The 144,179-nt window shown below is 45.0% G+C and overlaps 2 protein-coding genes across 7 annotated transcripts in view; both read right to left on the reverse strand.

Moving 5' to 3' along the window:
• Nucleotides 1–6,021: 6,021 nt before the first annotated feature.
• Nucleotides 6,022–68,528, reverse strand: LOC122559473 (intestine-specific homeobox-like). 2 transcript variants are annotated; one of them, XM_087997510.1, is made up of 5 exons: nt 68,473–68,528; nt 28,788–28,982; nt 26,165–26,316; nt 23,321–23,437; nt 6,022–13,753 (listed from the first exon to the last, which is right to left on the reverse strand). In XM_087997510.1, the coding sequence occupies exons 1-5, from the start codon at nt 68,486–68,488 to the stop codon at nt 13,499–13,501; spliced, it is 735 nt and encodes a 244-aa protein (XP_087853636.1). In that variant the 5' UTR covers nt 68,489–68,528; the 3' UTR covers nt 6,022–13,498. The 2 variants fall into 2 exon arrangements, with proteins under 2 accessions (XP_087853636.1, XP_087853635.1); XM_087997509.1 differs by lacking the exon at nt 68,473–68,528 and adding an exon at nt 34,001–34,277.
• An 18,675-nt stretch (nt 68,529–87,203) lies between these two features.
• The window catches only part of LOC122559472 (xylosyl- and glucuronyltransferase LARGE1), a 513,835-nt gene continuing 456,859 nt past the window's right edge, over nt 87,204–144,179 (reverse strand). For 4 of the 5 annotated variants that reach the window (XM_087997513.1, XM_087997511.1, XM_087997512.1 and 1 more), the window contains 6 exons: nt 124,556–124,711; nt 108,032–108,195; nt 103,930–104,208; nt 100,192–100,338; nt 93,539–93,734; nt 87,204–91,258 (listed from right to left, as the gene is read on the reverse strand). In XM_087997513.1, coding sequence (XP_087853639.1) covers nt 91,061–91,258; nt 93,539–93,734; nt 100,192–100,338; nt 103,930–104,208; nt 108,032–108,195; nt 124,556–124,711 — 1,140 coding nt within the window. In that variant the 3' untranslated portion in view covers nt 87,204–91,060. The remainder of the gene's footprint in view (nt 91,259–93,538; nt 93,735–100,191; nt 100,339–103,929; nt 104,209–108,031; nt 108,196–124,555; nt 124,712–144,179) is intronic. The other variant, XM_087997515.1, reaches the window with a different exon arrangement.

A 144,179-nucleotide genomic window follows, 5' to 3' on the forward strand; every position in this document is an offset into this window, starting at 1 on the left:
CATGCAATTCTGGTCTATCCTATCGGAAGGGTGTTGTGAAACTTGAAAGAGTTCAGAAAAGATTTACAAGGATGTTGCCAGGGTTGGAGAATTTGAGCTATAGGGAGAGGCTGAACAGGCTGGGGCTGTTTTCCCTGGAGCGTCGAAGGCTGAGGGGTGACCGTATAGAGATTTGTAAAATCATGAGGGGCATGGATAGGATAAATAGACAAAGTCTCTTCCCTGGGGTGGAAGAGTCCAGAACTAGAGGGCATAGGTTTAGGGTGAGAGGGAAAAGATATAAAACAGAGTTAAGAGACAACTTTTCACGCAGAGGGTGGTACGTGTATGGAATGAGCTGCCAGAGGATGTGGTAATACGATGGCAACCTTTAAAAGGCATTTGGATGGATATATGAATAGGAAGGGTTTGGAGGGAAATGGGCCGGGTGCTGGCAGGTGGGACTAGATTAGGTTGAGATATCTGGTCGGCATGGACAGATTGGACCATAGGGTCTGTTTCCCTGCTGCACATCTCTATGACTGTATTACTCTAAGTGACTAAAGAAATGAAATGGTCGGTGACCATGTAGATACTGTTGATTCAAATGAAGTTGGTAGGTAGAGCTAGTGAGGAATTTGCATCACTGTTAGAGGAGGTATCTGGGCAGTAAGTGGAGGTGATAAAAGTCATCTCAATGCATACATGCTCGTACCAGAAGCAATGTTTTAGGAATCTAAGGAAGAAACCTGGTCAAACAAACACTGAGTTTGAAAGCATCAAACAAAGTAATTTTGACATGTGGATAAGTCCATTGAAAAATAAATTAAACATTCGAGGCTATTAAAGAGATGCTTACTTTGAAGGGGTTCAAAAATTCACTTCTCGAAATAATAAATTCTCTTGTGGAAGAGCAGATGGATAAGACTGCAAGATTAGCAGTGGAAATGATTCTGAGTAGGTTCATAAGTTTGGCTTCCAACATCAATTTCAATCTGTGAGGGATAGAAATTGGGGAAAAGAGAAATCCTTGGGTGTTAAGGGAAATGGAGATCCCATTGAAGATAAATAAAGACGGTCTGAGTCTTGCACAGAGTTGAAATGTTTAACACTAGGGGACATGAATTTAGGGTGAGAGGGGGAAAAGTTCAAAAGGGATGCGAGGGGCAAGTTTTTCCAGAGAGCATGGTAGGAGGCTGCAACACACTGCTGGGGTGTTTAATGGACTTTTAGATGAACACATGCATACACATGGAATGGAGGGACATGGACGAAAGGCAGGCAGAAGGAATTAGCTTAATTTGGCATCATATTCGGCACAACATTGTGGGCTGAAGGGCTCATTCATGTGCTGTGTAGTTCTATGTTCTATGAGTAGGTATAGAAGTTAAGATTTTAAGAGATACAGGAACAGGTTGATCCTTGATGGTTAGAGAAGAGGAGATATGTAATTCAGAAGTTTAAAAATCACATAACAGGTTATAGTCCAACAGGTTTACTTGGAAGTACAAGTTCTTGGAGCACTGCTCCTTCATCAGGTAGCTAGTGGGACAGAATCATAGGACACAGAATTTATAGTAAAGATCAAGGTGTTATATAACTGATGCGATGTATTGAATAAACCTGGATTTCTGTTAAGTCTTTAATCACTTAGAATGGGGACTTGAGTCATTAATATGTAAATCACAGAACTTCTTTCAAGTCACAGTCCTGAGATACTTAGGATTTTATTTAAAAAACGGTGGCATCTCAGCTCAGACAATGCATTGAAGGTGTGAGGTTAGAGTCTGTCTGTATTTCAATCTTGAGTCAGACTGGTTCTATTTCCAAAGTAGGAATTTATAAAATGTCACATGGACTGACTGCCTACAGATTGTGTGCTTTTTGAATAAAATAGAATGCATCTGCAAATACAAATTTGCAAATTCAAGTTCACTCCATAGATGTGTGTGTGTGTGTGTGTGTGTGTGTGTGTGTGTTTGTGTGTATGTGTATGTGTGTGTGTGTGTGTTTGTGTGTGTATGTTTGTGTGTGTGTGTTTGTGTGTGTATGGGAGTGTGTAAAAGCGTTGTGTGTGTATATGAGAGTGTGTGTGTGTGTGTATATGTTTTTGTATCGTGTGTGCATGTGTATGTCTGAGACAGAGCATCACTTCCAAATCATAACTCAGAGGAAGCATTGCCAGAAAATGTGGTAATACATAGAATTCATTAGAGAAGAGCAGTGTTTCATTGTATAAAGTAAGGTTGGAGAATCTGATGAAAAGTGGAGAAGTGGTGGTATTAATAATAAAGAAATTCTTTGTTCCAGAATGCTAATGATATAGCGGGATCACAAGTGGGAGTGATGTCTTCTGTGGTTGAAAAGCCAGTGGAAAATCAGGCAACTAAGGTGTTACAGGAAGAATATCCTGGGACTTTTCCTGACTGCGTGGTAACAAGGTCACAAAGCCACAAGTGGAAACAGAAGGAGAAATCAAAGAATCGTAATAAGGAAGTTCAATTATCAGAAACTATGTCTGATCAAATGGTTGAGACAAAACAAGAACAGGTAGAGGACAAAGTGAGTATTTTTAGATCAGGGAAACTACCTGAATTGCAACAGAAAGTTGCAACCTAAAGCAGTTGTATCAGAAAGCATACACTGAAGAAGAATTTGAATGTATCCTAGTGACTTGATGAGGAAATGGTGACAGTCACACATTCAGGCAGATGAGAAATGTGCAAACGTTCATCAAATTGTATTACCAGTGGGTTATGGAAAGGAAGTGTTGTGGGTAGTACATGATTTACCACCAATGGGCGGTCATTTGGCAGTAAGGTAAATTCCAACCGATATGCAAAAACATTTTTATTGGCCAAGCCTGCAGAAGGATGTGGTCGGATTTTGCCGGTCATGTCAAACATGTCAGGGAATTAGTGTCGAGAGTGCATTGTTGGAAAAGCACAGCAAGTCAGGCAGCATCCGAGGAGCAGGAAAATCACTGTCAGGTAGTTAGAAAGCCTCAAGCAGTGATAAAAGCAATACTCTTAATACCCATTCCCGCACTTGAGGAATCTTTTATAAGTCACTTCCACTAGAAGAATTGCATAGGACCCCTAGCTAAAACAAAATGTTGGAATCAGTTTGTTGACCATAATTAATGTGTCTACTAAATTTCCAGAGGCCATTGCATTTTGCAGTATCATGGCTAAAAGTACTATAAAAGAGTTAGTCAATTTCATTACTAGATACGGACTAGTCACTGAAATACAGTTGGATCAAAAGTCAACTTCTACATCAAAATTATTCAAGGAAGTTATGGACAGTTCAGGAATAAACCAATTCAAATCCACTATATTCTGTCCAAAATTGCAAGGAGCATTAGAATGGGTGCATCAAACTTTAAAGACTATGCTGAGAGCTTATAGTCAAGACTATCCAGAAGATTGGGGGAAAGGAATCTCATTTGTATTTTTTGCAATTAGGGATGCACCTAATGAATCAACTAAATTTAGTCCATTTGAATTAGTTTGTGGGCGTGAGGGGAGAGGACCACTGAAATTAATTCAGGAGAAATTGGTGAGTCAGAGTTCAGAGAGCACATATTTGGACTAGGAGTCAAATTTTAGTGAAAGATTAAATAGAGCGGATGAGTTCGCTCGACAGCATTTGAAAGTAGCATTGCAATTGATGAAACAGGAAACAGGCAAGAGACCAAAAACTTGTAATTTTGCTAACAGAGATAAAGTGTTTGCGCTACTTACAGTGCTAGGTCAACCTTTAAAAGCAAGGTTTAGTGGGCCTTATCAAATCAAAAAGTGATTGAGTGAGGTGAATAATATGATAAGTAAGCCAGAAACGATGAAATTTCACAGTGTGTTATGTAAATATGCACAAAAGCTTGATTTGTTTATGAAGGAAGGTTGAGTCAGAGATGATGAGCACCCTGCTCCAAAGCCAATAAAGTAAACAGCTTGTGAGGCTTTGGTTTCTTTTTAAAGTTGGAACAATGGAAACAGCCAGAAAGGTTGGGGTCAAGCTCCGACAGAACCAGGATTTTTAGTTTTAGTTTTCAGCAGCAGTAGCTGGGGTATTGAAGCTGGATGTGGAAGTTCTTATTGCTCTCTCTGTTAAAGCTAAAAGCTGGGACTCCTATCCTGCTGCTAGAATTGCATGGGAGACAATCTGTGGGCATCACGGTGGCACAATGGTTAGCACTACTGCCTCACAGCGCCAGAAACCTGGGTTCAATTCCCGTCTCAGGCGACTGTCTGTGTGGAGTTTGCACATTCTCCCCGTGTCTGTGTGGGTTTCCTCCGGGTGCTCCGGTTTCCTCCCACAGTCCAAAGATGTGCAGGTCAGGTGAATTGGCCATGCTAAATTGCCCATAGTGTTAGGTAAGGGGTAAATGTAGGGGTCTGTGTAGGTTGCGCTTCGGCGGGTCGGTGTGGACTTGTTGGGCCGAAGGGCCTGTTTACACACTGTAAGTAATCTAATCTATTTTACTGAATTTGCTTTTACTGAGAATATGCTTATAGGACATTTTTTTTATTATTAGGTTATTAGTAGCAATTATATATATAAAGTTTTGTTAAGCATTTCAATAGAATTACAGTTAAGCCAATTCTTTTAGTTTTATTCTGTCTTTATTCTAATTGCTGTGTAAAAAGAAAGTGTGTTTTGTTTCAAGTCAAGTAGTTTGGCCAATTGAATTGCAACAGGAACGCAACACCTTATATGTGCCTTTAAAATGAGAGACCGTTGGGGTCTAGGTTATCTTCTTAATATATTTTCAAGGGGTTTGGTTTGGTCTATAACAAGAGGAAGTGGTGGCGGCAGGTATGGTTATGTAATTGAAAAGCCAACTGGATATGGCTAGGAAAGATTTAGAAGGATATGGGCCAAATGCTGACAATGGGACTAGATCAGTTCAGGGTATCTGGTCGGCATGGACGAGTTGAGCTGAAGGGTCTATTTCCATACTGTCCATCTCTATGACTCTAGTTAATGATTTGAATCCAGTGACCCTTCTTCGGAACCGCTGGACTCAAAATATGAAGTCTGCTTTCTCTCCACAGATGCTGCCAGACTTGCTGAGTTTCTCCGGCAATTTCTCTTTATGTTTCAAATTGTCAGCATCTGCAGTTCTTTGCTTTATTTAACAAAAGGTATATGGGTCATTCTTTGAATTTGTTTTAGCGATGTCAGTTGAGGGACAGCTAATTGTTCAGGCGGGAGACCACAAAATACTACACTATTCCTCTTCAAATAGTGCCATTCATCAGAGAGGACATACAAGGCTTTCTTTAATAACTCTTTTGAAAGGCTCTCTTGAATCACTGGATGTAGCATTTGAACAATTAATCCTCTGAATCAATGGAAAGCTTCCTGTCACTAAAGTCATTGCTGATGCTGACACATAGATGATAGTGAGATGAAATGGACTTAAGGTTGTCCTTCACACCATGTCTTTACATCTCTGCTCATTCTCACTTCCATGTAGATATGATTATCGTCACTGCAGGGGAAAGTTAGTATCACATGCCTCCTTCCTGTCTGATTTCGTAACATCGTCTGGCTGTGGAAGTATCATCAGATAAGGAGAATCTGTTGGGAGCTGGTTTTGTAAAAGCAGCTATCTGAGGAGTTTCTATAAAATAATCAGATTATTGATTGCTGGAGGAGTCAGGCGGTTCACTGAAAAGTCAGGGTGCGACTGAGGTCATCTCAAAGTCACAGTCTGAGTTCGCCCGACAGTTGGGCTGGCTGACAGGCCATTCATTCTACCTCAGCCACATGCTATTTCTGCATCCTCACTCACTCCCGGTAGGGGGGGGGGGGGGGGGGGGCTACCCATGTCTGCTTCTCTCATGATCGATACTGCATTGGATCAGCCGTAGGATGGGAAGTGTGCAATTATGTTTTGTTACGGACCAGACTGGACTCCCTCAGAATATAATAAGAAAGTGGTCCAGACCCTAATTCTTTACTTATTTTAAAGGTAAATGTAAGATTCTGCGCTCCAGCTGCAAATGGATTGGTCGAACTACTAGATTTGAAGCAAAATACACTTTATTCATACACTCTGGTTAAAATACCAAAAAAAAGAGAATTGGCTGAGTTGTAACCAATAGAAAACTTAGCAGAATAATGGATTAGTTAGCAACTACACAGTAACTGTTCCAATATAGTTACATCGCATAAACACACCTTTAGCAAAAGGCAAATTCTGACAATAGATTTTTTCATATATACTTCCGGCAGCAAGAAGAGAACCCCGAGCTTTTAGCTGTAACCAAAAGAGGGAAAAAATAGCTTCCACTGCTTTAAGGCCTCAGCAGCCACTGCCACTGCAAACTAAGAAACTAAAACTCTCGGCTCTGTGAGAGCTTGACCACGCCCACTCAGGCTGCTTCTATTGTTGCAACCTTTTAAGGCTACACAAGCTGTTTGCTTTATTGGCTTTCCAAATAGACAGCTGGGTGCCTATGTCTTCAACTCTCTCTTTAAATAGAAAAGGACAATGTACTTCCCTTAAAGCCAGAGTATTTTCACTTTTTTTTGCCTGACTTGGGTTAAAAATTGGGAAATTTTCTTATTACTTCACCGTCACGGGTCCATTTCAAAAGTACCTCAGTAGTTGCAATTACGAGCTTCATTCCTATTTATTCCATAAATACAAAGCATAATGATATTTTGGACAAACAGTAGTAAGTCACTATTCAGACAAAACTCCGCAAAAAGCGATGAGATAAATGACTGGTTAATTGGCATAAAGGAACACTAATCAACACACCCTCCATCAAGTATGATCAAATAAGTTTATTCACCACTCTTTCAGCTTTGTTTAAGTGAGTTACAAGGTTTGAACCCATAATTCTTCTCATTTAGAGATTTAGTGTGTTTTCTCCTGACTGAGCCAAACAAGCACTGTCACTATGGCTTGTCATCTATCTAGAATTTCAAAACAAATAACAAATTGGATTTACTCAGTGTCTTTGCAGATTATGCAGAATATACAATGCAGAAACTGGCTATTTGGCCAAACTCATCTACGCCACTGTGTATACACCATATTGGGAAATTCCTCTTCTTTTTACCTGATCAGCTATTTCCTTTATTCTGCGTGTATTAGTGAGCTTGCTGTAAAACATCACAAAGCCCTGCACCTGAGAGACATCAGGTAGAAATAGAAATCAAGTCAAAACCATCAGTGACAAGACATTACAAACTTGACCAAAGGCAGAGATTTTACTGAATTCTTGAAAGAAAGAGAGAGAAATGGTGAGGCTACAAGGGAAACCTTCTCTTCTGTTTGTTACCTCCCCTATTTATGAGCTTTTCTTTGAAGGGATTGAAAGCTGTGACCTTGCTGATTATTTTTTTTCCCTTTGTGCATCTAGGTTGTAAATCTGGGACTATATTTTCATGCTGCTTGCAGTTGTCTATTATGAAGTTTGGTCTAAATCACTAATTTAGATAAGATTAGTACCTAACCAAAACATTTATCAAAACTTGATTGGTATATTTAAAAGGTACAATTTAATGTAGAGATAAGGAACTCAATGAAAGCAATCAAAGGCAAGGTAAATAAGGATTTAAAAACAGGCAAGTATTTTCAACCAGGCCACAAATTTAAACAGTGACAGGAATTCAACAAGTCAGGAGACAATAAATGAGACACAAATCTAAACTAAGGCAGCAATGAGAAATAAATGCAAAATCACTGTAAAAATAGGAAACATTTGATATAGTTTCACATGGCAGTGTTTGGTTTAGCAAGTTAGAAATGGTTGGGATTGATGGGTCCTTGACCGCATGGGTTAGAATTTGGCCAAAAGCTAGGAAACAGAAGGTAGGTATAGATGGGCGTTCCTCAGACTGGAGGTGAGGTGAAATTGATGTTCCCCTTGCTGTTTCTGATTTGTACAAATGATTTGGAGATAAGTGTTGAGGGCAAAATCGCTAAAACTTGCAGATGATACTATAGCTAGAGAGAATAGTTCATTGTGAGGATGATGCTGACTGACTTCAGAGGGACATTGACAGGTTAGCCAAATGAGCAGACACCTGGCAGATGAATTTCCATGCAGAGAAATGTGAGGTAATGCATTTTAGTGAAAGTAACATGGAGAGACAATGTAGGCTCAATGGTACAACTTTGCGGGGAGTACAGGAGCAGAGGGAGCTCGGGGTTCACGTGCATAATTCTCTGAAGGTGGTCAGGTAAGATGAAACCGTTGTTCAGAATGTTTATATGATCCTTTAGTTTACAAAAAGAGGCATGTGTTCAGTTTTGGGGACCTTATTTATGGAAGGGGGTTCAAACCTTGAAAAGAGTTCAAAGGAGATTTACTGGAATGATACCAGGAATGAGGGATTTTAGATGCAAGGAAATATTCGAGAAATTGGGCTTATTTTCTTTGGAACAGAGAAGATTAAGAGGTGATCTTATTAAAATTTTCAAAATTGCGAACAACTTTGACAGGGTAAAGAAGGATATTCCGTTTCCATTAATTGGTATGTCAGTAACTAGGGGTTACAATTTCAAGACTGTCAGATAGATAGCTAGACATCAGATGAGGAGAAACTTCTTTATTCCGATGGCTGTTAGGATTTGGATTGCACTGCCTGGGAGAGGTGGGGCAGGTAGATCCTATTTGAGGTTTCAAAACAGAGCTGGATATATATTTGAAAGTCATGAATGTAGAGTTTTGTGGAGATAGGACTATAGATTGGGACTAGCTGGGTTACTCTTTCAGGAGCTGGTAGAGGTACAATGGGTTGAATGGCCTCTTTCTATAATGTAAAATTCTATTGGCCTATTGGAAACACTCAGCAGGTCTGGCAACATCTGTGGAGAGAGAAAAACAGACTAATGTTTTAGCTTCGTTACCTATTGTCAGGACTGAGAGAATAAGTTTAAACTGAGGTGGCAATCAGAAAACGCAATGGACTAATAATTGAATAATGCCATTTGTGTAATGCTAGTTTTGGTGGAGGTTGGTGGTGCGCAAATGTGGTGCTATTACCTTGTTTTCACAGTGCCAGTGTGGGGCCCTCTAACTTCTGGCTCTCTAGGGCTGGCTGGGCCTCTGGCATCTAACTTCACTGTAAGCACTGAGGGTTATCGATCATTCCTGACCCCTGCCCTCTTCAATACCCAGCTCTCCCCCATTCTTCTATCTGTTATAGACTCATATAGCACAGAAACAGACACTTTGGTCCAACCAAGCAACACTGAATATAATCCCCAGCTAAACCAGTCCCACCTACATGTCCAAATGTCTTTTAAAAGTTGTAATTGTTCCCACATCCACTAGTTCCTCAGGAATTCATTCCACACACGAATCACCCTGTGTTTACAAAAATTTGTCCCTTTATTAAATCTTTCCCCTCTCACATTAAAAATGTGCCCTGTAGTGTTGAAATCTCCCACAGTAAGGAAAAGGCACCGACTATTAACCCTATCTATAAGCCTCATGATTTTATAAACTTCTATGAGGTCACCTCTCAACCTTCTATCCTCTAATTAAAAAAGTCCCAGCCTATCCAGACGTTCTTTATAACTCAAACCTTCCATACGCAACAATATCCTGTTAACTTGCTTCTGAACCCTCTCCAACTTAATAATATCCTTCCTATAACAGGGTGACTAGAATTGAATACTGTACTCCAGAAAAGGTCTCACCAACTCCTGTATAACCTCAACACGATGTCTCAATTCCTATATTCAAAGGACTGAGAAATGAAGGGATGGTGACTGCTCAGACAAAACAGCTGCGTATGCCTGTATTTTCCAAACCCTTCAGAAATCTGGCAAACAAGCCATCTATTTGTTAAACAGAGAAATGAGGTTCTTGAATGGAAACAGCTGCAAATGTGTTTATTTACACAGCAAGGTAACAGTTTTAAGACGGTGATCACTGAACTTTGATCACAGACTGACTTTAACAGCACATTCTACTATGAAATAACTACCTGCTTCATGATCAAGGACTAACAGGTGACATGAGTACAAAGGCTTAAAATATAGACTAACAGCTTCTAAATGCAGTGAAAGGCTCTGTATCTGGTGGAAAGCACGAAAGAGAGTGAGAGGCCTCAAATGAAATAAGATGCTGTGTCTTTGTTACAGCATCAGTCCTGAGGGAAAGAAAGAGTTTCTTTGTCACTGCCTTGAACACTTTGTTAGTGATCTAGACAGGGAGAGGTAGGATGACAGAAGCAGAAATTCCTTAGTGCTCTGAGAAAAATATAAGCCATCCTTCAGTATTTCCGCCCTGTTAACAATTAACCATTCCCTCAAACCTGAAAACAAAACTGCATTTCCTGATGCTGACGGCCAGGAGCCAAGAACCATTCTACACATACACTCTGCTATGAGAAAGTATACACGCTCCAAACTTTGATGAAGGTTTAGGAGCTTAGGCTCTAGGGGATGACACTATGGTTCAGTGGTTAGCACTGCTGCCTCACAGCACCAGGGACCTGGGTTTGATTCTAGCCTTGGGTGACTGCCTGCATGGAGTTTGCACATTCTCCCTGTGTCTGTGTAGGTTTCCTCCAACGATGTTCAAGTGGCTTGACTATGGGAAATTCAGGGAGACAGTAGGGGGTGGGGTGTTCTTCAGAGGGTTTAGCAAACTGCTAGGTCAGAAAACAGCTCAGGTTTTTAAAATTTAGTTATGGGGCCTGGCATCTCTGGCACTTACTACCTATACCTGGTTGCCCTTAAGAAGGTGGTGGTGAGCTACAACCATGAATAATTGCTGTCCACATGCTGGAGATCCATGATGCCCTTAGGGAAGGAATTCCAGGAACTTGACCCAGCGACAATGAAGGAATGGTGATAAATTTCCAAATCAAGATGAGGATGGCATGGAGTGGGACTTGCAGAAAGTGCTTTCCCCAGAGAGAAAGACAGAGAAAGAAAAAGGAATGCAGAAGTAGGTTCATTCAGACAGAAGTCAAAGAAAAGAGGTCCTTAACAGCAGAGACGCAATTACTTTGTCTCCAAAACAGTCAGGCCTGGGGAAGAAAGGGGCCCTGAGTTGTTCAGAAGAAAACTCAAAAAAACAGGAAGCCATGGGGGTGTCAAAGACGGAAGATATGCAGCAAGACTTGGAAACATAGGTTAAAGGAGCCCATGTCTGGCAGTAAGTGAGCTCAGTTAGGAGCTTGTGTAAGAGTCTCAGGCAGTGAGATTAACTAAAGAAAATGACTGAGTAAATGCTGAAATTTGCCATAAAGAAGCGCATTACAGCCATGTCAGGTGACCAAGGAACTTTAGTGTGGAGACAGGGATCACCCTTCACTGAGGTTGGAGTTTCTGTGTGGTTGTTGTTGGGGTTAAAAAGGATTGAAGCTTTCTTTGGGTATTTTGAATACCATTGTTTCAAGTCATTCTTGTATAGTGTAAAATGTAGTTCTCATTTGAGTAGGTTTTGATCATCTTTTGTGAAAGGTACAACAGTGACCTCGTGCACAAATACTCAGTAAATGAAAAAAGAAGATAAAAATTAATGGTCTATCAAGCGAGGTCAAACTTTAGGATTACTCTGGATCTTGCCTTCAACTGGGCTCATAACAAACATTTAAATAAATGGTGATTCTAATAGGTCTTTTCAGCTGTACCTATGGATTACGCTATTCCCATAGATTTAAGCCTATATTGTCACCCCTTCATGCGTTCTATCTACCATGAATTCTCTTGAGGATTGGGTATTTCTACTGTATACTTTGAGGCTGCTCTGATCTATCTATACTTACTGAAGACTAACTCTTCCTCACTCTCAGTTAGCTTATAAACTCTTTATTAACATTCTAATGTACATTATACTAATTACAGCTCCTCAGTACACTGGTTCCAGCCTTCTGATCTATGAGTTCCAACAACTTGCGAGTGCTGATGTCAAAACAGCACCAGCATCATTCATTTCCCCAGCACACTCAGACTGTCCTGTGTCGCCTATGCAATGTTCCTGACACCACTGGTCAAACTGTGACCCGATTAGATGTCATTTGGTGGCTGAAAAGTAAGTGAATTTCTTTGCCTTTGGCATTTAACGCTACAGAGTTAAATAATTAATACTGTCAGTTGTGTGGTTTAGACCAGCCCTCTGACATTTGAAAGTGATTACTTGAAATTAGGAACGCCATTAAAGTACAGCTCTATTGTAAAGATCTGATGATTTTCAGTGTCCTGCAGTCATGGGCAAAATGTCAGTAGATTTGTTAGCTGTACTGCAATTGTATTTTCATCCCTAACAAACGTTTTCGGGATTTTTAAGTAGCACAGAATATCTGCACATAGCACAATGATCTATACTCGGTTAGATTCAGCCACAGCAACAACAGAACTATTACAATTGGACATTTGAAAGAAAAATATGAGTTTGAAACAGATTCCTTTTGGACCTGAAATGTTAATGCTGCTTTCTCTCCACAGATACTGCCAGCCCTGCTGAGTTTCTCCAGCAATTTCTGTTTTTGCTCCTTCCATTCTTTTTGGATCTGTGCCATCTTTGATCAAGGCAAGTTCGCATTCTGCAGACTTGACAGCGCCAAACCCAACTACATCTCAAATACAATAGCTTCATTTCAGTTCTGATCCGACAGATTTAATCAAATACCATAAACAGATTAGCATTATCAACACAGATGGCATTAACAACAGCGGGGCTAAGCAGCGAGTTCATTGCAATGTACCTACCCTGTGGTAACTTTCCATGCATACTCATAGATAAAGGTCAGACCTATTCAGCCTCTTAGCCCTCCTTTTTCCGCAATCCATAAGCTGTTTATCCTCATTGTTGCCTCCAGTCAAATGCTCCTTCATTACCCTCTCATAACCAGTGCTATACCAAACAATATCCCAATCATAGAGAAATTGTCTATTCTCAGCTTTCTGCCCATTTCCCACACTCATTTATGACTATAAAGAATTCTGCAGGACAGGAACGTGAATAGGATTGTGTTTTATTCCAATATGACTCTCTTCTTTGGCACCCAGGTCAGAATCCAGCTCGGACAGACATGAGCATTCACAATAACGTTCTTCTTCCATGGCGAAAGGTTTGCACATTTGGGAAATAAATCCTGTTGTTTGAAAGCTATGCCTGTTAAGGTAGTTAGAGAGAGAGAGAAGAGTATCTACACAGTCTGATGGGGAATGGGAGGGCTCAATATGTGAGAACAGCAGGAGTTAAAGAAAGAGTTATGAAAGGACTTGACCAGGACCTTCCAACTAATTCACATCAAGACCTCCACAGGTCTCATCCTGAGCCAACCATGGATTCTGAGAGCCTCCACGCCACTAGTCTAGTGAGGATAGTTTCATCACAGTTCTCAGGGTGATGACTGGGGACTCCCCGTAACCTCACCTTTTGACTATTATTCAATAATAGCCTCTGGACAAACATATTTACAATGCAAAAGACCAAGTTACTTCAAGGTGAGTCTCCAAAAGCCTTTCTGCATCTTGTCTGGCCTCCTGGATTTGCTGGGGGCATGTTCTAGCCTTTGGTGGCCAACTTTATTTCGAATAGTTTCTTCTGAGGCCCATACACATCACGTCCCACTGTAGCCCAGTAGAGTTGGGCACATGGTATGGCGGAACCCATAAGAAATGAGGCTGGAGCTTTGACATGGTGATGGGATCTACTGCGGACAGTGGTGCCAGTGCTGAGGAGTATGGAGCCAACATCGATGTCCAAGACTCTGGAATGCGGGGGTAATAGTTCAATAACAATGGGGCCATCGACGCTTTATTTACTATTGCATTTGAAATCTGCAAAGAAAGATAAGCACAAGATTTTAGTGCAAAAGAATACATAACTTATTATTGGAACTTCTTGATGAGGGCAAATACTAAAAAAAAATTAGCAGCCATTTTAAAAATGGGGGGGATGTGCTGAAATGGTGCAAGTCAGATTCTCTCCTCAAGGCGTTTGGTATGCTTTCCTTTATCGGTCAGAGTATTGCGTACAGAAGTTGGGAGGTCATATTGCAGCTGTACAGGACATTGGTTATGCCACTGTTGGAATATTGCGTGTAATTCTGGTCTCCTTCCTATCGGAAAGATGTTGTGAAACTTGAAAGGGTTCAGAACAGATTTACAAGGACGTTGCCAGGGTTAGGGGATATGAGCTATAGGGAGAGGCTGAAAGGGCTACGTCAGTTTTTCTTGGAGCGTCGGCGACTGAGGGGTGACCCTATAGAGATTTACAAAATCAAGAGGGGCATGGGTAGGATAAATAGACAAAGTCTTTTCCCTGGGGTGGGGGAGTCCAGAAGTAGAGGGCATAAGTATAGGGTGAGAGGGGAAAGATATAAAAGAGACCTAAGAGGCAACGTTTTCACTCAGAGGGTGGTACATGTATGGAATTAGCTGCCAGAGGAAGTGGTGCAGGCTGGTACAACTGCAATATCTAAAAGACATCTGGATGGGTATATGGGCTGGGTGTTGGCAGGTGGGACTAGACAGGGTTGGGATATCTGGTCGGCATGGACGAGTTGGACCGAAGGGTCTGTTTCCGTGCTGCACATCTCTATGACTCTAAGTCTGAAAGAGGATTCTGGGTAATTCAAGATGGAAGATGGGAAAAAATTGTGGCCATAAGAGCTGCTCCTTTTTTGGGGTAGTTTAGGTGTTGGAGCTGATTTCCTCAAATTCCAGGAGCAGTAATTACTCTTTTATAAGTTGTTGCATTGTTTTGAAACTTTGGGGGTAAAATAAAGATCAAAACAACGGCACTGTAAAAAGGAGGAAAAGAGACAAAAGTAGAGATCACATGATCAGTGAGGGAGAAAGAGAGAAAGAAAGAAACCTACAGTGCTGCCTGACACAGCAGTGAATCTGCACAGATACTGCCTTTGCTGTTCGAGTTCAAGTATCTCTGGACATAGGAGTGCATCTAAGAAAAATAAACAAACAGCGAAACTCACAGCTGAGTAGAGTGATGTGTTCTTCCTGTCGGATGTGGGAGATTAGGGAGGGTTTCCATGTTATTGATGATTATGTCTGCAGTGAATGTGCTTGGTTGCAAAACCTATCAGATCGCACAGATCATTTGGAGCAGCAGTTAGAGGCAATGAGGAGTTTACAGGAGTTAGGGGGTGTGATGGATGGCAGTTATAAGAAGGGAGAAAAGCTGCAGATACAGTCAGGTAGATGGGTTCCCTTCAGGAAAAGTAGGAGGGGGCAGGCAGGTAGAGCAGGAGTCTTCTGTGGCTATCCCCATTTCAAGCAAGTGTGCTGTTTTGAAAAATGTAGGGGGCGATAGACTCTCAGGGGAATGTAGCATGAGCAGCCAGGTTTCTGGTACCGAAACTGGATCTAATGTAATGAGGAGTATGTCAGGTTCCAAGCAATCGACTATGATTGGGGACTCTCTAGTCAGAGGCACAGACAAATGTTTCTGTGGTTGACAACGAGAAATCAGAATGGTGTGTTGCCTCCTTGGTGCCAGGATTAAGGATGTCCCAGAGAGAGTACAGAATCTTCTCAAAGGGTAGTGGGACCAGCAAGTGGTCATTGTACACATTGGAACTACTGACATAGGAAGAGAAAAGGATGAAATTCCGAAGGGAGAATATAGGAAGTTAGGCAGAAATTTGAAAAGGCAGTCCTCCAGGATAGTAATATCCGGGTTACTCCCGGCGCTACAAGCTAGTGAGGATAGGAATAGGAGGATAGAGCAGATGAATGTGTGGCTGAGGAGAGGGTTCGCAGTTTTGGATCACTGGAATCTCTTCTGGGATAGAAATGACCTGTACAAGAAGGACGGATTGCACCTGAATTGAAAAGGGACTAATATACTGGCAGGGAGATTTCCTCGAGCTGATCTGAAGGATTTAAACTAGCAAGGTGGTGGGGTAGGACCCAGGGGGATAGTGAGGAAAGAGATCAGTCTGAGACTGGTATAGTTCTGAAAAGGAGCAAGTCAAACCTAAGGGCAGGCAGGAACAAAGCAGAGATCAAGGTAGGACTGATAAATTAAACTGCATTTATTTCAATGCAAGAGTCTGAACAAGGAAGGCAGATAAACTTAGGGCAGGGTTAGGAACATAGGACTGGGCTATCATAGCAATTATAGAAACATGGCTCAGGGATGGACCGGATTGGCAGCTTAACGTTCCAGGATACAAATGCTACAGGAAGGATACAGCCGGAGGAGGGGGTCGGCAAGGGGCAAGAGAGGAGGGGGAGTGGTGTTTTTGATAAGGGATAGCATTACAGCTCTACTTAGGGAGGATATTCCTGGGAATACATCCAGGCAATTTATTTGGATGGAACTGAGAAATAAGAAAGGAATGATCACTTTATTGGGATTGTATTATAGATCCCCCAGTAGTCATTGGGAAATTGGGAAACAAATTTGTACGAAGATCTCGGTTATCTGTAAGAATAATAGGGTGGCTATGGTAGGGGAGTTTATATTTCCAAACTGGGACTTCCAGCGTGTTAAGGGGTTTGATGGAAGGGAATTTGTGAAGTGTGTACATGAAAAGTTTCCAATTCAATATGTAGTTGAACCGACGAGAGGAGGTGCAAATCTTGACCTACTCTTGGGAAATAAGGCAGGGCAGGTGACTGAAGGGTCAGTGGGGGAGCACTTTGGGGCCAGCGACCATAATTCTATTACTTTTCAAATATTGCTGAAAAAGATAGACAGAACCTAAAAATTAATGTTCCAAAATGGAGGAAGGCCAATTTTTGATGGTATTAGGCAAGAACATTCAAACGCTGATTGGGGGCAGATGTTCGGAGGTTAAGGGATGGCTGAAAAATGGGAAAACTTCAAAAATGAGATAACGAGAGTCGAGAGAAAGTATATTCCTAATAGGGTGAAAGGCAAGGCTGATAGGTGTAGGGAATGCTGGATGACTAGAGAAATTGAGGTTTAGATTAAGAAAAAGAAGGAAACATATGTCAGGTCATAGAGTCATAGAGATGTACAGCATGGAAACAGACTCTTCTGTCTAACTCATCCATGCTGACCAGATATCCCAAACCAATCTAGTCCCACCTGCCAGCACCTGGCCCATACCCCTCCAAACCCTTCCTATTCATATACCCATCCAAATGCCTTTTAAATGTTGCAATTGTACCAGCCTCCATTACTTCCTCTGACAGCTCATTCCACCCTCTGTGTGAAAAAGTTGCCCTTTAGATCTCTTTTATATATTTCCCCTTTCATCCTAAACCTATGCCCTCTAGTTCTGGACTCCCCCACCCCATGGGTGGTGTCTATTTACCCTATCCATGCCTCTCATGATTTTACAAACCTCTATAAGGTCATCCCTCAGCCTATGATGCTCCAGGGAAAACAGCCCAGCCGATTTAGCCTCTCCCTATAGCTCAAATCCTCCAACCCTGACAACATCCTTATAAATCTTTTCTGAACCCTTTCAAGTTTCACAACATCCTTCTGATAGGAAGGAGACCAGAATTGCATGCAATATTCCAACAGAGGCCTGACCAATGTCCTGTACATGACTTTCCAACTCCCTTACTCAGTACTCTGACCAATAAAGGAAAGCATACCAAATGCCTTCTTCATTATCCTATCTACCTAAGATTCCATTTTCAAGGAGCTATGAACCTGCATTCCAAAGTCTCCTTGTTCAGCAACACTCCCCGGGACCTTACCATTAAGTGTATAAGTCCTGCTAAAATTTCCTTTTCCAAAATGCAGCACTTCGCATTTATCTAAATTAAACTTCATCTGCCACTTCTCAGCCCATTGGCCCATTTGATCAAGATCTCATTTTAATCTGAGGTAACCTTCTTCACTGTCCACTACATCTCCAATGCTGGTGTCATCTGCAAACTTACTAACCATACCTCTTAAGCTCACATCCAAAGCATTTATAGGAATGACGAAAAGTAGTGTGTACCCATCACCGATTCTTGTGTGGGGTCACATGCCTCCAATCTGAAAAAATAACCCTCCACCGCCACCCTCTGTCTCCTACCTATGAGCCTACCTGTGAACCTGAAGGAGATGAGGAGATACTAAACGAGTATTTTGCAACATTGTTTACTGTGGAGAAGGACATGGAAGATATAGAATGTGGAGAAATAGATGGTGACATCTTGAAAAATGTCCATATTACAGAGGAGAAGGTGCTGGATGCCTTAAAACCCATAAAGGTGGATGAATCCCCAAGATCTGTTCAGGTGTACCCTAGATATCTGTGGGAAGCTATAGAAATGATTGGTGGTTCCCTTGCTGAGATATTTGTATCATTGGAAGCCACAGGTGAAGTGCTGGCAGACTGAAGGTTGGCTAACATGGTGGATACCTTTAAGAAACGTGGTAAGGAAAATCCAGGAAACTACAGATCAGTGAGCCTGACATTGGTGGTGGGCAAGTTGTTGGAGGGAATCCTGAGGGGTAGGATTTACATGTATTTGGAAAGGCAAGGACTGATTAGAGATTATCAACATGGCTTTGTGTGTGGGAAATCATGTCTCACTAACTCGACTGAGTTTGTTGAAGAAATAGCGAAGAGGAGAGCAGTGGACGTGATCTACATGGACTTCAGTAATGCGTTCAGCAAAGTTCCTCATGGTAGACTGGTTAACAAGGTTAGATCGTATGGAATACAGGTAGAACTAGCCATTTGGATATAGAACTGGCTCAAAGGTAGAAGACAGAAGGTGGTGGTGGAGGGTTGATTTTTCAGACAGGAGGCCTGTGACCAGTGGAGTGTCACAAGGATTGGGTCCACTGCTTTTCGTCATTTATGTAAATGATTTGAATGTGAACATAGGAAGTATAATTAGTAAGTTTACACCAAAATTGGAGGTACAGTGGATAGCGAAGAAGGTTTCCTTAGATTGCAAGGGATTTTGATCAGATGAGCGAATGAGCTGAGGAGTGGCAGACAGAGTTTAATTTTGATAAATGTGAGGTGCTGCATTTTAGAAAGGTAAAACAGAGCAGAACCTATATACTTAATGGTGAGGGTCCTGGAGAGTGTTGCTGAACAAAGCGACCTTGGCGTGCAGGTTCATAGTTCTTTGAAAGTACAGTATCTGGTCATAAGGATAGTGAAGAAGGCATTTGCTATGCCTTCCTTTATTGGTCAGAGCATTGAATATAGGAGTTGGGAGGTCATGTTGCAGCTATGCAGGACGTTGGTTAGACCACATTTGGAACATTTGTTTGTAGTTCTGGTTTCCTCTATAGGGAAGATGTTGTGAAAGGTTTCAGAAAAGATTTGTAAAGATGTCGCCAGGGTTGGAGGGTTTGAACTATAGGGAAAAGCTGAATAAACTGTTTTTACTGGAGTTTTGGAGGCTGAGGAGTGAACTTATAGAGGTTTATAAAATCATGAGGGACATGGATAGAATAAATATACAAGATCTTTTCCCTGGGGTGGGGGAGTCTAGAACTAGAGGGCATAGGTTTAGGGTGAGAGGGGAAAAATTAAAAAGTGACCTAAGAGGAAACTTTTTCATGCAAAGTGCACGAATGGAATGAGCTGCCAGAGGAAGTGGTGGATGCTGGTACAGTTACAACATTTAAAAGGCATCTGGATAGGTATATGAATAGGAAGGGTTTAGAGGAGCATGGGGCAAATGGGCGTAGATTGATTTAGGATATCTGGTCGGCATGGACAAGTTGGACTGAAGGGTCTGTTTCTGTGCTGTACATCTCTGTGACTCCATGACTCTGGGCAGGTTACGAAGAATCTGACGAGTACTTATCCCAAGCCTCAACAAATGGTCACACATTGGACGGAGGGGATGAGCAGGTGAGGATTTTCAGATGAAAGTTGGGGCTCCTCCACATAAAATCCACGCGTGAAACCCGATGTGATTATGTCACGTTCTGAACTGAGCGCTAACATGCTCCTCACGCATCATGCTGTGGTTGGGCAAGTGCGAAAAAGGACAGTCTGCCTCATTTGAAGAAAAATGTCATTTGCTGGCAACTGAACTAATTAATAAACCAATTGAGCCGATTTTTATACTATCCACGGCGTCACGCGGTTAGAGTGAGCAGGCAGATAAGGGTAGAAAATCTGCTTATTCACCATCCAAGAAGAAGAAGGAGGAGGAAAAGGAAGGGGTGTGTGAGGGGGTGTGAGGTGGTGTGAGGTGGTGTGAGGGGGTGTGAGGGGGTGTGAGGTGGTGTGAGGGGGTGTGAGGTGGTGTGAGGGGGTGTGAGGGGGTGTGAGGTGGTGTGAGGGTGTGTGAGGGGGTGTGAGGGGGTGTGAGGGGGTGTGAGGTGGTGTGAGGGTGTGTGAGGGGGTGTGAGGGGGTGTGAGGTGGTGTGAGGGTGTGTGAGGGGGTATGAGGGGGTGTGAGGGGGTGTGAGGGAGTGTGAGGGGTTTGAGGGGGTGTGAGGTGGTGTGAGGGGGTGTGAGGGGGTGTGAGGTGGTGTGAGGGGGTGTGAGGTGGTGTGAGGGGGTGTGAGGGGGTGTGAGGGGGTGTGAGGGGGTGTGAGGTGGTGTGAGGGGGTGTGAGGTGGTTGAGGGGGTGTGAGGGGGTGTGAGGGGGTGTGAGGTGGTGTGAGGGGGTGTGAGGGGGTGTGAGGTGGTGTGAGGTGGTGTGAGGGGGTGTGAGGGGGTGTGAGGTGGTGTGAGGGGGTGTGAGGGGGTGTGAGGGGGTGTGAGGTGGTGTGAGGGGGTGTGAGGTGGTGTGAGGTGGTGTGAGGGGGTGTGAGGGGGTGTGAGGTGGTGTGAGGTGGTGTGAGGGGGTGTGAGGGGGTGTGAGGTGGTGTGAGGGGGTGTGAGGTGGTGTGAGGGGGTGTGAGGGGGTGTGAGGTGGTGTGAGGGTGTGTGAGGGGGTGTGAGGGGGTGTGAGGGGGTGTGAGGTGGTGTGAGGGTGTGTGAGGGGGTGTGAGGGGGTGTGAGGGGGTGTGAGGTGGTGTGAGGGTGTGTGAGGGGGTATGAGGGGGTGTGAGGGGGTGTGAGGGAGTGTGAGGGGTTTGAGGGGGTGTGAGGTGGTGTGAGGGGGTGTGAGGGGGTGTGAGGTGGTGTGAGGGGGTGTGAGGGGGTGTGAGGTGGTGTGAGGGGGTGTGAGGGGGTGTGAGGGGGTGTGAGGGGGTGTGAGGGGTGTGAGGTGGTGTGAGGGGGTGTGAGGTGGTTGAGGGGGTGTGAGGGGGTGTGAGGGGGTGTGAGGTGGTGTGAGGGGGTGTGAGGGGGTGTGAGGTGGTGTGAGGGGGTGTGAGGGGGTGTGAGGTGGTGTGAGGGGGTGTGAGGGGGTGTGAGGGGGTGTGAGGTGGTGTGAGGTGGTGTGAGGGGGTGTGAGGGGGTGTGAGGGGGTGTGAGGGGTGTGAGGTGGTGTGAGGGGGTGTGAGGTGGTTGAGGGGGTGTGAGGGGGTGTGAGGGGGTGTGAGGTGGTGTGAGGGGGTGTGAGGGGGTGTGAGGTGGTGTGAGGTGGTGTGAGGGGGTGTGAGGGGGTGTGAGGGGGTGTGAGGTGGTGTGAGGTGGTGTGAGGGGGTGTGAGGGGGTGTGAGGGGGTGTGAGGTGGTGTGAGGGGGTGTGAGGTGGTGTGAGGTGGTGTGAGGGGGTGTGAGGGGGTGTGAGGTGGTGTGAGGGGGTGTGAGGTGGTGTGAGGGGGTGTGAGGTGGTGTGAGGGGGTGTGAGGGGGTGTGAGGTGGTGTGAGGGGGTGTGAGGGGGTGTGAGGGGGTGTGAGGTGGTGTGAGGGTGTGTGAGGGGGTGTGAGGGGGTGTGAGGTGGTGTGAGGTGGTGTGAGGGTGTGTGAGGGGGTATGAGGGGGTGTGAGGGGGTGTGAGGGAGTGTGAGGGGTTTGAGGGGGTGTGAGGTGGTGTGAGGGGGTGTGAGGGGGTGTGAGGTGGTGTGAGGGGGTGTGAGGGGGTGTGAGGTGGTGTGAGGGGGTGTGAGGGGGTGTGAGGGGGTGTGAGGGGGTGTGAGGGGTGTGAGGGGGTGTGAGGGGGTGTGAGGTGGTGTGAGGGGGTGTGAGGTGGTGTGAGGGGGTGTGAGGGGGTGTGAGGGGGTGTGAGGGGGTGTGAGGTGGTGTGAGGGGCTGTGAGGGGGTGTGCGCGGGTGTGAGGGGGTGTGAGGTGGTGTGAGGGGGTGTGAGGTGGTTGAGGGGGTGTGAGGTGGTGTGAGGGGGTGTGAGGTGGTGTGAGGGGGTGTGAGGGGGTGTGAGGTGGTGTGAGGTGGTGTGAGGGGGTGTGAGGGGGTGTGAGGTGGTGTGAGGGGGTGTGAGGGGGTGTGAGGGGGTGTGAGGTGGTGTGAGGGGGGTGTGAGGGGGGTGTGAGGTGGTGTGAGGTGGTGTGAGGGGGTGAGCTGTCTGCATTGGAGCGAGACACCCACACCAAATGCCACTCACCCATTTTTGGCATGCCTGCTTGTCTTCCAAAATCCTCACCTCCCCTTGCCCTTCTCAAGCCCACACGATCCATCCCTGTCCAAAACTCCTGGATTGTCTGAGATCGGGACCCACTCCTGGCCTCTATCTTGTGACTGCCTGCAGACTTGGCAGCACCCTCCATTCCCTGAGATCTGCCACTGCTGGGACTGCTGTAACCTGCGGCTAATCAAATTAGCTGGCAGCTCTTGAGTGCAGAAGACCCACTTAATGGTTGCTGAAGCAGCCCACAGCTTGCTTTCAATATGGGGGAACCTTAGTTTAAAGTCAGTCGGTTCGTGACCTTTACCCTCAACCAAAGGACACACTGCTTGCCAAGGGAGATTGGATAACAATAAGGATTAATTCATTCCATATCCCATCCTTCCTAACCATGAACTCAATCAAAACCCATGCTCCCAGCATCTCGTGTTTATCATACAGTCTTGCGCCTCTCAGATTGATTTTATTCTGAGGTGTCTGACCTCCATCTCTCTCAACAATCAAGCCTGTCTTTGGCCCAGCTAAACATAGATCTTATCCGCTGTGCTTAATGGATAGTGAGCGCAGAGGAGGAAAGTTGGGGTTCTGTCTCTGGGGGATTGCATCTCACAGGCTATGATTTCAACAAGTTCAGGCTCAGAAACTCTCATGTACCAGGCTAAGGCTGCAGGAAAGAACTGCTCGATATTTCAATGAGTCAGTGGGCAAGTTGTGGAGGAGACAGTCTCAGGGGATGTTGGAAATGGTCAGTGTTGACTCACTAAAGTGCAATGCGAATGGATTTCTTTCAGAATATGCTGGGACATAATATTTGACGTAACGTGGTGTCCAAGAAGGATCAAGTGACTTTGAACCCAAGTTTGCTTTTGCCACTGTGGGCTTTTTACATGCCTCATATATAGGCTTTGCTGTAGACTGTTTGATTGTTATGATTGGTCAAAGTCTCCATTTTTATTGTATCACCTAGATGAACCTTAGTCTTTCTTTGTCAAGCAATTGCTCCAGTCAGACACACTTACCTCGGTTTGAGACTTGGGAGCAGGAACCACATCTACCTCAGTGAGGTGTTGCAATCCACCAAAATTCCCCAGCTTCTCATACTTCCTCCATTTTGCTCGGCGATTTTGGAACCAAATCTGTTTGATTGAAAGCAAACAGGACTAAGACATTAACAATTCCTTTCTGCTTGGTCTTGGTTAAGTTTAGGATCGCAGAGCATGTGCTGTCGGATGGTAAGGAACTAATTTGGCCTCACTAGCCTCGGGGAAGTTGTGTGGTCAAGACCCACTTTGGCATATATGTGCAGCTCTGAACGGCATGGATGAGGCAAATAGTGATGTTCAGTGCAATGACATTTGATGCTTACTGCTATCAGCAAGGAACAGGACTGTCCTATGTGGAGAGATGATGCTGTAGGTGCTTGACAGGAGCTAGCAATATGCAAAATACAAGTGAAGCACCAGCTTTTCACAGATTCTGTCTGAGACTATGCAATCTTTTGCATTAAGATGCTCACTAAAGACCAAAGGTGTTCCATCTGGGGTAATTGCCACTAAATATCCTAACTTAATGACAAATATGCAGGTGAACTCTTACATTAGGAAGCATCATCTGAGGAGTTTTCATTTAAGGCATGATATTTAACAGAAAGAAAAACATTTCTATTCAATTAAACCTTTGAAATTCTGCAAGCACTTGCAATGTGTAGTATTTAAAGACAATTCATTTGTCTGGGCTCTTGTGGTTCAGTGGTAGAGGTCCTAGGCCAGAAGGCCTTCATTCAAGTTTGCTTCAGGAATTCTGTGACTACACCTGCAGTGTTGGTTTCCTTTTCACAGGGAAGGCATTATTACCGCAGAGGAAGTGCAATGAAGGTTCCCCAAGCCTGTTCCTGAGAAGGCAAGACTGTGTTCTGTGAAGAGAGATTGGTCTTGTATTCGCTAGCATTTCAAAGAATGAGTGGGGATCTCCTTGAGATCTATAAAATACATGCAGGGATAGATGTGATACATTCAGGTATGCATTTCCCATAGTTGGGGAGCCTAGTAAAGGAGATGCCACTTTGCATCAAGATGAGAAAAATGTTTTTTCTAAGAGACTTATGAGTCTTTGGAATTCTCACCACAGAATCTGTGGTGGCTCAAACATACAGCATCTGAACCAATGAACACAACAATCTCTGTTGGCTTCACCACTTTTGGAATATTGTGTGCAATTCTGGTCTCCTTCCTAATGGAAGGGTGTTATCAAACTTGAAAGGGTTCAGAAAAGATTTATAAGGATGTTGCCATGGTTGGAGGATTTGAGCTATAGGGAGAGGGTGAATAAGCTGGGGCTGTTTTCCCTGGAGTGTCGAAGGCTGAGGGGTGACCTTATAGAGGTTTGTAAAATCATGAGGGGCATGGATAGGATAAATAGACAACGTCTTTTCCCTGAGGTGGGGGAGTCCAGAAGTAGAGGGGCATAAGTATAGGGTGAGAGGGGAAAGATATAAAAGAGACCTAAAGGGCAACCTTTTCACGCAGAGGGTGGGTATATGAATAGGAAGGTTTTGGAGGGATATGGGCCGGGTGCTGGCAGGTGGGACGAGATTAGGTTGTGACATTTGGTTGGCATGGACGAGATGGACCGAAGGGTCTGTTTCATTCTACGTACATCTCTATGATCTATGGTCTGTGACACCACCTTCTCTATATTGTGGCACTCCCCTTAGTTTCACACTGGAATATTAACCTCAATTTTGTGTTCAAGACTCTAGGGGTGCAGGCATAGTGTAGCCTCCTGAACCACATTCCAAGAGTGAGGAATGTCAGCTGCGAAGATTGACTGGAGAAGTTCCGTCTCTTTTCATTGGTGAAGCGAAGGCTGAGGGGAGATCTGATTCAAAATCATGACAGGCCTGGGCAGTGTGGAACAAGAAAAGATGTTTCCATCTGTGTACCGAGAATAAGAGGGCAGAAATGTCAAACAATTGGCAAAAAAGCAACAAGTTTTCAGGTAATTGTGGATAGGCTTTGGATTGCAAACTGTCTATTGAAGTATTCAAAAGGGCTATTATCTGAAAAGGGAGAATTGCAGGATTACAGGGAGAGGGCAGGAGAGTGGAACTAAGGCAAGCGCTCATTCAGAGAGCCCGTGCAGATACAATGTTCTCCTGTGTAGTAACACTTCCATGAGAATTCTGTGATTCTCCCTCATTTTGGAAAGAAATGATTTTAGATGAGATTACCTACAGTGTGGAAACAGGCCCTTCAGCCCAACAAGTCCACACCGACCCTGACCAATGCACCTAACACTATGGGCTATTTAGTATGGCCAATTCACCTAAACTGCACATCTTTGGACTGTGGGAGGAAACCCACACAGACATAGGGAGAACATGCGAACTCCACACAGACGGTCACCCGATGGTAGAATTGAATATGGGTCGCTGACGCAGCAGTGCTAACCACTGAGCCACCATGCCACCCTTGTTGCCTGAAGCTTACTGCTGGGGACCATGTTGGAGTAATGGGACAGGCTATCATTAGATTGGCAATGCCCACTGTTATCTCCTCAGGTTCTTCAAGAGAGGAATGAAAAGCACCAGGAACCCAGGTTTGATTCCAGCCTCGAGCGACTGTCTGTGTGGAGTTTGCACATTCTCCCCGTGTCTGCGTGGGTTTCCTCCCACAGTCCACAGATGTGCAGGTCAGGTGAATTGGCCATGCTAAATTGCCCGTAGTGTTAGGTGCATTAGTCAGAGGGAAATGGGTCTGGGTGGATTACTCTTCGGAGGGTTGGTGTGGACTTGTTGGGCTGAAGGGCCTGTTTCCACACTGTAGGGAATCTAATCTAAGAAAAGACAAGCACCTGACACTGACCTGAACCCTGGCTTCAGGCAGGTCAATCTTAGCTGCAAGTTTATCCCGTGTGCAAACATCTGGGTAGTGCGTGATCTGGAAGATCTTCTCCAACTCATGGAGTTGCTCTGTGCTGAAGGTTGTCCGTACTCTTCGCTTTGACTTCCTTTCATCTGGGGGGGAGACAGCAGAAAAATAACCCGATTATCGCACAGGCCTTGCATTCTCAAAAAGACAGACTCTGTGCAATGACATTGTTTGTGCAAGTTCAGCCCATTTTGGACTATCCGTGTTTACAGTAAACATTTGGAAATCCCAATGGTGGCCTAGTGGTTAAAAGCATTGTTTCCCAGTGCTGAGGACCCCGGTTTGATTCCAGCCTCGGTTGTGTGATGATGCTCTAGTTTTAAGATATGCCTTTTAAGCTGTTTTTTTTTGTGAAGTGAGTCTAAGACAGAGGTGCTGAGTGGTTTAATAGTTAAATAACTATTTTTCTATTAAGTTTTCCAATTGAGTTAAAGTTAGACACCAATTCTTCTTTCTTTTGCTGGTATTTTAACTGTAGGATAAGAATAAAATGTGTTTTATTTAAAGTCGAGTAGTGTAACCAATCGAATCGCATCTGGAGAACCGCACCATACACTTGCCTTTAAGTAAGATAAAAGTTTGGGTCTGAGCAGCTATATCAAAGTACCTATGCCACCTGGATTATTCGTACCTAAGGTATTGGTATTGAAGGTGATAGAGAATCTTGGATCAGTTTTACACATTATTTTTACATTGATTTCAAAACCTATTCCATCCCCTCCTCCATGATATTCCCAGTAATTGATTGGAATAGCTTAATCTGACAAATACATGAAGGAGATCTGTATTATGGCACTCAATATGTTGTTTTGTTTAATTGCAAATAAGGTCAAATTCCCTAATAACATGAGAAAATGTGAAATATGGCAGGAACAATAAAGAAGCAGGGTACTACTTAAACAGAGAATAACTCCACAGCTTTGAGGCACAGGGGGGTTTCGGTGGTCCTGTCCATGACTCACGAAAGGTTAGCAAGGAGGTACAGCACATAATCCAGAAGGTTAAACAAGAGATGTGAGCCTTACTCACAAAAGGAATTGAATATAAAAGTAAGGAGGTTATGATTTAGTTATATAAGGCATTGGTGAGACTACATCTCGATCAATGGGTGCAGTTTGCTCTCCTTACTTAGGGAGCGATGTAAATGCATTAAAAGCAGTTCAGAGGAGATGTATCAGTTTGATACCTGGAATGAATGACTGGTTTGTCTCATGAGGAAAGATTAGCTAGACTGGGATTGTTTTCAGTAGAATTCAGAAGACGAGGAGTAATTTGATTGAGGTTTATAGTTTCCTGTAGTGGGTGCATCCGGAACAATGGGATACTGTTTTAGACTGAGAGTTAGCCAGTGTCGGGCAGAGATGTGGTGATTTCTTTTCCCTTGGAGTGTTGTGTGGCTTAAAGAAGACTGTGCCTCAGAAAGTGATGGATATGGGGGTCATGGAGCATTTTTAAGGAGGAGTTAAATAGATTCTTCTTAGGCAAGGAGTTAAAGGATAGATGACAATGTGGAATTCAACAAACAAGGAGATCAGCCATGATCTTATTGAATGGTGGATGACTGAATGACCTAGCTCGGCTCTTAATTTGTATGCATGCTCATATGTGCCTCAGTGGCTAGCACTCACTGCACCAGGGACACTGTTTGATTGCAGACTCAGGAGACTGTGTCACGTTTTCACAAACCTGCATGGGTTTTGACTGTTCCGGTTTCCTTACACAGTCCAAAGATGCGCAGGTTAGGTGGATTGGTCATTCTAAATTTCCGATAGTGTCCAAGGATATGCAGACGAGGTGGATTAGCCATGGGAAAGACAACAATAAAGTAGGGGGTTATATCTGGGTGGGATGCTCTCTGGAGGGTGGCCGTGGATTTGATGGGCTGAATGGCCTGCTTCCATACTGTAGGGATTCTGTTCTGATTCGCATAAAAGGGCACATGGTCAGATTTGTTTTTGTTGTCCTTCTGATGGGTAGATGTGAGAAGTGCAGAAAGATTGGCTTTCAAGGCACTGGGCAGACAATTCTGGACCAAGAATGTGGGTCAGTCTAAAAGCATTTTTCTTCAAGTAACAACTGGAGGTGTTTGGGGCAACTCTGGGATGTCATAAAGGTCCCTTGGATTAAAGAACGGAAGACTGACTAGAAACAGAAAAACCTGTGTCAAGTCTTGCTCAAAATCGGTTGATCTTTTTGGTTTAATTTTTTAGCCAAAACCTGATTGTAACTGATGCATGCTTTCTTTTAGATGAAATGAAGCTTGAATTCTGACCTAGCTTGGCAGGGTTTGGGTTGTCATCCCTCTGGATTGTTGCACCAGAATACCTATCCAGTATACAACCGTATAGAGGTTAAGATACTTAACTCTCCCTATATTACAGCACCACAGATAGTGCATGTCAAGTTCAATGTCTACCTACCAAGTTACATCTCTCGAAAGGAGCTATTGACTAGATCCTTCCCCATTTATTGTGCTGCCTGTTTTCACTTTGCTTTAAAGCTTCTCTAACCTTACCTTCTTGCTCAAAACCCCTGACTTATGTGAGACACAACTCACCATAAAAGGTACTGTCCACTGAAGTGTCATAATCACTCGCCTCCTCGCCATAGTCCCTGTCCTCCCTCAGGTTCTTCTCACAATGGCTTTCCAAGATGGAGGCCGTTAGCTTGCTCTGTGAAGCTGTCGGTGTGAACGCAGACTTCAGTGCCTCTCTCAGTTGCTGCCGAGCAGATTTCTGCCCATCTTTCCGATCTGAAAGGAATGGTTGGAAATTATACTGGGAAAACTGCCCAGAGAAAGTCCCTGTAAATCCAGTGAAATGTCACACGCATCAAGAACTGCTGTCGCTATGAAAAATTAATTTCATCAAGTTGGAGGTTTGGATTCTAAAATAGGTGCAAAGTTGAATGCACATACCATAGTAATGTTTAAAACATTACCACACTGAGTAGAGATACCATCACCATTACACTGAATACAGACAGCCCTTTAATATTTAAACTCTTTACACCAAATGCAGAAACCCTCCTGAGGCTTAAACCTCATTTAAAATGCTTTTGTAATTTTTAAATATTTTTCAGTGAGTGCATACGCACGCCCCTGTGACATTTCTGGTTTTCATTCACAGGACATGGTTGTCTCTGGCCAGGGCCAGTATTTTTTGTTTCATCACTAATTTCCCAGAATGCAGTTGAGAATCAATCACATTATTGTGGGTCTGGGGTTACACATAGGTAATGATGGCAGATTTCCTTCCCTAAAGGACACTAGTGAACCAGATTTCCTGACAATCGGCACCAGTTTCACTGGTATCATTGGACTCTTAATCCCAGATTTTTATTGAATTCAAATTCCACCATTTGCCATGGCAGATTCAAACCTGGGTTAATAAATTAGTACTAATACAACTAGACAGTCACCTCCCCATTACGCCAGCATAGATTCAGTCGTAATGTTTAAACCCGTTGCACTATGTACAGATACCCCTGTATTGTGCAAAGCCATAACTCTGAGTACAGATATTCTTGGAATGTTTAAACACCCATTACACTGAAATGCGATACATTTGTAATGTCTAAACCCATTTACTCTGAGTACAGCTACCCTTGTAAAGTACAAATCCAATTACACAGAGTCCAGATGCCCTTCTAATGTTTAAATGCCCAGTACCTAAATTACAGATAACCTTGTAGCACTTAAAGCTTCACTACACTGAGTGCTTTACCCTCGCTTATACCTTGGCCACCACCGGACACATATTGCCCCTGTCTTCTCTTCTCAGCCTTTCACAAGATCCGTTCCCTCTGGGATGCCCTGGTTCACTTCTCATTCACTCTCAACACTACCAATCCCCCCCCCGCTCCTCCCACCGCCCCTCCCCCACAGCACCTTCCCCTGCAACCACAGAAGGTGTAACACCTGTCTGTTTACTTCCTCCCTCCTCAGTATCCATGGCCCTAAACACACCTTCCAGGTGAAGCAGCACTTTATTTAATCTAATCTATTGCATTCACTGCTCACAATGTGGTCTCCTCTGCAACGTGGGAGAAAGTGAGGACTGCAGATGCTGGAGATCAGAGTCCGAAAGTGTAGCGCTAGAAAAGTACAACTAGTCAGGCAGCATCCGAGGAGCAGGAGAGTCGATGTTTCGAGCATAAGCTAGGAATGAGGCTTGTGGCCCAAGGGGACTTGGCCCAAGAGCCTAATTTCTGATGAAGGGCTTATGTTCCTGCTCCTCAGAGGCTGCCTGACCGCTGTGCTTTTCCAGCGCCACACACCTTTACGTTGGGGAAAAGAAGCATAGACTGGGTGAGCGCTTCACAGAACACCTGAGTTCTGTCTGCAAAAAAAATCCCTGAGCTTCCAATTGCCTTACATTTCAAAATACCACCCTGTTCCCCGGACAGCATCTGTGTCTCAGGCTTGCTGCAGTGCTCCAGCGAAGCTCAGTACAAGCTGGAAGAACAGCACCTCATTTTCCACTTGGGAATTCACCAGCCTTCAGGACTCAACATCAAGTTCAATAATTTTAGGAGTTGAGTCACCTTTTCCCATGCCCTTATCCCAACCCCCACACACCAAGCCTTGTTATCACATGGTCTGCTATTACACACTGCCTATTGTTAGCCACTAACAGTCTCCAGTAATGGCTATTCACTCTCCTAGCCAGATCATTACCCACTCCTTTGTCTGTCCAACGGTTTTTCTCTCTCTTTGGGCTCTATCTCCACCCTTAACCCCTCCCTCCCACCCTTTTTTCTGTATAAAAAGCAACTTTTTCCGAGCTACCATCAGTTCTGAAGAAGGGCCACAGCACCTGAAGTGTCTGATTTCTCTCCACAGACACTACCGTACCTGCTGAGTTTTTACAGCAATTTGTTTTTGTTTCTGATTTTCAGCACCCACAATTCTTTTGGGATTCTTTTGTTTATAATCTCATAATGTTTAAACTCCCATTACACCAAGTGCAGATTCGCTTGCAAATTTTAAGCCTCCATTATACTGAGTACAGACACCTTTGTCATACTTAAAGGCCAATTACAGTAAGTACCAATGCGCTCGTAATGTCAAGTGCATTGCACTGAGAATTGATACCTTGATAATATTGAAACCCATTACAGAGTACGGATCCCCTCATAATATTTATACATCCATTACTGAGTACTGATATCCCTGTAATGTTTGAACTCCAGTTACACTGAGTACAGATCCCCATCTAATGTTTAAATTCATTACATTGGATAGATACCTTTTTAACGTTTAAACCATTACAATGATACAAATACCCTTGCTATATTTAAACTTCTATTACATTGAGTACAGATAACCTCGAAATGTTTAAAACCCAGTTACACTGAATCCCACTACAATGAAATGTTTAAACATTCATTTCACTGAGTATAGATATTCAGGTAAAGTTTAAACTTCCATTAAACTAAGTAGAGATACATTTGTATTGTCTAAACTCATTACACTCAGTACACATATCCTTGTATAAGTTAAAGCCCACTGAGTCTCACTAACCTTAAAATGTTCAAATATCCATTACACTGTGTATAGCTACTCTTGTAATGTTTAAACCCCAGTTATACTAAATGCAGATATCTCTGTGATACTTAAGCTCCAGTTACACAGAGTACAGATGTCCTCATAACGTTTGAACTCCTTACAGTAAGTACAAATACTTTCCTAATATTTAAACCCATTACAAATCTACTTTTTGTCATTTACATAAATGATTTGGATGCGAGCATAAAAGGTACAGTTAGTAACTTTGCAGATGACACCAAAATTGGAGGTGTAGTGGACAGCGAAGAGGGTTACCTCAGATTACAACAGGATCTGGACCAGATGGGCTAATGGGCTGAGAAGTGGCAGATGGAATTTAATTCAAATAAATGCGAGGTGCTGCATTTTGGGAAAGAAAATCTTAGCAGGACTTATACACTTAATGGTAAGGTTCCAGAGAGTGTTGCTGAACAAAGAGACCTTGGAGTACAGGTTCATAGCTCCTTGAAAGTGGAGTCGTAGGCAGATAGGATAGTGAAGAAGGCCTTTGGTCTAAAAATTGTAAAAATTTAAAAGTGTCTAAAAGACACCAAAACCTTCCAAAAGTGGTCTAACCAACATCCTGTACTGCTGCCACATGACCTCCCAACTCCTATGTCCAATAGTCATTAGTTAGGCCACTGTTGGAATATTGTGTGCAATTTTGGTCTCCATCCTATAGAATAGATGTAAAACGTGAAAGGGTTCAGAAAAGATTTACAAGGATATTGCCAGGGTTGGAGGGTTTGAGCTATAGGGAAAGGCTGAGTAGCCTGGACCTATTTTCCCTTCGGTGTCGGAGGCTGAGGGGTGACCTTATAGAAGTTTATAAGATCATGAGGGGCATGGATAGGGTAACTAGACAAGATCTTTTCCCTGGGGTAGGGTGGTCCAGAACTAGGGGGCATAAGTTTAGGGTGAGAGAGGAAACATTTAAAAAAGACCTAAGGGGCAACTTTTCATGCAGAGGGTGGTGCGTGTATTAAATGAGCTGCCAGAGGAAGTGGTGAAGCTGGTACAATTACAGCATTTAAAAGGCACCTGGATGGGTACATGAATGGGAAGGGTTCAGAATGATGTGGACCAAGTTCTGGTCCTGTGATAAATACCCACATCCCATTAAAGAATAAATGTTTTAAAAACTTTTGCTGCACAGTCTATGGCAGAGGAAGAGGCAGAGACCCATCCATCAATGCTGCCTTCATTTATGTGTTTTTTTTCATTTCTTTATGAGGTTACGGTGTCACTGACTGGGAGAGCATTCCTAATTTTCCAAAGGGTTGATTTCTGTTGTAGGTTTATTTGCCCACCTTAGCTCCACATCTTCACTTAAGTTAATTCTACCATTCTCAGTATTAGCGGTTTCAATCCACCCCAACATCAAGTGAAAAGAATTCCCGATTTCAACTGACCATTGTGTCTTTCCCAATTTTCCACTGAAGTGGCCTTGCTCTAACTTAAAGATCTTTCTTGATACCCCCACTAGACAAAATAGTTCATCTGTCTGTACCTGATATGAAGTCCTTTTAATGAGCTGTATTTTAAAGACTTCAATCAGATCACACTCCAAACTTCTGTACTTCAGAGGAGTACATGCTGAAGTTACACAGCCTGTCCTATATGGATCCAAACCAACATCCATAACAAGTAAATGACACATATGACACACACACACACACACACACACACACACACACACACACACACACACACACACACACACACACACACACACACACACACACACACACACACACACACACACACGCAAAACCTGGTTTTCTTTGTTCAAGAGGGTGACTGTTGCCGGGATGTCGTTGCACAACCCACTTTGGCAAGAGCAGGGTATTGGTGACAAGTGAGCACAGCCAATGTTGACCATGAGCCTGGCCTTTATCGTGCATCGCCCACGCACACCCGATACAGAGCAGTGCAGCCAACCAAAGAGACAAAGAGACTCAGGTTGAATCTTATCACCTCTGAGCTGGGAGACGTTGAGAGACAATTCACACAGCCACTCTGGCGCGGGCGATCAGGAAGGCGGGTGAGGGGGTAGATGGGAAAAGGGAAGGATAGTGGTGTTCTCTTTTCAGAACTTCCAAATAAAGAAAAGGCACTGTTATCTGTCTCCATGAGTCAGCAATCTCTGTGAGTCATATCACTTTATCTGGCCTCATGCTCGGGCAAAGGCATGACCCGCACTGACCTCCCCCAGACCTTACCTTGGGTGCGGTACCTGTCATGACTCTCCAGTTGCCTGGATGCCCTGTCTCCGTGTAGGGTCCCCCTTCTGCCACCTGACCTCTCCTCATCCAGGACTCTCTTAAAAGGCCGGTTCAAAATCCCCTCCACTGAGTGAGTCAGGGGAGGCTTGTCGATGCTCCCAGATTTGGTACCGCTGCTCATCTTGTCTGATAACAAATCAAATGGAAAGGAGTCTCCACACCTTCTGACAAGTTTTTCCTTTCCTGTTAAAAACTACCCAAGTTCTTCAGCGGAGGCTCGGGGTTTTATTTTCAGATATATCGTGCTGACTTGCTCACCAGTTTAGTGCCCATCCCCCACCCCCACCCTGCTGCTTCACATTATTGTTTTCCCTGCTATCTTTTGAATTATATTTGCTATTCCTACACAATCCTCTGGGCTGCTTGTCCAATGAACGAGCAGTCTAGTGGGCGATCATGCCTTACGATCATTAATGAGGTTTGCCTTGGATTACACTGTAACTAGTGTTCAATAAAAAACAGCCTGATAACATTGAGGCCCATACACATAGCAAGCCTCACTGGCCCCTTGGAACATGATTTCTCAGCTGGAGACGGGGTTTCTGCCTGCAGCCCGTGCCTTATTTAAAGTTAACACTCAATCAGCCAAGCCTTGCAGCCTGTTTCATCTGTGGTTGGCATTGCCAGGTACTGATGCTGCAGAAAGCCCCTCACGTGCCACTGCCCAAAGGCAGCCTGCCAGGGGAAGATTAAAAAAACAACTCAAAAATTCAGCATAGGGTCATAATTCAGCAACAGGGCCAGTACCAGAATGGAATAGTGGACAGGCTCCAGTTCATGGCAAGTGGCCAATGACCTAAAGGTCAGACCTCAGGCCCTGTTACTTCTATGGCATTGTGCAAGGGCTTCAAGTGCCAATTACATTTATTTCCCCTCTAAAAAAACAACTCAAAAATTCAGCATAGGGTCATAATTCAGCAACAGGGCCAGTACCAGAATGGAATAGTGGACAGGCTCCAGTTCATGGCAAGTGGCCAATGACCTAAAGGTCAGACCTCAGGCCCTGTTACTTCTATGGCATTGTGCAAGGGCTTCAAGTGCCAATTACATTTATTTCCCCTTTGACTTTCTGATTTGAATTGTTTGAATAATATTATTCAGAAACACGGGGAGCCTATAGTTCCCTGTAGTTTTCTCTGTGGCAATATCCCAGCCAAAGTCAACTTGCCAACCAACCTGCCCCCTTTCACCCTGTAGTATAAATTAGTGTGATGTTTTGAGGTTTGGCAACTCTTGTGATGAGGTGGGCAAGGTGAAAAGACTCGGCAACAGGTTTCAATAACATACAGGTTTGTTTTCTCATTCATTCATGGGATGTGGGCATCATTGGCTGGGCCATCGTCATTGTTTATTTTCAATTTCTCCGCAAAAGAACAATATAGTCCGTGTGGTGTAGGTTCACCCACAGTACTGTTAGGGAGTTCCAGGATATCGACCCAGTGACAGCAAAGGGACAGCAATGTAGTCTAAATTAAGATGGTGTGTGACTTGGAGGAGAACTTGTGTGGTGTCCCATGGACTTTGTCTGATAGATCCTTTTGACTTTAATTTCTAATAATCAACCACAGGATCTTGAATACAGGTTTTCAATTGTTTCTTCAAAAGTACGAAGCGAGAGTAATTTCATTCCAGGCTAGTCACGACGAAAACTCTGAAGTAAAGGAAAAAGCAGCTGATACCATTTTTAGTCACATAAACATCTCATGACATAAATTCAGATCTCATTTCACACAAACATAAGAACTAGAAACTCATTCAAACACATAACTCAATGCCGTTAATGTCTTCTTTACTCAGTCAAGAATTAATTAATCTCATCCTAACTTGGTACAGTTTTTTTTAACCATTGCCTATCAATATCTGCCCTTTCACTTCATCTCTAAATCCTTTCTCTGGAGAGAACCTTTGTACAAGGTGCACCTTCATAATTCCTGCGGAAGCTGGCCTTTAGGGTGCACAAAGCTCATCTGGTCCAAGGTTTATCTGGCGATTTTCTCACTGCTTCAGAAGAAAAAGTACATTTTTACTCTAAGAAGACTACAGTTTTGAAAGCTCCTGTCAGAGGAGCCTGGGTAAGATTAGGTTACTTTACAGTGTGGAAACAGGCCCTTCGGCCCAACAAGTCCACACCGACCCGCCGAAGCGCAAACCACCCATACCCCTACATTTACCCCTTACCTAACACTACGGACAATTTAGCATGGCCAATTCACCTGACCTGCACATCTTTGGACTGTGGGAGGAAACCGGAGCACCCGGAGGAAACCCACACAGACAAGGGGAGAATGTGCAAACTCCACACAGTCAGTCGCCTGAGGCGGGAATTGAACCCGGGTCTCTGGCGCTGTGAGGCAGCAGTGCTAACCACTGTGCCACCGTGCCGCCCATAATTTTAAAATTGAAAATTGAAAAAGAGAGGTGATTCTGAATTGTATCTTGTAGATCATACACACTGCTGTTACTGAGTCTCAATGGTGGAGGGAGTGGAGGTTACTGGATATGGTGTCAATCAAGCTGTCTGCTGTGCCCTAGATGGTGCTAAGATTCTTGAATGTTGTTGGAGCTGCAGCCACTGGCCAAGTGTGGAGTATTCCATCACTCTCCTGACTTGTGCTTTATAGATGGTGGACAGGAAATGAGTTACTTGCTGTAGTATTCCTAGCCTCTGAACTGCTCTTGTAGCCACTGTATTTATATGACTAGTCCATTTGAGTTTCTAGTCAATGGTGACGCCCCAAGATATTGATAAGGGGGATTTCATTGAAGATAACATTATTGAATATCAAGGAGTGATGATTAGATTCTGCCTTGGTAGAGATAGATATTGATTAGTAGTTTGTAGCAAATGTTGCTTGCTACTTATCAGCCCAATATTGGATGTTGTCCAGGTCTTGCTGCTTATCATCACAAACTGCTTCAATATCTAACGAGTTGCAAATGGTATTGAAAAGTGTGCAATCGTTAGCTACCTTTTTTTATTACTGTTCATTCATGGGATGTGGCCAGCATTCAATGCCATTCACTTATTGCCCTTGAATAGGTGATAGTGAGCTATCTTCTCGAACCACGACAGTCCGTGTGCCCAGTGACACTAAAAGAAATGTAATATATTTCCAAGTCAGGATGGTGAGTGGTTTGGAGAGGAACTTAATTGAATTGAATAGAACTTACAGTCACGTGTAATGAGACAACTTGCTGTTGGTGATATGCATATGTACCTCCTGCCCTTGTCCTTCAAGATGGAAGTGGTCATGGGTTTGGAAGATACTATCTAAAGGTCTTTGAAGAAATCAACTTGTAGAAGGTACATACTACTGAGCATCAAATGCGGAGGGAGTGAATGTTTGTGAATTCAATCTCTCTACGTAGCTTTGAAGAAACAATTGAAAACCTATATTCAAGATCCTGTGGTTGATTATTAGAAATTAAAGTCAAAAGGATCTATCAGACAAGGTCCATGGGACACCACATAAGTTCTCCTCCAAGTCACACCATCTTAATTTAGACTACATTGCTATCCCTTTGCTGTCACTGGGTTGATATCCTGGAGTTCCCTAACAGTAATGTGGGTGAACCTACACCACATGGACTATATTGGTTCCTTTGCGAAGGAATTGAAGATTAGCAGTTACTGATGGCTCAACCAATGATGCCCACACCGCATGAATGAATGAGTGGATGTGATGCAAATCAAGTGGCTAACTTGTCTTGAATAATGTCGAGCTTCTTAAGTGTTGTTGGAGCTGTAATCATCCAGGTAAATGGGGAGTATTCTATCGCACACATGACTTGTGCCTTGTAGGTAATGGACAGGCTCTGGGGAGTCAGAAGGTGAGTTACTAGCCTCTGACCTGTTGTATTTATATGGTGAGTACAGTTGAGTTTCTGGTCAATGGTAATCCCTAAGATGTTAATAGTGGGGGATTGAGTGGGGGTAAAACCATTGAATGTCAAGGGGTGGTAATTAGATTGTCTCTTACTGGGGATGGTCATTGACTGACATTTGTGTGTCACTTGTCAGCCTCACTAATATCCTTTATGGAAGGAAACTGCCATACCTACCTGGTTTAGACTACATGTGACTCCAGATCCACAGCAATATCATTGACTCTTACCTGCCCTCTGGGCATTTGGGGACGTGCAATAAATGCGTGCCTAGCCAGCCTGTGAATGCATAAAAAAAAGCCCAAGCCTAAATATCGTCCAGATCTTGTTGTATTTGAACATGGACTGTTTCAGTATTGGAGGGTTTGTGAATGATGCTGAACATTGTGCAATTACCGGTGAACATCCCCAATGATGGAGGGAAGGTCATTGATGAAGCACCTGAAGATGTTTGCACCTGGGACGCTACCTGGAGCTGCGATAACTGAACTCCAATAGCTGCAACCATCTCACAACCATCTTTGTTTGGAATTAAAAGTGAGTTGGTAAGATAGTGTTGAGCAAGTACTTATTGAAGGCACAGTCACTTTACTGATGATGGAGAGTAAGCTGATGGGGTGACAATGGGCTGGATTAGATTTGTCCTGCTCTTTATGTGCAATTTTCCATATTGTTGGGCAGATGCCAGTGTTTTAGCTATAATGGAACACCAGAACTTGCCATCTGCCTCACCAAGCTGTTCCAGTACAGCTAAAACTCTGGCATCTGCCCAGCAATATGGAAAATTGCACATAAAGTACTGTTGCTGGAATGCTGTCTTTGTAGTATCCAGTGTCTCCAACCATTTCTTGATATCTGTGGAGTGAATCGAATTGGCTGAAGACTGGCATCTGTGATGCTGGGCACCTTTGGAGGAGGCTATGATGGATCTCCACTTGACATTTCTGGCTGAGTGTTGTTGCAAATGCTTCAGCCTTGCATTTCGCACCAAGGAGTTGTGCTCCCTCATCATTGAGAATGACGACACTTGTGCAATGTCTCCTCCATTGTCCCCCATCATTCACAACTGGATGTGGCAGGACTGCAGAGCTTCGATCTGATCTGTTGTTATGGGTTGGCTTAGCTTGGTCCATCACTTACTGCTTATGCTGCATGGCAGGGAAGTAGTCCTGTTTGGTAGCTTGACATCTCATTGTTATTTATGTCTGATGATGCTTCTGGCATGCTCTCCTGTATTCTTCAGCAAACCAGCTTGATCTCGCAGCTTGATGATGATAAAGTGTGGAATATACAGGGTCATGAAGTTACAGATTACGGTTGAATATGATTCTGTCCCTCCTTCGAAAAGTCCACAGTGCCTCAGGGCTTCCAAGCTTTGCATTTCTAGATCTGTTCCATTTACCATGGTGAAAATGCCACACAATATGAAGGAGGGTATCCTCAATGTGAAGGTGGGACTTTGCCTCCACAATGATTGTGTGATGATCACTCTTGCTGATCCTATCATGGATAGACACATCTGTGGCAGGAAAATTGGTGAGGGCAAGATCAAATACATTTTTCCCTCATGCTGAGACCCAGTTGAGTAGCCAAGTCATAAACGATATTGCTGCTAGACTGAGTCTTCAGCAGGTAGTGAGGGTAGCACCAAGAGGAGAAAATAAAATTGGCCTTGTTCCCACCAATCTACCCTGCTGCCTCAGTCAATGACAGTAGGAGTGATCTTTGCATGAGCTTAAAAGACTGGAACTAAATAAGGCGGTCTGTGACTTGGGGAAACATTCTGATGGGGACGTCGCTGGCTGGGCCAGCATTTATCGCTCATCCTAATCATCCAGAAGGAAGTGAAGAGTTAACCACATCGCTGCGAGTTTGGAGTCACATGTAGACCAGACCAGTGTCCTACCCCTGAATCCAATTCAAGACGCAGTGTGGGTCTGGTTAAGTTTGTGCAAGCCCTTCCACAGTTTGATGAAAGGGATGCTGAGGCATTTTTCATTTCTTTTTAAGCAGATAAGGTGGCCAAAGAAAAGTGGACATTACTCATGTAAAACAAGATTGATAGGCGGCACTCATGAGACTTGTGCCTTGTTTTCTGAAGAGACTTCATTAAATTAAGAAATGTTATTATTGGTGTATATGAGTTAGTCCCCGAGGCTTACAGGCAGAATGTCACAATATCTAGAAGCATCTTGGACAGATTTAGATAGAATTTGCAAGAATAAATCAACATTATTTTAGCTGTTGGAGATATTAAAAGTGGAAACTATGTGTGAGGCCCATCTGAGGGATTAATTCTAGAATAAGTTAAGAATTCACTCTTCTTATTAGTAAAAAGCCACAGAAGGTTACAAAACCTACATGAGCAGCTGAGGTAACTGGTGGGTATAGGCTGGTCTACCCAGGTGCAGAAGAATAGAAGGTGAATGGGTGAAATGAAAGCCAAGGAGACAGGGAGAAGAGGGACAGCTGTGAGTGCTCCAGGATTTCCTCCGGAGCCTGTGAAGAACGGGGCTGAAGGTGGAACTGATGTCTTATGGCCTAAGTGTTTCTGTTGTCACAAGGTAGGGCAACTTTGTGCCGATTGCTGGAGGTTGTGGGGTCAACCTGTGGGATTTACCTGTGTTGAAAATGTGTTGCTGGAAAAGCGCAGCAGGTCAGGCAGCATCCAGGGAATAGGAGAATCGATGTTTCGGGCATAAGCCCTTCTTCAGGAATGAGGAAAGTTTTTTGATTTACCAGTGTACCAAGTCAGTGCAAGGGAAGGAATCCTGACTCAGAATACAACTGAATAACTGCAGCTATGAGGCCAAGTACAAGCCTTATTGGAAACGTAAATGAGGCATCTGAAAGTTACAGGGAATTCTTGTCAAGAGGAAAAGAAAACTTATTCCTCAACTGAGGCAAGTCATACTTGGAGATGCAAAAGTATCTAAGAAAGTTACAAGAACGCAAGGTTTTAGTGAATGATATAAAAAGTTGTGGCATCTCTCGTAGACCTGTATGAGCCTGTTTTTTTTTGCACATTGGACTGAAAATGAGAAAGGAGCACTGCTTTAAAACTAAGAGAAAAACCTGGGAGTATTTCGCAGCTTTGAGAAAAATAAGTGAACTGGTGCATCTGAAACAAAGGTACATTTTGGGGATCTTGTGCCTCTATTTGTTATGGATGCAGAAGAGCTCAGCCTAGCAACAAACTGCTGACTGGTCAGGTTACAGTCTAATATAGGCTCAATGAGAGGAGAGAATGAGATGGAGAAAAGCTTGAAAATTGCCTCATCATTCTTTCCTCTCTCTCCCCATTCTACATAAAGTTGTGACCTCTAATTTTCCGCTAAAAGACCAGAAAAAATATACATCGGTGTCAATGAAAGAAATAATTCTAAATTCGAAAGATGTGAAGAAAGATCCTAGATCCTGGATTCACAGTTTGATTATTGACTGGTGGAACAGAACGGTATTTCTCTGAATACATTTTGTTTCCTTCCACTCATAATGTTTATTTTACTTTGTATGCCTGTGTACATGTTGTGTGTATGTGTGGAAGTTTTTAAAGTTTACGATATATGAATTAGATATCCTGAACTTTTAAAGTTCTTAGAAAAGCACAGCAGGTCAGGCAGCATCCGAGGAGCAGGCGAATTGACGTTTCAGGCCAGAGCTCTTCATCAGGAATCCTGATGAAGGGCTCTGGCCCAAAATGTCGATTCTCCTGCTCCTCGGATGCTGCCTGACCTGCTGTGCTTTTCCAGCAACACACTCTTGACTCTGATCTCCACCATCTGCAGACATCACTTTCTCCTTTTAGAGCTCTTGTTGCAGTTAACAGTGTTACAACAAGCTGACATATTTTTATTGTTACTGAAGGAACGCTGGGCGGAAACTTATTGGGGTCTGCATGCCATAGCTGTAGTAAGAAACATCAAGCTGTATCTTTTAACTAAATTCTGGTCATCAATGTGAAATTCTCACTCAGCAGCATGGAGTTGCCTAGTAAGGAGAATTATTGCTGATTAATAACTGTAAATCTTACCTCACGAAATGCAGCTACAAACTTTACCACGGTGAGCAAACTAGATGTTGAAAATTCTTGACATGGAAGTTAGAGCAGGAACCTGGAGAATCTTCTTTTATTCATTGGGTGGCCATTATTTATTTGGCGGCATGGTGGCTCACAGCCTCACAGAGACCCAGGTTCAATTCCAGCCTCAGGTAACTGTCTGTGTGGTGTTTGCATATTTTCGGCGTGTCTGCGTGGGTTTCCTCCAGGTTCTTTGGTTTCCTCCCACAATCCAAAGATGTGCAGGTCAGGCGAATTGGCCATGCTAAATTGCCCATAGTGTTAGGTGCATTATTCAGGGGGAATGGGTCTAGGTGTGGACTTGTTGGGCCGAAGGGCATGTTTCCACACTGTAGGGATCCTAATCTAATCTTCACTCACAGGACATGAGTCCTGCTGGCTGGCTGGCATTTATTACCTGTTCCCAGCTACTTTTGAACTGAGTGGCTTGCTGGCCATTTCAGAGGTCAGTTGAGACTCAACAACGTTGGCTGTGGGTCTGGAGTCACATGTAGGCCAGACCGAGGTAACAATGGCAGATTTCCTTCCTGAAGGACATTGGTGAGACAGATGGGTCTTTTCAATAATTGAAAATGGTTTCATGGTCATCAATAGATTCTTAATTCCAGACTTTGTTTATGTGGAATTTGAATTCAATCATCTGCTGTGGTGGGATTCAAGCCCAGGTCCCCAGAACGTTAACTGAGTTTCTGGATTAATAGTCTGGTGATAATCACCTCCCCAGTTCACCACTCGCTCCAAAGGACTTCCATCTTGGTCACAGGCACCAATATCTCAGGGCATCAGCCACACACACACACCACATCCATAGACATTGGCATCTGACATCTAAGAGCAAGGAGGTAACGTTGGAGTTGTATAGAGCATCGTATAGGCCACAACTGGAGCACTGTGTGCAGTTCTATCAACCTCACTGCAGGAAGGATGTGATAGCACTGGAGGAGCTGTGGAGGAGGTTTACCAGAATGTTGCCTGGGATGGAGGAATTGAGCTCTAAGGAGAGATTAGATAGGCTTGGCCTTTAGAACAAAGAAGACTGGGGGTGGGGGAGGGGGAAACATTATTGAGGTATATAAAATTATGAGAGGTATGGCTCAGGGTGAATTTGCCTTATTGCAAGAAACCAAACTTGATGATAAGGAGTAAAGTTGCAGTGGTGGTGGGGTGTGGGGGGAGGGGAGTTGGGGTGGGGAGGGAGCGGTGGTGTGTTGATCTGGTATTCTTTTCATCTTTTAACACTAAAAGCAGGGGAATGGCTATTCTCATTCGGAAGAATCTCCCATTCCAGTTGTTAGATCAAATTAAGGATGAATATGGGCAGTTTGTGATCCTTTAAAGTTTTAATACACGGTGAGGAGTATGGTGTCTTAAATGCTTACTGCCTCCAACCAGCACAACCCCTCAAATTCCTGGCTAATATATTTTCTAAATTGATTGCTCTTGAAACATGAGACACTATCATAGGAGGAGATTTTAATCACCTCATGGATGCTACAATGGATAGGATGCCCAAAAGTCCCCTAGGTATCTCTGCCATTTAAACAATTGGTGGACTTCTACATGGAATTGGGACCGGTGGACATTTGGAGATGTCTTCACTCTGTGGGTAGGGATTTCACCTTTTTCTCTAACCCACACAAGTATTATACAAGGATCGACCTTTTCCTAGCTCCATTGGCTTTTTTGAATTCGGTGATGTCCTGTAAAACTGGAAATATAGCCATTTCTGACCATGTGGCAGTATATTTGGAGGTTAGGATTAAGGGCAATGGAATAGACTCGTGGCATTGGCAAATGGATCCTTTTATTCTTAAGGACAGTAAGTTTATTGAGTACTTCTCAAACAAGTTTAAAACGTTTTTTGGCTATCAATTTGGGCACAACCAGTAATCTGTCTATACTTTGTGAGACTGCTAAGGCCCACGCTAGGGGGATAGATATCTCTTATTCAGTCAGTCGGAAATGACAGAAGGGAGAGCAGCAGCGTCTGCTTGAGGCACGGTTGAATGCAGTCGAGACAACAAATTTTGATAGGCCGTCAGTGACTAACTACAGCGAGTCTCTGGGTTGCTTTGAACTCCGTGCTCACTCAAACAGCAAAGAGAGAACTCTCTTTCACGAAACAAAGGCTATTTGAGCACGAGGATAGACCAGGTAAATACCTCGTGTATCTGGTCAGGAAAAGGATTCCGCCCCCAATCCATTACATCACTCAGAGAGGGCACTGGGATTCTTACGTGTGACTCCAAAAAGATTAATGCAGCATTTCCGAAATTTTATTCTGAACTATATTGGTCAGAAGGCTGTGAGGATAGGCTGGTTAAGATGGAGTCCTTTTTTCAAAGTCTTGACCTCCCAGGTGTCTCTTCTTAATGCCCCCTTAACGGTTCAAAAGATACAGGAGGCAGTGAGACAACTCCAGAGTGGAGGGTGCCCGGCCCTGATGGTCTCCTGGGCAACATGACAGACGCTGCATAGTTCTTATAGTTCCCTATCGAGTTGACACATTGGTGTAAATATGGAGTCATAATTGGGGTTAAAACTCATGTTCAAACTATTCTAAGGTCTTGCCTCTATTACCATCCTGGGACCCTCCCAGATATCTAGGTACCTTCGATCCTGTCCATTGGTCTACTTCCTTCACTCTATGTATGATGCTTCTACCTTCAACCATGTGGGCTCTAAGCAATGAAAGTCCTTCCCTAGAATATTTTGCCCGTTGACCCTTCTCTCTTCTTTTGAAGATGATGCATAAAACCCGTTTTTTTGACCAAGCCTGTCAGCTTTTGCCTAAATAGACTTTTGCCTGAGTATATCTGCCACCAGACAGTGTCTTTAAACCACTGCCACCCATACCAACCCCACTACTAAACGCACCACCCCAGCCCAGTCCAGACTTCAAACCCCGCACCCCCACAAATGATATTCCACATTTGCATTGGACTGTTTTTCTCTAAATAAATGGTTGGGTATTCTTACACTTCAATTCCTCGATTGAGAACTAGCAAAATCTACAGGTACATGCAAGCTTTCAAAGCCAAGCTAAAGTTGAGCCTTCTTTGATTTTTACTGCTGTACCCTTTACATTATGATTGACCAACCAGGAATTATCTGCAGTGTTGCAGAATGGTGAGAGGGAGAGGTCTATGGAAAGATTTGAGCACGAGGAAGGGAATTTTAAAATCAACGTGATTGTGAATCAGGGTCAACGTAAGTTAACATGGCCAATCTTCTCCCTAGACATTGAAGTTAATTCCCAACCAGGGAGAGGTCATGAATCATAGAATCCCTATTAGTGCTGAAAGAGGCTATTCAGCCCATCAATCTTCACCAACCCACCCTGACCCCCTACCCCATCTCTGTAACCCTCATTTCCCATGGCTAATCTAGCAGGTCAGGCAGCATCCAAGGAGCAGGAGAATCTTCTGCTGTACTTTTCAACAAAACCCATGGAGGTAATCAGTACACAAAGGACAGAGGCTGCATCATAGCCAGTTCATCAGCATCCCTTCAAGGGTCCAAGTTGCGCAGTCTCGACTCTGATCTCCAGCAACTGCAGTCCTCACTTTCTCCCATGGCTAACCTACTTCACCTGCACATGCCTGGACACTCTGGGCAATTTAGCATGGCCTATCCACCTCACCTGCGCATCTTTGGACTGTGAGAGGAAACCGGAGGACCCAGAGTAAACCCAGACAATGTGCAAACTCCACACAGACGGTCACCTGAGGCTGGAATCCAACCAAGGTCCCTGGTGCTGTGAGTGCTAGCAGTGTTAATCACTCGGCCACCGTGAGACATCCCCACGCACCCCTCCCACCAAATTGACCACAACCCTGGTCATATAAAACACCGAGAAGCAGAAATCTTCTTTCCCACTGAATCAGAGAGGCTTTTCTGATAGGCAAGGGTTTGATGATGGCTAATTAATTTTTAACCCTCACCTATATGATGGGCAATACTCGTAATGAACAGGGAGTTAAAACTCGTGTTCAAATCACTCTAAGGTCTTGCTTCCTGCCTAACCTTGGAACTGTGCAACAGTGGACCAGACTGTGTGATCTGTAGCTGAGCAGGTGCGAAAAAACTGAGTGAGACTTAATAAAAAAAGGGTCTAATTAAGAGGCTGATCATTTTTAAATTAACTGCGCAACTTGAACCCTTGAAGGGATGCTGATAAACTGCCTAAGGTGCAGCCTTTGTCCTTTGTGTGCTGATTACCTCCATGGGATTTGTTGAATTAAACCTTTTAAATCTGCCTGACTTTCATTCAGAATCAGTGGATGAATCAACCCACCCATAAAACAAAGAGATAGCAGTCGTAGTTATTTCGACAGATATTCCAGGGCGATTGTAGGAGCGAGGGAGTAGGCCATCTGTCCTATCAAAGATAACATGCTTCTCAAGGACTCGTGCCTAATGAGTAATCAGAATGAACTGCCTGACAAAGGTTATATGGCTGGGATTGTCTTGATTCCATTCTAGCTGCTCAATGGAGAACCCATTGATCCTGCCTCCACAGTTGATCGATGGTGTTGTATCTTTTACACATAATTCATCAAACGAGACAAACAAAGCACAACATTCTTTTTCCGCACTGCTGCAGTATTATGGAACTGAACATTGACCAACACCTAACGCATGTGATTGCTGAACAATGCTGCTTAAGGTTGCACATAAACATGGGGTGACATGCCATTTGGGCTTTCACCTGACAGACATTGAAAGGAAAGAACATTGTCAACAAGTATTCTTCATCTATATCCCTTCTCTATTATTATTAGCATCTGAAACGCTTCTTTTGCAACCACAGGATGGCTTGGAACAGTTTACAGCCAAAACGATACTTTGGGAAAACCATTGTCAGGAAGGAAACAGAGTAACTGCGCAGCAAGGTCCAACTTGCAGCACACAGTTGATAGAGGGCTGCAGTTCAATAGTCACTCTATGGGCATCAATGCAAAGTCTAAACTGGCACCCTAGTGCAGCACTGAGGCAGGGTGTCATCTTTTCGTTAAGCTAAAAATCTCAAGGCATTCTTTCAAAAAGGGCAGGGCAGTTTTCCCTAGTGTTGAGGCTAATATTCATCCTTCAAACAACATTGCTGAAGCAGATTGCTTGGTAGACCTTAATGGGGTGGGCCATGTGGCCTCTTGACCCTATTCTACCATTTAGCAGATCAGGTCTGATCCAACAGTCATCACATCTACATTTCGTCCCTTTCCCTATAAACCTTGATTCCCCGAATGATCAACAAACTTTCTTAAATATACACAAGGTCATTTTCATAATATTGTTTGTGGGAGCTTGCTGTGTACAAGTTCACTGCAGCTTTTCCCTAAATTAAAAAACGGAAAGTGCAGGAAAAACTGAGCAGGTCTGACAGCATGTGTGAAGGATGAAACAGAGTTAATGTTTATTCCTGCTTGTGTTAACTAGAGGAAGAGAACCTCATTATCCACTTAGGCAATTTGTAACCTTCAGCACTCAACAGCTTCAGAGCATGAAACTGTTCTCCAGGTTGAGTATACACCTGACCCCACATTTCCCCACCAAATCTCTTGTTTGAATGCGTTTGCTGTGAGCCGCACCAATTAATGTTCTGTTATTCACATCTACCATTAAGACCTATTCTTCATTTGTATCATTCCTCAATTATCATTAGCATTTCCTTTTGCCTCTTGCTCTGGGGCACAGTCACCATCATTTCCACCAGATCTGCCTCTCCTTTATCAACAGCAAAACAAACATTGTTTTTCAATCCATTTATGATATTGGATGCGAAATATTAACTCTGTTTCTCTCTCCACAGATGTTGCAAGACTTGTTGAGTTTCCTGAGTCTAATATTTTCGAATTTTATTTCAGATTTTCAGCACTTGCAATACTTTGCTTTTATTATACTGTTCAAAACGTCTTTGAAATAATAAAGGGACTTGAAGCCATTCTGAGGTGCTGGATGAGAATGGTGGAATAGTTGCAGGACAGAGGAGATCATTCACTCCTTTCTCTCCATGCATACCTTCTAGCAGAGCAACCCACAACCCTGTTTTTGCTTCGGATAATTATTCAATTCTTGTTTTGAAAACCTTGATTCAACCTGTCCTACCATATTCCAGATCCTAATCACTTCCTGCCTAACAAAGTTTTTCCTAATATTAATGCTGACTCTTTTGCCAAGGACCTTAAGTCAGTGGTTACTGGTTCTTGACCCATCTGCCAGTGGGAACAAATTCTGTATGCCTGCTTTGGCCCAATGATTTTGAAAACTTGTATCAAATCTCCTCTTAATCTTTTTCCTTCTCCAAGGAGAAAGTCCTAGTTTCTGCAGTGTTCATCTAACTAAGTTCCACACCCCTGAAATCGTTCTCATGAGTATTTTCTGCACCACCTCTAATTCTGTCACAAGACCTTCTTTCCGACATTCATTATTGTTGCACCTTAGGCAAATCCTAAATTATGTACAGAGTCTGAAATTGCAATGAAGGATTAACTTGCCTTTAAGGAGATGCAATGGAGGTGTAGAATAATGAATGGGTCTATATTCTCTGGACTTTACAAAAACAGAAGTGATCTCCTTCAATGATAAGATTCTGAGATGCCTTGACAGAGATTCTTTCTCCGACTGGAGTGGTTAAAACTGACACAGTCGCAGTGAGTGGAGAGTCATTGGAGCTCTGTACTCCAGAGGCTGAAGGAGCTTACTCACTGAGTAATCCCAGACAGAATTGATGGATTATTGAATTCTAAAGGAATCAAGGTATACCAAAGTCAGACAGGAAAGTGGCACGTGATTGAAGATCAGCCATGATTATATTGAAGAGTGGAGCAGGTTCAAGGCCTATTATTGCCTATTGTTTTTAACATTTTTGGTATTTCTCATGGTGAAGAAATATTGTTGGCAGATGTATATATTTGGATGAAGGACAGAGGGGAACTAAGCATGAACAGTAGTATTTGCAAATGTCTTGCCATACAGGTTAAACACACTAAAAACTGTGCTTGCTTAAAGTAGGACAAATCCTTTTCCAAGGAGGTTGCCGTGAGGGCAAACACAATTAACACAGATTAGTTTGTTTCAGTTGGACTCATGTACAAGTCCATCAATTCATTCCCAGAAGGAAAAAAGGAATCAAAATTGGCGAACACTGGTTCATCTCCTGTTGTTTACATCAAAATTGCATTACAGTGTTTTCATTTTCAAGTGCTACTAGTATTTGTCTTGTTTTTACCCTCTGGCTTATTTGTGCCCTGCCCTGCCCTACCCACATTATTGTCCATGACTCTATCCTTGTCTTAACCTACTCTCCCATTCTGTCCCTGCCTCAGTATTCTCGGTCTCTGCTGCTTGCTCCCTCCTTCCACTGATTGATCTATCCATCCATACACTTTAAAACTTTGGAGGGAACCTCGGCTGTGGGCAAGTCTACACTGGTGTCCACATCCTTTTGAGGTGATGAGCTATATGGGAAACATACAGGATGCTCTCCATCAGGATTAAAACCATCAAAATGGACTTGCTAGTCACTGGAGTTCTGTAGGACCATCCAGAGGGAGTTAGAATCCTTAGAAATTATGAACAGTATTACCGACTGTATCTATTGCGATCATGCGATGAACTACTTTGTTATGTAAGATAAGTACCTTTTCTGTTTAGACTCATGAGTGGTCTGTCCTCTGCAATGGCAATTAGACAGACCCTAGACTCAACATGGAGAAAGGAGACTTAGTAGCAGCGAACCTGGTATCTTAAAATATGACAGGCATCAGACTTAATCCTCTTACACAAATCAGTTGTAACAGATTTCCTCTCTGACTCCGAATCCCTAATTTTCAACCTGAACTCCTTGATTTTTTTTAACTCAATTTTACCTGGATCAACTTGGGCAACTTCACTATCGTGAAGGCTTCAAGTGAGCTGGCCTATACTCTGTTCTTTACTAATCCGCTTTGACTTGCTCAGATTACAGAAACATAGCATCTCATGTTTCCACAGCATTTGTACTGTAAGTCAGCAGCAACTCTTGACAGAAGCAGTGAAGCTCGTTGTTTACCCAGTGAGTCACTTAAAGACCTCATTATTCATTGCTGGTTAGTGCAATGTTCTGTAACTGGGCCCAAATGGCCCAGTTACCAGGTATATAAATCAGTAATTATATTTCCCCTCCAAGTTAGTCTTTAGACTTTACATTGGCGTCTGTTAAATGTACATAAATTATGGGATATACATACTTCACAGCAAAGGATTGCCCTGCATTATAGTCGATATCTTCTACTTATGTATATCCTCAAGTGCTTGGTGACTAATGCATACCTTAGCAACTATCTGAGTGGCTAAGATTTAGCAGCAGGTAGGTGCCTTTTATTCCAGGTAGATTTTTAAACTATTGATTCATATTCCATTTGCTGACTTTAGTAACTGAGCATATACTTAGCCATAGTCCACAAGGGACAATAGGTGACTGTCCGTTAGAGAGAGAGTTGGTTGAATATAACTTGAGGGACTCCAGGTTCTATCAACAGAGATTAAGGGAGGCGCTAACTAATTTAGGAGCGGTAGAGGAAGGAAAATCACTTCAATAATGCTTAGGAGAATAGATATCTCCATTTGTGGATACATTTGGAGCTAAAACCACAGCTCAGCACTCATCTCAGAAACATAAGATCCCTAGTAATCAAAGTTTTGAAAGTTGTCCAACTTATTCCTGATGTCGATCTGTTCAAGGACAATGAGAAATATTGGGAATAAAAGGATAGGGCAAGAAATAAAACTCCTGCTTCTTTATGGAAGAAAGTTGCAATGGTAAGGGTGGGCACTGAGCAGTTATGCATCAACATCCAGCAGCATGGTGGCGATGGTGAGGGAGGGCAACTGGACACGCTGGTTGGACCATCAGATAAAAGGGTGTCTCTGAAGAAATGCATGCTTATGGGAAAAAAGAGCAGATAAGCAAAGAAATCCTTAAACCAATGTAAACCACAGGCCTCACTCCATGTAGATACAGTAAATGATTCCCAGTTTAATCATAATTTCCCTTCATCTTTGTAAAGACCTGATGCCAGTGGAATAAAGAAACCTGGCTTCATGATCTCTGGACCTTCCATGTGTTTAAATCTCATACTTTGTTTCACAAGTTTGAAAATGTTTCCACTATAAGGACAATCTATATATACACACACAGAACAACCTCAGTTAATTGAACAAGATGGGCAGAGTGTATTTTGTTCGGATAACTGATTGTTCAGATAGCAGATAACTTTTTTACAGGACCTTGAGATCTTGTTCGGATAATCTGAAATTTGGATAATTGATGTTTGGATAACAGAGGTTGTTGTTGTGTGTAAATGTGTGTGTTTTATCAATAAGAATCACCAATAATTCTAATAGACAACATTGAAGAACTCAGAGAAGATTGTGAACTCACTATGGAATGTAGATTCTTGGAAAATGAGGCTAGACAATAACATGGGAAACAAAAGAATATGCTGATGGGGTGAGCTGATGTAGGATGGGAGGGCGTTCATGTGGAACTTAAAAAAATCAATTAATCCTGGTGCACTCAAAAACTTTCTTCCATGAACTCTGTAAATTAGTGCAAGAATAATAATGGGCAGTGGCATAATAATGCAGAAGCAGTACTTTGAACTTTCAGTGATATGAGTGGAGTAGATTTTAGTTTGTGGAAGGTGGAGTGCACAGTATTATTACTGAGGGGCTCAATACACTGGTATCTTCACACATCTACACTGTTTGATAGCTGGATAATCACAGTGAGGTACTCTTAATGTGACCGAGAACTGATTTTTGGAATTCATTCACAATTTTGCTGCAAAGTACAGGAAAGCAAGACTCAAATCCCAGGAAACCTGCATTACAAGCTGAAGTATAGAACTTTTGTGTTTATAGATGTGGTGGTATTCATTCTGAAAATAATCCACTGGGTGTGAGTTCTGCCTATAATGTAAATCATTGGGATTCTTTAAACAGTCGTGTGTTATTGAATACTTTCCAGACCACATAGGCCTGTGTCTTCAAGAAAGTCACATGACATCATAGAGCCATAGAGCACAGAAACAGACCCTTTGGTCCAACCAGTCCATGCCAGACATAATCCCAAACTAAACTAGTCCCATCTACCTGCCCCTGGCCCATATCCCTCCAAACCTTTCCTATTCATGTACTCTCATCTTTTAAACATTGTAATTGTACTCACCTCCACCACTTCCTCAGGAAGTTCATTCCACACATGAGCCATCCTCTATGTAAAATATCTTCCCTTCATGTCATTTATAAATCTTTCCCCTTTCATCTTAAAAGTGTGCCCGTTAGTCTTAAAATCCCCCATCCTAGGGAAAGACTCTAACCATGCCCCTCATAATTTTATAAACTTCTGTAAGGTTGCCTCTCAACCTCCTTGGCTCCAGCGAAAAAGGTTCTAGCCTATCCAACCTCTCACAATAACTCAAACCCGGCAACACCCTGGTAAATCTCTTCTGAACCCTCTCCAGCTTAATAATACCCTTCCTATAACAGGGCAACCAGAACTGGACACTGTACTCCAAAAGAGGCCTCACCAAGGTCATAGGAGAGAGTGAGGACTGCAGATGCTGGAGATCAGAGTCGAGAATGTGGTGGTGGAAGGACATAGCAGGTCAGGCAGCATCCGAGGAGCAGAAGAATCGACATCAGGAATGAGGCTTGTGGGCCAATGGGATGGAGAGTTAAATGGGAAGGGGGATGGGGTTGGGGGAAAGGTAGCTGAGAGTGCGATAGGCAGATGAAGGTGGGGGTAATGGTGGTAGATCAGAGAGGAGAGTGGAGCGGATAGATGGGAAGGAAGAAGGACAGGTCATGAGGGCGGTGCTGAGTTGGAAGGTTGGATCTGAGATAAGGTGCGGGGAGGGAAAATGAGGAAACTGGTGAAAACCACATTAATCCTGTGTGGTTGGAGGGTCCAAGGCGGAAGATGAGGTGTTCTTCCTCAAGGCGTCGGGTGCTTAGGGTTTGGCGATGGAAGAGGCCCAGGATCTGCAAGTCCTTGGTGGAGTGGGAGGGGGAGTTAAAGCATTCAACCATGGGGTGGTGGGGTTACTTTCGTGCGTGTGTCCCAGAGATGTTCTGCAAGTAGGCGTCCAGTCTCCCCAGTGCAGAAGAGACTGCATTGGGAGCAACAGATACAGTAAATGACAGTGTAAGTGCATGTGAAACTTTGATGGATGTAGAAGGCTCCTTTGGGACCTTGGACAGAGGTGAGGGGGGAGGTGTGGGCGCAAATTTGCAATTCTTGCGGTGGCAGGGGAGGGTGGGTTGGTGGGGGGCGTGGACCTGACAAGAAGGGAATGGTCCTTATGGAATGCAGATAGGGGTGGGGAGGGAAATATATCTCTGGTGGTGAGGTTGGTTTGTAGGTGGCGGAAATGGCGGAGGATGATGTGATGTATCTGGAGGTTGGTGGGGTGGAAGGTGATGACCAGAGGGGTTCTGTCCTTGTTGTGGTTGGAGGGGTAAGGTTTGAAGACGGAGATGCGGGAAGTGGATGAGATGTGCTGGAGGGCATCATTGACCACTTGGGCGGGGAAATTGCGGTCTTTAAAGAAGGAATCCATGTGGTGTATTCTGTAGTGGAACTGGTCCTACTGGGAGCAGATGCAGTGGAGGAGGAGGAGGAGGCAGAGGAATTGGGAATAAGGAATGAGGAAGAACTTCAGAGTTGAAAATGTGTTGCTGGAAAAGCACAGCAGGTCAGGCAGCATCCAAGGAGCAGGAGAATTGACATTTTGGGCATGAGCCCTTCTTCAGGAATCCTGAAGATGGACTCATGCCCGAAACGTCGATTCTCCTGTTCCTTGGATGCTGCCTGACCTGCTGCACTTTTCCAGCAACACATTTTCAAATCTTAACAACTGTCAATTTATTTTAATTCGGAAACAATTGAACTTAATAGCGGTGCTAATTGAAAAGCCAAGGCAGTGAATAAGTTAGCAGCTCTTCTTTTAAAATATCTGAGGTTCTTTCTATTTGAAACTGCCAGTGACTAATACAGGTTTATTCCGGAATATCTGAATGTGCATTGTATATCCAGAATTACATTATAGGGACAGGCCAAGGATAAAACAGTCACATTTTGATAAGTACAGGCATTGTGAGTGCTTTGGTCTGCTGTTTCAGTGATAGCTGTGGTAGTACTGTTGCCTTTCAGCCGAAAGTTGTAGGTTCAATCTCTACTACAGAGACATTTATAAAAATCCATTAGGCACTTGCAGTGCACTAGCGAGAGTCTGGTGCTATTGACAGTGCTGGCTTTTGGATGGGATTAAAACAAAATCCTGTCTCCCCTTGCGGGTGAATGTAAAAGATACTCTGCCGCTAATTCAGGAAAGAGCCGATCAGCTCATTCCTCCATTGCTCTGGTCAATATTTAACTCACAACCAACCAAAACTAGATGATCTCATGGCTGAGTGCCTCTTTGCTTCTTCATTTCCCACTTGAACAATTTATAGTTATATTTGAATTCTACAGTGTAAAATTGACGTTTCAGGCAAAAGCCATTCATCAGAAACCTGATCAAGGGCTTTTGCCCGAAATGTCGATTTACCTGCTCCTCGGATGCTGCCTGACCTGCTGTGCTTTTCCAGCACCACTCTAATCTTGACTCTGATCTCCAGCATCTGCAGTCCTCACTTTCAACTGGTAAATGGTGAGGATGAAAGGTATAAAATGCAGAAGGATATTAAAGGTCATGTGGGCAGAGCAGTGACAAATGGAATTCAATTTAATGCATTTCGGGAGCGCTAACAAAATAAGAGGTTACACTGTGAATGTTAGGACCTTGGAAAATTAATATTCATGTTAGATTGGCTCCACCCATTCAATTGATGGCACACACAGTCTGTGGGTGCAGACAAAGAGTCCTATTCTTTCTGAAGGAGGAGAGGGGTATAGATTGAATTAACAGTCATTGTCTTTTCCCTGGGATGGGGGATTTCAAGACTTGGGGACACTTTTTTAAAGTGAGAGAAGAAAGATATTAAAAAATTCACGAGGAGCAAAGTTTTTACACTGAGGATGGTTCGCGTGTGGAATGAACTTCCTGAGGAAGTGGTGGGTGTGGGTACAACGTTTAAAAGACATTTGGATAAGTCCATGAATAGGAATGATTTGGAGGGATATGGGCCAGGTGGGACTAGTTTAGATTGGGATTATATTCAGCATGGACTGGTTGGACCAAAGGGTCTGTTTCCATGCCTGTATGACTATGACTAAGAGACTGTTAGTTAACATTGATGCCCATGAAATTGATGGTGTTTAGCAAATTGGTGAAGAGAAGGAGGAGACAGTATGGGGGTTATCAGCATGCTTTCCAATAGGCTGCATCCAACCAGAGGTGGCCCACGTGGGTCTGTATCGGCACCTCAGCTACTCATCATATTTATTATCAACTTGAGATGGTCGGATAAGGAGACACATATCCAAGTCGGCTTATGAGACAAAGTAGGGGGGCATTTTAAACAATGTCGGTTGAAGCCTTACATTAGAGTAGGGTTTATAGATTAAGTGAATGGCGAATTGATTTCAAAGTAGGCAAATAAAGATAATACAAGAGTATTTTCAAAATAGTGCAAATATTAAAACAGTTGAGGTGGAAAGAGTCTTGAGTGGGTATGAGGGACTTGGGGGTGGGGGCGCGGGGGGAGAGGCTTAACATCTTAACATGGAGTCGTCTTCTGTTCTTCTCTAAATAATGTAACTCTTCAGTGAACCCCACCCCCAACCCGAACTGTCCTGAGTGACCTATTGCAATAAGCTCATCCCCTGTTTCTGGGCAGAATTGAATGTTGCCACCAGAGGCTCTGTGTGGTAGTTGTTACCAGTCATGGGTTGCTGCTTGCGCAGTACAAGAGCAATGCATGCAAACAGGATTTCATCGCAAACACTCGAATACAAATAGTCAGAAGTCACACTTCAGCTGTACACTGTCTGCGTTAGACTATATCTCACTCAAGCTGAGAGAGCTGCTCTTTGTTTTTACAGTGGCTGCCCAGTGTGAATACATGGGTAGTGGTACCTTTGTGCCAGGTAGACACTACTCTGTCATTCGACAGTGATGTAGTACAACAAACTTCTGCTTATACACAGGTAAGTGTTGAGCTACAACTGCATGGTACGCTTTCCTTTATAGATCAGAGTATTGAGTACGGGAGTTGGGAGGTTGTGCTGTGGCTGTACAGGACATTGGTTAGGCCACTTTGTGCAATTCTGGTCTCCTCTCTATTGGGGAAGGATGTTGTGAAACTTGAAAGGGTTCAGAAAAGATTTACAAGGACGTTGCCAGGGTTGGAGGAGTTGAGCTGCAGGGAGAGGCAGAATAGGCTGGGTCTGTTTTCCCTGCAGTGTGGGAGACTGTGGGGTGACCTTATAGAGGTTTATAAAATCATGAGGGGCATGGATAGGATAAAGAGACAAAGACTTTTCCCTGGGGTGGGGGAGTGCAGAACTAGTGGGCATAGGTTTAGGGTGAGAGGGGAAAGATATAAAAGAGATCTAAGGGGCAAATGTTTCATGCAGAAGGTGGTGTGTGTATGGAATGACCTGCCAGAGGAAATGGTAGAGGCTAGTACAATTGCAGCATTTAAAAGGCATCTGGATGGATATATGAATAGGAAGGCTTTTAGAGGGATTTGGGCCAAGTGCTGGCAAATGGGACTAGATTGGGTTGGTATATCTGGTTGGCATGGACGAGTTGGACCGGAGAGTCTGTTTCCATGCTGTACATCTCTATGACTCTAAGACTCTAATGGTGGCATTGCCCATCAATGTAACTGTGTGAAAATTGCTGGTGCGCCAGTCTTGGCATCCTCTGCACACGGTCAGAGGCATGTTGTCCAAACGTGCTGTTGCTGGAGACTGACATCAGTAAATGCCGCATGTGCAGTTGTCTCTCAATGGTCATCGTGAATGGGGGTCTGCACTGGGAATACACAGGAGATATGTAAAGCTGCGGCAAAGCCTGTTTTCATTTATATTACTTTAACATGGCTAACATTTGATTAGTCTTTTTGGATATCTTTTGTGTCTGACGAGTACATTTTAGTGAGCACTGCATTTCTTTGGATCTATACCAGTCCAACTTTTCAAAAATTGCCCTTTTGGTCCAATAAATTCACACTTACTGAAGTGATGCCATTATAATGGGCTACATTTCTTTTAAATTGAATCCATTTTTCCTTATCAACCTGTTTAGAGATGTTACCAAGCAGCTCTGGAATAGGTGGGACTTGAACCCAGGCCTCCTAGTCTGAGGGTAGGTTGCACTATCACTGCACCAGAAGAGGGCCCTGTATGTTTGTTGTTAATCGTTACTGTTAATCCTGAAGAATGGTGCATAACACTTGTTGTGGAATGTGAACCTATTAAACTAATGAGCATTATTACATGACCATTATTTCATAATGAGCACTTAGCACTTTGTGAAACTTCCACAGGTAACTTCTCTAATTACCTGCTTAGTCACACCCTTGTACAAAATACCAAGGCAAAACATTCATCACACCCAAAAATCAGCTTGCTTTTCTGTCACGCCATCCTGCAGATGTTGCCCAGACCAGATTTGTTTCCGTATCCAGGGCTAATCGTTGATGGTATGCCATGGATTCCTCAGTCAGATACAGTACTCCCATTGTAAAGTGCTGGTGTTGGTATCTGTGCACTTTGGCTGCACTGATACATAATGGTGCCAATATACATAGTTCATAAGCCAGTGGATATTTTCATAATGTGAGATTTACAATCTTGTCAGTGAACAGCAATGGGCTTTATTGAATAATAACTGTAGGCAAAAGATGGTCAGAGAGGACTCCAACTGTGGGTCTGTCCGACTCTGTGTGACCCGATGTCTCTATGACAGCTCCTTTTGTGAATGCTCAGTAACTGCCTCCAGATAAAGGCCCATCCTTTAGTCTACAGCCACCTACTTCCTTTGTAACTCTTGTCCAGTTGTTGCCAAACTTTGCTAGGTATCTGATGCAGGATGTCTCCTCACAGGCAAAGCAAACCCAGAAGACTGGCCCTTATGTTTCCTGAGTGAGTTCCTGTTGTATATGTGTCTGAAAGGCTTCATTTTTGACTCAGTGTAATAAGAATGAGTCATTGGGATAATGTCATGAAGACGATGAGGGAGCTGTCGGGGCTCAGACCTGAGGCTGGTATACTCCTAACAGTCTTTGCAATAATGTTGGCCATTTTCGGGTAATCTGCAAATGGTTGTGGTAATGCAGGAAGAACTTACTGAACAAGACTCTTCCAGTCAGACCAGAAAGCTGGCCATGCTCACCTACACCAGGCACTTGGGGCTTGAGGGAATCCATATTTCCTATAGTGCACTGTATTGTAAAGTGCTGGTGTTGGTATCTGTGCACTTTGGCTGCACTGAACTGTGCTATTTTCATCTGTATTCTCCCAGTACGTTGATATTGGTCTGGCTTTATTCTTTGCCTCTCTCCTTTTTCTCTCACTAGCTTCCCGTCACTCACACATAATATGTAAGAAATGCCAGCAGAGACCAAAGTTAACAACTAAGTTCAACTCACTGCAAAACTTCATAGCTCGATCATTTTAAAATATTGTGCCATTTTGTTCTTGGGTTCTGATAGCTCATCAGAGTGTGGTGTTGAGAAATGGATGGCATGGACTGCTAAGAAAGAGATAAACAATCTAGTAGATTCAGAGGAGATTCAGAGAGTCGCAAATACTCTCCACACCCTCCAACATCTGGCCAACAGAAAGGTACTGAGCTGTCTTATCAAATAATGTATTGAAGTGGGAGGCCTGTTTGTTTTGCTCACTGTGTCAGTATTGTAATGCTGATACCTTGATCAGGAGCTCCCAGTTAAGATAAACCCTTTTGGCTCACCTCACTTGTGCTGGCCATTGTCAAAGCTAATCCAATAAGTCCCAGTCACTTTTCCCCAATGACTTTGTAAATGCTCTTCCACTGTAGAGGAATAAGATCCATTGAAGGCAAATGGTATTAAATTTGGGATCAGCTCTGATCTTGTTAAATAGCGAGACAGGCTTTTGAAGGGCTGAATGCTCACCTCCTAATCATGAGGTCAGTGGTTAGGCACTGCTGCCTCACAGTGCCAGGGACTCAGATTTGATTCCAGCCTCATGTGACTGTCTGTGTGGAGTTTGCACATTCTCCCCATGAATGTATGGGTTTCCTCCAGGTACTCTGGTCTCCTCCCACAGTCCAAAGATGTGCAGGCTAGGTGGATTGGCCATGTGAAATTGCCCATAGTGTGCAGCAACGTGCAGGCTAGGTGGATTAGCAGGCTTGGTGGAAATTTCGGGGTCATGGGGATGAGATGGGGTGGGGGCTGCGTCTGTGTGGGATGATCTTCAGCGGGTCAGGGCTGAATTGATGGGTTGGATAATTGGGATTCTGTGATTTGATTTTGTTAAAAATTACTAGCGAAACAACATATTATGTAGTTCACAGTGCAATACAGTTACATTTAGATGCTGAATTCCCTTTTGCTTTTATAGGTTAAAATTTCTTTTTCTTCACATTGAGTCTTTATGAATTAACTACATGTCTCATATCAAACTCTGGAAGGAAATTATCAAATACATTCTGTCAATGTGCACATTGAGGTATTTTTTCCAGTTGAAATCAGAGTTTTTTTCATTTGGAAGTGCATGTCACTGGTTAAATCAGCATTGATTCCCTGTTCCTTATTTAACTTGGGAAGGTGAGCTTGTTTCTCGAACTGCTGCAGTTAGGTGGATTGGCCATGGGAAATTGTCCATTGCGTCCATGGTTGTGAAGGCTAGGTGAGTTAGCCATGGGGAATGCAGGGCTACCGGGACAGTGTAATGGTTGGGTCTGGTTGGGATGCTTTTCAGAGGGTTGGTGAGGATTCAATGGGCTGAATGGCCTGCTTCCACACTGTAGAGATTCCATCAGTTCTTTTTGAGACACCCATAATACCATTAGGTAGGGACAAACAGGATTTTCACCCAGTGACACTGAAGGAATGAGGATGTAATTCCTAGTTGGGAGGTGCATTTGCAGGTGATGGTGCTCCCCCCCTAAATATCCTGTCCTGGTCCTTCTAGGTGGTTGAGGTTTCAGGTTTGAAAAGTGCTGTTGAAAGAGAGTTGCCTTGTTGCTGCAATCCATCTTGTAAATGGTATACACTGTGCATCGGTGTTGGATAGTTAAGTTGTGGCATAAGGTGCGAATCAAAAGGCTGTTTTCCCTTTGATAGTTTCAAGCTGCTGTTAGTGTTGCACACATCCAGGCAAGTGGGCAGTTTCCCTTCACATTGTGGACTTGTGCCTAGTAGATGTGTTCTCAAATCCTTCTATGGTCATGTCTTGCCCTATCTCGAATTGAATTGAATTGATTTGAATTTATTGTCACGTGTACCGAGGCACAGTGAAGAGCTTTGTCTTGCGAGTAATACAGGCAAATCACAGAGTTCAGTAGCATAGATAGTAAATAATAGGCAAACAGCGGCAAAAACAAAAACACAGGTACAGGCGAAAGTTAAGAGTTTGTGAGTCCATTCAGTGTTCTAACAACAGTGGGGTAGAAGCTGTTTCGAAACCAGCTAGTGTATGTGTTGAGGCTTCTGTACCTTCTCCCCGATGGTAGAGGTTATAGAAAATCATTGCCAGGGTTTGATGGATCTTTGAGAATGCTGGTGGCCTATCCTTGACAGCGGGCCTGGTAGATGGATTCTATAGATGGGAGGTTGGCCTTTGTGATTGTCCGGGCCGAGTTCACCACTCTCTGTAACTGTCTCCGATCTTGAATTTTACACCAGATCCACAATCTTTTTGGTTTCTGTGCTCCTTTTCACCTGGCCCCTTGTGCATCCATAGTTTCAGTTGCTGCACTATCACTGACCATGTCTTCAACTTAAAGCTCTCTGGAATTCCCTCCCTAGTGACTTTACTTTCCTTCCTTAGGACCCTGCTAGCACTTGGCTGCACTAATATGTCTTCATGGGGACTAGAGTTAAATGGTGCTCCTGCAAAGTATATTTGAGATATTATATAAATGCACATTGTTGCTCATTAATGAGCCACAGGGATCTCAAATTGATTCATTTTGATAACCAGGTCAATTTTCTTGGGCATGCTGAACGATTTAACTTGCTGTTCCACTTTGTCTTCTTTTTAATATCACTTTGTAATAAATTAGTTCAACCAAGACACATAATCCATGTGCAGTTTGTTGGAAGGCAACAAGAATTTAATGGTGCACCACCATTTTGCAGTCTCTAAAAGGGAATCTAATAGATCAGCAGAAAATTCTATCACCATTTCAGTGTTGAATGAGGTCTTGCCAGAGTGAGGGATCAGTTCCTACCCACATATGTATGAGAGTCTACTGACAAACATGGCCTCCTTTTCCAGATTGGTTTGCTTGGAGGCAGAAGGCTATTTTTGATGACACTGAAGCCTATGGGCTGATGCTTGGCCAACGTTTACCAACCAACCTGCCCTCAATCCTTTTCTTCTTCCAGACCCCTTCAAAGCCTTTGAATGAAGGCCCCTGTGTGACAACAGAGCTAAGCTTCAGGGACTCTTGCCATGTGCTCTTCCTGTTCCTTTGGTGACAGCCGCATGTTAACAAATAAGGCTGAGGCGAAAGCACAGCATTCCTCTCCTTTTAGTCACTAGGTGCAGATACGATAGCACCAATTAAGAGGCCTTTAGATAGACACATGAACAGGCAGAGAATAGAGAGATATGAACCATGTGCAGGCAGATGAGATTAGTTTAGAATGGCATCATGGTGGGCACAGACATGATGGGCCAAAGAGCCTGTTCCTATGCTGTACTGTTCTATGTTTTACATTCTTGTGGGACATAAGAATTGCAGTCTAGTCCAGCATTTATTGCCCTTCCCTAGCTGCCCCTTGAGAAGATGGTGGTGAACTTCCATCTTGAACTGCTGCAGTCCATATGCTGTGGAGTGACCCACAACGCTTTTAGGAAGGGAAGTCTAGAATTTTGACCGAGCGACAGTGAAGGAACAGCAATATATTTCCGAGTCAGGATGGTAGGTGGCTTGGAGGGAATCTTGTAGGCGGTGGTGTTCACTCTTTTTAGGTAGTGCCTTCCCTGAGTGTCTTTCCAACGTTGGCGAAGTCTTGGCTAAGAACCTTTCCTGATGCATTTCTGAAAATCTATTCACAGCTGCAGCAGCAAATGCAAATGAAAGTGATGAAACTGCCTTTAATCCACAAATTAAATCTAGATTATTGGATGTCACATGTTTATTATTGTTTTTGGAATATTGGTCATTTGACAGGTGGGCCAGGAGCAGGCAGGTGGGAGTAGTTTAGTTTGGGATTATGTTCAGCATGGACAGGTTGGACTGAAGGGTCTGTTTCCGTGGCTGTATGACTCTATGTGTGAAAAATGTGTGGAGACTGTTCAGCTTGAACAAGAGTCGCTGAAATGACATTGTCTGTGTTTATGGCTTTGTTTTGAATATTGCCTGGGTTTCAACTGGGATGTTGCCTGCTGAAAGAGAGAAGCTATCTTAGCTCATTCTCCGCCTTTCGGAGAGAATCCTTTTGGAGAATCCATTGTGAGTCCTGGAAAACTTGTGCAAGTGTTTTTTTGCATAAAAAAACCCTCTGAGTTCCTGACAACTCCTGGTGAACCCTGTTTAGAGATCCCAGGGACAACGGTCTGTGCTTATTGACATCTGTTTGTATGTGCTAGGATGCAAAATGAACACCATCTTGAACATGTTATACCTAATTGTTTTTACCTGGAAGAGCAAGCAATTATTGGCCAAAGCGTTTTTTTTTCCTCTCAAACTTAATTCCTTCAGAGAAAATTCTTTACTTCTTTTTAATTGATGTGTGGAACGAGGACATGCCGCAACCCAAAGGACTAGCCACACTACCATACATCAAGAGCATATCCAAACTGACAGCCAGACTACTGCGACCACTAGGACTTATAACAGCACACAAACCAACAGCCACTCTCAGACAACAACTCACCAGAACCAAGGACCCGATACCCAGCATGAGCAAAACCAATGTAGTGTACAAAATCCCATGCAAGGACTGCACAAAACACTACATAGGACAAACTGGAAGACAGCTAACGATCCGCATCCATGAACACCAACTAGCCACGAAACGACACGACCAGCTATCCTTAGTAGCCACACACGCGGATGACAAGCAACATGAATTCGACTGGGACAACACTACTATTATAGGACAAGCCAAACAGAGAACAGCCAGGGAATTCCTAGAGGCATGGCACTCATCCACAGATTCAATCAATAAGCACATCGACCTGGACCCAATATACCGACCACTGCAATGGACAGCTGGAACTGACAACCGGAAGCAGCAGATTCAAACCACTACAAATGCCAGAGGAAAGATCACAGAAGCGCTTCACAGGAGGCTCCCAAGCACTGAGGATGTCACCTAGACAGGGGGCGAAACGTCTGTAACACAAATTCCCAGCTCGGCGAACAGAATCACAACAATTGATGTGTATGTGTATGTGGGGAGGGGGAAAGTGCATATATGAGGGGTTGTGTGGGGGTTGGGGTGTGTGTTTGTTTGGTCAGTTATTTAGAAGGTAAATATTCAACTGTTAATTTGAATATTTTGGTGGGACAAGACTTATAGTGGAATTTGAATTTAACAAACATCTGAAATTTAGAGTCTAATGGTGACTATGAATCTATTGCTGATTGTCAGAAAAACCCATCTGGTTCACTAATGTCCTTTCGGGAAGGAAATCTGCCTTCCTTACCTGGTCTGGCCTACATGTGACTCCAGACCCACAGCAACGTGGGTGACTCTTAACTGCTCTCTGGGCAATTAGGGGATGGGCAATAAATATTGGCCGAGCCAGTGATACTCTCATTCCCTGAATGAATAAAAACAATTTTCCTTTTCCTACTATGTGTTAATCGGCTTTACCAAATAAATGTTTTCACAATAAATCAATAATTTTTTGGTTTATTAAACAAAATTGATTTTTAAAAATTCTCAACTTAGTATATATAAGAAGTATGTAATTGGCTATATCTATAACTGGATAAAGCATTTAAATTTATATTGTGACTTATGCAGGGGAGGGTTCCAGAGAGACCGTGCTGTCCTCTAATCCCAGTCTTCATAACAGCAATGTCATATTTAATCCTAAACATTGGGCACGTTTAGGAGACAGTGATATTTAATGTGTTAAACCACTAAAAATCCTTGTTAATGAGTTCCAATTACTTCATGTTAATGAGTACAAGATAATTATCAATCAGTTCTGAAGGATCTTACCAGACTTAAAACATTAATTCTGTTTCTCTCTCCACAGATGCTGCCAGACCTGCCGAGTTTCTCCAGCGTTGACTGTGTACACAATTGTGAAAGCGAGTATTTACAGTCCTCCACGGTGATGCTCCTAACACTGGCTTCTTATCTTGACTGAAATGGTATCTTGCATTCAATGTGGGCTAAACTAGCGTAAAACCCACATCTCAATCAGTTCAGAGCATCTTGATTGAAAACACTTTGAAAAATTGTTTCTCAGATTGTCTCAAATTTCAGTGCTTTGCATGTCATGCACATTACTGTGGAAAAGGATATGGAAGATATTGACTGTAGGGAAATAGATGGTGACATCTTGCAAAATGCCCAGATTACAGAGGAGGAAGTGCTGGATGTCTTGAAACGGTTAAAGGTGGATAAATCCCCAGGACCTGATCAGGTATACCTGAGAACTCTGTGGGAAGCTAGAGAAGTGATTGCTGGGCCTCTTGCTGAGATATTTGTATCATCGATAGTCACAGGTGAGGTGCCGGAAGACTGGAGGTTGGCTAACGTGGTGTCACTGCTTAAGAAGGGCGGTAAAGACAAGCCAGGGAACTATAGACCAGTGAGCCTGACCTCAGTGATGGGAAAGTTGTTGGAGGGAATCCTGAAGGACAGGATGTACATGTATTTGGAAAGGTAAGGACTGATTAGGGATAGTCAACATGGCTTTGTGCGTGGGAAATCATGTCTCACTAACTTGATTGAGTTTTTTGAAGAAGTAACAAAGAAGATTGATGAGGGCAGAGTAGTAGATGTGATCTGTATGGACTTCAATAAGGCGTTCAACAAGGTTCCCCATGGGAGACTGATTAGCAAGGTTAGATTTTATGGAATACAGGGAGAACTAGCCATTTGGATACAGAACTGGCTCAATGGTAGAAGACAGAGGGTGGTGGTGGAGGGTTGTTTTTCAGACTGGAGACCTGTGACCAGTGGAGTGCCACAAGGATCGGTGTCAGGTCCTCTACTTTTTGTCATTTACATAAATGATTTGGATGCGAGCATAAGAGGTACAGTTAGTAAGTTTGCAGATGACACCAAAATTGGAGGTGTAGTGGACAGTGAAGAGGTTACCTCAGATTACAACAGGATCCTGACCAGATGGGCCAATGGGCTGAGAAGTGGCAGATGGAGTTTAATTCAGATAAATGCGAGGTGCTGCATTTTGGGAAAGCAAATCTTAGCAGGACTTATACACTTAATGGTAAGGTCCTAGGGAGTGTTGCTGAACAAAGAGACCTTGGAGTGCAGGTTCATAGCTCCTTGAAAGTAGAGTCACAGGTAGATAGGATAGTGAAGAAGGCGTTTGGTATGCTTTCCTTTATTGGTCAGAGTATTGAGTACAGGAGTTGGGAGGTCATGTTGAGGCTGGACAGGACATTGGTTAGGCCATTGTTGGAATATTGCGTGCAATTCTGGTCTCCTTCCTATCAAAAAGATGTTGTGAAACTTGAAAGGATTCAGAAAAGATTTACAAGGATGTTGCCAGGGTTGGAGTATTTGAGCTATAGGGAGAGGCTGAACAGGCTGGGGCTGTTTTCCCAGCCTGGAGCGTCGGATGCTGAGGGGTGACCTTATAGAGGTTTACAAAATTATGAGGGGCATGGATAGGATAAATAGGCAAAGTCTTTTCCCTGAGGTTGGGGAGTCCAGAACTAGAGGGCATAGGTTTAGAGTGAGAGGGGAAAGATATAAAAGAGACCTAAGGGGCAACTTTTTCACGCAGAGGGTGGTACATGTACGGAATGAGCTGCCAGAGGAAGTGGTGGAGGCTGGTACAATTGCAACATTTCAGAGGCATTTGGATGGGGATATGAATAGGAAGGGTTTGGAGAGATATGGGCCAGGTGCTGGCAGGTGGGACTAGATTGGGTTGGGATATCTGGTCGGCATGGACAGGTTGGACCCAAGGGTCTGTTTCTATGCTGTACATCTCTATGACTCTCTGACATCTTTGTGCTAAATGTTTTCTATTAGTTGGGTTTCTTTTAGTATGATGGTGTTATGCTCAAATTGAAACTAAGTTAGACAATAAAAGAGATTTAGTCAAAAGCTGGTGACTGGAGTGGTGAACACTTTTGGAATTTAAGTAATTGTAGAGAGCTGGAAGATGGGAACGTTGAAGGTGGTGCGGAGATCCATGGTTTTGGAATGAGCAAGTTGTGGTAATTAATGATGTCCTTGCCCACAACTTTAGAACCAAAAAACATTGCCCGAATTTAGAAAGAGCTAAGTTCAAAATTTACCTGTGGAAACCATACTTCAGGAAGCAAGTGGGAGCATACTCCCGAAGGAGGAACATTGTTTCATTGGTATGTACACTGGGTATATTTTATCATCTAAACAACAATTTGGGCACAGTATCTGAGTAAGATGGGACACACTGCTTGAGAGAAAGACGTGAATTTGGACCAATAGGTATTTCCTCATGTCAAAACCTGCAGTGGACTAATCGAGAGACAATGACAAGTCTACTGCTCAATTATCGTGGTATCAGGGTGGGAGTACCTGAGCTAGCTCAACCAAGGCCCCCTTTCATCTGATAAACCCAATGATAAACACCAGCCTTTAAACCAAGGCCTAAACTTAAACTTAATCCACTATAACTTGCTCCTCCTCCACCTAATCTAAAATAATGCTTTGATTTGGTGGGGGCAAGGTGGCTCAGTGGTTAGCATTGCTGCCTCACAGCACTGGGGTCCCATGTTCAATCCTTGCCTTGGGTGACTGTCTGTGTGGAGTTTGTATGTTCTCTCCATGTCTGCATGGATTTCCTCCTACAGGCCAGGTGAATTGGCCATGCTAAATTGCCCATAGTGTTAGGTGCATTGGTAACGTCTGATTCAATTTTTTTATATGAGAGGTACAAACCCACTTGTCTGAGAAACCACGGAGTAAGGGCAAATCAAAGTGGACTTCCCTGTTTCACCAAATTTTCAACTGGTAAATTTTAATGAAGGGTTTCTGAGTCTTGAGTCTTGATTCGGGGTTTGTCAAGTGCTGATTTATCTTAATGCTTGAATGATATACCCAAATCCCAGCGCTTACAAGATTCCCGTAAATTGGCTTAATTTCTAAGAGAGACTTTCATTTCTGTAGCACCTTTTTACAACCTCAGGGTATTCCTGATAAAGTTTTATAGTCATTGAAGTGCAATCATTGCTGTCATGTACAGAAATTAACAGCCAGTTTGCACGCCTCAACTCCCATACACAGCCATGAGATCATCTAGTTTTGGTTGGTTGTGAGTTAAATATTGACCAGAGCAATGGAGGAATGAGCTCATCGGCTCTTTCCTGAATTAGCGGCAGAGTATCTTTTACATTCACCCGCAAGGGGAGACAGGATTTTGTTTTAATCCCATCCAAAAGCCAGCACTGTCAATAGCACCAGACTCTCGCTAGTGCACTGCAAGTGCCTAATGGATTTTTATAAATGTCTCTGTAGTAGAGATTGAACCTACAACTTTCGGCTGAAAGGCAACAGTACTACCACAGCTATCACTGAAACAGCAGACCAAAGCACTCACAATGCCTGTACTTATCAAAATGTGACTGTTTTATCCTTGGCCTGTCCCTATAATGTAATTCTGGATATACAATGCACATTCAGATAATCCGGAATAAACCTATATTAGTCACTGACAGTTTCAAATAGAAAGAACCTCAGATATTTTAAAAGAAGAGCTGCTAACTTATTCACTGCCTTGGCTTTTCAATTAGCACCGCTATTAAGTTCAATTGTTTCCGAATTAAAATAAATTGACAGTTGTTAAGATTTGAAAATGTGTTGCTGGAAAAGCGCAGCAGGTCAGGCAGCATCCAAGGAGCAGGAGAATCGACGTTTCGGGCATGAGTCCATCTTCAGGATTCCTGAAGAAGGGCTCATGCCCGAAACGTCGATTCTCCTGTTCCCTGGATGCTGCCTGACCTGCTGCGCTTTTCCAACAACACATTTTCAGCTCTGATCTCCAGCATCCACAGTCCTCACTTTCTCCTCAAAGATTTTAACCTACTGTGAATCCTCTTGCGAGGATGCCTTCCTTGAAGAAGCTCTCTTCCTCCCTCTCTCATACCTGAAGGAGGGCTCATGCCCGAAACGTCGATTCTCCTGTTCCTTGGATGCTGCCTGACCTGCTGCGCTTTTCCAGCAACACATTTTCAGCTCTGATCTCCAGCATCCACAGTCCTCACTTTCTCCTCCCAGTTGTTAAGATTTTCCAGCTTTATTTGGTGGGCTGAACTACTGCTGGATTACAGAAGGTGGCGCCCTTAACCCATTTTCCTGGTGGTGTGACCAAATCCAAGGGTGTGAAATTTTTAAATTGACTACCGTATGGTTTGAAAATGTCTCTGCCATTCAGGGAGGAAGGGAAGACTGCAGAAGGCAGAAATTGCACAATATGAGGTGAACACAGTCCTAATTCCCACACATCCCTCCGAGTATTCCTTTATGAGAGAGAGTAAAGAGTCACAAACTATATGACCTCAGGACTTGGCAAAAGCCCAAGGCAACTGAAATAGTTTTGACATGTAGTCACTATTGTAAGACATGAGGCAGGCAACCCCTGCAGAGCAAGGTCCTATGCATAGCATAGTGGTCAGTGATAGATTTATTTTACTAAAATAAAAACCAAAGGAACTATGGATGCTGGAAATCAGAAACAAAGACAGAAATTGCTGGAAAGGCTCAGCAGGTCTGACAGCATCTGTGGAGAGAAATCAGAATTAACATGTGAGTCCAGTGACCCTACCTCAGAGCAGATGCTGCCAGACCTGCTGAGCTTTTCCACCAGCTTCTGTCTTTGTTATAGATTTTTTACTGATGTTTTTGAAGAGGGTGTGGTGGTCAGGCAATGCCATTGTTACTGTGCTCTTGGCACCAGGAGTTACATTTCTGCTGCATTAGCCTTGCAGAGTCTTCAGATCTATTTGAAGACTGAGTCTCCAGTACCCCTGCAAGAGATGGCATGGTGGCTCAGTGGTTAACACTGCTGCCTCACAGCGCCAGCCTTGGGCGACTGTCTGTGTGGAGTTAGCACATTGTTCCTGTGTCTGCGTGGGTTTCCTCTGGAATAAATATAAGATTTATAAAAGAAATTTTGCGGATGTTCATAGCGGCAAGAAGAATTTTACTATAAATTAAAGTTTTATCGATGGCAGAAGTATTTTAAACTATAAGCTGGAGAGCTGAGAAAAGACTTCAGCAAACATTTAGCCATCAGATAAAGGCAGCTGGTAACCAAGGACAGATTTGTGTTGCTAAGGGATCAGCAGAATATGTCGGGTACAATCCCAGAAATGAAAATGCACATAGCAGCAGGAAGATACATACATGCTGAGGTAACCTCCACTCAATGTTGAACGATCCTTGACCAATAAGAGGAAAGGCATGACTTATAGGAGCTAACCATTGAGACATGTATGTGAGAACCACAAAGATATTTGAAGTTATGAAGAACATAGAAACTATTGACTAGCTTTTCACTGCAATCAGCTGGGATGGGTGGGTCTGAGACCAATGGATAAAATACATTTCAAGTAATTGTTAATTTGGCTTCAAGCACACGTATAAATCAGTTCTGAGGAAGATTCACTGAACCTGAAATGCTAACTCTGATTTGTCGCCACAGATAGGCCTCAGCAGACAAAGCTGATGGGGTATCCGTTGTTAGCAAAGACTTTGTGAAAGAGTTCTTTCTCTTCCTTGCGCAGTTCTGGTGTGTTGCAGAGTGTCACGGCTCTTTTGAATAGTTGTCCTGACACAGCTCCTGTGTGTACGTTGCGATGGTTGCTACTGTAGTTGAGGATGTGGTCTGTGTGGGTGGGTTTCCTGTATACTTTGGTTGTCGGACCCCTGTTGGTCATCTGTTCTACCCTGATGTCAAGGAATGGGAGCTGGTTGGTTGTTCTCTTCCTCCCTGGTAAAGCTAATAATGGTGAATACATTGTTGGTGAGATGGTGTGTTTCCTCTGATCTTCTACATTTGACGATGACAAATGTGTCATCCACGTATCATATTCATAGAACATAGAACAACTTAGAACAGTACATCACAGTACAGGCCCTTCGGCCCTTGATGTTGTGCTGACCTTTTATCCTACTCTAAGATCAGACTAACCTATATACCCTTCATTTTACTATCATCCATGTGCCTATCCAAGAGTAAGTTAAATGTCCCTAATGTATCTGACTCTACTGCCACTGCTGGCAGTGCATTCTACGTGCCCACCACACTCTGTGGAAAGAACCGACCTCTGACATCTCCCCTAAACCTTCCTCCAAACAATTTAAAATTATGCTCCCCTGCCCCCCTCGCAATAGCCATTTCCGCCCTGGGAAAAGGTCTCTGGCTATCCGCTTTATCTATGCCTCTCATCATCTTCTACATCCTCTATCAAGTCATCTCTCATCTTTCTTCTCTCCAATGGGAAAAGCCCTAGCTCCCTCAAACTTTCTTCATAAGACCTGCCCTCCATCCAGGCAGCATCCTGGTAAATCTCCTTTGCACACATTCTGGAGCTTCTACATCCTTCCTATAATGAGGTGACCAGAACTGAATACAATATTCCAAGTGTGGTCTAACCAGGGCTCTCTAGAGCTACAGCATAACCTTGTGGCTCTTAATCTCAATCCCCCTAATAATGAAAGCCAACACGCCATACACCTTTTTAACAACACTATCATCTTGGGTGGCAACTTTGAGTGATCTATGGACATGGACCTATGTCCATTGACATACCACTAGCCAAGGAAACAATTGCCACAGTACTAGAGGATCCAAGCAACACCGTCAGCACAGACAATATGCTTAAGCTACTAGACTTATGCCTTGCCAACCACTTTATCTTCAATAGCCAGATATACCAAAAAACCAACAGCACACTGAAGGACTAACAGCAGAAGCAAACAGGCAGAGACTGGAAAACACAGCCCTTCCCCTGATCCAACTAAAACTATGGTTATGAGATGTTGTTGATACATTTGTCATCGTCAAACATAGAATGCTAGAGGAAACATATCATCTCACCAACAATGTATTCACCATTATTAGGTTTACCAGGGAGGAAGAGAACAACAACCAGCTCCCATTCCTTGACATCAGGGTAGAACAGATGACCAACAGGGGTCCGACAACCAAAGTATACAGGAAACCCACCCACACAGACCACATCCTCAATTACAGTAGCAACCATCGCAACGTACACACAGGAGCTGTGTCAGGACAACTATTCAAAAGAGCCGTGACACTCTGCAACACACCAGAACTGCGCAAGGAAGAGAAAGAACTCTTACATAAAGCTTTTGCTAACAACGGATTGCCATCTGCTAATGCCAATCCAACAGACAACGCCAAGAAGACACCGTACCCACCAACACACCAGCCACCTTACCCAATGTGAAAAACATATCAGAATTGACAACCAGACTGTTAGGACCGCTAGATATTATGGTAGCACACCAACCAACAGCCACACTACGCCAACTACTTACCAGGACAAAGGACCCCATACCCACAACATGTAGGATCAACGTGGTGTACAAAATACCTTGCAACAAGCACTACATCAGACAAACGGGAAGAAAACTAGCCATCCGACTTCACAAACACCAACGAGCAACTAAATGACAGGATCCACTCTCCCTCATTACTGTACACACAGAGTAAGAGGTCCATCAATTTGACTATGGCAATGTAACCATCCTAGAACAGCCCAGCAGAGACAATGCAAGAGAGTTCTTGGAAGCCTGCTTTTCCCCATAAACAAACCCATCAGGGTAGACCCAGTGTACAAACTGCTGCACAGAAGACCCCCCGAAGTGACATTCACCTCAACATACCAGACCCACATAAAAACCAAGCGGGACAGAACAACAGCGCTTCACAGAGGTAGCACTGATGATGTTACCCAACATGGTAATGAAACATCTGTGCAATTATCCAGAGGCTCGGTGAACTAACCAACTGCCTAAGGAAGATTTGCATCCTGCTGTGTTCCTTACTTTGGTCAATGGAGGGCGACAGTCACATTTTAAACCCTTTGTGAATGGCTTGGAAGTTATAAACAATTCCTACACCAGAGTGCCGTGGAGCCCTCTCCTGCTCCTCCACAATCGATGCTCCTGGTTCTCATGGAGTCATAAAGATCTACAGCAGAGAAAAGGACCCTTTGGCCAATTATGTCTGTGTTGGTCATAAACAACCATATAACTATTCTCAACCCATTTTCCAGCGCTTGGCCCATAGCCTAGTCTGTCTTGGCATCCCAAGTGCACATTGAAATGCTTCTAGAAGTGATGAGGGTTTCTGCCATTGCCACCTTTATAGGAAGCAAGGTCCAGATTTCCATCACCCTCTGGTTGATAAATATTTTCTTTGCATTTCTTCTAAATTGTCTGTCCTTTACCTTCAATCAAACCACCAAGGGGTAAAGTTCTTTCCTGTCTACTCTGTCTATGCCCCTCATAATTTTATACATCTCAATTATGTTCCCTCTCAATCTCCTCTGCTCCAAGGAAAACAACTCCAGTCTGTCCAATCTCTCTTCAGAACTAAAAACTCTCCAGCCCAGGCAGCATCCTGGTATATCTCCTCTGCACCCTCCCCACATGTGGAGGGTGTAATACTCTATCTGTGGCCTAATTAACATTTTATACAGTTCTGACATAACCTCCTTGGTCCTAAACTCTGCAGCTCAGCTAATAAAGACAAGTATCCCATGTGATGCTGCCTGACCTGCTGTGCTTTTGCAGCACCACATCCTTGGCTCTAATCTCGAGCATCTGCAGACTTCACTTTTGCCACATGCCTTCTTAGCCACTTCATCCAGCTGTCCTATTACTTTAAGGGACTGGTGGGCACGTACACCAAGGTCCCTCTGATCCTTGGAGTTCTGCAGAGTCCTAATCTGCATCCTTTTCCCTTACCTCATTTTAATCAGATTAAATTGCAATTGCTGCCGATCAGCACATCTGGCCAGTTTCCCTAAATCCTCTCGTAGTCTAAAGGCTATTCTCATCACCTTTTACAACACTACCAATCGCCTACGCAACCTCTGTGTCACACAGGTCTCATCCAAAAGCCACATCTCTGACCGTCCAGCACTCCTCCAGTACTGCACTGGACTGCCAGTTCAGATTGTGTGCTCTGGGAAAGACGTTGGGATTTTGGTCACTCTTTTGATCAGCTCATGGGGTGTCTACACTCAGAATCAGTTCACTTCAAGGCCGCCCGTGGTTATTCATTTGCCGGAGAACCCTTTCAATTCTAAGAAACTTTTGATGTGTTTTATTTGAATAATATTATAGCAAACAGTGGGACTCTGAAATAGAGAACAAATATGATTTTATGACAGATTATATTGAGTGTAAACACAATTTGTGTAGAATTAATGACTTGCTTTGATATTTGGTTTGCTTTCGTTTTCCTTTATAGACCTCACGAGACTCGCTCACAGTACTGTTCTTGCTCAAGGTTACAATTACAGATCACAGTGCAGACAAGGAGTACAGCTATAACAACACAAGGCAGCCTGGTCAGAAACGATCCAACCGGAGGCAGTAACATCTCGCTCTCCTAACCTCATGTTTTGCAGTCCTTCTACTAAATGTGGCTGTGGTAAGATCAGGTTAGCACTTGGGTAAGGGAATGTTAACAGGTTTTATTAGGGAGCGTGCAGAAAGAATGAGCCTGAGACCCTACACCACTTGAGGTTAGGCCCCATTGCGACATAGTCCCTTACACACATAGTCAGTAGGTGTTCTCAGAGTAAGTGTATAGTTAGCCCTATACTTTGGCGTAACTTACTCTCCGTCTCCAATTCTATGAAGAGTATAATTTCAACCTGCAATATAAGGAATTCGGAGAAGGTGTCACTGACTTTAGAACAGAAGGCCATTCAGCCAATGCATCTGGGTTAGTTCTGTGCAAGGCAATTCACCGAGTCCCGCACCCCTGCTCTTTCACTGGACAGTTATACACCCTCCACCCATCACCCTCCACTCCATCACCCTCCACCATCACCCTCCACCTCATCACCCTCCACCCATCACCCTCCACCCATCACCCTCCAACTCATCACCCTCCACCTCATCACTCTCCACCCCATCACTCTCCACCATCACCCTCCAACTCATCACCCTCCACCTCATCACTCTCCACCCCATCACTCTCCACCTCATCAGCCTCCACCCATCACCCTCCACCCATCCCCCTCCACCTCAGCACCCTCCACCTCATCTCCCTCCACCCATCCCCCTCCACCTCATCTCCCTCCACCCATCAACCTGCACCCTATCACCCTCCATCTCATCACCCTCCACTCCATAACCCTCCACCCTATCTCCCTCCACCCCATCACACTCCACTCCATCACCCTCCACCCCATCACCCTCCACCAATCACCCTCCACCCATCTCTCTCCACACTATCAGCCTCCACCTCATCACCCTCCACCTCATCACCCTCCACCCCATCTCCCTCCACCCCATCACTCTCCACCTCATCTCTCTTCACCCATCACCCTCCACCCCATCACCCTCCACCTCATCACCCTCCACTCCATCACGCTCTACCACATCTCCCTCCAACCTATCACCCTCCACCCCATCACCCTCCACCTCACCACACTCCACCCTATCTCCCTCCAGCCTATCACCCTCCACACCATCACCCTCCACCCCATCACCCTCGACCTCATCACCCTCCACTCCATCACCCTCCACCCCATCACCCTATACCTCATCACCCTCCACCCCATCTCCCTCCACATCATCACCCTCCACCTCATCACCCTCCACCCCATCATCCTCCACCCCATCATCCTCCACCCCACCTCATCACCCTCCACCCCATCTCTCTCCACCCCGTCACCCTCCACCGCATCACCCTCGACTCATCACCCTCCACCTCATCTCCTCCACCCCATCACCCTCCACCCCATCATCCTCCACCCAATCTCATCACCCTCCAACCCATCTCTCTCCACCCCGTCACCCTCCAACTCATCATCCTCTACTCATCACCCTCCACCTCATCACCGTCTAAACGCATTTCCCTCCACCCATCACCCTCCACCTCATCTCTCTCCACCCCATCACCCTCCTCCCCATCACCCTCCACCTCATCACCGTCTAAACCCATCTCCCTCCACCCCATCACCATCCACACATCACCCTCTACACATAACCCTCTACCCATGCCCCTCCACCCCAACACTCTCCACCTCATCACACTCCACCCTATCTCCCTCCACCCTATCACCCTCCACCCCATCACCATCCACCTCATCACCTTCTACCCCGTCTCCCTCCACCCCATCTCCCTCCACCGCATCACCCTCCACCCCATCACCCTCCACCCCATCACCCTCCACCCCATCACCCTCCACCCCATCTCTCTCCACCCCGTCACCCGAAACATCATCACCCTCTACTCATCACCCTCCAACCCATCTCCCTCCACCCCATCACCCTTCACCTCATCACACTCCACCTCATCACCCTCCACCCCATCATTCTCCACTCCATCATCCTCCACCACCCTTCACCCCATCTCTCTCCACCCCATCACCCTCCAACTCATCACCGTCTAAACCCATCTCCCTCCACCCCAACACCCTCCACCCATCTCCCTCCACCCCATCACCCTCCACCCCATCTCTCTCCACCCCATCACCCTCCACCTCATCATCCTCTACTCATCACCCTCTATCCCATCTCTATCCACCCCATCACCCTCCACTACATCACCCTCCACCTCATCACCCTCCACCCCATCATCCTCCACCCCATCATCCTCTACCCCACCTCATCACCCTCCACCGCATCTCTCTCCACCCCGTCACCCTCCACCTCATCACCCTCTACTCATCATCCTCCATGCCATGTCCCTCCACCCATCACCCCCCACCCCATCACCCTCCACCTCATCACCCTCCACCTCATCACCGTCTAAACCCATCTCCCTCCACTCAGCACCCTCCATCCCATCACCCTCCACCCAATCACCCTCCAGCCCATCTCCCTCCACCCCTTCACCCTCCACCCCACCACCCACCAACCCATCACCTTCCACCCGTTTACTCTCCACCCCATCACCTTCCACCCTATCACTCTCCACCCCATCACCCTCCACCTCATCTCCCTCCACCCCATCACCCTCCACCTCATCTCCCTCCACCCCGTCTCCCTCCACCCCATCTCCCTCCACCCCATCATCCTCCACCCCATCTCCCTCCACCCATCACTCTCCATCCATCACCCTTCACCTCATCATCCTCCACTCCATCACCCTCCACCCCATCACCCTATACCCCATCACTCTCCACCCCATCTCTCTCCACCCTGTCACCCTCCACCTAATCACCCTCTACTCATCACCCTCCACTCCATCTCCCTCCACATCATCACCCTCCACCTCATCACCCTCCACCTCATCACCCTCCACCTCATCACCCTCCACCCCATCTCTCTCCACCCCGTCACCCTCCACCGCATCACCCTCGACTCATCACCCTCCACCTCATCTCCTCCACCCCATCACCCTCCACCCCATCATCCTCCACCCAATCTCATCACCCTCCAACCCATCTCTCTCCACCCCGTCACCCTCCAACTCATCACCCTCTACTCATCACCCTCGACCTCATCACCGTCTAAACCCATCACCCTCCACCCCATCTCTCTCCACCCCAGCACCCTCCACCCCATCACCCTCCACCTCATCACCCTCCACCTCATCACCGTCTAAACCCATCTCCCTCCACCCCATCACCATCCACCCATCACCCTCTACACATAACCCTCTACCCATCCCCCTCCACCCCAACACTCTCCACCTCATCACACTCCACCCTATCTCCCTCCACCCTATCACCCTCCACCCCGTCTCCCTCCACCCCATCTCCTTCCACCGCATCACCCTCCTCCCCATCACGCTCCACCTCATCACCGTCTAAACCCATCTCCCTCCACCCCATCACCCTCCACCCCATCACCCTCCACCCCATCACCTTCCACCCCATCTCTCTCCACCCCGTCACCCTAAACATCATCACCCTCTACTCATCACCCTCCAACCCATCTCCCTTCACCCCATCACCCTCCACCTCATCACACTCCACCTCATCACCCTCCACCCCATCACCCTTCACCCCATCTCTCTCCAACCTGTCACCCTCCACCTCATCACCCTCTACTCATCAGCCTCCACCCCATCTCTGTCCACCCATCACCCTCCACCTCATTTCCCTCCATCCATCACTCTCCACCCCATCTCTCTCCACCCCATCACCCTCCACCCCATCTCTCTCCACCCCATCACCCTCCACCTCATCATCCTCTACTCATCACCCTCTATCCCATCTCCCTCCACCCCATCACCCTCCACTACATCACCCTCCACCTCATCACCCTCCACCCCATTATCCTCCACCCCATCATCCTCTACCCCACCTCATCACCCTCCACCGCATCTCTCTCCACCCCGTCACCCTCCACCTCATCACCCTCTACTCATCATCCTCCATGCCATGTCCCTCCACCATCACCCCCCACCCCATCACCCTCCACCTCATCACCCTCCACCTCATCACCGTCTAAACCCATCTCCCTCCACTCAGCACCCTCCATCCCATCACCCTCCACCCAATCACCCTCCAGCCCATCTCCCTCCACCCCTTCACCCTCCACCCCACCACCCACCAACCCATCACCTTCCACCCGTTTACTCTCCAACCCATCACCTTCCATCCCATCTCCCTCCACTACATCACTTGCCATGCCACCAACTTCCACACATCTCCCTCCAACCCATCATTCTCCACCTCATCTCCCTCCACCCATCACTCTCCATCCATCACCCTTCACCTCATCATCCTCCACCCCATCATCCTCCACCTCATCTCCCTCCACCCCATCACCCTCCACCCATCACCTTCCACCCTATCACCTTCCACCCCATCACCATCCACCCCATCACCCTCCTACCCATCACCCTCCACCTCATCACCCTCCACCAATCACCCTCCACCCCATCACCCTCCACCCATTACCATCCACCCCCTCTCGCTCCACGCCGTCACCCTCCACCTCATCACCCTCTACTCATCACCCTCCACCTTATCTCCCTCCACACCCATCACCCTCCACCTCATCACTCTCCACCTCATCACCCTCCACCCCATCATCCTCCACCCCATCACCCTCCACCCCGTCACCCTCTCCTCATCACCCTCCGCCCCATCTTCCTCCACCCCGTCACCCTCTCCTCATCACCCTCCACCCCATCATTCTCCACCCCGTCACCCTCCACCCCATCACCCTCTACCTCATCATCCTCCACCCCATCATCCTCCACCCAACCTCATCACCCTCCAACCCATCTCTCTCCACCCCGTCACCATGCACCTCATCACCCTCTACTCATCACCCTCCATGCCATGTCTCTCCACCCATCACCCCCCACCCCATCACCCTCCACCTCATCACCCTCCACCTCATCACTGTCTAAACCCATCTCCCTCCACTCAGCACCCTCCATCCCATCACCCTCCACCCCATCACCCTCCAGCCCATCTCCCTCCACCCCTTCACCCTCCACCCCATCACCCTCCACCCCACCACCCTCCAACCCATCACCTTCCACCCCATTACTCTCCAACCCATCTCCCTCCACCCCATCACCCTCCACCTTATCTCCCTATAACCCATCGCCCTCCACCTCACCTCCCTCCACACCATCTCCCTCCACCCCATCACCCTCCACCTCATCTCCCTCCATCCCATCACCCTCCACCTCACCTCCCTCCACCCCATCTCCCTCCAACCCATCATTCTCCACCTCATCTCCCTCCACCCATCACTCTCCATCCATCACCCTTCACCTCATCATCCTCCACCCCATCACCCTCCACCTCATCTCCCTCCACCCCATCACCCTCCACCCATCACCTTCCACCCTATCACTCTCCACCCCATCACCATCCACCCCATCACCCTCCACCTCATCACCGTCTAAACCCATCTCCCTCCACCCCATCACCATCCAACTCATCACCTTCTACCCCGTCTCCCTCCACCCCATCTCCCTCCACCCCATCATCCTCCACCTCATCTCCCTCTATCCCATCACCCTCCACCTCACCTCCCTCCACCCCATCTCCCTCCACCCCATCACCATCCAACTCATCACCTTCTACCCCGTCTCCCTCCACCCCATCTCCCTCCACCCCATCATCCTCCACCTCATCTCCCTCTATCCCATCACCCTCCACCTCATCTCCCTCCACCCCATCACCCTCCACCCATCACCTTCCACCCTATCACCCTCCACCCCGTCACCCTCCACCTCATCACCCTCTACTCATCACCCTCCACCTCATCACCCTCCACCCCATCATCCTCCACCCCGTCACCCTCCACCCCATCACCCTCTCCTCATCACCCTCCGCCCCATCTTCCTCCACCCCATCACCCTCTACCTCATCACCCTCTACCTCATCATCCTCCACCCCATCATCCTCCACCCAACCTCATCACCCTCCAACCCATCTCTCTCCACCCTGTCACCCTCCACCTCATCACCCTCTACTCATCACCCTCCATGCCATCTCCCTCTACCCATCACCCTCCACCCCACCACCCTCCACCTCATCACCCTCCGCCTCATCACCATCTAAACCCATCTCCGTCCACCCAGCACCCTCCACCCCATTTCTCTCCACCCCATCACCCTCGACCTCATCACCCTCCATCCCATCTCCCTCCACCCCATCACCCTCCACCTCATCACCCGCCACCTCATCACCCACCACCCCATCATCCTCCACCCAACCTCATCACTCTCCAACCCATCTCTCTCTCTACCCCGTCACCCTCCACCTCATCTCCCTCCACCCCATCTCCCTCCACCACATCTCCCTCCACCCCCACACCCTCCACCCCATCACCCTCCAGCCCATCTCCCTCCACCCCTTCACCCTCCACCCCATCACCCTCCACCCACCACCCTCCACTCCATCACTCTCCACCCCATCACCCTCCACCTCATCTCCCTCCACATCACCCTCCACCTCATCACCCTCTACCCCATCTCCCTCCACCCCATCTCCCTCCACACTATCACCCTCCAACCCATCTCCCTCCACCCCATTACCCTCCACCCCATCACCTTCCACCCCATCACTTGCCACGTCACCAACCTCCACCCATCACCCTCCACCCCATCACTCTCCACCCCATCACCCTCCACCCCATCTCTCTCCACCCCGTCACCCTCCACCTCATCACCCTCTACTCATCACCCTCCATCCCATCTCCCTCCACCCAGTTCCCTCCATCCCATCTCCCTCTACCTTATCATCAATCTCATCATTCTCCATCGCATCACCCTCCACCCCATCACCGTCCATCCCATCACTCTCCACCTCATTACCCTCCACCTCATCACCCTCCACCCCATCTCCCTCCACCCCATCATCCTCCACCCCACCACTCTCCACCCCACCACCCTCCAACCCATCACCTTTCACCCCATCACCCTCCACCCCATCACCCTCCACCCCATCACCATCCACCTCATCTCCCTCCACCCCCATCATCTTCCATCCATCACCCTCCATCCCATCACCCTCCACCTCATATCCTTCCACCCCATCACCCTCCAGCCCATCTCCCTCCACCCCATCACCCTCCACCCCATCTCCCTCTACCCCATCACCCTCCACCCCATCGCCCTACACCCCATCGCCCTACACCCCATCACCCTACACCCTTCTTCATGTTGCTCTTGTTCCTTGTGCCTGTCACTTTAAACCGGCCTCCCCTGGGTCTCAATCATCCGGCATTGGGAACAGCTCCTTCCCCATCTACGCTGTCCAGGACCTCCATAATCTGTGGAGCTGCAGGATCCCACTCTGTTCATTATTCCCATCAAATTCCAAATATTTTGAGGGCCTCTGGACACTGACAGTGCTACAATCATTGTCTGTTACTCTTCATACTTTATCCCCAGGACATCACAGGACAGGGTAAAACTGGAATGTACAGATAAGTATGGGACATGACAGGGGTAAAACTGGGATGTCTGGATAAGTACAGGACAGGACGGGGAAAAACTGGTACGTATGAATACACACAGGACAGGACAGGACAGGGGTAATACGGATGTACAGACACATACATCACTGGAGTAACACTGAGATACGTGTTCCAGCTGGAGTCCAGATATGGACTCGTTTCCTCTCTGATCTTCTCATCATTTTCCTGGGAGCTGGGAATGTGGTTGCCTTTGGTATAACATTCTGATCATTTTATATAGTGTTCTGAGGTCACAATGTATCTGATTACCATTTGCTGAATATTCTCTCTTTCTACTCGATTTGTATGACTGTGTGTGTACTTATATGGATTCTTACTTATTCAAGTGTTACTCCAATTAAGTCAAACAGGAAGAAAAATTCAAACAACAAGTTCAAAATTCAAGCAATGGAGACACTGCCCAGAGGAGGCGCTCTCTGCGTCATGCCTCGATCAGGATGGGGCTGGCCATTGCTGTGTGGTTTCCATTGGCTTTCCAAGTTGAAGCATCCAGATTTAGAAAAGGGTAAAACAAAATCTTGGGTACAGGATTGACGCGTCAAATATCAAAGGTGAAGGAGTAAGAACTCTATCTTGTTTGAATCTGCAAGTCTGGATGTTTTCCTTTCCTAGCCATCCCCCCCATTGCTTTGTTTCCGTGGATTCATATATCACCTTCCGGCTTTGTTCTTTTCCCAGTGATTGGTCTTCTCACGAGTATTTTCTTCCTTGCTCTCTAGTCTGACTAGGATGTAGTCTGTACTGCCATTAACTGCTTACAACACTCACTCTTTGACTTCACAGTGGGGTCAGATATAGTGTGATACTCTTGTTAGTCTTCAGAGCCAATACAGCTACATTCCTGCTTGACTGGAACGTGTCACTGGTAAGAGTTTTATGCTGATGCCAGAGAGTTGTTCCATATTGTTCCTTTACTTGCTGCCACCATATGGTATTGGATGGCCTTGTAGTGCAGTGCAAGCATATTTGCTGTGGGGTAGCACGGTGGCTCAGTGCTTAGCACTGCTGCCTCACAGTACCAGGGACCTGGTTTTGAGTCCCGCTAGGTGACTGTCTGTGTGGAGTATGCGCATTCTCTCCGTGTCTGCGTGGGTTTCCTCCCAGAATCCAAAGATGTGCAGGCCAGGTGAATTGGCTATGCTAGATTTCCCAGAGTGTTAGGTGCATTAGTCAGGGGTAAATATAGGGTAGGGGAATGGGTCTGGATGGGTTACTCTTTGGAGGGTCAGTGTGGATGTGTTGGTGAAGGGCTTATGCCAGAAATGTCGATTCCCCTGCTCCTTGGATACTGCCTGACCTGCTATGCTTTTCCAGTAACACACTCTCGACTCTTCCAGAGGGTCAGCACAGATACAAAGGGAATGGCCTCTCTCTGTTCTGGATTCAGTAATGTGTTGTAACCATTTTGAGGATAATATTTGCACCCACTCTTGATGTTGCTGCTCTAGCCTTTATATTTACAAGTGTTAGACCTGCAACTGGTGACAGAGGGGAGCCCCTGAGTACCATTACTCCTGTTTTCTGTCTGTATATCAGCTTCATTTCAGAGCCAGGAGAGGGGACAATGGTTGATTTTGAACTTTGAACTTCTCTTAGATCTTGTACATTGATGGGCTCTTTGTTTGTGGAAGGCCTGAGTGTCAAGCCTTTGGACCAACACTTACTGTGCATATAATATTCAGAAGCAGAAAACCTAAATTCATCACTTTTAAATTTTCACCTCTGAGACTGAGTGAAATGCAGTTCTGTCTGAGTTCCCCTTGTCCATCATAGCCATCTCTCATGGATACAGGATAATTTGCAGTGCGTTCAGGAAGAACCAGATGTCATGCACAAAGCTGGTATCAACATCAATAAGACTAAGACAGAGGTCCATTGAGGGAATAAGATGTTAACAATAACAGTACAACAGGGGTTATGATCTCTGTATCAATACCGGAGCCTCAAGCAAATTGATATCGGGTAAATAAGATCAGAGAATTGAATGCTTGGCTCAAAAAATGATGTGGGAGGAATGAGTTGCAATTTGTTGGGAACTGGAAAGAATAAGCTGCACTATTGGCCTTGCTTTAATGATGCAGGGAAATTCTATGACTGAGACTGTACAGAGGGTTTTATATTATGTATGGGGAGTGGTTCAATTGAAGGGGAGATTTAGAAGGGGTTAATGAGAAATAAGAAACTAATAGTGTAGGGTAGTAATACCGGGAATGACAGTCAGAGTAAGACAGCAAGAGTCATAGGTGAATGCACTCGCAAATCGTAGGGAAAAGACAAAATTAAAGTTTTTTAAAAGAATGCATGCAGCATTCATAAAGACGATGAATGAATTGATATCACAAATGAAACTAACTCTGTAGGACACGATAGCCATGGCTACAAGGTGACGAAGGCTGGAAGCTGACATTTTGTAATTTAGGAAAGGTGGAATGGCTCTCAGTAACAAGTGAGATCAGTGCTGTGTGGGAATCTATTTTAAAATTAAAGTGTAGTTGTTGAGGCAGACCTTAACTAAGACAGACCAAACTGAAAAGAGGAAGAGAAAAGGTGAACATCGTAAGGAAACTGGCCCTTCCAGTCAATAAACTAACTGAGGTTGGGAAAACAACCTTCTGCGAAACTGATCCTGCTTAAAAGATATATAAAGGCACAATCAAGCTAAGCTGAACGACATCAGTTAATGAATCCATTGGTGCTCTACAAGCAAGGTGAAGAAGACTGAAGAAGTCAAAATCCAGATCAAGAAGCTGTAGCTGTTCGTTACTGGAATATTGCTGGATCTATCCCGTTCCAGACAGAGATAAACAGGGTCAGCAGGTATTTGCTAGTTGTGGTGAAGATAATGCCTGTGGAACTCAGCTTGGTTATGATCTAACGATGGCTGTCATAAAACTAACTCCGAGAAGGATAGGAACTGAAATTCTTTATGAGGAAGACAGAATTTGAAGGACTTTGCGTGATCACCAAAATTTGACTGGGTAGCACGGTGGTTAGTGCTGCTGTCTCACAGCAGCAGGGACCTGGATTCAATTCCAGCCTCGGGCACCTGTCTGTGTGGAGTTTGCACATTCTCCTCGTGTCTGCGTGGGTTTCCTCTGGGTGCTCCGGTTTCCTCCCACAGTCCAAAGATGTGCAGGTTGGGTGAATTGGCCATGGGAAGTGCAGGGTTACAGAGGGATGGTAGAAGGGTGAGTCTGGGTGGGATGTTCTCAAAAAAGGTTGATAAATTCTTAATTGTAATCTTGCAAGGAATTAAGGGATATGGGGAGAGTGTGGGTAAGTGGCATTGAAATGCCCATCAGCTATGATTGAATGGTGGAGTGGACTCGATGGGCCTTACTTCCACTCCTATGTCTTATGGTCTCTTCAGAGATTCAGTGTGAACTTGTTGGGCAGAATGGCCTGTTCCCACACTGCAGGGATTCTATGAGCCAATCTCTGTGTAGAAAAAAAAAGCCCCTCATATCTTTTTAAAATCTTTCTCATCTCATCTTAAAAATACACCACTTAGTCATGAAATCCCCAACCGTAGGGAAAAGACACCAGTCATTTATCTTATCTATTCCTTTCATTACTTTATAAACATCTATGAGGTCACCTCTTAACCTTCTATACTCCAGCCTATCCTTGTAATTCAAGCCCTCCATTCCCAGAAACATCCTGGTAATTCTCTCCTGAACCCTCTACAGCTTGATAATATCCTTCCCATAACTGGGTGACCAGAACTGGAGGCAATATTTCAGAAGAGGCCTCTCCAATGTCCTGTAAAACCTCAACATAACGTCCCAACTCCTATACACAAAGGTCTGAGCAATGATGGTAAGCATACTAAATGCCTTCTTAATCCCTCCTATCCATATGTGATGCAAACTTCAAAGGATTATGTACCTGAATCCCCAGGCCTCTCTATTCTGTAACATTACCCAAGGCCCTAATGTTTAATTGTGAAAATCTTGCCTTTGTTTGTTTTACTAAAATGCAATATTTCACATTTATCCAAATTAAACTCCATCTGCCACTCTTCAGCCCATTGACACAACTGATTAAGATCTCTTTGTAGTCTTAGGTAACCTTCTTCACTGTCCACCAAACCTGTATTGATATTTCTAGAGGAATTAGATGTGATCATATTCTGAGGAGGCTGGAAAGGGTACATTCGGAGAGAATGGTCCCCTCATTCGGGGAAGTTTAGAACTAGAGGGCACAGTTTCAAAGTAAGGGGTCTGCCATTGAAGATGGAGATTCAGGGAAATTTCTTTCCTCAAAGATGTCGTTACCTTAGTAACCAGTGAAGGCTGGGTCGTTATATTCGAGGCTGGGTCAGACTGATTTTGAATCGACAAGTGAGTCTGACATTGTGAGTTGTTGTTTTGAATGCAGTCTTGTTTGATCCTAAAATAAAACTCAGCTCTGTTGGTTTATTTGCTGAGATCATTTGATAAAGTCCCACATAAGTTTGCAGATGACATGTAAATTGGTGAAGCTGCTGATAGTGCTGACGATTGTGAAAGGATACAACAGGATATAGATAGATTGGCAACAGAAATGGCAGATGGCGGTTGGCATGGTGGCCGAGTGGTTAGCACTGCAGCCTCACAGCTCCAGGGACCTGGGTTTGATTCCAGCCTCAGGCAACTATGTGTGTGGAGTTTGTACGTTCTCTCTGTGCCTGGGGTGAGTTTCCTCTGGGTGCTCAATCCAAAGATGTGTGGGTCAGGTGAATTGGCCATGCTAAATTGCCCATAGTGTTAGGTGCATTAGTCAGAGCGAAATGGGTCTGGGTGGGTTACTCTTCGGAGGGTCAGTGTGGACTTGTTGGGCCGAAGGGCCTGTTTCTACACGGTAGGAAATCTAATTCAGACAAATGAGAGGTGATGCATTTGTCAAATGTAGCTGTGAACTATACTGTAAATGTCAGAACCCTTAGGAACGTTAACACATAGACGGATTTGGGCGTGCTCTCAAAGTGGTAACATAGGAGTCCAAGGTGATTAAGGCAGGTGGCATGCTTGCCTTTCATCGACTGGGGTATGGAGTACAAGAGTTGGCAAACCATGCTGCAGCTATATAAAACTCTTGTTAGACTGCATTTGGAGTACTGTGCGCAGGTTTGGTCATCACATTCCCAGAATGACGCGGAGGGAGTGCAGAGAAGGTTCATCAGGATGGTGCCTGGTCTCAAAGGCCATTGGCTGAGGAAAGGTCAAAAAGACTAGGATTGTTTTCACTGGACAAGATGGCGGCTGAGAGGAGACCTGACAGAGGTCTACAAAACTATGAGAGGCATAGATAGGGTGGATAGTCAGAGACTTTTTCCCAGGGTGGACGTTTCAATTAGGTTTAAGGTTCCAGGTGAGGGGGATAGGGGGGGGAGTTTAGGGAAGATGTGCGGGGGAAGATTTTCACGCAGAAAGTGGTAGGAGCCTGAAATGCATTGCCAGAAGAGGTGGTGGAAGCAGGCATATTGGTGACATTTAAGAGACATCTGGATGGATAAGGAGGGAATAGAGGGATACGGACTGAATAAGGGTAGAAGGTTTGTTTTGTAGTTTAGTTAGGGCATGATGATTGGCACAGGCTTGGAGGGCCGAAGGGCATGTTCCTGTGCTGCATTTCTCTTTAGTTCGTTGTATACAGTTATTGAAAATGTGTATTATTGAAAGAAAATCCTTACTTAAAAAGTAAGATGAACAGTTACAAGTTCCATGGATTTTTAAAAATATTTTTTATTTATTATTCTGTCACTTGCACAATGCCAAAGTCAGAAGACAGTTCTGCCTTGTGCTGATTGACCATTTTTCTCAACAGTCATCCTGCCCATTGTGGTGAAGAGTGAAATTTGTTGTACAATGATTAGAAACAGCTCACCAATCCTGCAGGCCTTTGGCTGTCCTCCAATGGTGCTCCTAGCTGTCCAACCGTCCTCTAATGGGGCACTGTGCTGTCTGACTGTCCTCCAATGGTGCTCCTAGCTGTCCAACCGTCCTCTAATGGGGCACTGTGCTGTCTGACTGTCCTCCAATGGTGCTCCTAGCTGTCCAACCGTCCTCTAATGGGGCACTGTGCTGTCTGACTGTCCTCCAATGGTGCTCCTAGCTGTCCAACCGTCCTCTAATGGGGCACTGTGCTGACTGACTGTCCTCCAATGGTGCTCCTAGCTGTCTGGTCCTCCTCTAATGGTACTCCTCATTGTCTGAGCTTCTCCAATGGAGCAAGGCCTTCTCTGATTATCCTCCAAAGTAATATCAGCTGCTTGGCCCCCAGTGGGGTACTAAGCTGTCTGACTGTCCTCCAATGGGACACCTTGCTGTCCGACTATCAACCAATGGGGCACCTTGCTGTCCCACTATCCCTCAATGAGGCATTGTGCTGTCTGATCCCCCTCCAGTGGTGTTCCAGCTGTTCCGTTGTTCTTCAAATAAAAACTAAAACAACTGCAGATGCTGGAAATCAGAAACAGAAACTGAAATTGAAGGAAAAGCTCTGCAGGTCAGAGTTAATGTTTCGGGACCAGTGACCCTTTCTCAGAATGCCCTGCTTCTGTTCAATTTCTGTTTTTGCTTCACTGGTGCTTCTCGCTGGCTGACCCTCCTCCAATGGTGCGAGGCCTTCCCAGACTATCCTTCAGAGTAATATTAGCTGACTATCTTCCAATGGGGCACGTAGTTGTCTGACCGTCCATCAATGGAGCATAGTGCTGTCTGACCCTCTTCCAATGGTGCTCCTCATTGCCTTTGACTATTCTCCAATGGCACTGCCTGCTGGCTAACTCTCCTCCAATATTTATTATTTGCAACACCATCCTCCAATTGTTTTCCAAAGGTGTCAGTTTTCTTGTCATACTCTGAGCTGTTCAAAACCCCCCAGTTCAACTCCAATAGCTCAATGAACAGCCCAGCGGCATTCCAAATGCTCCAATAGGTCCAGCACTCTTACTGCTCCACATAATTTCCAGGTTTACAGTTCAATAGCTCTGTGATGAAAACTATTGTCCAAATCCCAACGATGACAGTCACACTCCGAGTAATTGAAGATGACCAACAGCGTATTAACCAGGCCAAAGAATCCTCTTCCTAAATAAACCTGCAGTCAGCTCATGGGATTTCAGAGTCCGACAGTACCACTAAGGGGTTGAGTAACATTAACAATCTGAATCATTTGAACAGTACATCATACCCTCCAATTAGATTCTCAAGGGTTCAAGGATCCTTCACCATGTCCGATTGGGTTCCAGTGTTTATTTCTCAAGCTCCAGTGGTACTCTAAATAGTCCTCAGTCCTGTGATTGTCCAGTCTATTACAATACTGTGCTCTGCTCAAAGCAACCTGAGGCTTATATTCCCTAACAATTAGACTACAGTTCTTCCATCATACTCTCCCTGAGGACAAAATAAATGTACAGAAGGGTGCAATTACTTTTTCTACTTGAAAAAGAGTCACATTACTTTGAGAGACACCAAAAAAGGATTGATTTCTCTTTTTGTCAGCCATCACACTGGTCGTCTTCAAGAATATTTATCCATTGTTGGACAGGGGCAAGGACCTCATGACAAACTCCACATCATCTGACGTGCCTCAGCAGTTTCCAAAGTATGACAAGGTTTCAAATAAGAGCACACGGAAACTAAGATTTTGACCATCTTTTTTAAACAGGATGGCTTCAACAGAAATGTATTATGATGCAAGTGTCAGTTGCCGAGGGGGAAAGGTCACATTGAAAACTGCGCAGAGAGTCACTGGCACGTGGGACTGAGAATTGGCCTGGTAGGTTATTGAATTAATTCTTTCCTCAAAACAGCATACGCAGTTTACATTATTATAAAATTCTCTGTCAGTTAGAGTGGAGTTCTTGCAGCGAGTCACGAGATAGGTTTGGACGAAGGTGGTGGTTCAACCTTATTCCCTTGAATATCGATCTTACCATCTTTACTTAGCTACATCCCATGGGCTGCTTCCATTATCGTAATGTTCCAAATCAATCACCCCTACTACTAGCAACCCTTCCCACTGGTTGATCTCGATCCACCTCCAGAGATCCAGTCCTAATTATGGCCTGGTCTCAATGAAATGGTCCCGGCCTGCCAATGGAAGAGATGGTGGAAAGTTCATACTCTGGGGAGAATTCACGGAATTTGTCATTTTTTTTAAAAATCCAAAACATTGTGCAGCTCTTCACTTTTCCAATCGTCGGCTCAGCCTTGACTCGGAAGTCAAGCAGAGCTCTGCATCTTCCACGGTTCCGGTTTGACAGCTGCTGAAGAACTACCCCACCCTGACCATGTCCCAGCAAATGGAGAAATATTTTGGCTTTAACCTCACAAAAAAAGCCCGCCAATTTATTTGATTCCAGTTGACCCCTAGCGAACTCAACAATGTCTCTCACCCCCCCCCAGTGACTCTGATACAAGGGCAACCCTTTCTTCGGATGAGATTTTCGATTTAGGTGTTATTCCCAGGGAGGATCTGCTTTGTTTCCTTTCACAGAAGTCAACACACACTTCATGGCTGTGTTAAGTTTATGCTTGAATTCTCAAAACCAACTCTGGTTATTGGAATCAGCTCAAACTCTCATCGCAACCCAAGCGACTCCGGCCGCTTCCTTGAGTTATTCAAACTCCAATGACCAAGTGTCTGACCTTTGTAGTATGGCTTCCTCTCACTATTGGACATAGCCACCATGATGTACCCCACCCTCCACAACATAATCCTCCCCTGGGGACCTCACTCTGAAAGGTTTAACTCTACTTCTTCCTCCCCAGATACCACCAGCCCAACATTTTTCAGCCTTTTCTGTTTGCACCTCAGAGCTCCAGTATTTCGCTAATCTCGGGACCACCTTAACGGATGCACGGACATTTTGGACAGAGCAAGATTTAGACTGCTCACTGCCTTGGGAGAGGGGTTGACCTTTCTTTTAGGAGCAGGGAAGCCTGGGCTCGACCCGTGAATTTGCCGCGGGCAGCTGGGGCGTCGTGGAATAGTGGCGGAGTGCCCTAACCATGACAAAAGACCGTCATGGGAAACCAACATGGAGTAGCCTGGCGAAGCTGGTTGCTAAGTTACACCAACGCAGGAAAGGCACTGCTGTTCCCAGGGATCTCTGCTGTGTCCCCTCCTCTTCTTGTTAATTTTCCTGTTCACAAGTGACAGTGTTGACCTCTTGAAGGCTTGCACTCAAAAGGATGGAGACCCTCTGAATAATCAGGGCGCAACGTTGTGGGGCACCGAACAATCCTGCCCTTCCATCTGGAAAAGGCTCGATGGCCAGTAGGGACCTCCCTCAAGGGCAAGACAATAAGGTTGGGGAGGGGGGGGGGGGCGGACCAGCATGGAGGCCTTTAAATAGCAAATGACAGGGATAACAGCGCCTAGGAGGACCCAAAGTAAGCTCTTGTAAGCACGACTCTTCCACCCAAATCCTGACAGACCGTTGGCGGGTACGCACGTGAATTTTGGTTTCGGTTTTTGCACGACACGCTGTACACAGCACCCCCACCCCATTTCACTCCTCACGGCGGTGGCTGAGTGTTCACGTGGAGTCGGCTGAGGACAGCCTGAGGGTCTCAGCTGTTGTTTTCAGCAGTCAGGTATTTGAGAGCTGCAAACCCGTAGCGGCGAGACATGTCCTGCTGAAACTCCTCCTTCAGGGTCTTCAGGCAGATCCGGTATTGCTTGTTGGAGCGGAATTTGGTGATGTCAAAGCTGGGGGCGTGAGGCATGTGGATCATGTAGGCGTTGGGGAGGACGATAAACTCATATTCCTGAAACACAGAGAGTTGGGGGGAAGAGGTGGAAAACACTTGATTAAACGGGTCTGTGCCATTAAAGGAGACTTTAACAATGGCTTTTTAAGCTTGATTGTGAAACCGCGAGATGGAAGTTAAAGCATAGAAAGGAGGAGTCAGACATGGTTCTTAGGACAAAAGGGATTGAAGAGCTTGGGGAGAAAACATAAATAGGGCACTTAGTTGGATGATCAGCCATGCCGATATTGGGTGGCACGGTGGCTCAGTGGTTAACACTGCTGTCTCAGAGCATCAGGGGCCCGGGTTCAATCCCAGCCTCGGGTAACTATCCAGGTGGAGTTTGCACATTGTCTGCATGAGTTTACACTCACAGTCCAAATATGTGCTGGTTGGGTGGATTGGCCACAGTAATTGCAGGGCTATGGTGATAGTGTATGGGCTGGGTGGGATGCTATTCACAGGGCTGGTATTGGGCTGAATGGCCTCTTGCTGCACTGTAGAAATTCTATGAATGGTGCAGCAATCTCGAAGGGCTGAATAGCCTACTTCTGTTCTTTTTTTCTAAGGCCTGAACCCTGCTCAGAATAGTCTGGCGAGGGGAGGCTGCAACTGGGTCTGCAGATACCAGCTCATATCCCTTTCGTAGCTGGATGATTAGCACTTCAAACACTGTGATGGTGCCCAGCTCAGAGGGATATGTCTGGTGAGTACAGGGAACCCCTTCTTTCACTCCCCCCAACGCAGTCCTCAAACTGCAGGAGGCTGCACAAAGATTAAAAGCAGTGACAAAGGTAACAGAAAAATATGTCTTATTGTGAAAGAGCCCCACTCGAGAGGGGAGTCAGGTCTTAAAAGCTTGCTTCGTGCTGAGTACTGCCAACAGTCCAGCAGCTGCCCAAAGTTCAGGAATCTGCTCCCCTTCTTTTATTCACCTCCTCTCCTGCCAAATGCTGAGGTAGACTTCCTCAACAACACAGCCCAGTCCTCATGAATGACACATTACAGTGCTGCCAGGATTGTGGGTTAGAGATAATTCACATCCTAGCTTGCCTGACACTCCCTGGGAAGGGTCCAGCACTCAAAACCCTGTGTGCTTTATCTTCTTTGGTCCAGGGCAAGTGAGGAGTATTCCAACACACACCTCCTATAATAGTATCGCACTCCAAAAAAATGAACTTAACCGACTGTGAAGCACTTTGGGATTTCCTAAGATGGTGAAAGATGCCAAGAACAACCAACTCCCTCTTTGACATTCACCATGCACTGTCAGAGCAGTCGCCTTTGGTCAGAAAGTTGAACTGGGCTCTCGAGTGTGGTAGGGTAGGCATAGAAGGAATATGGTACTATGGGGGTGGCACAGTGGCTCCGTGGTTATCTCTGCAGCCTCTCAGTGCCAGAGACCTAGGTTCAATTCCAGTCTCGGGTGACTGTCTGTGTGGAGTTTGCACATTCTCCCCGTGTCTGTGTGGATTTCCTTTGGATGCTCCGGTTTCCTCCCACAGTCCAAAGATGTGCAGGTTAGGTGAATTGGCCATGCTAAATTGCCCGTGGTGTTCAGGGATGTGTAGGCTATGTGCATTAGTCAGGGGTAAATATAGAGTAATAGGGTAGGGGAATGGGTCTGGGTGGGTTACTTTTCAGAGGGTCGGTGTGGACTTGTTGGGCTAAAGGGCCTGTTTCCAGGGATTCTATGATTCTATTTTGAAGAAGTGCAGGGAATATCTCCTGGTGTTCTGATGCAGCTTTATCTATTGGTCAACCCACAACAGTCAATCAGATTATCCAGTAACTATCCCATTATTCCCACTTGTATATACGTTGGCTGTCATGTTTCCTTTAGCAGTCACCGTACACTCCGAGAGCATTTCTTTGGCTGGACAGCCCTTCACGGCATACTGGGACAGTGCCAGGTGCTATAGGAATGTAGGTCTTTCATTTGTCCAGCTCACTTTGGACTGTTTCCAAAGGAGAAACACAAATCAGACAATGAAGACTCCATTAACAGAATTCCAGAACTCTCCTGCTCCAATTGGGAGGGGAAGGCTCTCAACTGCATCATCTTGACAGAGACAAACCTCAAAGCTATTGAGGAATGGGGTTTTAAGGTGAAATCTCAGGCTGGAAGCAGTGGGTGACGCTGAAGCAGCAGCTTGAGGTGGTGGATCAATCTAGCGACACTGGAAGCGTGCCGCACCTATGAGCTAAAGAGTGACTTCCTCCAGTCTAAATAAGCATTTCATGCAATGAACAGGATGGCCCAGTATACCTAAAGGATGCTGGGATGGAATACCATACCTGTGCGTCCAGCTCCATGACGTGTGCTACTTTATTCCAGCCAAACCCGACAAATCTCCTGTCGTACTCCGGGCAGTCGCGCCTTACTACAACATAAGGCTCAAAGTCCACCTCCCAATTGACGTGATAGGGGGTGGTGGCCGTCCGCCATTTGGCAAAGTTCGTCGGAGCGTGACCCTTGGTCCAAACATGATACCTACAGAGCAGAAGGTGGCAGTGAGTTGCGGACATTCTCTGTGCAAATTCCAGTTCCACCGGGCGCCTTCAGCTGAATGGGATCTTCCTGCAATGGTCCAATTGTCATATGGTAGCACACAAGGATACTCCCTTCACCTTGTATTTCCCACTTTCACTTGAATTTTAATTTACACTGTACAACAATCACACCATTTAGATGGGTTTGGATTGGTTTAACATGAGAGGAGACAGATGAGGGGCAAATCTTTTGGGGGTGGTTCACGTGTGGAATGGACTTTCTGAGGAAGTGGTGGATGTGGGTACAATTGCAACATTTAAAAGACACTAGATAAGTACATGAATAGGAATGGTGTGGAGGGATTTAGGCCAGAAGCAGGCGGGTGGGACTAGTTTGACTGAAGGGTCTGTTTCCATGCTATATGACTTTATGACTTCAAGTGCACATCAACTAGATACAATTTACCTATCGCCTCTTCTCACGTTCACTGAACCTTAATGAAGTATGAATGAGAGACAATGCACAGCCATCTCATCTCAAAATATATGTGAATGCACATGGTTCAGGCTTTATGGCTGAGATTAAGGAATGGGTCATTTCAATTATGGAAGCACCATAAGAAATTATATCAACAATCAACCAACAAATTCAGTGGCCATCATAAGAACAAGAAAAGGGTTTATTTTGGATGTTATTTGAGCCAAATTAGACACCATTTGTGATTGGCTCCAGCAGGGTATCTGCGCTCGATAATTATGTCACCTCCTGCAAATTAAGAAGCTAAATCTAGATAATAAGGTACTGAAGAATCTAACAGAATGTTTGTTCCACTGCCCTATTATAGACAAACTTTAGACTTCAGCTTTCAACACCAATCACAGAAAAATCATCTCCTACGATTAACCAGAAGGAAAGAGTGAGGCGTTTCTCCTCCATCCACAGGCTACACCCTCTCTCACACTTGTTACTGATAGGCTGACTAAGATTTAATAAACCTCCTGGCTGTGGTTATTCTTCACTCCTGGGATTCAGTCGTGGCCCATCGCAATCCGGGACCGAAGGAGGGGCATGCACTGTATCCAGCCACTACGTCAGCGGTCAGTGACAGGACATCTTCTCTCCCACCAAACTCAGGAACACTCAAAGGTCAGGAACACAGTCTTATTTGCATATTCCCTCCTGCAGAATCAGTTCTCAGGAGGCATCTTTGTGCCAAGGCAGCCATATGTCTGCCTGGTCCAGAGGGATTGGGGAGAGACAGGAAGGCTGTAAGGAGAGTGGAGAGAGACAGGGAGGGTGTATGGAGAGTGGGGAGAGACAGGAAGGATGTATGGAGACTGGGGAGAGACACGGAGGCTGTAGGAGAGTGGAGAGAGACAGGGAGAGTGTAGGGAGACTGGGGAGAGACAGGGAGGGTGTAGGGAGACGGGGGAGAAACAGGGAGGGTGTAGGAGAGTGGAGAGAGACAGGGAGAGTGTAGGGAGACTGGGGAGAGTCGGGAAGGGTGCAAAAGAGTGGGAAGAGACAGGGAGAGTGTAGGAGAGTGGGGAGAGACAGGGAGCGTGTAGGAGACTGGGGAGAGACAGGGAGCGTGTAGGAGACTGGGGAGAGACAGGGAGGGTATAAGGAGAGTGGGGAGAGACACGCAGGGTGTAGGGAGACTGGGGAGAAACAGGGAGGGTGTCGGGAGACGGTGGAGAAACAGGGAGGGTGTAGTAGAGTGGGGAGAGACAGGGAGAGTGTAGGGAGACTGGGGAGAGACAGGGAGGGTGTAGGGAGACGGGGGAGAAACAGGGTGTAGGAGAGTGGGGAGAGACAGGGAGAGTGTAGGAGAGTGGGGAGAGACAGGGAGGGTATAGGGAGACTGGGGAGAGACAGGGAGGGTGTAGGAGAGTGGGGAGAGACAGGGAGAGTGTAGGAGAGTGGGGAGAGACAGGGAGGGTATAGGGAGACTGGGGAGAGACAGGGAGGGTGTAGAAGAGTGGGGAGAGACAGGGAGGGTGTAGGAGAGTGGGGAGAGACAGGGAGGATGTAAGGAGAGTGGGGAGAGACAGGGAGCGTGTAGAAGACTGGGGAGAGACAGGGAGGGTGTAAGGAGAGTGGGGAGAGACAGGGAGGGTGTAGGGAGACTAGGGAGAGACAGGGAGGGTGTAGGGAGACTGGGGAGAGACAGGGAGGGTGTAGGGAGACGGGGGAGAAACAGGGAGGGTGTAGGAGAGTGGGGAGAGACAGGGAGAGTGTAGGAGAGTGGGGAGAGACAGGGAGGGTGTAGGAGAGTGGGGAGAGACAGGGAGGATGTAAGGAGAGTGGGGAGAGACAGGGAGCGTGTAGAAGACTGTGGAGAGACAGGGAGGGTGTAAGGAGAGTGGGGAGAGACAGGGAGGGTGTAGGGAGACTAGGGAGAGACAGGGAGGGTGTAGGGAGACTGGGGAGAGACAGGGAGGGTGTAGGGAGACGGGGGAGAAACAGGGAGGGTGTAGGAGAGTGGGGAGAGACAGGGAGGGTGTAGGGAGACTGGGGAGAGACAGGGAGGGTGTAGGGAGACTGGGGAGAGACAGGGAGGGTGCAGAAGAGTGGGAAGAGACAGGGAGAGTGTAGGAGAGTGGGGAGAGACAGGGAGGGTGTAGGAGAGTGGGGAGAGACAGGGAGCGTGTAGAAGACTGGGGAGAGACAGGGAGGGTGTAAGGAGAGTGGGGAGAGACAGGGAGGGTGTAGGGAGACTAGGGAGAGACAGGGAGGGTGTAGGAGAGTGGGGAGAGACAGGGAGGGTGTAGGGAGACTAGGGAGAGACAGGGAGGGTGTACGGAGATGGGGGAGAAACAGGGAGGGTGTAGGAGAGTGGGGAGAGACATAGAACATAGAAGAATACAGCGCAGTACAGACCCTTTGGCCCTCGATGTTGCGCCGATCCAAGCCCACCGAACCTACACTAGCCCACTATCCTCCATATGCCTATCCAATGCCCGTTTAAATGCCCATAAAGAGGGAGAGTCCACCACTGCTACTGGCAGGGCATTCCATGAACTCACGATTCGCTGAGTCAAGAATCTACCCCTAACATCTGTCCTATACCTACCACCCCTTAATTTAAAGCTATGCCCCCTTGTAATAGCTGACTCCATACGTGGAAAAAGGTTCTCATGGTCAACCCTATCTAAACCCCTAATCATCTTGTACACCTCTATCAAGTCACCCCTAAACCTTCTTTTCTCCAATGAAAACAACCCCAAGTGCCTCAGCCTTTCCTCGTACGATCTTCCTACCATACCAGGCAACATCCTGGTAAACCTCCTCTGCACCCGTTCCACTGCCTCCACATCCTTCCTATAGTATGGCGACCAAAACTGCACACAATACTCCAGATGTGGCCGCACCAGAGTCTTATACAACTGCAACATGACCTCAGGACTCCGGAACTCAATTCCTCTACCAATAAAAGCCAGTACGCCATAAGCCTTCATTACCGCACTATTTACCTGGGTGGCAACTTTCAGAGATCTGTGTACATGGACACCAAGATCCCTCTGCTCATCCACACTACCAAGTATCTGACCATTAGCCCAGTACCCTTTCTTTTTGTTACTCTTACCAAAGTGAATCACCTCACACTTACCTATATTGAACTCCATTTGCCACCTTTCAGCCCAGATCTGCAGCTTATCTATATCCCGCTGTAACCTGACACATCCTTCCTCACTGTCAACAACTCCACCGACTTTCGTATCATCCACAAACTTGCTCACCCAACCTTCTAGCCCCTCCTCCAGGTCATTTATAAAAATGACAAACAGCAATGGTCCCAAAACAGATCCTTGTGGAACACCGCTAGTAACTGCACTCCAAGATGAACCTTTACCATCAACTACTACCCTCTGTCTTCTTCCAGCCAGCCAATTCCTAATCCAAACCTCCAACTCACCCTGGAAAAGCGCAGCAGGTCAGGCAGTATCCAAGGAACGTCGATTCTCCTGTTCCTTGGATGCTGCCTGACCTGCTGCGCTTTTCCAGCAACACATTTTCAGCTCTGATCTCCAGCATCTGCAGCCCTCACTTTCTCCTCCAACTCACCCTCAATGCCATACCTCCGTATTTTTTGCAGTAGCCTACCATGGGGAACCTTATCAAACGCCTTACTAAAATCCATATACACCACATCTACTGCTTTACCCTCGTCTACCTCCTTAGTCACCTTCTCAAAGAATTCAATAAGGTTTGTGAGGCACGACCTGCCCTTCACAAAACCATGCTGACTATCCTTGATCACATTATTCCTATCCAGATGTTCATAAATCCTATCCCTTACAATTCTCTCTAAGACTTTGCCCACAACAGAAGTGAGACTCACCGGCCTATAGTTACTAGGGTTATCCCTACTCCCCTTCTTGAACAAGGGAACCACATTTGCTATTCTCCAGTCTACTGGCACTATTCCTGTAGACAACGAGGACATAAAAATCAAGGCAAATGGCTCTACAATCTCCTCCCTTGCTTCCCAGAGAATCCTAGGATAAATGCCAACAGGCCCGGGGGACTTATCTCTTTTCACCCTTTCCAGAATTTCCAATACCTCTTCCCTACGTACCTCAAAGCCGTCCATTCTAATTAATTGTGACTCAATATTCACATCGGCAACAATGTCCTGTTCCTGAATGAATACTGACGAAAAGTATTCATTCAGTGTCTCCCCAATCTCTTCAGCCTCCACACGCAACTTCCCACCACTATCCTTGACTGGACCTATTCCTACCCTAGTCATTCTTTTATTCCTGACATACCTATAGAAAGCCTTAGGGTTTTCCCTAATCCTACTAAGGACTTTTCATTTCCCCTAATTGCTGCTCTTAGCTCTCTCTTCAGATCCTTCCTGGCTACCTTATAACTCTCAATCGCCCCAATTGAACCTTCACGCCTCATCTTTACATAGGCCGCCCTCTTCCATTTAACAAGGGATTCCAATTCCTTATTAAACCACGGCCCCCTCACACGACCCTTTCCTCCCTGCCTGGCAGGTACATACTTATCAAGAACACTCAATAGTTGCTCCTTGAACAAGCTCCACATATCAATTGTGCCCTTCTCTTGAAGCCTACAGGAAGGGTGGAGGAGAGTGGGGAGAGACAGGGAGGGTGTGGGAGAGCGGGGAGAGACAGGAAGGGTGTAGGAGAGTGGAGAGAGACAGGGAGAGTGTAGCAGAGTGGGGAGAGACAGGGAGGGTGTAGGAGAGTGGGGAGAGACAGGGAGGGTGTACGGAGACTGGGGAGAGACAGGGAGGGTGTAGGAGACTGGGGAGAGACAGGGAGGGTGTAAGGAGAATGGGGTGAGACAGGGAGGGTGCAGGAGAGTGGGGAGAGACATGGAGTGTGTAGGGAGACTGGGGAGAGACAGGGAGAGTGTAGGAGAGTGGGGAGAGACAGGGAGGGTGTAGGAGAGTGGGGAGAGACAGGGAAGGTGTAGGAGTGTGGGGAGAGACAGGGAAGGTGCAGGAGAGTGGGAAGAGACAGGGAGGGTGTAGGAGAGTGGGGAGAGACAGGGAAGGTGTAGGAGAGTGGGGAGAGACAGGGAGGGTGCAGGAGAGTGGGAAGAGACAGGGAGGGTGTAGGAGAGTGGGGAGAGACAGAGAGGGTGTAGGGAGACTGGGGAGAGACAGGGAGGTTGTAGGAAGTCTGGGGAGAGACAGGGAGGGTGTAGGGAGACTGGGGAGAGACAGGGAGGGTGTAGGAGAGTGGGGAGAGACAGGGAGGGAGTAGGGAGACTGGGGAGAGACAGGGAAGGTGTAGGGAGACTGGGGAGAGACAGGGAGGGTGTAGGAGAGTGGGGAGAGACAGGGAGGGTGTAGGGAGACTGGGGAGAGACTGGGAGAGTGTAGGAGTGTGGGGAGAGACAGGGAGGGTGCAGGAGAGTGGGAAGAGACAGGGAGGGTGTAGGAGAGTGGGGAGAGACAGGGAGGGTGTAGGAGAGTGGGGAGAGACAGGGAGGGTGTAGGAGAGTGGGGAGAGACAGGGAGGGTGTAGGAGAGTGGAGAGAGACAGGGAGGGTGCAGGAGAGTGGGGAGAGACAGGGAGGGTGTGGGAGAGTGGGGAGAGACAGGGAAGGGTGTAGGAGAATGGGGAGAGACAGGGAGGGTGTAGGGAGACTGGGGAGAGACAGGGAGGGTGTAGGGAGACTGGGGAGAGACAGGGAGGGTGTAGCAACTGGAGTTAGGCTATTTGACTGTTAAGGTGTTTGCAACCGGAACAGAACCATCATCACCTCAGGCTCATGGTCTGACTACTTTCCAACAGACATTTAGCACTGATCAGGGGCTGCCTATTCCAGTTGAGGTCCCTAGTCCAGTACTGAGGCCAGGGGCTGACAGCCATCTGAAATCAAGTGCAACAAAATTCATACAAAACACCTATGGACACAGTATATTGCAGGCATGAAGTTGGACATGTGTTACAGGAATGTCAGTCATTACCTAAAAGTGAAGAGTGTTCCCATGTCTAACATGGACAATAACTCCGCCTTAGATTTCGGGAAGGACAGACGATAGCGGAGAGTCTCAAATGCTGGCACTATCAGAGCCTTCTTTGTGTTGGCCATGTCCAGCTGCAGAACTGACTTTCTGCAAGAAAAGGTCACACACACACACAGAGTCATCAGAACCGCAAATAATTCCGAGGACACGATACTTACCAAGGCACCGCGTGAGAGACAAGTGAGAGGGGTCAGACAGAGGGGAAACGGTGAAGAGAGAAAGCATGGGGAGAGAGGTGCACTGAAGGGGTAAGAGAGAGAGAGGCAGAGGAGAGAGGGATAAATGCACACAAAAAGTAAGGGGAGATAAAGAGAGTGAGGGCTATGAGGCAGAGAGGGATTGTGTGGAAAAGGTGGAGACAGAGTGTGTGCAGGGGGAGAGAGAGAGAGAGAGAGAGAGAGAGAGACACTGCGGGAGTGTTGGGGAGAGAGGGAGACAGAGGGAGTGTCAGGGGAGAGAGGGAGACAGAGGGAGTGTCAGGGAGAGAGGGAGACAGAGGGAGTGTCAGGGGAGAGAGGGAGACAGAGGGAGTGTCAGGGAGAGAGGGAGACAGAGGGAGTGTCAGGGGAGAGAGGGAGACAGAGGGAGTGTCAGGGAGAGAGGGAGACAGAGGGAGTGTCAGGGGAGAGAGGGAGACAGAGGGAGTGTCAGGGGAGAGAGGGAGACAGAGGGAGTGTCAGGGAGAGATGGAGACAGAGGGAGTGTCAGGGCGAGAGGGAGACTGAGGGAGTGTTAAGGGAGAGAGGGAGACAGAGGGAGTGTCAAGGGGAGAGAGGGAGACAGAGGGAGTGTCAAGGAGAGAGATGGAGACAGAGGGAGTGTCAGGGAGAGAGGGAGACAGAGGGAGTGTCAGGGAGAGAGGGAGTGTCAGGGGAGAGATGGAGACAGAGGGAGTGTCAGGGGAGAGGGGGAGAGAGGGAGTGTCAGGGAGAGATGGAGACAGAGGGAGTGTCAGGGGAGAGAGGGAGACAGAGGGAGTGTCAAGGGGAGAGATGGAGACAGAGGGAGTGTCAGGGAGAGAGGGAGACAGAGGGAGTGTCAGGGGAGAGAGGGAGACAGAGGGAGCGTAGGGGAGAGAGAGAGACAGAGGGAGTGTCAGGGAGAGAGGGAGACAGAGGGAATGTCAGGGGAGAGAGGGAGACAGAGGGAGTGTCAGGGGAGAGAGGGAGACAGAGGGAGTGTCAGGAAGAGATGGAGACAGAGGGAGTGTCAGGGGAGAGAGGGAGACAGAGGGAGTGTCAGGAGAGAGAGGGAGACAGAGGGAGTGTCAAGGGAGAGAGGGAGACAGAGGGAGTGTCAGGGAGAGAGGGAGACAGAGGGAGTGTCGAGGGAGAGAGGGAGACAGAGGGAGTGTCAGGGAGAGAGGGAGACAGAAGGGAGTGTCAGGGGAGAGAGGGAGACAGAGGGAATGTCAGGGAGAGAGAGAGACAGAGGGAGTGTCAGGGAGAGATGGAGACAGAGGGAGTGTCAGGGGAGAGAGGGAGACTGAGGGAGTGTTGGGGAGAGAGGGAGACACGTGGATAATGGGAGAAATATAAGGGAGTGTGGGGGAGAGGGGAGATAGAGGGAGTGGGTGGCGAGATGAAGACTGAGGGAGGAGAGGGAGACTGGCGCCGAAAGGGAAGAGCGAGAGATAGAGTGGGTGTAGAGGAGAGAGGGAGACAGGGATGATGGAGTAGAGAGGAATAAAAGTGAGTGCAGACAGGAAGATGCAATAGTAGAGGAGAGAGGACAAAAGGTGAGAGAAATTACGATAAGTGTAAGTGAGGGCACAGGCAGCAAGGCAATGTTGAACAGTCTGAGAAGTCTTTAAAATTTCAGGGAGACTCAAAATTTATTTTGTAAGAATTGTTGACTAATTCAATACATCCTGTGACTAGTCTTCCATTCCCCACTTGGATAAAATATATCTGAAAAAGAGTGGAGAGGTGACAAAAAAAAGATTGACGATATATTATTGATGATTTTCCCAGCAGTTGCAGTACTGACATATTCCTGTAGGTGCTGCTGCTGGTCCATTGAACAGCACTGCGCCGAGGAGAATGTGTCCCCCTTGATCTGAGGTCTGAGCTTCATGGACAGAGTTCTTGTGGCACAGTGACAGCGATTCTACCTCTGAGCCTGGAGTCCCAGGTCCACGCCCCAACTTTATTGTGCACGTTGGTGAACAAGGATGGGGTTAAATTAAAACGCCACAGCTTTTTCAAAAGGCTTTCCGAGTTTACCTTTTGAGAAAGCAATGTTGGAACAGGAAAATCTGGAGGGTGTCACCAGGGTGTCTAAAATAGCCTGCGAGTTAGCAAGAAGTATGAATAGGTAAGGGAGACAAAATGGGTGACAACCACTAGTTGGCTGTTTAAATCCCTCTGTGACAGGGAAGAATTGGAAAATGGCAAACGTGTACGAGAAAGAACAAGTTGTAAGCTGGGTCAGAACGCAGGCAAGTGGGAGGTCAGACACAATAGTCAGCAGGCTGGTCTGATGCCAGACTGAAAGACCAGCAGTGGCTGCATCGCACCACCCTGCCGTTGTTTCTCTTATCAGTTACCCCTCAGATAAGCAAGGACTGAGCAATTCCCAAAAGACTCATCTCAGCTGAAGTCCACTACTGCGCCCAGCTCTGCTGTTCATCTTAGGAAAGATACACAGGCACTGCAGAAACACTGAGACAGAGCTGCAGGTCATTCTGCTATAACATGCTTTGTCAATGCAAATTCACTGTAACGACTGACGAATTGGGGATACTGTTTCTAAAGCGCAAACTCTTAAAATGTGTGTTGGCTGTCACGCGATTAGATCACCGACACTTTAAGCGCTATTTCTAAAGTGCGATTCTTCTACGATGCGGGCTTGCACAAGAACGCACCCATCACGTTATAGAAGAACTGACTGTACAAGAACACAGCGATTCTACAGATCAGAAGGGTCCAATCAGGTCATTGCTCATCTCTCTAGATTAAAGAGATGTGGCCCGATAAAGGTCTTTATAATAATCAACATGTTTGAAATGGAGAAACAATGTTTCCACTTGTAGGGAAAGACCAGAACTAACTTAGCAATTTTTGAGATTTGTAGCTCAGGTCGATGATATGGATGTAAGGTAGCTCACTGAGCTGGAAGGTTTGTTTTCAGATGTTTCGTCACCATGACTGGGTAACATCATCAATGAGAGTCTCCCGTGAAGCTGACGATGTTACCCAGTCATGGTGACAAAAAGTCTGAAAACAAACTTTCCAGCTCAGCAAGCTACCTTATTTCCCAGAACTAGGTGACAGAGAGATATGGCAGTCACTACTGCATGCAAAACAAAACTTTTTACTGTACTTAGGTAGATGTGACAATAAATCAAATTAAACTAATAATCCCAATTGGGAATTCAGGAGAGACCTCTTTAGCCAGGAAGTGACCAGAAGTTGAGATTTACCAACAAATTTTTGAGGTGACTGGCATTTAAGGAAAAGCTAGATAAACACAGTGGGGTGGGAGAAAGGAATAAGTTGATAGGATGGAGGCTTGTTTGCATCATGGACACTTGCATGAACCAGTTGGCTTCATTATATTGCTGCAAACTATCAATAGTTATAATTGTAAAGCCACATCATTCAGCCCATTCTTCAGGCAGTGTGGTGACAACTGTAGCCCCACCACGGACATAGACACGCGACTCCATCTCATTACCTCAGGTACTCATAGAGACCGTACATAGGGAGGAAGTCAATATCGGACAGGAACATGTAGGGTGTGTTAACGTGTTTCATGGCGATGTTCCGCAACAGGTTGACAGGATAGAATTGTCCTTCCTTGTAGACGATGTGGTACCCAACGTTGCTCCTGCTCATCAGGACCTCTGAACCTTGGGCGTAGCGGAGGAATTGTTGGGCCTCAGCATCGGACAGGTACAGCGCAAGACTAATAGGCCCCTCCCAGTGCTTGCAGATAGCCTCCAACATCTGCAGCCTGTGGGAAGAGCAACACTCATTAGTGGCAAGCAGTTGCAAGCTGGGAATACAATGAGAGATGTCAGGATTAATACAAGAAGTTGTACAATTGCATTGGGAGAGCCAAAGGTCCGTTAAAAACACATTTTTGCAATTTCATCTGTTGAACAATTATTAAATATCATTCTTCGCCACAGGGAAAGCGCATCATATTCCTGACATTCTTGCAAAACCAATAATGAAATTTCTAAAAATGGTGAATGCTGTATTAGACAAATCAGTGGGAAATTGTCCCAAGACCTGGTAGTTCCCACTCCAGGGTTTTTAATAAAAAGTGGGTGAAACATTTTCAGAACCTTTAGCAGTAATCATCCATTTCTCTCTCTCTTGATTGAGGGATTGTCTCTGCAAATTGGAAGATTGCAAACGTAATTCCATTACATTGAAGAACTGTGAGAGGGAGAAGCCAGGAAATTATAGACCTGTTAGTCTTGCATCTGTTACTGGAATCTATAAATAAAGACAGAGCGACTGAGCACTTAGAGACATTTGAGCTGATTAGAGAGATGGATTTGTAAAGGCTAAGTCATGGCCACTGAACCTAATTGAATTTTCTGAGGAAGCAACTGCAGCACGTGAAGTATTTTATAATACACTTCCAGAAGGCATTCAACAAGGTTCCACACAAAAGGCTGCAAGTGAATGGAATTGAATTTGGATTCTTAACCAGGTTAGACAATTGGTTTAGTGGTAAAGAATAGGGAATGGTTACGTACTTGAAATCAAAGGAAGAGACTAATGGTGTCCCAGAAAGATTTGTGTCAGGGCTGCAATTATTCACCATAATTACTTATAACAGATTATAGCCATATCTCCAAGTTTGCTAATGACACAATGGTTGAGAGTGTGGCACTGGATAAGCACAGCAGGTCAGGCAGCATCCGAGGAACAGAAGAATCGATGTTTCGGGCATAAGCTCTTCATCAGGAATGAGGCTTGTGGGCCGGGGGGCTGAGAGATAAATGGGAGGGGAATGGGGATGGGGCTGGGGGGGAAGGTAGCTGGGAATGCAATAGGTAGAGGAAGGTAGGGGAGAAGGTGATAGGTCGGAGAGGAGGGTGGAGCGGATAGGTGGGAAAGACGATGGACAGGTCAAGAGGGCGATGCTGAGTTGGAGGCTTGGGACTGGGATAATGTGTGAGGAGGGGAAATGAGGAAACTGGTGAAAGCCTAGTTGATTTCAAAGAAACAATGCTGGGTGTTATGTTAAAGAGTGGAACACAAGATTACAAAGCGAGTGACAGACTAAGTGGGAAAAACCATGACAGTTACCTTTACACACAAACAAGTCCATTTTGGACCCAGGTAAAGGATGATTTAAGAATGTTATATCTGACAAAAAGTTAGAAACAGTGGAGGTGCAACGGAATTTAGATTTCCACATGCACAGATCATTAAATGTATTTGTCAGGTACAAAACAAAATCAAAAAGGCAAATTAATTGTTCACCTGTATATCTAAAAAGTTAAGAGCATAATGTGAACAAAGTTTTCCAATAGCAGTACAAATCACAAGGACTATATAGTGGGCACTGGGCTTATTTTTTTGCTAGAATCTCTACAGTGTGGAAACAGACCCTTTGGCCCAACAAGTGCACACCAACCCTCTGAAGAGTAACCACCCCAGACCCATTCCCCTACCCTAAATTTTACCCCTGACAAATGAACCTACCCTACACATCCCTGGACACTATGGGGCAATTTAGCTTGGTCAATTCACCTAATCTGCACATCTTTGGACTGTGGGAGGAAACCCACACAGACACGGGGAGAATGTGCAAACTCCACACAGACAGTCGCCCGAGGCTGGAATCGAACCCAGGTCTCTGGTGCTGTGAGGCAGCAGTGCTAACCACTGAGCCACCGTGCTGCCCCACTGTATCCTTGAAAGGAATAGCGGGCAGATATGTCAGAATCCAACCATGCTCCAAGGGTTACATTTTGAACCAATTTCCCCAAGACGTAGATTCCTCAACCTTCTCTCAGCAACCCCTGGTCACGCTCACTCAGAATCATTCACATTTCAATAAGATTGACTCTTGTTCTTCCAAACTCTGAAGGATATGGGGCCAAACTGTTCAACCTTCCATTGTGCACAGGAAACAGCAACTTTCTCCAACCTGTTGGTACTTCTAGCACTTTTTCTTCTCAGAAATAGGTAATACTTTGTCAAAGGAGAAAGTGAGGACTGCAGATGCTGGAGATCAGAGCTGAAAAATGTGTTGCTGGAAAAGCGCAGCAGGTCAGGCAGCATCCAAGGAGCAGGAGAATCAACGTTTTGGGCAAAAGCCTTTCATCAGGAATGCACAATGTGACTACAACTATAGTGTTGTGTCCAGTTCTGGTCACCGGATTTTGGAAAGGACGTGAGGGCCCCAGAGAAGGTGCACAGGACGTATAGGAGAATGGTTCAAGTGATGCGGTTTCAGATACAAAGTTAAGTGACCTACTAATCTGGGGTTATTTCCTTGGAGTGAAGGAGGTCGCAGGGCAATTTGGTAGAAGTGAACGTGGGGTTATGCACTTCGGCAGGAAGAATGGTGGAGCTGAACATTATTTAAATGCTGAAAGACTACAGAAAGCTACAGAACTGAGGGATCTGGGAGCCCTTGTCCATCTTAAAAAGCTAGTATCCAAGTTCAGAGGGTAATAGGAAAGGTAAATACAATGTTGGCCTTTACTTCAAAGGAAATAGAGGTCTCGTGAATATTATACAAGGTGCTGGTCAGATCACAGCTGGAATACTGTGAACAGTTTTGGCCTTTTATCAAATGAAAGATGTACTGGCATTGGGAACGGTCCAGAGAAGACTCTCTTGGCCAATACCTGGTATGAAGGCACTATCGTTTAAGGAGAGGTTGAGTAGGTTGGGCCTATACTCACGGGGATTTAGAAAAATGAGATATGACCTTATTGAAACATAAAAACTGTTCAGAGACTTGACAGAGTAGATGTGGAATGGTTTCTCCTTGTGGGAGAGTTCAGGACTAGAGGGCATCATCTCGGGATAAAAGGTGGCACACTTAGGACAGAGATGAGCAAGAATTGCTTCTCACAGAGGGTAGTGAATATGTAGAGCGCTGTAGCACAGACAGCTGTTGAGGCTGGGTCATTAAGTATATTCAAGGCTGAAATAGACACAATTTTAATCAGGAAGGGAATCAAGGGTTATGGGGAAAGACAGGAAAGTAGAGTTGAGGATTACCTAATTGATCTCATTGAACAGTAGAGCAAACTTGATGGGCCAAATGACCTATTGCTGCTCCCATGTTTTGTAATCCTGTGACAGGTTTAGTTAAGGAAGACGCAGAAAAACTGTCTGCATTAGCTCATGGTGTAAGGACTAAAGGACTCAGATTTTAGGATTTGGGCCAGAGGCGAGAGGGCCTCTAAAGTTTTGCACAGCAAGTGATAATGTAGAACACTCTGCCTACAGGGACAGCAGTCGAGATGATGAATACTCTCAAACAAAATTTGAGGAAAATAAAATTGCAGGCCTATGGGAATAGAGCAAGGGAATAGGATTGACTGGATTAGTCCTCAGAGGGCTAGCAGGGACTTGGAGGGGGGGAATGGCCTCTTTCTGTGCTCTCATGACTCTATGAACTTTAGGATTGGTTAAAGACAGGTGAGATGTCTGGTGAATGTAAGGGGCTTATGGGTGAGTTGTTGACACAGTTTTGTTGTCATTGAGAAATGAGGTGACAATCAGTGTTGTAAGGACGATACTCAAGAAAATGGATTCACCCTTCAACAGAACAAGGTAGGAGCAAATGTTCTGACCTGTCCATTGAGAGCTGAGCCACCAGAGTAACCTCAGTGTCTTCAGCAGAAAGCTCAAACTCGTAGTGCAAGAAATAGAGATGAGTGCGATGGACAGTGAATCGCTCCCTTCGGAATTCATAGCAGGGGTCATCCTCATCCAGTTCCAACAACTGCTTCTGAAGCTGAAAGACAGAGAAGGGATGAACACTAAGACAAAGGTAAAATAAGAGAAATGCTTTTCCTTCAGTGGGGCAGGACACTCACTCAACCAGAGATTCCACACCCATTGGAAGTGCTGGGCCTCTTCCAACCCCCCCTCACATATGGCAAAGGTCACATTCGGGGGATGCTATCTGGACCATGTGCCTTCTCAGGCATTCTCTCTCTCACATCATAGTTTCGATCACATTGCCATACCAGAGACACTTACTTCATTTAGTTTTAATCGCAAACAGCGTGGCATGGCAAGCATTATTTCCAAAATCTCTTTCATAGGATTTGGGCAATACTGACATCCCCGAGGGCCCTTGAACTGAATGGCTTCCTAGATCTTTGCAGAAGGTCATTAAGAGACAACCACAAGGCTCTGGGTCTGGAGTCACGTGCAGGCCAGACCAGGTAAGGATGACAGATTTCCCTTCCTGAAGGATACAAGTGAACCGGATGGATTTTTATGGCAATCAATGATAATTGTCATGGTCTCCATTATTGAGATTAGCTTCCAATTATAGATTGATTCATTTGAATCCCTCCCAAAACATTGGATTGGGTATATACAGTTCTACATCAGTGACATTGCCACCGTGCTAATGTCTCCCCATAGCTGCCTGTGCAACGATCTGAGATATTTAAGAGATTAGTTTCTTACAGCAGAAACAGATTTTCATGGGTGTGTTCTGTATAATGTGACAAGTAAATCAGGATAAGCTGGTAGGCAGAGTGGGTAGCTTTAAAGTTTTGTCAAAGCGGGGGATGGAAACAATTTCTTCTTGCTGCGATCTGGAATGGAATGTCCTGAAGCACAATCAATAGCAATATGCTGAAGGAACTGAATGTGCGCTTGAAAAGGAAATATTTTCAGGACTAAGGGAAAATAGCAGGGGAAGAGGAACAAATTAACCAGTGCTCCCAAACAGCCAGCTGAGTCACAACAGGTTGAAAGCTCTCCCTGGTGTACTATACTGTGACTGTGCTCATTAGGAAAGTGACCATTGTATAATTTTCCTGTGTACTTCTTACATTTCCCCACCTCATTTGCTTCTGAGGGTTTTCAAACGCATGTCCGCTTAGAAATACAAAACCATTTCATAATTCTCATGTGTCTCCCGACAACTTATGAATTGATGTGTTTCTGGACTATGGGAGTGATATTGAAGGGCGATTGAAAAAAAAAACATAATTTTTGCTTTGGAGAAGACACAATTTCCTATTGTAACAGTGATACCAAAGCTGGTTGCAACTGTTTTTTTTTTGGCCAAGTGTATCAAGTCAAAGCAAAATAACTAAACTCCATTTTGAAATTAAACTGTTGAGCTGTTAGATAACATAAGCCTATCAGCAGAGTAAATGATGCAAATACAAGCTTATCGGAGGACTTAAGCATGGACAAATCTGTCCCAACAGGATTTATGGATTCGCCTCATTAACACACCAACCACAACAACAGTCAGCTGTTCCCCTCTACCAGATCTTGCATCAATTTGGTACAGTCATAACAATTCTATGGGCTGTAAGGGTACAAAAGAATAACACTCCAGTATACTGCATATTCTGCAGTTTCCCTCTCTCGCCTTCCTTAAGTAGCAGAGTGATATTGTGCAGTTACCAATTGAGACACAGGCTCCTGAACTTGGGAAAATGATAGTTTGAGCATTTGGAATGTTGCCACCTCCTTCTTTTGAACATAGTGATGGAAACCATCTGATCCGAGGAATTGGTCACTCTTTATTTGATTATTTCCATTAATTTGATGAGTCCGTCTCCCTGATTCAACATTAGTTTCACACTGAACTCCTGCACTTGAGTACACGCGACAATAAAACCCAATTATAAATTCTAGTATGCCTATCGTCTTCCGTTACAGTAAACATCGAGGCAACATTAATTTTGAACATTCCCCCATTTCCTGCTTTTCATCTACAATTTCAACACGATCTGTGTGCTCTGACCACCCTAATGTTCCTAATGTAACGGCAAAAAGAAGATTTGAGTTTATTTTAGTATCTCTTGCAGGTTTCTTTTCACACTCCCATCTTGTATTCCCGTACCCTTGTCTTGGATTTCTATCCAAATAATCATTCGATATCTCATGGGTTAAAGCTGACTTCACCACATTTCTAGGCATTACATTCCAAACTCTAACCACTCACTGAGTGGAAGAGTTTTTCTCTCATGACACCCTTATTTCTTTTGCACATCACGTAAATCTGTGCTCTCTTGTTCTTGTTTCTTTCATGACTGGGGCCAGCTTCTCCCTAAGTACTCAATCCAGCCTGGTCATGATTTTGAAAACCTCTATAGATCTCCCCTCTACTTCTTTGATCCTCATAATTGATGCTGTGCTGGAACCATTCTTGTAAAATCGCCTCCGCACTCTCTCCAAAGCATTCACATCTTTCCTACAATGCAGGGGCCATTACTGTACATAATATTCCAGTTGAGGTCTAACCAGTGGTACTCTGTGTCCTTCTCACTGGCCAGGATATGTGCTACATTTTGCACTTTTGTATACTCTGTCTGTTCAGTTTTAAATGTCCCTGGATGTTTTCTTTAGCAAGCAGAATTCTTTTCTCTTAGGGATCTGAACTGTTTCTGTATCACGTTCAATCCTTTTTCCAATATGGAGCTTCAGTTTTGAACAGATTTGCCCAGTTTACTGCAAACAGTCTCTGACTCTGCACATTGAAGTCAGTCTCACCTAATTTTTGAATTTTAGTACAATGTTAGACCAAAGCGATCTTGGGGTAATTATTCACAGATCCCTGCAATCACCAGAGAATGTGAATAGGATGGTTAATAAGGCAAATGGAACACTTGCTTTCATCAGTCGTGGGATAGAGTATAACAGCAAGGAGGTAATGCTGGAGTTGTACAGAGTGTTGGTTAAGGCACAGCTGGAGAACTGTGGGCAGCTCTCGTCCCCTCACTACAAGCAGGATGTGTTAGCACCAGAGGGGGGTACACAGGAGCATGTTGCTTGGGATGGAGAAACTGAGCTATAATGAGAGCCCAGGCAGGCTGGATTGTTTTCTTTAGAGCAGAGAAGACTGATACAGACATGATTGAGGTGTATAAGATTATGAGGGGTATGAATAGAGAGCAGCTGTTCCCCTTGGGTGAGGGGTCAATCATAACAGAACATAATTTCAGGGTAAGGGGCAGGACATTCATCGGGGATTTGGGGAAAAAAAATGTTTTCACTCAGTGGGTGGTGGGAATCTGGAATGCACTGCTAGGGAAGGTAGTGGAGGCTGGAAACTTTACAATCTTTAAAGAATATGCAGATGAGTACTTCAAATATCATAATATTCAAGAATTTAGGATAAGTACAGGAAGTTGGGATTCGTGCACTTTTAGTGGCCGTTATGTCGGTGCAGAGTCAACGGACCGAAGGGCCTTTTCTGGGCTCTATGAATCGGGTAGTTGCTCTATATTTCTCAGTTTCAACTGGTACTTTTGATTATTTTGTGGTCACTATTAGATAAGGTTTACACACCTTTAGGCTACAATCTAAATCTAACACAGTATTCATGACTAAATCTAATATAACCTCCGACCAGTTTCTGCCTTGTTGATTCAGGAGACTATGTTGCAGAAAATTAATCCTGAACAAATAAACAAACACACACATACACACAATATGTTTTTCCTCTTTCTAGCACACACTAGTTTTCTTGTCCTTGGCTGTATGAATGTTAAAATCCTCAATTGAGAGAAATCTACTTTGACTACATCTCTATATGGTTCTGTAGTTATGCAATCTGTTACTTCACTGCTAATACTGGGACATCTATATACAATTCCAGACACAGTCTTAAATCCTTTTCTATTTCCTAATTTTACACAAAGCTGCTACTTCCTGTTCATGCACTCTTACCTGTATGTTTATTTTGCAGTCATGTCTCTGTAATTTGTACTATTGAAGTTGAATTGACAATGGTAGTTTGTTCCTTATACCCTGAGATTTTGTATAAAGAACAACTTCTGGGTGTAACTTCTCGTCCGGACTTCTGAGCAGACCTCTCCAGTTTTAAACCTAATGTTGATCTTGCTGTTTGTGCACCTTCTCTGAAGCCGTAACTTGCTTTTACTTGCTCTGTTCTATCACTGTCTGATCTTTGTATGTTATGACCTGCTTGTACTGCACGGAAAACAAAAAATTTCATCGTGTCTATGTACATGTGACAATAGTAAATTAAATCAAATCAAAATCAAATCATGTTTCTTTATTGTCTCTGAAGTCATTTATTTCACATCTTTTAATTTTCCTTTATCTGTGTGCTTAAAGTACAATATCTGACTTAATTCAGGTTTTATTCCTTTGTTTGTGTTCAAAAGTGTTAATTATAGGACCTTTTTCACCCAAGTAAAACATTCCATTGACTGCTTTAAAGTGACTGTCTTATTCATCCTTTCCACTAGCATTCCAATTCAGTCAGAGCCTATCCTTCCTGTCCTAATACTGGTGCCCGTATCCCATTAAGTGGAACCATTCTTTCTCACACCAATCCTTCAGCGACATGTTCTCCTCACTAATCTGCTTATCCCTAAGCCAATTTGCAAGTACCATGGGTCATAATCCACAGAGTAAAATACTTGAGGTTCTGTCATAGAGTCATACAGCACGACAACAGACCTTTCGTCCAACTCGTCCACGCCGACCAATTATCCTAAACTAATTCAGTCCCATTTTCCAGCACTTGGCCCATTTCCCCCCAAACCCTTCCTATTCATATACTATCCAGCTTCCATCGCTTTCTCTGGCAGTTTATTTCATACATGAACCACCCTCTGTGTGAAAATGTCCCTAAGGTCCCTTTTAAATTTTCTCCCTCTCACCCTAAATCTTTGCCCTCTATATCTGGACTCCCCCACCCCAGGGAAAAGACCCTGTCTATTTACCCTATCCATACCCTTCATGATCTAATAAATCGCTATAAGGTCACCCCTCAGCCTCCGACGCTCCAGGGAAAACAGCCCCAGCCTATTCAGCCTCTCCCTGTAGCTCAAACCCTCCAACCCTGGCAACATCCTTGTAAATCTTTTCTGACCCCTTTCAAGTTTCAAACATCCTTCCAGTAGGAGGGAGACCAGAGTTGCGTACAATATTCCAAAAGTGTCTTAACTCCTATACGCGATACTCTGACCAATAACGGAAAGCATAACAAATGCCTTCTTCCCTATGCCGAACATAATCCCAAACAAAACTAGACCCAACTGACTGCTCCTGGCCCATGTCCCTTCAAACCTTTCATATTCATTTTCCGACCCAAATGTTTTTTAAACATTGTAATTGTATTCACATCCATCACTTCCTCAGGAAGTTCATTCCATACATAAATCACACTCTGTAAAAGATTTGGCCCCTATGTCTTTTTTAAATCTCACTCTGCTCACCTTAAAAATGTGCCCGCCCCCCACCCCCCATCTTGAAATCACCCACCCTAGGAAAAGTCAAGTACCATTAACTCTATCTATACCCCTCATTATTTTATAAACTTCTATGAGATCATCTCTCAACATCTTTCGCTTAACTGAAAGAAGTCACAGTCTATCCAGCCTTTCTCAAACCTTTTAATTCAGATCCTCATTCTCCAAATAGGATCTCATGCTGCTCTTTACTGTCTTGCTGGCCCTGGCATGGGGCACAGTAACTGGATCCCTCTCCTTCCTTTCAAACATAGTTTCGAAACAAATCGAGATTTCCTTCATTCAGGCAACATGTGTGGAACTTTCAACCCTGCTTGCAAAGATATTATCTGGCCCCCATGTTAGTGAATTGTTGACAGCTACCACATTATAGTGGGGAGGTGATAGCCTCGAGGTATTATCGCTGGACCGTTAATCCAGAGACTCAGGTGATGTTCTGGGGACCTGGGTTCACATCCTACCATGATGGTGGAATTTGAATTCATTTAAAAGAAGAGTCTAACAATGACTAAGAATCCATTGCTTGTTGTGAGGAAAAGCCCATCTGGGTCACTAATGTCCTTTAGGGAATGAATTTGCCATCCTTACCTAGTCTGGCCTGCAGACTCACAGCAATGTACTCGAGTCTTAACTGCTCTCTGGCATGGGTAGTAAATGCTGGTGTAGCCAATGATGTTCTTAACCAGTGAATGAATTTTTAAAAAATCCCCTTTTAAACCTTCTTCCCACTTTGGACAACCTCTTGGGCCAAGATGCACATTAGAACTTAGAACATAGAACATTTCAGCACAGTACAGACCTTTGGGCATTCGATGTTGCGCCGACCTATGGAACCAATCTGAAGCCCATCTAACCTATACTATTCCATTTTCGTCCATATGGCTATCCAATGACCATTTAAACGCCCTTAAAGATGGTGAGTCTACTACTGGCAGTCTTTGAACACAAGAATGTAAGAGCTAGGAGCAGGACAAGCTATGTGGCCCCTTAAGCCTACTCCACCATTCAATAAGATCATGGTTGATCTTTTCGTAGCCTCAGCTGCACTTACCCATCCTCTCTCCATAACCCTTAATTCCTTTATTGATCAAAAAACTACTTTAGCTTTAAAAACATTCAATGAAGAAGCCTCAACTACTTCATTGGGCAGGGAATACCACAGATTCACAACCCTCTGGGTGAAGAAATTTCTTCTTAATTCGGTCCTAAATCTGCTCCCCCTAATCTTGAGGCTATGCCCTCTTGTCCTAGTTTCACCTGCCAGTGGAAACATTCCCTCTACATTTTATAAATTCACTTCATAATTTTATATTTCTCTATAACATCCTCCCTCATTCTTCTAAATTCCAATGAACATAATCCCAGTCTACTCAGTCTCTCCACATAAGCCAACCCCCTCAACTCCAGAATCAACCTTGTGAACCTCCTGTGCACCTCCACTACTGCCAGTACATCCTTTCTCAAGTAAGGAGACCAAAACTGCACGTAGTACTCCAGGTGTGTCCTCATCACCAGCACCCTGTGCAGCTGCAGCATAACCTCCCTGCTTTTAACCTCAATCCCTTTAGCAATGAAGGACAAAATTCCATTTGCCTTCCTAATTACTTGTTGCACCTGCAGACCAATCTTCTGTGATTCATGCACAAGGACACCCAGGTCCCTCTGCACAGCAGCAAGCTGCAACTTTTTACCATTCAAATGATAGTTCGTTTTATTGTTATTCTTACCAAAATGTATAACTTCACATTTATTAACATTGTATTCCATCTGCCAGACCTTTGCCCACTCACTTAAAGTATCTATGTCCCTCTGCAAAGTTTCACAGTCCTCTACACACTTTGCTCTATCATTCATTTTAGTGTCATCTGCAAACTTTGACACACGGACCCAACTCCAAATTATCTATGCAAATTGTGAATAATTGCGGTTCCAACACTGATTCCTGAGGCACACCACTAGTCACTGATCGCCAATCAGAAAAGCACTCATTTATTCCCACTCTTCGCTTCTTGTTAGTTAACCTACCCCCTATTCATGCTCATACTTTACCCATAATGCCTTGCACCTTTATCTTCTGCAGCAGCCTTTTGTGCGGTAATTTATCAAATGCCTTATGAAAATCTCGATACACTACAACTACTGGGTCCCCATTGTCCACTGTGCTTGTAACGTCTTCAGAGAATTTCATTATGTTGGTTAAACTTGATCTGTCTTTCATGAACCCATGCTGCGTCTGCTCAACGGGATATTTTCTAACTAGTTGCCTTGCTATTTCTTCCTTGATAGTAGATTCAAGCATCTTCCCCACGACAGAGGTTAAGCTAACCAGTTTTAACTCCCCATGTTTTGTCTAGCCCCTTTTTTAAACAGTGGTGTCACATTTACTGTTTTCTAATCTGCTGGAACTGTCCCAGAGGAGAGCGAATTTTGGAAAATTACCACAAGTGCATTTGCTATTTCCCCTGCCATTTCTTTTAGTACCCTGGGATGCATTAAATCAGGGCCAGGAGACTTGTCTACTCTTAACTCTGTTAGCTTGTCCAACACTACCTCTTTTGTGATAATGATTGTTTTCAGGTCCTCACTTACCTTCATCTCTGTCATTTAATGGCATGTTATTCATGTCCTCCACTGTGAAGACCAATACAAAATACCTGTTCAAAGCCTCAACCATTTCCACATATCCCATCACTAAATACCCCTTCTCACCCTGTAAAAGACCGATGCTTACCTGAACCATTCTTTTTCATTTTATTTATTTATAGAAGCTTTTGTTATCTGCCTTTATATTCTGAACTAGTTTAGAATATAGAACATTACAGCACAGTACAGGCCCTTCAGCCCTTGATGTTGTGCCGACCTGTGGAACCAATCTGAAGCCAATCTACCCTACACTAATCCACTCTTACCATTATGCCTATCCAATGACCATTTAACTTCCCTTAAAGTAGGCAAGTCTACTACTGCTACAGGAGTGTGTTCCATGCCCCTACTATTCTCTGAGTGAAGAAACTACCTCTGACATCTGTCCTATATATATCACCCCTCAATTTAAAGCTATATCCCCTCGTGCTAGCTGTCACCATCCGAGGAAAAAGGCTCTCACAACCTATCTAACCCTCTGATTATCCTACATGTCTCAATTAAGTTTACTTTCATAATCTGTCAGACTTTATAGATTGTTTTTGTAGCTTTCTGTTGACCTTTGACGCTATTTTTACAGGTAACAAGTACATCATAGCTTTTGAATAAGATCAGTTTCTATAGAACCTCATCATCATCTTACCCGGGTTCCCTTTACTGTTTACAGAATCAGTCGCCCACCTTCATTCTAAACCGCTACTTGTCTCTCTTTGAACTGTGACCAAAGTCTGGAGCACATTGTTTAGGTCCTGATCCATCGCTGTTCCGAGTCAAAGGTCATCCAACTCCCACTCAGTCATTGAGCCAGAGCGATTTGTGGTGGAGACATTCACATGAGATGTTGACAGACATAAACCGAGTTGGCATCTTTCTCAAACTGAGAGACAGTCGGCGTAATGTTCATCTTAGCATTTCAATGGGGCCCTTCCCCTGGGGTGAGGGGCTTTCCCATGCATGTTTTTGGGTGACGGAAGCTGCTGGATCTTACCGGATTGTACCAGAACTCTCATGAAGTCCTCCTTTTAGCCAAGTTCCTGCATTTTTGTTCACATCTGCACCATTCACACCGAATAAGGGAGATTTTAAAATATCTCGAGTTTTCTTTGGTTTGAAATGTTCTGTTTCAAAATCTAAGGCAAGGGAAACTAATTTGGTTACACTACACAATGAATCTACAAAATGGATTTAAAAATGGATGCAGTGGGCATGTTTGTGGGTGAGACGATGGCCTAGTGTTGCTGTCATTGGACTAGTAATCTAAAGATTTGAATTCCATAAAAATCTAGATTTAAAAGTCCAATGGTGACCATGAAACCATTGTCGATTTTTGGAAAAACCCATCTGGTTCATTAGGGAAGGCAATTGCCATCCTTACCTGGTCTGGCCCACATGTGACTCGAGACCCATAGCAATGTGGTTGATTCTTAAATATCCTCTGGGAAGTTAGGGAGTTTTTAAAAAATTCATTCACAGGATGTGGGTGTTACTGGGTAGGTCAACATTTCCTGCCCATCTCTAACTATCCAAAGAGCAGTAAAGAGTCAACGACATTGCTGTGAGTCTGGAGTCACATGTAGGCCACACTAGATAACAAAGGCGGTTTCCCTCCCTCAATGATATAAGGGAACCAGATGGGTTTTTTGACAATCAACAGTGGTTTCATGGTCATCATTTGACTCTTAGAGTTACAGAGATATATAGCACAGAAACAGACCCTTCGGTCCAACCTGTCCATGCTGATCAGATATCCCAACCCAATCTAATCCCACCTGCTAGCACTTGGCCCACATCCCCTCCAAACCCTTCCGAACCATATATCCAGATGCCTTTTAAATGTTGCAATTGTACCAGCCTCCACCACTTCCTCTGGCAGCCGCATTCAATACATACACCACCCTCTGCATGAAAAAGTTGCCTCTTAGGTCTCTTTTATATCTTTCCCCTTTCACTATGCCCTCCCAGATTTTTAATTCAATCCAAATTCTACCATCTGCCGTAGCAGGATTTGAACCCAGGTCCCTCAGATCATTATTGGGATCTCTGGAATAATAGCCTAGTGATAATACTCCCCATGAGTCAATATGGTTGATGCTTAATCCCCTCTGAGCAATTAGGAATGCAAAATAAATATTAGCTTGGCCAGTAATGCCCACATCCCATGATCAAGTACAAAAAAATGCTTGGGACTGTAAAACACCTGAATGAAGCTGTACTGTCACGAAGCATAACTGGTGGAACGACCTGAGAAATTCAGTGATCAGATTTTCAAAAGTGGTAATGCATGAAACAAAGCAAATTAAATAATAAACACATTAAAACATAACATGTTTGTGCAGAAAGGGACAAATTTTGGGGAGAGATAGTAACCAGTGACCAAGCTGATTCAAGAACAGCTTCTCCCCCGCTGTTATCAGAATTTTGAATGGACCTCTTTAAATGTTAATGCTGAGCTCTCTCTGCACCTTCTCTGCAGCTGAACACTGTACCCTGCACTCTGCGCTGTTACCTTGACGCACTTGTACAGTACGGTCTGCCTGTAAAGCATGTAAGATAATACTTTTCACGTACCTTGGTACACATAATAAATCAGTACAGTTACGATTGAAAATCTGTTTCATTTCCTTTTAAATTAACGGGACACCGCAGGTCTGTATGACAGTCACGCACTTAATTGGCTTGTTCTTCAAGTTACTGTTTATTTGTTAAACAATTAAATTGAAAACAAAATTGAGGATGCAGCATTTACAATGGAGAGTGTGAAGTGGTCAGGAAAGATTTGGTGAAACGGGTAGCTGAGTGGCTGCAAAATTAAAATATCCAGCAACATGAAGTAAAACGGCGAAATATTCTCAGATGTAATGACTGAATGGGAAAAGGCCATTAAGGGATAAAAATCAGAAGCAGTGATGATGAAATAGTAAAAGATTTTAAATTACTTTTGGTTTTTTTTTTCAGTATTTACCAGGGAGTTAGGAATGGCCTCAGAAAATGAGATTAGACGTGATATAACTGCATTTAAAATACAAAAAGGGGATAAGTATTAAATAGAGTTATCAAACTCACAGACAGATAAAGAAGCTGGTTTGGACAGATTACATTTGTGCATTTTAAAAGAAATGTCAAGGAGAGATAGCTGGGCCACAATTGCACACACAGTATTTAATAATTCATTAGAAACAGATTTAGCACCACAGGATAACTGAGATTATGCCTGTATTAAAGAAGGACCTTGGACATGTCCAGAGTATTGTAAAGCAGAAAGCTCAACATTCATGTAGGGACGATAGAGAAGCAGATAATTGAAAAATATGTAGAAACCAAAGATGTAATTATAAACAGTCGTGTGAATTTGAAGAGGGAAGAACTTACTGGATCAACCTCATTGAATACGCTGCTGTAACAGAGAAAATATACAAGGATAATTCAGTAGTGGGAACGTTATCTGGATTTTTCAAAAGGCATTAGGGCAGCACGGTGACTCAGTGGTTAGCACTGCTGCCTCACAGCACCAGGGCCCCAGGTTCAATTCCAGCCTTGGACAACTGTCTGTGTGGAGTTTGCACATTCTCCGGTTTCCTCTCACAATCCAAAGATGTGCAGGTTAGGTGAATTGGCCGTGCTAAATTGCCCATAGTGGTAGGTGCATTAGTCAGAGGGAAAATGGGTCTGGGTGAGTTACTCTTCGGAGGGTCGGTGTGGACTGTAAGGGCCTGTTTTCCACACTTTAGGGAATCTAAATCTAACAAGCGATTATTGATAGACTAATGGTTAAGATCAGAGCATCTGGTCATGAGACCAGGAGAGAAATGGATTCAGTATAACTTCTTCAGAATGCTGAAGAGCCATACTGGATTTGAAATATTAACTCTGTTTCTCTCTCCACAGATGCTGCCAGACCTACTAAGTTTCTCCAGCCATCTGTGGTAGTTTCAGATTTCAAGCATCTCAGCTATTATTAGGAGAATGGATCGCCAGCTGGCTACAAGGCAGACAGCAGACAGCGGACTAAAGGCCAACTGTTCACAGTGACAAAAGGTGGAGGAAGGCACCACAAGGTTGAGTGTTGGGATCTATTGTTTTCAACAACTTATGTTCAAAGTTAGACTTTGGTAGCAAATAAAACGAATTATAAATTTGTAGACATCATCAACTTGCGCAAGGTGGGGCCGTAGCCAATACTAAAGAGGATTGGAACTTGCAGAACAGCCATATCATTGGCGATGGATTAACTCCAGTGACCATACCATTGTAGTTAGCTTTCAGTCAGCATCACAAAACTGATAAAACCCAAAAGAACTGCGGATGCTGTAAATCAGAAACATAAAAACATAAGCTGCTGGAAAAGCTCAGCAGGTCTGGCCCATATCTGTGAAGATAAATCAGAGTCACTGTTTCGGGTCCGGCGACCCTTCTTCAGAACTGATGGTAACTATGAAAATGTCAATTTACATGCAGAAGATAGGGTGGGGGATGGGGATAAGGAGGAAATGATAGGTAGAGATAGAGCCTAAAGAGAGAGAAGAACAGTTGGACTGACAAAGGGATGGGTAACGATCAGACGAGGAGAGTGAATAGCTATTCATGGGGGACAGTTAGTGGCTAACAATGGGTAATGTGTAATGGCAGGCTATGTGAAGTCTCCAACTTCTAAAACAACACAGGATTACATACGATGCGTGCACTGAAATAGGATGCTTGGCACATCTAAATCTAACTTTGTAACCACCTTCAATCCTTCTCCCTCAAAAGCTAGTTCAACTTCCCCTCAACGACATCTACAAAATTCACTTCAACCACTCCGCATAGTAGTGAGTGACATGTTCTCACTGCTCTCTGGGAAATTATTTTCTTGGGAACCATCTTACTTTGATGGGCTCTAGTTATGATCTTCCTCGCAAGAGTAAACGTGTTTTCTGTACCTGCTCTGTCAAGACCTTTTCTAGTCATTAATAAAACTTTATGAGGTCAGCCTTCTTTCATTAAAAGAAATGACAGCCAGTCTGTCTGGTGTCATCTTTACAAATCTTCTCCAGTGGCTCCATAAACATGTTATAATATTACCAGAATGGCTCACTGACTTCAAGGATGGTCTAACCAAGGTTCATTGCAAGTTCAGTCTAATTTCATTACTGTTCAACTGTATCCCTCTAAACTTGGTCTGTATTTTTGCAGTCTTCCTAATTGCAGTCAGAACGTTAAGTAATTGATGCATTTGTACTCTCCAGGTCATTCTGCTAATCCACCCACTTTGTGCATTTTGGTAAAAACAATGACTGCAGATGCTGGAAACCAGATTCTGGATTAGAGTGGTGCTGGCACTCTGCCTGTATTCCTGATGAAGGGCTTTTGCCCGAAACATCGATTTCCCTGCTCCTCGGATGCTGCCTGAACTGCTGTGCTCTTCCAGCACCACTCTAGAGTGGTGCTGGAAGAGCACAGCAGTTCAGGCAGCATCCGAGGAGCAGGGAAATCGATGTTTCGGGCAAAAGCCCTTCATCAGGAATACAGGCAGAGTGCCAGCACCACTCTAATCCAGAGTCTGTGCATCTTCCAAACGGAGAGGGACCTCTGTATTTTTTCTACCAAAAATGTGCTGCCCCTCACAGAGTTGAACTACACGCAAATTAGTTTCCGTTCTTCAAACTTATAAACACCCTCATTCAGGGATTTTGTGCCAGAATATCACTACCTCTGAAGCAGTACGCTTGGGTCAAGTCCAAATTGCTCTAGAGATGTTTAATAACATCGCTGAACAAGTTTATTAGAAAATATTTATGAATGCTCTCCTGTAATTTATTGCACATCAGTGGTCAGGAATTCTACAGCAAGTAATTCACTTCCGGACTGCCCTAGTGCCTGTCCACCATCTACAAGGCACAAGTCAGGAGTATGATGGATAACTCCCCAGCAACATTCAGGAAGCTTGATACCATCCAGGACAAAAGCAGCTCACTTGATTGGCACTGCATCCAGAAACATTCACTCTCTCCAACACTGACACAGCAACAGTGTGTATTATCTGAAGAAATTCATCAAAGAACCTCAGACAGCACCTTCCAAGGCCAAGGACAGCAGATCCATGGGAACATCACCACCTGCAAGTTCTCCTCTGAGCCACTCACCCTCCTGACTTGGAAATGTATCATTGTTCCTTCATTGTCACTGGGTCAAAATCCTGCAGGCCCTACCCCAAGGGCGTAATGGGTCTGCTTACTGCAAATGGACTGCAGCGGTTCAAGAAGGCAGCTCACCACCGCCTTCTCAAGGGAAACTAGGGACAGGCAGTAAATGCTGGCTCATTAATTAATAATAATAATCCACAGTACTGACATTCCCCTCCCGTATTTGCTTCATTCCACAAATTCAGAAACTGTTTTTGATCCCAAAATCCTAATTGATAACCAAAGACCTGAACCCTAGAGAAAACCACTTCCCGCCTTCCGTCACTCTGAATAACCATCTGCCTTGTGTCTTGTGTCTGTTGGGAAAGCTCCAGGTTTCTGTCACTAGATGGCGAGAGAGCAGTTTGTACTGACACTGTAGTCTTGCCTGCTGAATGCACAAGCAGAACAGGCAAATCTGATTCAAACAGACTCTTATCTAAGTCTGATTTACAAATCCCGATCCCACCAAAGAAGTTTGTGTCCGTTTAAATTTCATTCACACAAGGAAGTAAAATTTCAGGGTTCAAGAGCTGGACTGAACTTCAGAGAATTAAAAAAAACCTTTGTGATCATAGTAATAGCACATCAGAAAGCTACTGTGTTCCAACCAGACGCTAAGTTGAAAACCACTCTGAAGTTTGGTAAAAATTTCCAATTCACCAGAACACAGTCTGCAATCAAGGTCCGTATCCATTGGAAAGTTCATTTAAAGTCCAGATTCAAAATCTAGGCCTAATTCCACCCAGATCCCAGCTTCCAATACACTAGAATCCAGGTCCAGTCCATCCAGAGATTGGGCCCAGATTCATAGAGTCTCCTGTCACAAATCTATCCAGGAACCTGCTCCCAATTCAACTGAATCTAGGCCTAAGTCCACCCAGTCTCCAGCCCAAATCCAAACAGACTGCAGGCCCAAATCCACCAGATGTTGCAATCCACTCAAAAATCCGGGCTAAAATACAGTCAGAATCCAAGGTTCAATTCACCAGGAAATTAGGCGAAAATCCAGGAACTAAGCCTTGATCCACCAGGACATATTCAGCATCGATTATTGGGACCACTGTCAAGACTAAAAATGCAGGAGAACTTCTCTTTCAAGCGAGGAGTGCGGTCAGATTCTGATTGCTGATCAGGTCACTTACCACAAGGCAGCTTTCAAATCTGGGATACTTATATCAACAAATCCTCAAGTGGTGTGTTTTTTCCACATGGGGCATGGTCCAACTTGACTGGATTTTGTTTTTGGCGCTAATTGTGAGTAAAACTCCAGTTCTACCGAACTCAGTGGGAACTAGTGAATGCAAAAAGGAGAATCATAAGGTGAGGGTGGGCTTTGACAAGACATTTTTTTGTCAGTGGGGTGGGTAGTTTTTGCTTTTTATCTTTGCCATGAGGAAGCTTTAATGGACAAGAACTCACAGAAAAAGGAAGACTTGCATTAATGTAGCAGCTCTCACAACTGTGAGGCACCGCAAAGTATTTCACAGTCAACCAGTACACATGGTCACTTTGTATCGCGGGAAACAGCTAAATTGCATAAAACAAAAACCCACTGCAATGACTGAGATAAATAATCAGATGATTTCTTTTTAAGCAGAGCGAGTATTCACAAATACACCAGGGAGATTGTTCTATTCCTGTTGAAATGGTCCCATGGAATCTTTTATTTCCACTTGAGAGGGCTTGTGGAGATCTAGAATTAAAACCTCAGCTGGAAGACAGCACCCCTGATGGTGTAGCACTCCTTCTGTTTGAGTTAAATGCTCAGATTCCTGTGACACAGAATACCGTCAACAGCGTAGGTTCAATTACCACACTGGCTAACTGGCTAACTTCTCAACCTCTCCCCTTTGCCAGAGTTGTGGTGACCCTCAGGTTAAACCACCACCAGTCATCTCTCTCTGATGACAAGTTAGCTCTAGGACTATGGCTGTTTTATCTGTTTCTGGATTTCCTGTTGGATCTGGAATCAGAGGCAAGAGTGCTACCCACTGGTACTTTGGAACAAGTCACTCCCAGCGAGTTAACAGACTTCCAGTCAATTTCCACTGACATTGGGTAACCTCCAGTCATGCTCTGCACTTACATTTTGACTGTTCTTGTCTACCTCACTGGGACAGCCAAACAGCTCCCGACGCAGGAGATTCCCATCATACTCCAGAAACGTCAGATACAGGTTCCGGAAAAACTCCACGTGCTTGTTCTTCACTCGCAGCTTCTTGGGAGAATTCCAGTGGATCACCTGCAGGACAACAAAGCCCGATCAACATCACATTCACGAGTTAGCCCAGGAAGAGGCAGTACAAAAACCACAGACCCAGCACACTGACACTGCCTGCTCATCACCGTTACAAAGCACTGACTGCTGCTCACTTTCCACTACCCATTCTGAATTATTCACTCTTGCTCAGACAGTCAGTATTGCTTTTCAAAACATTTGCTTGGCATGTTTTGTGAAATGAGAGACACGTGGCAGAAATTCTTCATCTTCCACTCATCAGACCAACTGGAAGAATACCACATTTTGAATAATCACACCACTTTATACACAATCTACAACTGATTGGTTGGCAATTGATTCTGATTGGTCAAGACATTATCATGGGGAGAGGAACAGGGAACCATAGACTCCTCAGACTCCCTGATATTTAAAAAATGGCTCAAGGCTTGAACACATTTACAAGGATGTTGCCAAAGTTGGAGAGTTTGAGCTATAGGGAGAGGCTGAATTGGCCTGGGGCTGTTTTCCTGGAGTGTCAGAGGCTGAGGGATGACCTTGTAGAGGTTTATAAAATCATGAGGGGCATGGATAGGGTAAACAGACAAGATCTTTTCCCTGGGAAAAAGTGAGGACTGCAGATGCTGGAGATCAGAGTCGAGAGTGTGGTGCAGGAAAAGCACAGCAGGTCAGGCAGCATCCAAGGAGCAGAAGAATCAACGTTTCAGACATCAGTCCTCATTCCTGAAGGGCTTATGGCTGAAATGTCAATTTTCCTGCTTCTCGGATGCTGTCTGACCTGCTGGGCTTTTCCAGCACTACACTCCCGACCCCAAGGTCTTTTCCCTGAGATGGGAAAGTTCAGAACTTGAGGGCATAAATTTAGGATGAGAGGGAATAAATTTAAAAGGGAGCTAAGGGGCAACGTCTTCATGCAAAGGGTGGTCCATGCATGGAATGAGCTGCCAGAGGAAGTGATGGAAGCTGGCTCAATTACAACATCTAAAAGACAACTGGATGGGTATATGAATAGGAAGGATTTAGAGGGATATGGGCCAAGTGCTGGCAGGTGGGACTAGACTAAATTAGGATATCTGTTAGGCATAGACGAGTTGGACTGAAGGGTCTGTTTCAATGCTGTACATCTCAATCATTTTATATTCCTTTCGCTTGCAGAGAATGGATTATGTGTACAGATATATATAATTTCTGGCAAGTGTAAATGAGCCACATTATGACAAGGTCTGATTATTGCAAATTAGTTCTTAATATAGCTATTAGAGCACTCAGGATTCTTCACAAAGTGTTGGCCAATTGTGAATTACATTTAAGAGTGGATCTTCTGGTTTACGATCTACAAGCATGGGCTGCCGGAGGACAATTTGTTCTCTGCTATTCTGAATAAGTGAAGGAACATGGTGTTGTATTTCATCAGTCATTTATTAACACATACGGCCCACAGACCTGGCGCTGCACAGAATTGGAAGTTCAATCATGTGGGAGGCAGGACTAATGCTAGCATCCTGTTGTGAAGGTTACCTTGTCTTTGAAAGGAAAGGTCAGCTGTCAATTATTTGGTTTGCACCTCAGCTCATGTCCAAAGCTGATGTTCTCAACTGGGAAGGAGAGTTGTCGGTGACATTACACTGAGATTCAGCCAGTTTCGAGGTGGCGCTGTGGGCTAATGCGGTGCAGAGGGTCGTGAAGACTTGGAGCATTTCCTCTCTCTCCCTCTCTCCCCACCTCTCCTCCCTACTCCAAAATCTCAAATGAAAATTTTGAAACTAAGAATGACCTTTTGGTTTTGCCAGGCCATAATGGAAAGGGATTCATTAATTGGTGAGCTGTGAACAAAATCATAAGCCTGTGGGTCCTAATGGGGTCCATCTGATCCCAAACCCAGGTAAGGTAGAAGGTTGGCAAGTACTTGTGGTCTTCTAACCTCTTTGTTTCCTGACTCCAGCAAAGATGGGTTTGGTGCAATGGAATCTTAACTATGTCCAACTCCCTCCCTTGTCTCCTACCTGGCGCCCAGCTTAAACTCCCTTTGACATGGAAATTTTTCACGCTTTCTGATTGGAAGCTACTGGCAGTTGACTGCAGTTCCCCACCCAATCAGAGATTAGGTCCAGTTTATTTCAGTCTCCTGAGCCCAGCTGAGTTAAGGTCAGTTCCAGTCAGACGTCCGACTAAATGCTCCACCAAAGTCAATTGAGTATAAACGCAGATAAGTTAGTCATGGGACATCGGACACCTTACTTTTATTGTCAGCCTATTATGAGATATGGGCATTGCAAGCCAGCCCTGCATTTGCTGCCCAACTCTAACTACCTTTGAACTGAACAGCTTGCCAGGCCATTCATTGAATAGTGTGGAAGGAGGCCATTCGGCCCATTCCAACGCGCCAAAGTGCATCCTACCTGATAATTCTGCATTTCCCACGGCCAATCCACCTAACTTACATAGCCCTGGACACTACGGGCAATTTACCCATGGCCAGTCCACCTAACGTGCATATTTTTGGGCTGTTGGGGGAAGGGGGAGGAACGTCCAAATTCTATTTACACAGTTGCCAGAGGCTGGAATCGAACCTAGGTCCCTGGCACTGTGAAGCAGCAGTGCTAACCACTCAGCCACCATGCCACTCTAATTTCAGATGATATTTGACAGTCAATCACATTTCTGTGGGTCTGCAGCCACACTTAGGCCAGACCTACATGTCCTAGCGTGGAAGAGTGAATTGGGTGAGTTTTTACTGAGGCAAGTTTTAGATTTCAGAGTAATTAATTATTAATTGAATTTAAAATCCTACTGCTTGCCAACATGAGGTTTGAGTCCATGACCCAGAACATCAGCCTGGACCTCTATATAACTGGTCTAGTGATATTATCACTAAACCACTGCACTCTCCTGCATAGGTCAACATTCAGACTTTAACAGTTGTTGTGGAATCCTCACCGTTATAGTTCCCTACATTTGCAGTAACTGTGTTGTTAATATTGACATGGGGTTAATTGTATATTAAATGTGTGCAGGCGGTGGCTGTCAGCAGGGGATTCATTTGAATTTCCAGCAAACGCAGATTAAAACTGATTCTCCAGCATCTGCAGTCCTCACCTTCTCCTAGTTGCTACAAATGATACTGCGAGGCCACTATCGAGGGTGCTCACCTTGAAGAAGTTCTCCTCCTCCCTCCACAAAGATTTCAGAGAGTATCTCTCCCACTGCACACCCCCAGGAGATCTCCTTTGCCCTGAAGCTCTTCAACCACATCCTGAATCAGCCATCTCAGCGATCTTCCCCCCCGCCCCCAGCCCCACCCCCTCCTACTTACACCTCATCCCCCTTCCCCCTCCACATTCCTGATGAAAGGCTTAAGCCTGAAACCTGGACTCCCCTGCTCCTCAGATGCTGCCTGATCAGCACCACACTTTTTTGTCTCTGATTTTCCAACATCTGTAGCCTTCACTTTCTCCTGGTTAGGAGGTGAATGCTTGTAAATAAATATACAAGTGTGCAATGATTGTTTCCAGTTCTATCCTTCAGCAACTGGCTTTTCGGAAAAGAATACAAGCAGTGGGGACGAGGTAACAAAAATATACAAAGCTGAAAGGAAATGCATGATGAGGAGGAGTAGATCAAATATGGTTTGACGTAGATTTCTTATAATTATTTGAAATAATTGAGCTTTTCACACGGTGAAATCGAATTGACAAGGTTATGAAATAGCTGAAGCTTTTAACAAAAGCCAAAGATTCAAGACTGACTCCAGAAAAAGCTGCAAAGAAAATTAATAATTTCCAAAACACCATTCATGAGCTCAGACATGCTTTACAGCTAATTTTCACACAAAGAAATGATCCCCAAAACACCACATAAACCTTCTTTAGTGATCCTGTTTAGGGTTATGGGGAGATCTTCCCAAATCTTCTTCTAATAAAAAAACCGAAAGAACTGCGGATGCTGTAAATCAGAGTCAAAAACAGAAATTGCAGGAAAGGCTCAGCAGGTCTGGCAGCAACTGTGGAGAGACATCAGAGTTAACGTTGTGGGGTGACTCAGCACTCAGTCCTAAGGTAGGGTCACTCAATCTGAATTTGATTTCTCTCCACTAATTTTCTTCTATTTATTTTCTGGATCTCCTGACTAAGAAAGGACAGATTTGGTCTCGACTTAATGTCTCATCCAAAAGATAGCACCCCAAAAAGCAAAGTGAAGCACAGTCTCAGTACTGTACTGAAGGCAGGGTTAGTCAAGGACTTCCTGAATGGATTTGTTAAGAGCGATTTTTGTCTGGCTAACATGAGAAAATGATTTTGTAATGGTGATAAGAGTTGAGGGAGGAAGCTCACTGATGTAGTACATAAATTTCAGCAAATCTTTCTACAATCTTTCTGGCACATTGGTTTGAAAATGTAGATCAAATCAGAGGCAGAAAACAAAGCATTACAATTGACCTGAGGTTCTGTGACTAGTGTTCTGCAGGTTCCAGTACTAGATCTTTTGCCGGTTATAGCTTTATGAAATAAATGTGTATTAATGATTCTGATTTAAATACAAGGGGCATCATAAGCATGAGTTTATGGATTATGGGGTGCACTTGGTCATGAGGAACAAACCTGTGGGCGGCACGGTGGCACAGTGGTTAGCACTGCTGCCTCACAGCGCCAGAGACCCGGGTTCAATTCCCGCCTCAGGCGACTGACTGTGTTGAGTTTACACGTTCTCCCCGTGTCTGCGTGGGTTTCCTCCCGGTGCTCCAGTTTCCTCCCTCAGTCCAAAGATGTGCAGGTCAGGTGAATTGGCCATGCTAAATTGCCCATAGTGTTAGGTAAGGGGTAAATGTAGGGGTATGGGTGGGTCGGTGTGGACTTGTTGGGCCGAAGGGCCTGTTTCCACACTGTAAGTAATCTAATCTAATCTAATCTAATCTAATCTAATCTAATCATATCTACTGACTGGTTAGCTCGATGGAAAATTGATAAATGCAAATCAAGCTAGACAAGTTGAAGAAATACTTTAATGGAAGAGAAACAAGACAAGAGAATGCATAATAACTGCTGGGATATTGAGATACATCAAGCTTCATAAAACCTTAGAGTGCAAGTCCACAGATCACTGAGGACCACAGGAATGTACGGAGGTATGGAAATATGATACTTACCTTTATTGGCTCAGGCATAAGTTACATGAGCAGGGACACATATAAGTTTCGTTTTTAGCACAGATTTTGTACTCCTATTTTTGGAATGGGAGACAGAAACTGACTAAGAAGTGAAAGTGCTACCACTGAATCAGGGCTAACACTGAAACAAAGAAAGAAATCAGAAGACTTTTTTCCTCCCACCACCCCCCTACCTCCCAGCCTCGAAACACGAAGGGTTATTCAAACTTGGAACGCTTCACCCAAGGCAGTGACTGGGACAGATTTTGACACCCTTGATGAGGGAGTTCTCGATTGGTATGCTTCTAGCTCAATGGAAAGAAGAGGCATTTCTGGATCTGGTTCTGGGGAATTAGGTGGGACGAGTGGATCAGGTTTCAGTTATAGAAACATTTAGGGAACAGCAATTTTAGAATAAAGAGTGGGATTCCCCAAGGATTACTCAAACTATTACTTTTCTTATCTATATTAATGATCGACAAGCAGGGAAGATGTTCAAAACTGGAACTGTGAACTGTGAGGAGATAGTGATAAATTTCAAAAGGATAGCAAGAAATGTGCTGAAATGCGGCAGATGAAACTTAAGGTAGAGAAGTGCGAGCTGCTAATATTTTGTATGCAAAACCAGGAGAGGTGATATAAAGGATACAATGCTAAAAGAGTGACAGGGACAGTGAGGATATATGTGCACAAATTGTTGATGAGGGAAGGGAAGGTCTTTTTTAAATTCACTCACGGGATGATGGTGTCACGAGCTAGGCTAACAATTATTGCCCATCTCTAATTGCTGAGAGAGCAGTTAAGAGTCAACCATCTTGCTGTTGGTCTGGAGACACATGTAGACCAGATTAAGTGAGGAGTGCAGTTACCCTTCCTGAAGGACATTTGCGACGCAGGTGAGGTTTTTCTGATAATCAACATTGGATTCACGGATTTAATTCCAGACATTTTAATTAAATTCAAATTCCACCATCTTCCTTGCCAGGATTCAAACTTGAGTCCCCAGAACATTACATGGGTCTCTGAATTAACAATTGAAAGCTCTGTGGGTGCTGACAATCTGAAATTGCTGGAAAAGCTCAGCAGATCTGGATCTGTGGAGAGAAATCAGAGTTAACATTTCGGGGGTTGAGTGATACTCCTTCAGAATTGAACAGATGCTGCCAGACCTGCTGAACCTTTCCAGAAATTTATGGTTTTGTCTCTAGATTAACAGTCCAGCAATAATACCACATCAGCTGCCCAAAAGTGTTTGAAAGCGCACAGGATTTTAGACATTCTAGACAGAGGCAGAGAGTACAAATGCTAAGAGCTTATAACGAATCTTTGTTAAAAACTGGTTTCTGCCTCGTCTCACTCTAGGAAGGGTGTAAGGATTTTGGAAGAGGATTATGGCTGAATCTCCCCATGAGGTGCTGTTCTCTCAATTCTCAAACAGCCAGGGAGAAGATAAAGAAAGTGTTTCAGAGATACTCCTAGGCTCGTCTTGAAGAGTTGACTCTAATGATTGGAAGGACTTGCTTTGCCATTGTTCAGAGCTGCACCAACCCAGCTATCAAGAGGTATCACACTTTGAACTGTAACCAGGAGGCTTAGTGGTGGTAGATTCCCATCTGCATCTCACTACCCTATGGGGCCATCTTGCCTACTTGTGTCCAAAGATTTGTGGTTTGAGAACCAGCCTGTTAGCCCTTTGAAAACCTATGGAGGGAGTCCAAATATACATGTCATCCCCAAATTGAGAAACAACAGCATCAGAGGAGGATTTGGAAAGGATCTATAAGAGATTTAGATTAGGTTAGATTACTTACAGTATGGAAACTGGTCCTTTGGCCCAACAAGTCCAAGGCCCTCTAAACAGAAATCCACCTAGACCCATTCCCTGACCCTATATTTATCCCTGATTAATGCACCTAATGCTATGGGCAATTTAGCATGGCCAATTCACCCTAACATGCACATCATTAGATTGTGGGAGGAAATGGAGCACCTGGAGGAAACCCATGCAGACACGGGGAGAATGTGCAAACTCTACATAGACAGTCACCCGAGGGCGGAATCGAACCCGGGTCACTGGCGCTGTGAGGCAGCGGTGCTAACCACTGAGTCACTGTGCCGCCCAATCATTTACAAGAATGATTCCAGGGATGAGGGACTTCAGCTGCATGGACAAATTGCAGGACTGTTCACCTTTGAGATTTGGAGGTGGAGATAAGATTTGATAGGAGCGTTCTACATCATGAGCAGTCAGGTTAAGACAAACAGTTTCCCTTGGCAGAAGAGAACCAGAAAGCATTAATTTAAGACAAATGTGAAAAGTGTCAAAAGTGACATATGGAAAAAGCTTTTTTTTACACAGCGAGTAGTTAGCGTTAGAATGTACTGCCTGAGCAGGTGATGGGGACAAATTCAATAACAGCTGTCAAAAAGAAAAGGAATTTGGTCAGGATTTTGCAGACAAAAATAATGCAGGGAGAAAGGGAAAGAAAGACAGCAAACTTCAGAAGATTGTTAAATTAAAATATGAGGATCAAAGAGTAAGGCAGGGAAATAGGATTCGAGTAAAAGCTCGAGGTGAGGAGTGGGCACTGTGATGAGTAAGATGGGCTAAACTGCTTCCTACTGCACTGTCAATCATGAGTGATTTATTCTTGCAAGGTATGTAGTCTGGAAGGATTGAAAGGATGTTGCAAAGATAAACAGAGCATTTGGACTTCCAAACGCCAAGAATCATCCCACGGCTCATTACAACAACTGGTTAGCCAAATAATAATGTATACGAAAGAGTAATGTACCATTAGAAACATAATATTCATCCCACTCAGGATGGGTCAGCTTCTATTAATCAGAGTAAATTAAATTGTTGCGCATGAGAACATGCGAGGATTTGAATCATGGGAGGTTGTGAGATGCTTCGACCTTCCCAGTCTAAATATAATAGATTTAATCTGTCTCATCGGGTGCTCAGTCTTCTTTTTACTCCATTCCTGAGAAACAGGCATCAGCAGAGATATCGGTTGGTATCTGTTGTCCATGTGTAACTGCCCTCAAGTAGGTGGCACTGTGGTACTGTCTCCAATCACTGCACCCCAGTGGTGTAGGGCCAGCCCCGACATGGTTCGGAAGGGACTTTTCCATTTCGGGAATGTGGGCGACTCGGAGGGGAGTTTGGAGCAGGTGAGAGATTTGTAAGACACTATGATGTTGTCACAGACTGCCCTGTGGGTTGGTACTCACTTTAACCACAGTGCACTGATGGAGGAGGGAGTGATGTCTAAACTGGTGGAAAAAGGCACCAAATCCCATCACACCCTGTGTACTATTGAATCAATGCTCATCAAATGACACAACGGCTAGAATTAATCCTTCCGTATTACTTCCTCAGTTGGACACCAGGAGCATCTATTGCCTCTACCAAACTAAATTGCCCAAAAATGCAGCAAGTAATGCAGTTGAGAACAGCAAGTTACAAAGAGATGTTTAACCGAGCGATTAATTAATTGAGAGTGGGACCAAAGTGTGACAAATGGAGCTCAGTATGGGGAGCATAAGAATCTTTGGATCCAACAAATTGGAATATTTACTTATCAAGGAGGATGGAATAAATAGGGGGAAAACAGGGCAAAAATAGGGAGCTGTGGTAGAGCACAGGGATTTGAGTGTTCAGACACAGAAATAGCTAAAGGTAAACAGTAAGAAGGGGCTGCAGTACAATGTAGAGATGATCAGTTCAAGTCATAGTTAAACTCCATTTGCACCCTGGTATTTAATTCTAAAATCTGCTCGTCAGAAAGGATTTGATGGCCTTGCAGTCCACATTCACCAGAAGGATTTTAGGATTAGAAATGTTTTATTACAAGAACTAGAAGCATCAGTTTAAGGTTAAAAGGGAGGAAAAAAGGGAATCTGAGGGCAACTTCTTTATACACAAAGAGTGGTTTGCATATGGAATGAGCTGCCAGCGGAAGTGGTTGAGGTGGGTACATTAACAACATTTAAATGACAAATACATGGATAGGAAAGGATTATAAGGATATGGACCAAGTGCAGGGAATTGGGGGGATAGCGTTGGGACATTTTGGTCAGTGTGGGGTGGGCCAAAGGGTCTGTCTCTGTGCTGTAGTACTCTATGACTGGTTTTAAATTAGATCCTCTACAGTATGGAAACAGGCCCTTCAGCCCAACAAGTCCACACTGACCCTCCGAAGAGTAGCCCACCCAAACCCAATCCCCTACCCTATAATTACCCTCAACTAATGCACCTAACACTATCAGCAATTTAGCATGGCCAATTCACCTGACATACACATCTTTGGACTGTGGTTCTAGAGACTTGTATTTTCTTGAGCCTGTAAGATTGAGTGGTGATCTAATTGATGCACTTAAAAATCAGACCAACCCCTATCCCCATAACCCTGTATTTTCCATGGCTAACCCACCTAGCCTACACATCCCTGGGCAACTTAGCATGGCCAATCCACTTAACCTGCACATGTTTGGACTGTGGGAGGAAATCAGAGCACCCAGACGGAACCACGTTCAAACGGGGAGAATGCGCACGTGCCACACAGACATACCTGAGGGTGGAATCGAACCCGGGTCCCCAGCGCTGTGAGGCAGCAGTGCTAACCACTGAGCCTCGAAAGGTCTGATTATAAATATAATTGTTACATCGTCACGACTTTGTAGCATGCTCGCTTGAAGAAATGAAATGATTGGAAAGGCTTGCATTTACATAGCACCTTTCACAGCTGCAGAATGCCCCAACACACAATAAAGTCATTTAGTCACTGTTAGAATTTTGAAAATTCATAATCCATTTGTAATAAAATCTTAGTCAAAAATACACATCTGAAGCAATATTATACACAAGGCCACAAGGGGATTTCCCACTAAGAGAATACTTAACTAATTTCAATTTAAATATAAGCAAAATCAGTCACAAGTCTAGAATTAGTTCCTTTGGAAACGCTAATCTACTTGGCTTGACTTTATTTCTTTGTCAAGTCAACACACAGCTTCTATAAACAAACTACATTAAAATGTTGAAAATCATTTTGTATCTTCAACCATAGAGAGAGTTATAGATGATCCTGGGTAGCAGTCAACCTCTGACCTTTGGGAAAATTATTTCTTTTATTTCTCATACCCTTTGACCCAAAAATCCTTTCTTGTTTTGTTTTTTCTCTCACCACATATAATGCCTCTTCTCTTTCAGGCCAACTCTCTCCTTCCTCACCAACTCTCCCAGTTCATGAGCATTGGAGGGAAAGGGAAAGAGGCACCAGTTTTTAACATACATTTCAGATCATAACTGTCCGCCTCTTGTTCTGAATAACTCTTCAACATTTAACCAATTGTCTTAAATCCTTTTCCTCCGGTTACTGAATCCCACATCTACGGGGAAGAGTACGTCTTTACCTACTCCACGTAATTCTCAGTATTTACTCCACGGAGTTTCAAGATTTGGAATTATGAAATGCACACCCTCTGAAATGGACTTCTTTAAAAAGTGGACAATGTGCTGTAAAGATGACCACTGAATGTCAGATGACCTCTTGTGATTGCTAACCAGACAAGGATTAACTCATGGAGGAGAAAGTGAGGAACGCAGATGCTGGAGATCAGCGTCAAAAAGTGTGGTGCTGGAAAAGCATAGCCGGTCAGGCAGCATCTGAGGAGCAGGAGACTCGACCTTTTGAGCAAAGGTCAAGAATAATGAAGAGCTTATGCTCAAAACGTCCTGCTCCTCGGATGCTGCCTGACCGGCTGTGTTTTTCGAGCTCCACACTGTTCGACAAGGATTAACTCATGTCTGAACATGCTTCTTGGAAATCATTAACATGTCCGCAGATAAACAACTCCATTGAAAAGACATTCATGGTTAAACAAACCTTCCAGCTCAGCGAGCAAACCTACATCCAGAACCTCAACCTGAGCTACAAATCTTCTCAAAACTCACTTCCTGAAAATCAATTGTTCCCCCGCTACTCGTACCCCAGACTCAGCATCCATGAGCTCAAAACTTTATCAAAAAGAGCAAAAGATAAAAAACTTCTCAAGAGGTGACCTGCCACTATTCACCTCCACCCCACTTTGTGTGATAATGGTCAAATTGTTTGTCTCTGGATAATAGGAGTATCGATGCGTTGGCCACAAAATGAAAATGCGTTTCACACGACAGATCTCGTCAGTCTAAGAATCAGGGAGAGACAAACCAGTTTGGGCACCAATATGAGCCATGATCGAACAATAAGGAAGGGACCCTGCTTCATACAACCTGTCCAGCCAGACAGAGGGAGCCTCATTTGCCTTTACTTCCCAAGAGAAACTCAGTTACAATTGCGCCTTAAAACCCAGAGCAGTTTAATTTTCCATCCTCAGAGAGAGGCCACTCAGGTCTGCAACACCATATCTTAAATGGAATGGATTCAGAAACAGGACATTTTTCCACCTCTTGTCATGGTCTATAACTGAAGTTGAAGTTAAACAGGAAGTTTAATGACCTTTATGAGGGTGTCTCACCATTTTCTTCCTGCCACCTCACATTCTCCCTCTCACTTTGACTGTAGCTGTCTCCCACCCTACTCTCACTATTCTATGCAGCAACTTCCCTCACTCGCTCTTACACACCCCAAACACCACACCGTTAATCCTGCAGAATCTCTGTGTGACTTATTCACATACTAAGGTTACCCCCACCACTTTTGCCACATCTGCTGCAGCACCAGGAGCTGAGCCACCTACTTTCGCAGCACTCAATCCCTTTCCCTGCCTCATTCCAGGAAAATGTAGCCCCACTGTAATCCTGGCAGAGCCAGCACAGCTGGTGGAGTCCCTGATGTTCGGCTCCTCACACACTATGATGAAGGGGGTCTTGGCCAATGTTAGGGAGGACCAGGACTGGTCTGTGGAAACAGAGAAACATCCATGTCCTGGTAACCAAGTAAGAAGCATTGTTCATTGCTGTGCTACTCTTCCATTATCCCACTGTGAGTTATTACTAAAATGCCAGAACAGCTAACCTTGGTGACAAACCTCTCCCTTTTATTTCCTGCAGGGACAGCGGCTAAGAGGGTGGCCCAGCAAGACATACATCTGTATGTAAGTGAGAGTGTGAGCGGGTGAGAGTGTGTGCGCGGGAGACTGTGAGAGTTTGCATGCGAAAGAGTGAGTGTAAGAGAGAGGATGCGTGTGAGAGACAGAGTGTGAAAGAGAATGTATATGCACGCGAGAGAGTGAGTATGTGTGTGTGAGAGGGAGAAAGAGAGAGAGAGTGTGTGTTTTTATGTGTGTGTGAGAGAGATTGTGTGTGACAGAGTATGTGTGAGAAAGAGTGTGTGTGTAAGTATGTGTATGTGAGAGAGAGAGAGTGTGTGTGCGCACGTGAGAGACAGTCTGTGCGCGTGTGTGAGAGAGACAGTGTGTGTGAGAGAGACAGAGAGAGAGACAAGGGGAAAGAGAATGAGCATGAGAGGGAAGAGAGAGATAGGTTGAGAGAGAGACAGGAGAGTGAGCTTGAGAAGGAGAGTGGAGAGAGACAGAAGGGAAGAGAGAGAAGGAGACAGAGAGTGAGAGAATGAGAGAGTGGGTTTGTGTTTGAGAGAGTGAGTAATCGTGTTGTTTCTTTCATTTCGAGGTGTGTCAATATATGATTATCTTTTCTTCTGATTTAAACTTCTCAGGAAGCTCTGCCTTGTCTATTATTTAAGAGGCACAATACAAAAAGCATGTTTTGAACATTTAATCTAAAGTTATGGACAACTGAGATATGTGGATCGAGGGGAAAGGTTATTCCAACCATCTCTCCTTATCCGTAACATCCACCAGAATGTTCGATGTAAAACATCTTTGTTAAATCTTTCCTTGACCTCCTTTGCTCAACCGGGAACAGACTTCCTTTGCAACCAAAGGCTTTCGTCCACCGTATCATTACACTAACTCTCCACCTCACTCACTCATAAAGCCTTTTTGACATGTTCCTGGGCATAGTTGAGGTGTGAAAGACATTGTATAAGTGGAAGTTTTTCTTCCTTTTAACTTCAAAAGCAAGCTTTCAGTTCAGGGTTAGGCCTTCCGACAGATTGTACAGTTAAGAAAATCAAAAGTGCATGCGAAAGGTACTGAGGCATGGTACATTGGTGAGACCAAGCAGATGCTATGGCAATGGATGAATGGACACCGCGCAACAATCGCCAGACAGGGGTGTTCTCTCCCAGTTGGGGAACACTTCGGCATCAGATCTTTGGGTGGCCATCCTCTAAAGTGGACTTTGGGATAAGCAACGATGCAGAGTGGCTGAGCAGAAGCTGATAGCAAAGTTCGGTAACCATGGGGATGGCCTCAACCAGGACCCTGGGTTCATGTCACACTACAGGTGGCCCCACTGCATGGTACACAGTCTCTCTCTCTCTCTTGCATACACACACACACTCCTACAGTCACACACCCACGCACACCCTCCCTCATACACAAGCTCTCTCTCATATGCAGACACATACACTCCCCTCGCACTCACCCTCTCATACATACCCCATCAACTCCCACATGCACTTAACCAAGTTTGCACACACATATAAATACACACACGCACACAATCTGTCACTCCTACATGCACCCATATATAAGCTTATGGGGTGAAATTTTTTTTGCAGAATTACATTTTATGTATTTTGAAACTACATGAATTCATGTAAAACTCTGTAAAACTATACAGAGGGGTTGTCAGTCTGACATAGCACTAGGGCACAGACAGACTTCACACCTGTTGCTTAAAAAGCTGAGCTACCTTGAGAATGTAATTTAAAGGTCGTTCTGGGATTTACATATCAAAAAACAGAAACCAGCATATCCCATTATAAAAGATGAAAATTTTCATCTAATATTGTTTACTGTATCACATCTCCATGACACTGGACTCCTTTGGCTATAGATTCTGTGAGCACGATCTAAACCTCCACAACCACCTAATGAAGGAGCAGTGCTCCGAAAGCTAGTGCTTCCAAATAAACCTTTTGGATTATAACCTGATGTTGTGTGATTTTTAATGAAAATCAAAAATACTCAAAGCATTATGGTAATGTTTGATCATATTCTTGAAGTGCATGTAATTTTGTATATTACCATAGTGCCTAAAGTCAATGTGGCTTGGGTTTATACCTCACTGCAACGTCTTGCAATTTAGAGTCATACAGAATGGAAACATGATCCAACCAGTCCATGCCGAATCCCATGCTAAACTAGCCCCACCTGCCAGCCCTTGGCCCAAAACCCTCCCAACATTTTTTATTAATGTCTTTTAAATGCTGTAACTACAGCCACATCTACTACTCCCTGTGGAAGTTCACTCCACGCACCAACCACTCACTGCGTAAAAAAAATTCCCCTCATACCTTACTTAAATCTTTGACCTCTTTCCCTAAACATATGCCCCCTAGACTTGAAATCCCTCACCCTAGGGAAAAGACACCTGCCATTCACCTCATAGTGTATCCCTGATGATTTCATAAACCTCTATAAGGTCACCTCTCGACCTCCTACGCTCCAGTAATAAAAAAGTCCCAGCCTGTACAGCCTCTCCTCATAACACAAACCCTCCACTCCCAGCAATGTCTCGGTAAATCTCTTTTGAACTCTCTCCAGCTATAATATCCTTCCTAGGGAGACCAGGACTGGACACAGTACTCCAGAATATCTCACCGACGTCCTGGACAACCTCAACATAAATTTAATCATTTGTTTTTGATGAATCCAGAGAAGAATTTTCCAGGTACCTTTCACATTGTTTAATCTCTCGACAATGATAATTGGAGTCAATAAGTCTTGTTGTTCTACAATTTGAGAAGGTTGATAGGAACAGTTGGCATACTTGTCCTTTTGTCAGCAGAAAGTGAGGGCTGCAGATGCTGGAGATCAGAGCTGAAAATGTGTTGCTGGAAAAGCGCAGCAGGTCAGGCAGCATCCAAGGAGAAGGAGAATCGACGTTTCGGGCATAAACCTGAAGAAGGGCTTATGCCCCAAAACGTCGATTCTCCTGTTCCTTGGATGCTGCCTGACCTGCTGCGCTTTTCCAGCAACACATTTTCAGCTCTTGTCCTTTTGTCATGCTACTGTATACAAGAAATTTCAGTTCGCAAGTAAGGATGACGGGTTAAATATTTTTCTAAGCTACCCTTGTTCCATTTGAATGGTTCCAGTGATCAGTTTCTTGCAACTTCCCTCACTTTGATTTGTCTGTCTAGCTGCTCAGTTGTGAATCATTACTATTTCACTTTCCCAGCCTGTCAACAAAATATGACAAAGGTGATAGAGCTGAGGTTAAATGGCACAGGAAATGTTACAGCCACAGGAAGGAAAAATGCTCTATCTATACCATTAATCATTTGGATGAATACATTTTGACGACACACCAGACTCCAATTCAGCGATGACTGACAACTTAACGGAGTTTATATGCAAATCTGTAATGGTTGCTAATCAGCCAATTTGTATCAGTACTAATAGGCACTGTTATGTTTAGTCACACATCTTAATATTTTCTTTAGTGCCTCAGTGAGAGTGTCTGTCTGTTGGCAATCTCGTAAAGCCCCTATGAGTATTCCTGCATTATGAGCACTATATAACTGGAAGTGGCTATTGTCTTGTGGGTCGTTATTAGCGATATAAAAGCCTTTGAAGAAAGCAAGATTGATATTTATGCACATCTTGAGAGAAGCATCCTGCATATTTCAGAGAGAGAAGGCTGAGTTCTCCATGGGTGATGGGAACGGCAGTCAGGCAGCCCAATCAATCTAGTTCCCCTCCAAATCCACACCTCCTTCCACAATGGCAGTCCTTTGACAAATATTATCCGTCCACCTGCTCAATACATCCCTAATTCTGTCACTCAGACCTCTTCTCTGTCCTTCAAGAAGAGAACACAGAACACCAGGAGAGGACAAGGTCATACAAATTGGAAGCGGGCCATTTGGCCCCTGTTTTAAAAAATTCTCAAGGTCAGGTTCGTAGGAGAGTAGTCTGACACAGAACAAACGACCAAGAGGCGAGTCTGCTAGAATATGGGCATTTTATTCCCCGCAGCGTCGCCACAACGGGTCTGGCTTATACTCACTCTACATGTTACCGGAACTGGGAGCCGTCAGTTCTCGTAGAGCGGTTGCCAACAACCCACGCTCGGCGGTTAAACGTAACCCCGGAGCAGACTCCCGGGTCTGGCTTATACTCACTCTACATGTTACCGGAACTGGGAGCCGTCAGTTCTCGTAGAGCGGTTGCCAACAACCCACGCTCGGCGGTTAAACGTAACCCCGGAGCAGACTCCCGGGTCTGGCTTATACTCACTCTACATGTTACCGGAACTGGGAGCCGTCAGTTCTCGTAGAGCGGTTGCCAACAACCCACGCTCGGCGGTTAAACGTAACCCCGGAGCAGACTCACCGAACTGGAGACTTTTCCAGCTGATATACTCTTTTCCAGATATAAACATTCATGTGAACAGCAGAGCAAGGCTAAAAAACACATTCCATTCTGGTTACATACAGATAAGAAGATTCACACGGGACTAAGCAACACCTCCATTCCGGTTAGATTCACACATGTATTGGGACATAATTTTTAACCGTTTCACCACATTCCACTGCTTGGAATTTTACACCACATTCCACTGCTTGGCCCAATACATGTGTTACATTATGCTTAATCAATTCAGTGTAGTTCAATTCAGCTCAGTTCAGGTCTGTTCAGTTCAATTCAATTGTGTTCAATTCAGTTCCGTCCATTTCAATTCAATTTAGCTCAGTTCCATTTTGTTCCGTTCAATTTGATTCACTTCAGTTCAATTCAGTTCAGTTCCACTCAGTTCAGTTCAGTTCAATCCCATTCAATTCTGTTAACTCCGCTTCAGCTTTTTGGACATGCCCACATCCTCCGCTGTACCCCAGGCAAGGGGTTCTTCGGCAGGACTGGGATCCTCTCAAGGGTGGACAGCAGCGACCCTGGGGTTCCTCCGGTCGCCCCCCACCATTTCTCAAACAAACTGCCACGGTCCATGCCATCCCGGGACGGTCGGGACCTCCACAGTTTGTTCTTCTGGTTTCTTAGTCTTTTTCCAAAACATTGTTCTGTATCAAAATCTCTCCTCAATTGCGATTGACCCTGCTCGACTACGCCAAATGTTTTAAAAAATTCTCAAGGTCAGGTTCGTAGGAGAGTAGTCTGACACAGAACAAACGACCAAGAGGCGAGTCTGCTAGAATATGGGCATTTTATTCCCCGCAGCGTCGCCACAACGGGTCTGGCTTATACTCACTCTACATGTTACCGGAACTGGGAGCCGTCAGTTCTCGTAGAGCGGTTGCCAACAACCCACGCTCGGCGGTTAAACGTAACCCCGGAGCAGACTCCCGGGTCTGGCTTATACTCACTCTACATGTTACCGGAACTGGGAGCCGTCAGTTCTCGTAGAGCGGTTGCCAACAACCCACGCTCGGCGGTTAAACGTAACCCCGGAGCAGACTCCCAGGTCTGGCTTATACTCACTCTACATGTTACCGGAACTGGGAGCCGTCAGTTCTCGTAGAGCGGTTGCCAACAACCCACGCTCGGCGGTTAAACGTAACCCCGGAGCAGACTCACCGAACTGGAGACTTTTCCAGCTGATATACTCTTTTCCAGATATAAACATTCATGTGAACAGCAGAGCAAGGCTAAAAAACACATTCCATTCTGGTTACATACAGATAAGAAGATTCACACGGGACTAAGCAACACCTCCATTCCGGTTAGATTCACACATGTATTGGGACATAATTTTTAACCGTTTCACCACATTCCACTGCTTGGAATTTTACACCACAGCCCCTCAAGTCTGAATCACCATTCAATAAGATCAGAGCTGACTGGAATGCCCCTTTATTTCCACAGTCTCGCTCATCCCAAAAAACTTTGACACCCAAAAATCAACCTTACACTGTCTGAAAAAATACTCAATGACCCGGTTTCTGCTGGTCTCTGGAGGAGACAGAGTTCCACACACCCACAACCCTTAGCTGTAATGAGCTACAGCACAGAAAAGGCTCTTTGGCCCATCGAGTCTGCACCAGTCAATAAAACGACCTAATCATTCTAATCCCATTTTCCAGCACTTGGCCCATAGCTTTGTATGCCTTGGTATTGCAAGTGCACATCTAACTCCTTCATAAAACAGTATGAGTGCTCCTGCTTCTCCCATGCAGTGAGTTACAGTCTCCCACCACCCTTTGGGTGACAAAGTATTTCCTCATATCTCCTCTAAGCCTCCTGGTCCTTACCTTAAATCAATGCCCCTGGTCACTGACCCCTCCCACAAGGGATAAATGTTTCTTCCTGTCAACCTCTAACTACGTCCCTCATAATTTTCTAATAAGGGCAACAAATGTTCCACACCTCTACCCTAAATGGGAGATCCTTTATTTTTAACCGTGTCCTCTGGTTCTCACCGCTCCCATGAGGAGAAAATCGAGGTGCTTCTCCAGCAACCTCCAAACTAAGATCCAGGGGAAAGGAGACGTTGGAAGTGAGTGGGGCCTCGATGTTCCTGACTATTGCTGAAGTGTGTCAGGATTCAACATTTTGCCACCGTGTGACACATTTACTCGCGCTGGCGTGAAGTCAGCAGTTGGCAGTGTACGATCACGTGGACAACAATTGGTCAAATTGTTCTTCCCTTGTCAATCCCGGTTCATCTCTTTAATCTTCTGCAGGGTCTTCACTTGCACACCAGGAGGTGGCCTCAAGGCGGGGCCTTGTTTGTGAGGCAAGATGTCTAAGTGGAAGCAGGCCGTTCATTGAGTCTGCTCCGAAGTTCAATGAGATCGGGGCTAATAATAGATAATCCTCAACTCCACTTTCCTGTCCTTTTCCCAGAACAATTGATTCCCTTAATAACACCATAAGATGCAGTAGCAGGCTCATTGAACCAATGTCACCCAGAGTGGGATTTGAACCCTGGTCCCAAGTTTAAGGCTCCATCAACCGAGCTAGTCAGGCATTCAGAGCAGTAAACATGAGCACCCACTCATTCTGATTGGTATCATCATTGGCTGCATCCAATTGTCTACCCTGGCAAATGTGGCATCCACCACCTGGAATTGGATCTGTGGGCAAATGGCTTTGAAATCCAGCAAACATCTCTGGCACAGGGCTTTGGTGATGAACTGGGGCAACATTATAGGCAGCAGTGAGTGTGACAGTAACTGGGTCACTGGCTCCCACGGCCCCTTGACCACCTTCAGCAGGCTAGCAAGAGTCTTCCATCATCTGATATGAGACCTCAAGCCTCTTGAGATGCTG

This window comes from Chiloscyllium plagiosum, unplaced genomic scaffold (genome assembly GCF_037043375.1).
Source record: "Chiloscyllium plagiosum isolate Xiang-an unplaced genomic scaffold, Cpla_swu_hap1 HiC_scaffold_19, whole genome shotgun sequence".
Classification (NCBI taxonomy): domain Eukaryota; kingdom Metazoa; phylum Chordata; class Chondrichthyes; order Orectolobiformes; family Hemiscylliidae; genus Chiloscyllium; species Chiloscyllium plagiosum.

What these genes read in the sequence shown, in the direction of transcription:
- LOC122559473 (XM_087997509.1), bottom strand. Translation starts at nt 34,184, where the DNA reads ATGAGCAGCGGTACCAAATCTGGGAGCATCGACAAGCCTCCCCTGACT. An exon ending in TGACAGGTACCGCACCCAAG is followed by an intron (nt 28,983 to 34,000) that starts GTAAGGTCTGGG and finishes CATTCCTTTCAG; the next exon opens with ATCGGAAAGATGGGCAGAAA. An exon ending in AGTGGACAGTACCTTTTATG is followed by an intron (nt 26,317 to 28,787) that starts GTGAGTTGTGTC and finishes TCTCCCCCCCAG; the next exon opens with ATGAAAGGAAGTCAAAGCGA.